At 44.0% G+C, this 114386-nt stretch overlaps 4 protein-coding genes across 11 annotated transcripts; 2 read left to right on the plus strand and 2 right to left on the minus strand.

The window, feature by feature from the left end:
* Positions 1-12192: 12192 nt before the first annotated feature.
* PRKAA2 (protein kinase AMP-activated catalytic subunit alpha 2) lies at positions 12193-35990 on the plus strand. 6 transcript variants are annotated; one of them, XR_006164585.1, is made up of 10 exons: positions 12193-12286; positions 18538-18679; positions 20737-20830; positions 22220-22364; positions 23212-23299; positions 25865-26089; positions 27425-27929; positions 29697-29823; positions 30098-34769; positions 35445-35990. XR_006164585.1 is itself a non-coding variant. In XM_042784465.1 (10 exons), exons 1-9 carry the CDS (start codon positions 12193-12195, stop codon positions 30334-30336), a joined length of 1659 nt encoding a protein of 552 aa, XP_042640399.1. In that variant the 3' UTR covers positions 30337-30371; positions 34434-35990. The 6 variants fall into 6 exon arrangements, 4 of the variants coding, with proteins under 4 accessions (XP_042640399.1, XP_042640398.1, XP_042640408.1 ...); XR_006164586.1 differs by having other exon boundaries at positions 30098-34571; XM_042784465.1 differs by having other exon boundaries at positions 30098-30371; positions 34434-35990.
* A 2519-nt stretch (positions 35991-38509) lies between these two features.
* FYB2 (FYN binding protein 2) lies at positions 38510-57756 on the minus strand. Of its 2 annotated transcripts, none has more exons than XM_042807849.1 (19): positions 56886-57756; positions 55726-55920; positions 54626-54659; positions 51796-51884; positions 51000-51028; positions 49854-49885; positions 48929-49004; positions 48425-48578; positions 46630-46756; positions 46487-46530; positions 46114-46177; positions 44124-44207; positions 42831-42859; positions 42023-42077; positions 41356-41448; positions 39721-39805; positions 39257-39413; positions 39075-39108; positions 38510-38632 (listed from the first exon to the last, which is right to left on the minus strand). In XM_042807849.1, the coding sequence occupies exons 1-19, from the start codon at positions 57715-57717 to the stop codon at positions 38623-38625; spliced, it is 2223 nt and encodes a 740-aa protein (XP_042663783.1). In that variant the 5' UTR covers positions 57718-57756; the 3' UTR covers positions 38510-38622. The 2 variants fall into 2 exon arrangements, with proteins under 2 accessions (XP_042663783.1, XP_032864659.2); XM_033008768.2 differs by having other exon boundaries at positions 39721-39808.
* Positions 57757-69001: 11245 nt separating this feature from the next.
* C8A (complement C8 alpha chain) lies at positions 69002-87657 on the plus strand. 2 transcript variants are annotated; one of them, XM_033008851.2, is made up of 11 exons: positions 69002-69120; positions 71217-71313; positions 72266-72410; positions 73579-73723; positions 75122-75311; positions 76434-76634; positions 77964-78204; positions 82198-82326; positions 82961-83130; positions 85287-85509; positions 87506-87657. In XM_033008851.2, the coding sequence occupies exons 1-11, from the start codon at positions 69002-69004 to the stop codon at positions 87655-87657; spliced, it is 1812 nt and encodes a 603-aa protein (XP_032864742.2). The 2 variants fall into 2 exon arrangements, with proteins under 2 accessions (XP_032864742.2, XP_009972611.3); XM_009974309.3 differs by having other exon boundaries at positions 82973-83130.
* A 4365-nt stretch (positions 87658-92022) lies between these two features.
* C8B (complement C8 beta chain) lies at positions 92023-111402 on the minus strand. Its single transcript, XM_042806007.1, has 12 exons — positions 111344-111402; positions 110770-110920; positions 109551-109692; positions 108455-108596; positions 106124-106256; positions 105057-105254; positions 102710-102950; positions 100465-100593; positions 99529-99692; positions 97090-97243; positions 95781-95849; positions 92023-94372 (listed from the first exon to the last, which is right to left on the minus strand). Exons 1-12 carry the CDS (start codon positions 111400-111402, stop codon positions 94221-94223), a joined length of 1734 nt encoding a protein of 577 aa, XP_042661941.1. The 3' UTR covers positions 92023-94220.
* Between the last annotated feature and the right edge of the window lie 2984 nt (positions 111403-114386).

Raw genomic sequence — 114386 nt, forward strand, 5'->3', positions numbered from 1 at the left:
CACAGCTACTCTGCAAGACAAAAGAAATGGGTAGCTTCATACGCAGTTCAGTATAAAGATCAGGCCACCTAGAGTCATTTCACTGCACAGCTAGGCATGAGATGGATCGATGGATCTGACTTCTACTTCTTGCTTTTAGCCACAGTGCAGCAAAATCAGCTCACTTAAACTACTGCAGGGGAATCCCTGTACAATAGCCCCAACCTGCCTTAAACTGCAAAAATAGCAATTAGCCAATAATCCCATCTACTGTTTCTCATCTCTATAGCTACAATCCCTTTAGAAAGGAGAAAAAGCAGCGCCCATCATTTATGGGATCGAAAAGTCATCATAAACATCCTGTGAAATATCCAACAAAGACACTTGACACAGTACTCAAGGTGGGGCCGCAGCAACACTGAATGCAGCGGGATAATTGCCTCTCTTGGGTGGCTGGTTATCATGTATTTAATGCACCCCAGGATGTGGTTTGCCCTCTTGGCTGCCAGGGCACACTTCTGACTCCCATTGAGCCTGCTGCCCACCAGCACCCCCAGATCCCCTTCTGCAGGGCTGCTCTCCAGAAGAAGGGAAGGAGAAGAGGAAAGGGAAAGCATGGAAGCAATGGGGAAAAAAAAAAAAAAAAGACTTAAGAAAGGAAAGAGAGGTGAGGGGGCAATGGGATCAGAGAAGAAGAGAGACTTTTTTTTTTAATAAAAGAGAGAGTGTGACTGGGCACTCTATAAGGAAAACTGAGAATAAAGACACACAGAAAGTGTGGTCAAGTGAAGGAACAAAGAGCATGAGCTGGAGGTCAGAGAACCAAGATGCAACAAACAATGGGGAATTCAGCTAATGAAGAAGCCCTCAATATTAGGACGCATAAATTTGTTGAGCTAATCCCTCTACTTCCATTTGCCCTAACAGAGTTGGTGCCTGAAACAGAATTTGAGACCCAGGCGGGGTAAGGGAAAGGCACATCAGAAGAGGTAAAAAGGATCAGAAGCAGCATTTCCCCCCTATAACCTTTCATATTTTATAGTTCCACCTCATCAGTGTACATGATCATACATGACATAACCTTCAGGAGGTGAGTTTGCGGGTTGTCCTACATGACATGCTGTCAATAACTGTAAAAATCATTGCGATCTTGATTTTTCCCATGCTTGTATTCTAAATTAGACTTTCTCAGCAAAGCTGCTGTTCAATCTCAAAGAGGGTTAAACCATTTTCCAGCTGATCCTTGGCCACAGTTTCTTTCTACTCAGCTCAAAATAAAGGCCAAATCCAAGTTTGGCTCTGCGCTGCCTGTTTTCAGCATTACTCGATAAGTTCCTTTTGTCTGGAAAAACCTTCAGATTTATCTTCCACTTCTCCCCCATACAGAGATAACGGCCAAATCACAAGTGCCTTCGCTGAACATGTGCGACTCAGATGGTTGTGAAACGTAGCAGGGCTCCATTTCCACACGCCGAGTTACAAGACCTGAAGTCATTTGTTGTTTCCTACTTGTTAGACCCCCCAGCCCAGTCCAGCTATGACAATAATGGACTTAACAAGAACTCATTTTGTTGCTGATTAAGCTTTGCCACCGCAATCGCTGGGGTGCACAGCAATAAATGATGGTGTAGGGCTCTCCAGGGAAGCTTATGAGATTCCACCTACATCTGCATATTCCAGATTTTTCCTCCCAGCCCAGCAAACTTGGCAAAAACATTCTGATTTCTACTTAAACGGGTTGTGACAAACTAACATTCTCATCTGAGAGCAGGTCTCCAAAGATTTCTGCAGAGGATGCGAGCACGGCTCCCACGGTCAGGCTAGCCCCAAGGCTCACATCTGAGAGGGCATCCTCAGACTGGAAGCGCTCCACGGCCTTAGGAGAGCAGAGTTGTTTAAACAATATGGCTGATTCACAGAAATGATAAAACCAGATTAAGCAGCAGGAAAAACTGATGGGAAGGCCAGCTGTGAAAATCGCTTTCATTTACACAACACATAAGAATGGGCAAAAAACGCTACTGTAGGATGATGTCCTGTAACACGTGAGTCAGTCAGAAAACATCTGCAGGATTATTGCAGTACATAATTTCTCAAATTAATCAGTAAATTCCTGATACAACATACTGATGTCCATGGGAGAAAGCCTACTGCTTCCAGCATGCATCGGAACAAACTGGAAGATTACTCTAATGCTCAAACTTGCAATAGGACACAAGTTAAATGATACCCCCGCTTATAGAAGCAGTCATATCGAGCAGACTGCAAAATTAAATTGACGCACTAACACGCAATACAGCCTGCGCAAAAAAATTATATCCCTAGCTATCTAGTAATACTGCTGCATACATCTAGTAGGCTTGATTAGTGCATTATGAGGCAGTTATTTAGGTCCGCAAAATATAACCAAAAGACTGTTATTTCTCATGAAAGAGGTTTTAGGTTGTTTGTTTTTAACATAGATGGTCAAATTTAGGTTCATTTTTGCAATACACTTCTGAGTTACTAGAGAAAGCATTGTATAGTTAACTATACTATACTATAGTATAGTTAACTATACAATGCTTTCTCTAGTTAACTATATAACTATAGAAGCCTGGGAATCAGGGAAAACACCCTTTATTATGTGGAATTTATGGTTTATCTTCTGATCAGTAAAATATGAGTAACATCCCTTTGGTGAGGCCCTAATTCATTAAGATTTCTTACACGGCAGTAAGACATGCAGGTTGGAGAGGAATATAATTTACGAGTGCTGCAAGATGGATAGATACTGCCCGTGTAAGATGTCTTACCCTTGTGTGAAAGCAGGGTAACACCAGGCAGCTTGCTCCATCAACGCCGGGGTGAGCCCAGGCACATGAAGCTCCTGTGGACCAGCCGACAGACAACAATTTCTTTGACAATGGCAACTTGTATTAAAGCCTTTAACAAGTATTTCTGATCAAAGCCTCTAGATAATTAAGTCCTCTATCCAACCAAGTGCAACAGTTCATGCACGGTTCCCACTGCTGCCTTGTTAAGCCTGGTGACCTACATGAACAATGCTGCTGCAGCCTCGGACAAGCCTCCATCTCACAGACACACAAAAATGTCAGTCGTATAATTACATCCATTTTCTGGCAGCCTTGGCACAACCATTATAGACACTGAACTTTTCATCCTCAAAGATGATCCCACCAGGATTGATGAGCACAATGGGGGGAATACTCATTTTTTCCTATCAGCCAGCAAAAATCAGAATTTCTGAGTGTAGATCCAGATGCAAATGCACTGATGGTCCTTTGGCTAGTTTTCCATCTTTAGGAGGCTCCGTTATTTATCTCTGATCTGGTTGGGATTCAGGTAATGCAACAGAAGTGAAAAACCACTACTGCTCTTGCAAATAAATTGAGCCATCCTGTTGCCACGTCATACAAATTCATAAGGTGAGATTTGCTCTGAGTTTCACCTCTCGTTGCTGCGCGTAGGTCGAGGAAGGTAGGAGAGATCATTCAATGAATGTCTGCAACTTACATCCACTCCATCTTAATGGCACTACAACCTACATATAACTCGAATTACCCCACCCCCAGACACATTTTCTTGATTCACCTTCAAAATCTGAGTGGGTGAGATACTACATTTGTCCAGATTTTTCCCTCTCATCGCTTGAATACAGATGCACAAAATGGCTGGGAGGGTCCTGATGTGCCCATGGCCACGCAGGCACCGTGTGAGCCCCTTCCTCCAGGAAAGCAACCCCTCTGTCACTGCTGACTGGATATCCAAAATGACTGGTAGCTCTCTCAAAAGGATGTTTGCAATTGTGGGGAGTGGAGGGAGGGGAAGAAAAAAAAAAAAAAAAAAGCAGCATGATTTATGCTCTGTCATAAATGGAATTTTTATTTTTTTTTTTAAACACACTACATCTAACGTGCTTGCTTTGTTTACAAACTCCTAATTTACCCAACTTTGGTTCAGAGAGATGGGTGAGGTTTCTTTTAGGAAGAGAAACAGCTGGATTATAAACACGGCAGGGAAAATATGCCCCGTGCCCCACTGCAGCTACTGTTCAGGTGGTACCACCCTGTGCTCCCTGCTTGGGATAACCCTCCCGAGTGACTCCGAACAAGGCACAAGTCCCACTTAGCAGGGAAGTAGCCAAAAATCCCTGCACGAATGCACAGGTAATACAGGGCTGATACTTACAGAAAATCACTAACAACTGCAAACTGTCCAAATTCAGCCCCCCTGAAAAAAGCACTCCCTTTCCTCCGTGATCTGCCGAGCGAGCATACCTCCCGGCCCCTCGCCTGCCTTCCTGACAAACCCCCGAGACGTCTCTCTCCCCGCTCACGCTCCGCTATGCAAACTGCAAACTCACACTTCAACCATCTTCCTAACGTTACCATGGTTTCCCAGGTCTCTTACCAGAGCTCATTCCTGCGATGTAATCTAAAAATGCTTTTCTTAAAGTCTGCAAGAGATTCCTATGCATGGATTGCAGTCACAATCTTTTGCCCAGTAGCTGATTTATTAACAACACCTAATCCCAGTTGCGCCAGTTTCTCAAGAACACACCCCAATGGCTTCTAAAGGAAGGGCAAGCCTATATAAAATACCAGAGATAGGATTTCACAGCCATAACAGCTAGGGAAGCATCAAATCTAGGGACATAATCACATCGAGTTCCTGATGATCCTTATAGTGTGGGAGATCATTTAAAGTCATACATCTTTCAGATTTTCTTTTCAATTTCATAACATTTGAAAGAAGCCACTCAAGCCTCTCAAACCAAGATTTCTGATGCAAGAACTCCACACCGCAGACCAAAAATAGCAGAATTATGAGCGCTAAAAGTGTCTAGCAAGGCTTTTTATTTTAATTCATATTTGAGCAAGGTTTCTAGCAGCTGGAGAAAGTAAGAACTGTATTCATAAAACCCTTGGCTATTTGCCACACAAATGGTGCTTTTATTGAGAGGGGGGCAGGAGGGGGAACGGGGAATGTGCCTATTCCACATCAGGAATGTGTTTCTCTGATTCATAAATCCTCTCCCTCTCCCCCAGCTGACTAAAGGAAACCTTTCTCAGTTTGCCACTGAGATGAGAGAGAGCAAGCGCGATTCTCCAAAAGCACCAGCCCCAGAAAGAGGCATTTCAGTTGAAACAACATGCTTATTAAAAACATGCACACAAATAAGACTATGTGTTACAGCCTGGCCGGCGGACGCTCAGACAACAGAGGGGAGAAATCTCTCAAAGGTGCAGCCAACCCATCATATTAACAGCCTGCCACAAAGTGTAACATCCTGCCATAAATACATACATTTTTCAGGATAGGTCTGAGAGTTTCCTGTCTAAAATGCCCACTCAGACACCGGTGGGGAGAAGGAATGAGTTATGAGGCTGGGGAACTGAAACATAGAAAGATTGAGGGCTAAGTAATAATAATAATAATAATATCTAGATTTACTTCAGAGCTGCTGATTGAAGATAATACATAGACACAACTAGAAACAGGGACTAGAAGTCTTGATTCCCCCCCAAGCAAAGCTTTGTCCTGAACTGCAGGTACCTCAAGGCACTAAAGATGCTCCTAAGATGCAGCCGCCGAGGCTCTGGGGAATACCCATGCCTTGAGTTGTTTTGGGCTCAGTGACTTCACAGCTTCAGTGCTGTTACAAATGGAGCAGTTTGGGTTAAGAGGAGAGGTCTAACTTTTGGCAGGTTCCCAGGTGGGGAGCTTAGTAGTAAAAGTAAAAGAAAAGCCACCTAAACATTAGGGCTTGGCAGCAGCCAAGTGGAAGGTTTGGATGGGGATTTTTAGATTTCAGCTCCGCTCCATCCCTCCTGCCTTGGGCACTTCAACCCTTAACTGTGTGTAACCCTTGACAGCTTGCCCGGCATCCCACAGGGGCTGAACCCAAATCCCAAGGTCCTGGTTGAGACGTGAACCAGGCGCTAGACGTGCAGGGACTGACCTTGCAGCATCCCTCCACCCCAAAGCAGGAACATCTGCGTTCCACAGTCCCGTCCAAATAACAGATTCTGATCCTTCAACAAGCCTCACTTAAAGAATTTCTTCACTTCATACCATCTGTATGTGGTTTAATTTTAGCCCTATTCTTGTCCTGGCCATTGTGGACGTGGAGAACATGCTGTTCCACCCTGTTTGCAGTAACGCTCCGATACAGAGCAGCAATACAGATGAGGCAAGGAAATAGTGGACTGACTCTGCAAGGTCACGGATCTTTAAATAGTATTTCGTATCGGGGTCAAAAAAAGAGGCTGGATCTACTGTACAAGCGGCAGACCAAATCCTCAACTCTTCCTCAGTCTGTCCCTGGAGTAGATGCTCATGGGTCCAAACCAAAGGTTGAGGATAAACTTCAAACTCCTCCTCACCAGCAAGTGCTTTCCCAGCTGAGCTAATTGGGTAAAGCCAAGAGAAAGTCTGCCAGCTCTCACAGATTATGCCCTAAAAGAAAACATACTTGGCAAGCCACTTAAAAAATTCTATAAGCAGCTTGCACGGTCACTGCTTTTCCCTCCACAGTGCTAGAAGTTATCTTTCAGGATTTGCTGCCGAGATCCAGGCTACAAAGTTTCTGTGGGAATTATACTGCTCACAACTTGTACAGAAAAGGAGGGTAAGACTGCATGGAAACAAAAAAATACTCCCCACCTTTCCATATAGCTCACCTCATATCCATACTGTGCTTTACATTTGTGGATATGGTCTAACAGATTGATTCCATGATTGCAGAAAAAGGACTAGCTTTAAAAATGACCCCCAAAACCCCCAAATAAAGCATCACTCTGATCACAGAACATATATATATATAAAAAAATAACGGGAATTCGTTACTATTAACTTCTAATGGGATGAAGAATCTAGTTACTCATTTGTGCCCTTGAAAAAAACCTTATCCAGAAGTCTCATTCTGATGTAGAAGGAGTAAACCACTCAGAAAATGAGTCCTTCTGTAACTGCTGGTTAGAGTGTCTATGCACCCAGGGCGTGCATATGCAAGCTGTCTCTTTTCAGCAGCCTCCTCATTAAATCCATGTTTCTCACGTTGCATGTTTAAAGTGTTTTATTTTCACCATAAGAAGCACCACACGCCTCCTCCACTCTGACTCAGGGAAGGTTTTCAGCACACATTCCCACCAGAGCATCATATGTTGCCATACAGTCCAGATTTTCACCCAATACCAAAAAGAGACCATAATAGACTTTGGACCCATATGCACTACATTTTTGGAATAATAATTCTATATTACATGTTGTTACATTATATTGCAATGAGCTAATCACAAGATTGCTTTTGAATAACTAATCCCTAGAAAAGTTAATTTCCAACACTGTAGCATGACAGTTCAACATCTGCTCCTGGCCAGTACATGGGGTTTGATAAATAACATCAGTTACATAACACAAATGGGAATTGCTTTGTTACAAATCTAATGTGCATAAGCCTCTGATGCATGTAGTTTCTCTAACGTTCAAAAAACCTCATGTCACGTGTCACAGTTTACCCACTGCTGCATTATCTCATTAACTATCTCCTCCAAAAACAAAGGCCAGAAAAGCAAATCCTACTGAAAATCCAGAGATTTAGGGCACTTACAAGGGTTGGATAGCATGCCTCAGAACCTGAGCTTTTGTATAAGCAGGTGCACAACGTTCCTGGTCTGTTTTGGTCACACTGAACTGGAAAAATACAAGTTCGGGATGCTGAGCTGAAGTCCTTGGACAGGTCAGACGTGGCTTGAGACGTTCAGCCACGAGCCCTTCTGCAGGTTCACCGATGGTCATCAGCCAGCGCTGCGACAGGCAGCATCCAGGTTGGCCTGGGTGCCCTCCTAACCCTTCAGCATCCTGCTGGTTAGCCCCATGTTGCCAAAAAAAACCCCTTGCATATTGAGTGAAGGGAGTTTGGTGCCCAAGAGGGGCATCAGCAAAATGTGAGTGCATGGTATGAGCCTCTGCAAGAACTGTGAGGGGCTCCCATGTTGCTGTCCAGGACTCCAGTACTTCATACAAGGTGCAAAAAACCTCAGTGTTTTATCATTCAGAACTAATTTCCACTGTAAATCCTGCCCTGGTAGCACACCAGGGAGAGCCAAGTGCCCCAAGTGAAGGGCTGCACCCCTCACGGCAGCTTTCCCTGTGCCATCACGGGCTCCCCCTCTGCGAGAAGGATGGAGATGCAGCCAGCTCGGATGGGGGGATCTGGCTCCCAGCTGGAACTGGGATGCAACAGGGGGCACAAGCAGCAAATCAAGAGAGAACAAGCCCTGGAGAGATGTATTTAATAAGCCCAACCCCCCCCAAAATGACTGCTAACACAAAGTGTCTGAAAAAGCAGAGACAACTGGTCACAAAGGAACCAAAGCCACGCGAGGATGCCCTCTCCTAAACAGAGACATATATCCTGCTGCTCAAACAAGGGATTTCTCATTGAATAGGGAAAAAGAAGAAAAGAAAAAGAAAAAAAAAAAAAAAAGACTGAAGATTGCAAACCACCCAGCCTCCAGCTGGACTGAACAGCACCATCTACATTTGATTTCAGTTTTAAATAAGCTGCAGCGCTACTAGGCACAGACAGATCATTCAGAGATGAACGTAAGCAGAAGGAAGAGATTTGTATCCTGTTTCACAGTCAAATACCATTTTGTGTGATCTACACCAAAAATAAAAATGACACTTTTCCAGACACTGGAATCTCCATCTCCTAGCAACACCTCCCCACCCAGTGTTCTACTCAAGACCCTTCAGCTCCTGCCTGGGAGCACAGTTCCCTTTCCCGGTGTGTGCAAATGAGATTTATACAATATAGATACATATACATATATGTATGCACACATACATGTATGTGTTTAGAAGCCAGAGGAAAATTAGGCAAATACCCTCAAGCCTGAGCCCCGGCACCGCTTTCCAGGAGCACACCAGGCTCTGCAGAATGACTGCTCTCAGCTCTCACCAACACTGATGGGGCTGGAAGGTGCTCACCCACCTGGTGACGTGCTTGCTGCCGAGCAAAGGGCTTTCTATAGTCTCCTGTAAGCCTTAAGCCCCCCAAATATATCCTGTAAACTAAAAACCTGATTAACATGAATTCAATATTTCCAGTAAACAGCTTCTGTGTGTATAACAGGCTGTGGAAACACTCATGGTGCATCGGTTTGCTCGGAGATTTAGTTACCAACTTCGAGGAAACAAGCAAGATAGCAAAATAGTACATCTACATACAGCACCTCCTGCTAAATGTATTCGTCTAACCATTAAAAAAATACCATTTGAGATCTCACCTTTTTGTTGTGGTGCTTCATTCAGACAGAGTCAGGGCTTGCCAAGACTGGAAGCAGAGATCAAACAAACCCCACGTGCTCTTGTGAACAAAGACAGAAGAGAGCTGCTGAGATCTTGCAAGGTAAAGACTTGCTTGGACTGACAATTTTGCAGCTGCCTGAAGAAAACAGTTTTCTCGGGCTTTCCAGGAGATAGCATCACTACTATCTTATTTAAAGTTTACTATTTTAAAATACTGTTTTTCTTATGCCTTCATGTAGATCTATTGTTCTGATTGAACCGATATGGTTTCATTATACTACACATGGTTTTGTATTACAGCAACATCCCTGTTTCTACCCTGAGCTTGTTATTTGAGGTATTTATATCACTGAATTTGTTGAATCAGGTTGTCATTTTATTATTTGTGATAGTACAGTTGCATAGTCTGGTCATTACTTTATCAGGTATCTTTTGTCTATATATACTCCTTTTTCAGCTTCCCAAATAGCTCTTTACTACTTCAGAGCACGGATTGTGTTTGCGACCGCCTTCTGCTGCTCCATGTAGCTGAATAAGAAACGGAGAGGTCAGAATTAACACTATTAAAATGTGAAAGGGCTACTCTTCAAATATGTGAGACCAATTTCAGTGTTCAACCATATTACTCGGGAGGAGCATGCATGGCTTTTTTAATGTGAACTACTCATGTGGCTCAAAGTTTATGTCCTATTTAGGAGATGAGGGAAAGCATCCTGCTTTCCTTAGGAAACCTTTTGGACTTTTGGCCAAAATTGTCCATCGTGTGACTGCTTGAAAGAGAAACGGATCTGAGCCTCTGAACAAACAACAAATCCCTTCCTCTATCACAGCCCTCGGAGCTGAGGAGCAGCTCCTGCTTTGCCTGAGTTCTGGGCTGAAGACGCAGAGGTCTCAGGGCAGCATTCGCAGGGGTCCTGTCACCCAGGCAAGAGGCAGCTGAGGCCACAGGACTGCAAATCCAGGAGACCTTCACCTTACAGCAAACACACCCGCATCAGCTGCTTTCCAGCCTCAGTTACCATGCAGGATGGCAAGGGCTTTCCTTTTCGGGGTCGCAGTTGTCTTCTTAATGAGTGAAAGGGGAACGCTTCATCACAGAAAAGAGTTGGGATCACTAAATTGGTGTTTCCTTCAGGATAGGGTTTTTTTTTCCCCACCAAAGTACATTTCTAGTGAGAAGATCTAGCACAAAGAAGCCTGCTTAGAGCAGCTGTGTTATTTAATATACAACGTCACCCTACCAGGCTGCAGGCTGTCCCAGGGCTGAAATGCTAAGGAATGGATAATGCTATCATTAGGATGAGTTGCTAGCTCATGAGAAACAGCAGCTGGCAGCACTGCCAAGATATGAAGATGGTTTCAGCTGACTGCACTGACTGCTGATGTTATTGGTGTTTCCTTTCCCGAGCATCTGTTTTGCTCCTTTATGCTAACACAGCTACTGACCCACAAGAAGGCTCCTGGAGCTGCTTTGCCAAGTGAGAACTGCTCTTCCACCATCACCCCCCAGCGCACTGCCCAGCAGCTGCTAGCAGCGGGCAGCACCATCATCGCCCCAAATTCAGCCCTTCCCAACCACACACAGATTTATTTGCACACACCGGGCTCCCAATTCTCCCAGCCTGCAGTCCAGGGTGAAGGAGACACCCGTAAGTGCCACCTCCCTTCCTCAGCATACAGGACCCAGGGCATCACACCACCCAACCAGACAGGTCCCAACACCCACCATCCACCCCAGGACCACCTTTCTCTTCTCTGTAATACTTCCTTTCTCTCCCTCCAGCCCACAACCCAACCATCCCAACACAACTCCCCATCTGCCCATATTATTTCATGACCATCAATCCTTTCTACCCACCCACCCTTTGTCTCCCAGCCCAAGGGACAGCTGGGTCTCACGGGGTGCGTGTGGGGCCATGCTTCCCACCCCACAGCACATCCCTCTTGGGGTGATGCTCTCTGCGGGCTGAATGCAACTTCCCTGGCTGGTGTGACCCCAAGCAAAGTGTCACCAACAGGAGGGACCAGCCCAAGGCAGGTGCACCATAAGGAGGGTGCACCCCAGGGACAGTGTCACCCTCAGGTGGGTGTCACTCCAAGGAGGGTGTCACTCTCAGGCACATGCTCTCCAAGGAGGGTACCACCCCCAATTAGGCGTGCCTCAAGGAGGGTTCGACCTAAGTCGAGTGCACTGCAAGCAGGGTGCGTCCCAAGGAGCGTCCCTCTTGGGCAGCGGCAACCCCCGGGAAGGTGTCACGCCAAGGAGGGTGCCACCAGCTGACGGATGCCATCCCAAGCCGGGTACACCGTAAGGAGGGCGCACCCCAAGGAGAACGAATGTCCCCGTTAAAGAGGCTGCGACCCCCTGGCAGGTGCCTGGCAGGGAGGGGGGGAACCCCCAGGACAGCTTCACCCAAGGAAGGTGTCACTCCCAGTCAGGTGCACCCCAAGCCGAACACCCCCCCCACCACCCCCCCCCCCCCCCCCATCCCCAAGGAGTGTTCAACACACCACAAGAACGGCACGCCCCGAGGAGGGTGTCACACACACCCACCCCCCCCCGGTGTACCCCAAAGCCGGCGGTGCACCCCCCTACACACATACACATTCCACCACCACCACCCCCCCCCCCGGCATCCGCGGCGGGCGCGCCTCTCCCCGCCCCCGCGGCCGCGCAAGCCGCCTCCCGCGCACCCAGCGCGGCCGCCGCTCCCCGCTGCGCAAGTCCCGCCGAGCCGAGCTCAGCCGAGCCGAGCCGGGCTGAGCCGAGCCGGGCCGAGCCGAGCCGGGCTGAGCCGAGCCGGGCCGGGCCAGCCCTGTGCATTGTGGTCCGGCGGCGGCGGGAAGAGGAGGTGGAAGAAGGGGGGGGGTGGGGGGGGGGTGTTGGTGAACATGGCCGAGAAGCAGAAGCACGACGGGCGGGTGAAGATCGGTCACTACGTGCTGGGAGACACGCTGGGGGTCGGCACCTTCGGCAAAGTCAAGAGCTGAGTACCGCGGCCGCGGGGAGGGGGCCGGGCTGCGCCCCCAATGCCTTCCCCCCCCCCCCCCCCATTCCTTCCTTCCTCCCTCCCTCCCCGCTAACGCGGGCCTCTGCGCCGGGCATCGCCTCCCATCTCGTCCGCGCAGCATCCCCGGGGGGCGCGGGGTGGGAGGCGCCCCCTTCTCGGGGTATGGGGAGGAGGCGGGCGGGGGAGGGGGGGGGGGGGGGGGGAAAGGATGAATTGGCGGGGGGATGCAGACCTCGCCCTTCGGTAGCCCGGCGGCGTGCTGCCCTCGCCTGCTGCAGCCCCCGGCGCCGGTGCTCCGAGCAGCACCCACCAAAACTTTCCTCCCGAGCTAGGAGGATGGTTGATGGGAAAACCGGACAGCAAAGCGGGCGCTGACAGGCATCCTGCCCCCTCCGTGCCGAGGCTGGGGTCCCTGCCGCCCCTTCCTTTCCAAAAGGTGCTTCGTGGGCGGGAGGGACCGGGAGCAAAAGGGGTTTGTTGTGCTGCCCCTCTGAACGTCACCCCGGGGCCGGGACCTGCGGCAGGAGGGATGGAGGGGTCGGGTCAGGCGGGGGCTGTTCGCAGGGATTCCTCTTCGTTCCTGCCAGGGTAGTCAGCTCGCATTTTCAAGGTGCCAGCTTTGCTTTACCTGACTGTAAGGTTTCCAAGTATTTATAATTCATCTTCCTGTGAATTCTACCATTATGTCCAAATTTTATCTTTGAATCAAGATACTAAAAAAAAAAAAACAAACAAACAACAAACCCCCACAACAAAACCCAGAAGAATTTATTGTCTGAGCAAAATGAAGAGCTGTGATTACTGGTTGGACGTGGGTTTAGCTGAAGCCAGGGGGGCAGCTGCCCGGGTCGAGGTCCCCCAGCCTCGCCAGGAGGTTTCCCGCAGTGCTGTGGCTGGTCAAAGGGGTGATGTGCCCGCACTCAGCGACTGGAGTTTTAAAATAAACCAAAATTGACAGCAGGGGAAAGAAACCACCGCAACCGCTGGAGCTAAATCCACCTGTGACCATTAATCAGGCCCCTAAAAATATATTGCTGTGTTTAATCCCAAACCACAAATTTACTGACTAAAGAATTATTGGAATAAATATTTCTAACAGTAAGGACCATTTAAATCACTCATGTATACCAGCAGACCTCAAAAAGTGATCCAAACACAATTTTTTTCTTGCAGACCAAATTAAGCCTGCCAACAATAGCCTTTTTTCCCAAACTACCTTTCAGAAGTAACTTGCACAAACACCCACTACCCCACATATGACCTGACTTTGGTAAAAACTGACAGTTTCCAAAGAAACATTTCAAATAACATAAAAGAGATTTCCTAGCTCAAAAGCCTTTATGGGTAAGTAGTACCCTTTATAAGTGTATTTTCCTTACTATTTTGCCTACAGCTGACAGGTGAAATTTGGACTTGAGATTGGAAACTGAGATGGAGAAACTAGATCTCCTATTTATACAGAGTTCTAGCATTTTAATCAATTGAGCTTTAGAAAAACCTGTATTCACCCTGTTTAGCAAGAAACATGAGAAAAGTGAACAGATTTTTGTCTTATTGGTTACATCTTTGTATATAGTATGTATAGTAATTGCTTTTCACTAAGAAGTCTGATGCCATCAGTGACATTTCTTGTGGCTGATGTGTTTTCTTCAAACTCTGCCTTGCACAAGACTTTGTAAGAGGTACTTTTTCCTGCCTTACTCCTTAAGGTTAATAAATCATAGATTACGATCATTAAGGATTACAGTTATTAAGGAAATTAAAAAATGACAATTAAAGGAAGGATTTAGTGACAGTGGGGTCCTAACCGGAGCTTGAATTTATGGCTGGAGCTTAATAGTCACTCAGAGCCCTCAGAAAGCAGAAAAAGTCACTGCTGCCCAGGTGGGATGTTCGTTCTGGGTTGTTGGTGAACTGATCCTCCTAAAAACTAGCTAAACGCTGCAAGAAACTTAGTTTTAAGACCATTCAGCTCCTTGATCTCAGTTAGAGGAAGAACACACGAGGCATGGAGGGGAGCAAATAAGTTGGCAGATGAGAGCAGGATTTTGGTGGTAATACAGAAGTTCCAGCTGGAAACAGTGATGAAAATACAGCATCTCTTAGAAGAGAGGAAGGTGGCAGGAGTTAACGTGGTGTATGTGAATGTGGTGGGTGGGTAGGAGGTCTCATGCCAAGGGTCAACATTACTACACAGGATTATGCCAAATACAGGGAGAGCTGGTGACTGTTACTTTCCTTGTCCTCCAGGCCAAAGATAAGATTAATTTGCAGAAAATAGAACTGTGGAAATGGTCTTGGATGTTGAGTTTAGTGGAGGAATGAAGGAAGGAGGTGGCATCTCTTCTGCTGGTGGTTGATAAGAACAGATCAGACAAATTGCTGCTGCGTTTGTGATGGGCACATCCCACCCTGCGGGTCCACGAAGAGTTCTCCCACAACTACAGCGCTCACCTGACGAGAGCTTAAATCAAAATCCAGAGGAGGAACACAAATATTTTTCCATGTGGTGCCAGGCACAGTGTCCCTGGTGGCCACTTGGTCGTTTCTTACCCACACTTGCTGGCCACCAAGGTGATCAATTTGTGGTCCCTCAAGGACCGGCAGTGCTTGGGTTATGTTTTTGTTGGTTATGATGGCACCTCCATGGGCTCGAGTCAGGGTCAGATCCCGTTTTCCCAGGCTTTCTTCAGCATTGCTTATGAAGGACAAACCTTATGTTGGAGGAAAGATAAACTAAAAGAGACTGAACAGATGAAGGAAAGGGAAAGGAAGGATGATATAACATACAAGCAAGTGGCACTGGGGCAGAATTAATACAGTGTTGCTAAACATATGGTTTGGATGGGTTTCATTTTTAACTCTGGGCTCAGGTAAGGGCCAGCATAGCTGATAGGAAAGGAATTTTCTCATCTCTCCCTAAACTTTTACATTCCCCTGAAGCATTTGCAAAACTATGAACTGCTCATGCTACCTGAGCTACATCAAACACACACCCAGAGGTAGGCTTCATTGGTGCCTGCTGTAAAAAAACATGCTGTGAAGGGGTTTTAATGATTATTTCAGCTTACAGTATTATAACCACTCTTCCTCGTTGTTTTTTCTCTTATAAAAATAACTAAATTAGAAGGGTCTTTTTTTCAGAAACTAATTCTATTCTATCTCTTCCCTTCTTTCCTTAATAGCCTCTGATGCAGAAGCATTCTTGTGCACAGGCAGTCACACGTGCAAGCAAATGGGGTAGCAGCTAAAGGCACTCACGCCGTGTCCCATTTGGTGCTACTTTTTAGAGTTCAGGGTCAGCATTACCACCTAACCCTTATGGCTGTTTGGGATTTTTATTTTTGTAGCACAGTGTGCAATGCTGCTCCTCTTCTCAGTGTCAAATCCATCCCCCTTGCTCACCCCAACAGTGTCCTAGTTGCTAGTTCTAAGCTGAGGTGGAACTTACCTGAGTACTTGTCACTAAAAAACAAGAAGCATGCTCAAATCCCCTTTCTAATAGTGCTGCTCAGCCTTCCCTCCTCCCCTGGGCTTTTAATTTGGGGAGGTAGCGAGAAGGAAAGAGAAGGCTTCCTCACCACCCGAGACCACCATTGCCCATCCTTGGGGTGAGGAGAGGATGAACCCCTTCGAGACGAGCTGCACAAGAATCCCCTTCCATGCCTTTGGGAGGCACAGGACCTCATCTGGGGCTGGATCGTCCCCACAACGTGCTCCAGCCCGGGGAGTCAGAGCCAGTGACTCCGTGAGCAGAGGGAAGGTTGTCCTTACTGCCCCATGTCAAAATTCCTGCATCTTCAGGCTGCAACCGGAGAGACCTGAAAGGCTTAAAAGTCTCCCACCACATAGCAAATTATGTTCTCTCTTTGTCTCTATCTTTCAAGGCGTTCGAGTAGGCTTAACAAGCCACTGGGGACTGAAACAATAATATCTCTGTATCTAATGCTTACTGTAAGCAAAAGATGGATTACAAAATAGACTGTTTATTTTTAATTATTAATGTGTTTGAGCTAGCAAACCTTCACAGAGTTACACATTGTTTGTTATGGATGGAAAGGAGATGAACTATTCGGCAATGGTATTAAAAACAATGATTATTCATTCTGGGCACGGCCAATTTTTTTTTTTATTCCCGAGTGTATAATAAAATTTTCTCAAAACATACACTGGGATAAGGCCAGAAAGGGTTGTCTTGAAACAAAGGATGGCAGAAATCATGGTTTTCCTACTAGTTCAACAATAAACCTCTTTGCTTTGTTGTTCCTCAGTTTCCCAGCTAATGGCTTAGTGCATTATAATTCTTTAATGGAGCTGAATGATTCAAGGGCAGCTTTTAAAGTACAGCTTCTGTGGTCCCAGGAAAGAGAGAGCGGAGGTATCACAGTGCTGTAGTTGACCAAATCAAATGCTGCTAATAAAAGCCTTGATCTCAAGGGTGTCTGCTGAAGTTGTCTTACACCCCTCTGTCATGCCTTCCCCAGCCTCCTCAGTGTAACATACTGTGCATATACCATGACAGCCTTGGCAAAGAGAGATCAGTGTCTTTTATATGAATACTATTGGCACAACTTGGGGAGAATTTCTTGCAGTGAACGAAGAAGCTGTACCCCGGCCCCCTTGTGAGCCCTGGTAAAGCTTGAGCATACTTTCGTACCCCTTGCACACACGCTGCTTTGCAGAGTCTTGCTTCAGCAAAGCCTCCCTGCCATGGGGCAGGTCCAACACTGCCTTCTTCTCCTCTCCATCTCCATCTCCTCAAGGATGCAACGGGGAAAATGCCTCCTGGGACTATTTGCAGCTCTCTCCTTTTACCGCACAAGAGGAATTATCTGCCTCCTCCAGCCCTCAGCTAATCCCCAAATTCCATCTATACTGCAGAGCTTGGTTTATTTTCATTTCATCTAGTAGTTTTAAGTATTGCGAAGAATAAAATGGACATGCAAAGTGCTGCTTTAATTTTCAAGGGCAGTAAAGTGTTTTATTTTTAGAATGCTCTTATTGAGGAAGGAATCTCTGGCAGGTCTTATCTGGTGGCTAATAATAGTGACCTGGCGTGCCCCAAGCGGTGCCGGTGCTGCCACCCTGCCCTTCTCATGCCGTCTGCTTGTGCCGTTTGCTTCTGATCAGCTCATTAGAGCCTCCAAAATTACAGAGTCTAAGAATGTAATAACAAGGTTTGCTCATAATTATTAACTCCTTGTGCTCTATGTTATTACTGGAAGGGTAACGTTCGTAATTAACACAAATATTTACTGTAAGCAGGTTTTCTGTGCAGCCTTTAGAAAACCATCTGTATGTCACCATTTTTAATATCACATTATAAAATACTGAGAAGGGGTAGCTCATGGCCAGAGAAGCCTTTTAGATATAAACATCCAATTGACAATTTTAAAGCAGTTTCTGCTGTTAACTTCAATATAAATCTTGCTTCCTAGGAGCTTTTTATTTCTTGCGTAGGCTGTTTATTGATAACAAATGGATCAAATGCTGAATTTGTTTCACATTATTGTTAAGTTAATGCAATTCCCCCAGTGACAATGGTGTTACTCCCAGTTTGTGGTTACTGTTTGCCCCTGTAGACAGGAGAGAAGCATCAGCATCTCAGTGCACAAAGTGCATATTATACAAACCCATACTGAAGTTTGTGTCTTTTCTAAAACCAGAACTTGCTCTTGCAGTACAGCAGTGTTCCTGCAGCTTGTCATCAAACCAAGAAGCATTCTTGAGGAAGTATAAACAGAAATTCATTTTAGTAATACAAATCCTGCAGTCCTATTTTGGGCAGGGAAAATCCCTGTATCATTTTTTTTAAAGAAGTGCGATGGTCTGATTTTAAGACTGGGTTTATTAGGGATTTAATCAACCAGTGTGTTATGGTGGAGATTCGCCTCTGCCATTTAAATATATGTTTCTGATTGATCTAGCTTTAACATGCTATCAATCCTTGCAAATTATCTTTGGGTATGACCTCCTCCAGTACCTCGCTCTGTTTTATTTACTTGAGGATTTCTTGCAGATAAGTCCCCTCTCTTCTGTCTTCTATGACTCCACTGGGAAAACAATAAAGTGAAGAGACAAAAACTAAGTTTAAAATATTTCACGCCCTTGTCCTTTGTTTTTTTCCCTTTAAGAGTTGCTTTTTGCTTATAAGTCAGTGTCCTAAATTGCTTGCATGAATCTTTCTACTCCATTTAGTGACTTTTTAATGCTCTATTTCTAACAGTTGGCGAACACCAGCTGACGGGGCACAAAGTAGCAGTAAAAATACTCAACAGACAGAAAATACGCAGCCTGGATGTGGTTGGGAAGATCAAACGAGAAATTCAAAACCTTAAACTCTTCCGGCACCCTCATATTATCAAACTGTAAGTATCCTTTCTGCCATGTGTTCAGTTTACCCCTCCATCTTCAGAGACTTCACATACACAGTTGACTTGGTTTCAGGAGATGGCTTAGAGTAGTAGAACATGCTAGGTATGTGGTCAGGTTTCTGCACGTTAGAGCCAAACGTTGCTTTTTGGAAGTCTCCCACTAATTTACAGGTGGACACAGTTGACACTTTGAGAAATGATGGAAGGTGTTTCTTCCAGTGGCAGTCTGGGTTATTGTAACAGCCGGCAGACCGATGCCCCTGCATCAAGTTTTGCTCAGCTAACCCTGTCCAAGCGGTCCTCCCTTCCATGCAGAGGCCATTATAAAGGTGTGGAGGGAAGGTCTGGGCTTTCTTGCATCGGGATGCTATTACAGGTTTTTGTGATGACCCTTTTTAAGCTTTGTATCTCCAGACTTGAAGCTGCTGAGAATTATGCCTGAGGAATTGCAGCATGGTCAGGCTCATAGAGTGAAGCCTTGGCCTGAAGTCAACAAGATTTATATTTTAATGGCCTGATTATCCAGAGCTTAAAGGAACATTTTTTTTTTTTTTTAAATTTATTATTCAGACATAAGTTTTCAAAGTTGCCACTCTGATGAACCTGAATTTCAGTTGTAAATCAGCACCTGCACTCCAGCCTCTGGGATTCCTTCTCAATCCCTAGTTTGTGCAGCCAGTCCACATTAATGAGGCACTCGATAATATCTTTGGCATTTCTATAAAAGAAAGCTGTTGAATGGTAACTGCAAGGATAAGTTGACATTTAGGTCAGCCTTAAAACTGGCATGAGATATAGCAAATACCTGGGACTTAGAAGCAAGGGTAAACAAATTCTCTCTACAGTTAAATAACTAACCATGCAGCAACTGTTGACTTTAGAGTAACTTCACAGCTCCATGGATTTATTGGAGAACAGATTAGTATTATTTCACTAAAAAGTCAGCAAGAGTCCTCAGCTGTGTATCCAGCATCCTGCAAGTTAAGTCCTGTTCACCCATTTGTCAAAGTATTAAAGCGTAAAAATTAAACCCAGTTTAACAATACCAGTGTCCTATGGTACTTACTGCAATCATGAAATACAATGATAAAGAGGTGAGGAGGACACCACAGTACATAAACCTCTTTCAATAGCTTTTTCCATGTATATAAAAGAAGTGGTGGCGCAATTAACAGTAACTTAGATGTCTGGGTCCAAAACACTTCAGAAAAAATAGGTTGATCCTGTTGATCTTTATGGGGCTATCACCCATTCACTTGCTATTCTCTGAAAATTGTTTGAAATCTGTTTGTTTCAAATTACCACCCATGGAAATTTACCTGTTAAAAAACCAAAAAAGCAAGCAACAATGTATCTGAAATAAAACAGAGCAGGGTCTCAGCTGGTGCTGTGATGTATTTCTGTAGCTGCATTGACCTCAGCTGATCAGGGGCAGTTTCTAACAGCTGGGACACCGAAATGCCTTTGAAGCACTGAGGGATCATTTTGAATGAAAATGGAGAATAAATTTTCAAGTTAAGGGTGATACTCTTTTCCCCCCCATTCTCAAATGTAGAGGGATTTAATATTTGAAAAATAACTATTTGGGGTGCTTGTCTTTGTTTCTATACCTTTCCAAAAGAAGCTCCCTCTAGTGTCTAGAGTTCTTCTTTATCTTCTTTATCCTTGATATGAGGGAAAACAAATATACACCCTCCCTGCCTCCAGCTAACGAAGCCTTAATTTCTAGAGCTGTTTTTGCAGATCTTAGCCAAAATGGAAATTTGAAAGTCAGGACAGTCTTAAATATGATAGGATTGTCTGGCAGAGATTTCAGAGGATTATTTAAAAGCTTGAAGGAAAATCATGGGTCTGTAAAAGAGATCCTTTCATAGACAAGTGAAAGATTATACTTGAAATAAGAGATGGCTTTTCAGAAGTGGAAAGCAATTATAAATGCAAGATCCAAACAGATGCTTATTTTGAGGGTTGACGTGAAACTAATAATCTGTTTAGAAGCCTTTCCCTGTTCTTAATTATTTTGTTTTCTAAATCTACTGGTGTTTTTGAAGGTACCAGGTCATCAGCACACCAACGGACTTCTTCATGGTCATGGAATACGTATCTGGTGGTGAATTATTTGATTACATCTGTAAGCACGGACGTGTAAGTGCCAGTACTATGTCAGCCCAAACACTTGTGTGGGAAGAGGATGGTGTTTAGAAGCAACAGGACTGCTAAAGGGAACGCAGTTAAGGTTAAGGCCCAAAATAGAAGTTGCTTCACAGCAATCCCATCTGGAGTGTCTCGTATCCGGCTCACACAAAAGTTGCGTGTGATTTTTTGCAACATTCTCTGATGTATTTCGATAAAATAAAAAAAAAAAAAAAATCCAAGGTAACGTGTTGCTTAGTGCAAATACGTGGAAAATTATAATATTTTTATAATTCTTAGCTATGGGCTACCTGTCAAAACCCTCATGGTTCAGCAGCAGATTTACGGCATTGGAGGGCAAGACTACTCGGTGTGGTCTCCATCCCAGTGATTCACCTCCCCCAGGCTCCCCCTTGGCTCCACATCAGGTTTTTTGAAGACTTTTTAAGGATGTGGCTTATCTGAACAACATTTGCAAATGCCAGTAATCCTGCTGGGTATAAATCACCTGAGGCATAGGTTGAGCCCATGAAATGTGATGTAATGATTACAAAGAAAACCACTGGTGTCTGCCTCGTGGACATCCTTGTAGTCAGGGAGCAATCGCAGGTCAGGGAGATAAAAATGGGCTGAAGTGGACATCCAGAATAAGGCTTTGGGTGAAGGATCAGCCCATCATATGTTTCCTCTCTGTACTACAAAGTTCAATACATTTACAATAAATTGGTTTAGATTAATGCAGTGGTCGATGGAGTTGACTCCATTTACTTTTCTACATACAGTTCTGATTTCCAACACATTTTACCCACCTGGATCTTTTCAGTAACTAATTTGGATCCTTTCTGAATTTTTGTATTCAGAAACTAAGTTTTTCATGAGGAGAATCATCAGTAAAAGTAATCAATCTCCTCGTCATTTTAAATATAATTTCTCTAATATAGCCCATACAACTTTATTGCTAATATAGCTATATATCTAATGAAAATCATCACAATTTTCCACCTTTAGTTTTTTTTTTTTCCAAAGTCATCTGTTCATGAGGAATTGCCCCCTGCAGCATCCTGTGGTGTTTTGTCCAGCCTCGATCTGCATGTGCTGTATAACAGAACTGGTCCCGTTGGGACAGCGAGCCATGGCCTCATAGGTGCCACCAATAAGTTCATCTTGATAGCTCAGCTAAATGTAGGTTTCTGATTTCATGCCTGGGCTATATCGTTTGCAAACACTAGCACATTTTATAATGCAAGGGGGGAAATCTGCTTTATTTGCTGCTTCTGGTCACAAGCACACTGTGATTTTCTCTGCACCCTGGAACATTTTGGCTCCTTGCTAAGTCAAACCTTCCCTTGCCAGCTCTGCACGCAGACCAACCTTCAGGACTATTTCCCCTTGCACCCACAGGTTGAAGAGGCAGAAGCTCGACGCCTTTTCCAGCAGATTCTCTCTGCGGTGGACTACTGCCACAGACACATGGTTGTCCACCGGGACCTGAAACCAGAGAACGTGCTGCTGGATGCACACATGAATGCAAAGATAGCCGATTTTGGTATGTGACCCCAGCAGCATTCCAGAAATGCAGCCAGCTCGGAGGCGCTTGCTGGAGCGTGTCCGTGTAGCACGCTGTACAAAACCCAGAGCCTGTTTTCCTAACCACTAGCAGTTGCTTTACCTGAAAAGCCCACAGTTATAAACAGTGGCCTTTTTGCAAAAGCAGGGATTACTTATTGGAGGCTGCTTCTGTACTGGCATTAAGAATAGAGCAGCAAAGTAATTCGCAAATTTTCGCTGTGTTTTGGTATAATCACCTAATATAAAGATTTAGCTAATTTATGTTTAAGACAGACTCGGTGCAGTTAATTCCAGGGTGAGCTGGCTGTGTGTGTTTATTTTCATGTGTGTTCTCCGTACGTTTGGCCATGTGCTCTTGGCCTCATTTCATTTTACAAATGAGTAGTAACAGGAGTCTTTAAGTGGCATTACCGATTGAAATCCATTGAAATAGCTGGGCTACCAGCTCGGTCCCAGTGCGTCCTTTCCAGCAGTGATAAATCCTTTTGAAGATTACTCATTTTACAACCCTACACAATTCCCATATAAAGTAAGTTCTCTGAGATGAATTATGTCTCTTTTCCTCTGTGCTCTGAGATTTGCAATTTAGAGAAGTGAAATTAGCCTGGAGGGCATATTCCTTGGTTGGATATGGGGAAAAAACCTCAAAAATCTTATTATTATTTGCAAATCAAGTCAAAGGAGTCTATCTAAATTATGTCAACAGTTCCCTTCCCATTTTCCCCCTTCACTTACTGTACCTCTCCTCCTCTGTGCGACATGGAATTCTCTGTGACTGGACCTTCGCATCAAACATCAGTATGTAGTAAACATCTTGTTTTTAGGATTGTCCAACATGATGTCGGATGGTGAATTTCTACGCACCAGCTGTGGTTCCCCAAATTATGCAGCCCCTGAAGTCATCTCTGGAAGGTAGGACATTCCACTTCTAATCGGAACTTATGTGAGCACGTAGTCTTTAAATATGTTCTTGGAATTGGAAACAGCTTTGCACATCTTGTAAAAGCAGCTGAATCCTTCCAGCCTGTATTTTACGTTTGGGTGAATCTGCTGGCAGAAATCTGAACGTTTTCTTGGTTATTGCATTTCTCAATAGCTATAATAGTAAACCATGTTTTGCTAAAGATACTTACTTTGGAGGAATTAATAGCAGATGTTGACTGCTTATATTGCTAATTAAAGAGGGTGAAAATTACTCTTTGGATGCAAATACTGGTTTCAGATGGAAAGGCTTTTCCAGGCCACCACCTTCTCTCCTGCCCACCTGTAATATAAAACACAGCGTTAATGAGGAAAACCATTCACTAATATAAATAAATAAATATAAATATCTGGAAGATCTTTAATCACTTCACTACACTGTTGAACTCTTGTATTGAAAATACTTGCCTTCTTGTTCCTTAAGACAGGGGTTTTGTTCATGACAGTAGGTTCAACTGTCGTAACTTTGTTTTGAATTGATGAATTGAATTGACAAACCTCCAGTGTGGTTGCATCTCTCGGCTTGCGACATCTGTACAACACATGGCGTGTTGAATGCACTCTGCAAGGTTGAATTGGACTTTACCATGTTGATACAGAAATGTTACCTCCTTTATTTTACTGTCAGGAACCTAAGTTACCTAAGAATGTACTTATTTCCCTAACTCTCTCTATAATAACACAGTAAGGATTGCAAAGACAGATTTTCAAATTTTCAGTCCTCTGTGTGGTACTTCAAACTGCCCATCTCATTATCTGCCCCATATTTTTGAATCACCCTTTGCATGAGCATTAGTTTTCCTAACCCAGCGTATTTTTGCCTAGAACTGTAGCTTTTAAATACTTTTGTTCAAAGCGTGTTTGCTATGATTATGATTATTTTATCCCTGTTTACACCAGTGCGAGTGTTGGCAGAGTATCCTAGGAATTAGACCAGCATCCAAAAACCCTGTTGTGACTACAGCTCTACATGCGAAAGCAAGTAAATCCTCATTGTCAAGAGGGGGATAAAGCCAGAAACTCTACCGTGATTCCAAAAAAAATTAATATTATTTCCATGTCCTTTTCAGTAAAGGCCAGAAGCACATTTTTGTCCGTTTGTAGAGGAGATGAGGCACGTGGCAGATTAACAAGAAGGATTTAGTCCCTGTGTGCAGAGCCTGATTGTTCCAAGGGTACAGGCAATGCAGCTTATCAACAACAAAAGTGAGAAAGAAAAACAAAGCCAGGCCTACAGGTTGCACTTTTTCACTGCCTGTAGCTGCAGCCCTCCTGAATCAGCACCGCTTACAGTATCAGTGATGCTGGAGTTTTATACCCCTGATTAATATGCCAATCTGTCCTCAAAGCTATAGGAGTGTATGAGAGCTGTGTTTGGGGGGGGAGAAGGATGATCTGCTGTGCTGGCAGCGGGGTGGATGCCTTGGGGTGGGTGTGTGGGGCAGCGTTGAGCTGGTTCTCGGCTCCTCCTGCCTTTGCTGGGTAGAGCACAAAAGCAGTAGAGCGTGACAGCTGAGGTTTCAGGGTCATAAAATGCATCCCATTTGGGTTTAAAATTCCAGTCGACTCAGGCAACGCAATTATCAGCAAAAGAATCAGGCTTCCTATCTGTTGGATTCGGCCATGGAGACAGGCCTGAGGGGGCATCTAGCTAATGGTCTGCATTTCCAGAATGGCTTTGCTGCTGCCCCTGGCCTCAGCAGGGAAAGTCTCACCCTTGGCCAAGCAGAGCTGGTGTTTTGGTGGTGGTTAGAGAATGTTTGCGCGCATGACCGGCGCTTTTTATGCACCGGTGTGTCTCCTGCAATGCTTTGCAGGAGGCGCAACTGCAGGATGCTGAGGTTTCGTGAAGAGACTTCTGTATTTCCATTTCAACCTCTGTATTTTGGTAGGGGTTTACAGCCCAAGGGTAAGCACTGCCTCCCAAAAATCTCTGAGAAGGCATCAGTTGTAGCAAAAAGAGATAAACAAATCAAGCAAGCAAGCAGCAGCAAAGCCTGTATATTTGGGGTGTCCCAACTTGGTGATGCCAGGGAACACATTAGCAGCTTGTCAGAAGCAGGAGCGCTCACATACCAGCACATAAACTTCAACTGAAAATAAACACTCAGAGATGTAGTATCTGCTGCCGTTTAATCTGTCTCGCTGAATGAACAGAAATTGCTGGCTGAGCCCCCAGGGAGAAGGAGCAAACAGCCTGGCAGAGCTCTCGGAAATGAGGAGTTTGGCTTTTTGGAGGGTCTGGCAGGGGCAAGGATGTACATGGCTGCCCAGAGGAGCGTGGGCAGCCTGCGCCAGCTCTGCCGTGTCATTTCCCCTCACCCCTGAGTGATTCTGGCTTAGGCAGGTTTGGCTGGGGGCATTGGCGTGGGCCGCAGCTCCGACCCCGGTGGAGCTGGCAGCGGGTCCCCAGGTCAGGCAGTGGGACCTGTACCCTAACTGAGGAGAGGAGGCCGGGGAGGGTGACACCTTTCTCCTGCCCTTGCCTCCGCACAGGCTTTACGCTGGCCCGGAGGTGGACATCTGGAGCTGCGGCGTTATCCTCTACGCCCTTCTCTGCGGCACTCTGCCCTTCGATGATGAGCACGTCCCCACCCTCTTCAAGAAGATCCGAGGAGGCGTGTTTTACATCCCCGAATACCTCAACCGCTCCGTTGCCACTCTCCTCATGCACATGCTGCAGGTTGACCCCCTCAAGCGAGCCACCATCAAGGACATCAGGTCAGCCCAGGTGGGCTGGGGTGGGCTGGCTGTGTTTGGGGGGCTCTGGCGTACCAGTGGCTGTCCTGGGGGTCACCTGCTGGCAGGTGGGCAGGCTGGTTTACTGGAGGAGTTAGCTAACTCAGCTGGTTTTTGTCCCAAGTGATTCAAGAAGCACTCCTGCACCCTTCTGTGCTGGCGGAGAGGTGGGTACTGCTGGCTTTTAGTGGGTGATGATGAACAGAGTGATGATGTTATATATATTTTATATATATATATATATATATATATATATATATATATATATATACAAACACATTATTTTATCGCATTATAAAATAGCCTTAAAAAATCTTTTAATAGTGCTTAGCAAAGCCAGCTGTATCATGCAATAATCCTAAGAACTTAATATCCACCAGCCTTTTTTCATTACTTTATTTCAAGACCACCTCCCTCTGGGTACCAGTTCAGAATAAGTGAGTAATCATTGTACTTAATGTCTATCCAATAAAAAAGGAGGGGAAACACAAGAATTACTGACTTAATCTGTAAATACCTGAAATAGTTTGAAATGTGAGCAAATGGTTCATCTTTAAATGTAGTGTAGTTTTCTTGTTTAATCAGCAAGTGCAGTGCCCATGAACCTTTTATCTGCATTCATCACTGGGGAAATTCAAGGTAAAGGGAACAACTGGGCCCTTAAGCAGATATTTATAGTATTTAGCAGAAATTATAGTATATAGCAGAAATTATATATAGTATATAGCAGAAATTTATAGTAATCATTATATCTAGCTGGTGTGCTAAGCATACACATAAATGTCACTAGGACTTTCAGGAGTTCTCAGGTTTTTAATGCATTTACAATGGATGGCCTTAATTTTACCCTTCAAGTAAAATCAAGTAAAATACCTTTTTTACTTCTTAATTCCTTACGACTAGAAGATTTAATTACATGTTAGAGCAGCAGCACATGTGGTGAGATTACAGCTATGTAGAACCTAGAGACAAGGCTTTCAATGGCATCTAGCCACTTAATTATCATTGACTTCATTGTAAATCAGTGGGAATCTAGCACCTGGGTAGCTTTGATGCTCTGTATCTCTTGTAGTAATGAAAAAGCATGAGCATCTTGTATGTGCCGAGGTCTTATATCAAAGCCAAGTGAGCAAGCAGCCACGCTCGCAAAGTGTCATCGCTGCTGCAATACTGGGGGGACCGTGCAGGGCTGGGCTGAGCTCCCCAGTCTGCAGCTGGGGATTGCTCTTAGCTAGAACAAGCGAGGGACTGGTGGCTGCGGTCACCCCGGCTTGGCTTGCACAGAGCTCACAGCAGCTCCTCTCTGCCTTTCCCCAGGGAACACGAGTGGTTTAAGGAGGAGCTGCCCAGTTACCTGTTCCCAGAGGACCCTTCTTACGACGCCACCGTCATCGACGACGACGCGGTTCGGGAAGTTTGTGAGAAGTTTGAATGCACGGAGTCGGAGGTGATGAACAGCCTGTACAGCGGTGACCCTCAGGACCAGCTCGCAGTGGCTTACCACCTCATCATTGACAACCGGAGGATCATGAACCAAGCCAGCGAGTTCTACCTCGCCTCCAGCCCCCCCACCGGCTCCTTCATGGACGACAGCACCATGCACATCCCTCCCGGGGTGAAGCCGCACCCCGAGCGGATGCCGCCGTTGGTGGCGGACAGCCCCAAAGCGCGATGTCCTTTGGATGCCCTCAACACCACAAAGCCAAAACCCCTCACTGTCAAAAAGGCCAAGTGGCACCTGGGAATCCGCAGCCAGAGCAAACCCTATGACATTATGGCCGAGGTGTACCGTGCTATGAAACAGCTGGACTTCGAGTGGAAGGTAGGGAGGGCGGTGCTTCGTGGTGGTTCTCAGGGGTCTTTTCCTCATGAGCTGATTTGCTCCAGGAGGTTACAAAGCATGGTCACAGCCTCACCCATTTCCAAACAGATGCTCGCACCTTGCCATCATCCCTGTTCTTCCTCATGAATACAAACACACTGAATTAAGATGCTAGCTGTGGTTCAGTATCTGTGGCGTTTATTTATGGTGTGAAGTAAGAGTTTTCTTTCTGAACGCTCTAAGCCCCTGACTGGAAAGATGATTCTGCCTCATTTAACTGCAGGGATAGGAGGAGCCACTCGCATTTCTAATTTTAGCAGCTAATTCCTTGCGAGGTCATCTCGAGTGCTCCTGAGCAAAGTAACTCGTGTTACTTCTGCTTGAGTCCTAGCAGTTGTGTGCGCTGAGATGGCAGGATGTGCATCTTCTTAAAAGATGCACAAGTGAGGGGCAGGGGGGGGGGCGTTGGGGGCAGGAGCTTGTACCACTGATGTGGTGGCGTTTTCCTCAATGGAGACGGGGTGGTGCTCATGGACCAGATGTGCTTTCAGACACTTCCTGCTTCCCTGGTTTAGGGCTTAGCTTTTTGAAGCTTGTTTTAAACCCAAATAACATTTAGTTGACAGTATTCATTTCAGATATTCCTTCAGTGCTACACAACATTTAGTCACAATCTTTTTCAAAGTCTGATGAATAAATCCCTAAGTTAGCCCTTAATATTTGCTGCTGAGCCCAATTCCCTAAATCTCAGTGCAGTTGCTGATGTGAGCTCTCCTGACTCACGGCCTCTCACAGCACCCTGGTGCGAGCATCAGGAGCAAGGTTAATGAGAATTTCAGCCCAGGTCTTCATCACCAGAGGAGATATCCTCCTCGCTCCAGGTCCCAAGGGTTGTACGGTATGAATGACACTGTGCCGCTTCTTCAAAGCCTCCTATCTCCTCCTTATCTTTGATATTACGTATTTAAAGCAAAGTAGCACCCAGAAACCTGATTTTGCTGCACCAGCCAGGAGATGGAGTGTCTCCAGATGTATATGCCTACACCAGCCAGACATTTGTTAGCTGCGTGGTTTTACAGAGAGCGAGCAAATCTGATGAATTTCTGATACAGCTTCACAAACCAAGGCAGCCCAACGTCTTCATGTAGGCAGCAGAGCTTATTTCGAACAAGGAGGTTTCACAATAGTCTTTCCCACCCTAAGAATAGCTTCAGGTGTGACTCTTCATCAAAATAGCTCTCCCATCCATGCAATTGCTTCATAAATATAGCACGGAGAAAAGATCTCATTGCAAATGAGATGCAGCAGATTGTGGGGTGGGAAGCGGCAAGAGAAAATACGCAGCTCAAGACTGATTCATGAACACTGAATTTAGCTGTGCCGATGGGAGAGGTTGCTCTCTCCAGCTGCCCAGCCTGCCCTGGTTTCACAGGCACGGGCCTTGTACGTGGGTTCACGAGTGGACTTTTGGACTCATATGGCCATTGCTGCTGCTGAGGGAGGAGCAAACATCAGTTTGGTGCCTGGCAGATGGGTCATGGCAGCTTCGTCTGCAGCAGCTGGTGAATCAGAGCCCTAAGAGGCATTTTTAAAGATAGGAGGAAATAGGATATGAAGCCATTTGCTTAATTTCACAGGCATTGTTCTTTCTAGAAATGGTGTTTTTCTCAGAAGATGTCTTGCTAGTATTTATTAAAAATGAAGGAAAGAAATGTTCTTCTTTCTACCTTGAATCTTACTCCTGAAAAAGCAAGTTTCCTGTTGCAGGTGGTGAACTCCTACCACCTCAGAGTGCGCCGCAAGAACCCGGTGACGGGCAATTACGTGAAGATGAGCCTGCAGCTCTACCAGGTTGACAACCGCAGCTATCTCTTGGACTTCAAAAGCATCGATGGTAAGCGGGAAGCGGTGCGACACGAGATGGAAAACACAGAAAACGGCGAATTGGAAAGCTTTTTTAAAAAAAAAAAATTAAAATTTAAAAATCATTCTTTGCATTTCAAAATGCTTATGCAGCTGTTTCAAGTCGGCGAAAGCCCTTTTGATCCATTTGTCTCCACTGCTGTTCCTGGTTCCTTACCGAACATGCATTGCAGATGCCAAACTAACGCCGCTTTTTCTTTGTCCGTTTTTTTTTTTTTGTTTTGTTTTGTTTTTTTTTATTCCAGACGATGTGATGGAGCAGAGGTCTGGCTCGTCCACGCCGCAGCGCTCCTGCTCGGCCGCCGGCTTGCACCGGCCGAGGCTCAGCATCGACGCCGCCGCGGCCCCCGAGTGCCAGTCGCTGATGGGCTCTCTGAGCGGCTCCTTCGTCGGCAGCATCCCCGCGGTGACGCCGCGCCTGGGGAGCCACACCATGGACTTCTTCGAGATGTGTGCCAGCCTGATCATGGCCCTGGCTCGCTGACGGGCAGCACCGAGGCCCCGGTCCCTCTGCACACGGTATTGCACTGTGAGGATCTGGTCCGGCTTGTCTGTTCCTTGTTTCTTCTGCTTCGTTCCTCCTCCTCCACCCCTCACGGCTCGAGCCAATTCCAGACCCAAAACATACTCCCCTCTAATAAGGCACTGAGGAAATTAAGAATAACTTAATTTCACTTGTTATACCGTGGTGAAATATATCCAATACCCTTTTTTTTTCCCCTAGTGAACCAAATGGGAAATGCTGGCATGGCTGTAAAGTAGCAAATGCATTACTGAGTTTTTAGAAAACACCTCCTCCTGATTCACCCTGACTCAACAGAGCCACGGCCAAGCTTTCTGCAGTGTAGGTAGCGTGCAGTGAGGTTGATGTTGTATCCCCTTTGCTGTGCAGAGCAGGGGCAGGGTGAGCTGAGCCGGGTCAGAGGGGTTGGCCAGGAGCTACAGGAAATGAAGTAGCTGTGCGACATTCGCACCCAGGTGCTGGTGGGGCTGCCAGTCTCTGGTAACACTTTCCTCCTAAGACTAGCAGCTGCTTAGACACTTCTGCACTAGTGCAGTATGCCATCCTTCCCCCTCTGTCTTTTTTTTCCCCTGGTAAAAATGGGGAGGGAAGGTGGGATGTGCAAAGGCCCTGCTGCAAACGCGCCGTGGGAAAGCCTCCACGTGTCAAGTCTTTGCAGAGGAGTGTCCCATAAGTTGCTTTTTTTCCTCCCTTTGAGAGTCCCGGACGGCACTGATCTGCTCACCCTGTTCAAAGGGGAAGGCTGCTTGCCTTTTTCCCAGCCCTTAGTCGTCACCCACCCCCACAACCCGCTCACCCTCCCCGGCCACACCGCCAGCTCCGGGGGCCGAATCCCAAGCAGGGTTCGGATGAGCCACCAATGGAGAGCAGGGTGCCAATGGGCCACCCAAAAACCCGGCCCTTTGCCCACGCTTTGCCCGAGGGTGGGGATCATCACTGCCGGGTGAGAGCCAGCCGCATCGCCCCGCTCCAAAGCATTTACCTCTCACCTTTCCTGTAGGAAGCCTTCGCCCGTTGCCACCACTCTAAAATCACTGCCAAATCTGCCTTCCCCGCCGTCCCCCCTCGCAGCTTCACGCTGTCAGAGACTCGCTCTTCACGCCGAAGGGCTCTCCCATCCCGCTGCTGCTCACCGGACTGTGACCTCTGCTGATAAGGCAGGGATATCTGAATTCAGAGTTTTACTGTTTCTTTACTACTGGCTATCTGAAGGATAGGGTTTTATTTTTTAAGACAAAACTATGGGGTTTTTTAAGGTTAAATTCTTGTTATTCAAGGGTAAACTCTAATGCATGTGTGACTTCTTTGTTTAAAAGAATTATTATTTTTTATTACACAGGCTTAATCTAATGGGCAACGTTGGCATCTGCTTGGCTTTGCTATGGTATTTAATTCCATTTATTTGATTGCAAAGGAACATAATAGTCTAATCAGTCAAGGAACAAATGCTTTATGAAAACGTTGCCAAAAAAATCCTGGGTGGGTTTTTTTTTTCCTTTTTTTTTTTTTTTTTTGGTGTGTTTTGTTTTAAGAAACAAAGCAAAGGAGAACTTTTGCTGGTCCCAGGTCATTCAACTTTTAAAAAAAATGGAATCCATCTTTTTGATAGCTTCTTATGACCCATCGAGGTTTTTTCTAGTTTTTTTTGTACAGTTGCACTTTAACTTATACTTTCTGCAAGTTTCTATGAGAAGCAAGGAAGAGATGAGCACATTAAGCCTTTTGTACTAATCATTTTAAGTAATGAGGACAAGTACAGGATATTTTTGCCATCTACTGGCAGTTAAATGGACATTTTCAGCTCAAAGTCCCTTTTTTTAAAAAACACAAAATTGCCTTACTTTTGTTACAGATTATGCTTGGATTCTCACTAACGTGACTTTACAGCTCAAATTTTTCCAGAAGCCTCACAAAGTAGAAAGCTTCCAAAAAAAAAATCAGTTTTGCTGTTAAATTCTCATACACTAAATCCAACACAGCAGTGGTTGGATTATAAACCTGGCAGCAGAACAATTTTGTTTTTAAAAGAAATACTGGAAATATTTGTAGTACTCCTAGGTTTTGTAACGAGCTTTTTATTATATTATCGTTGTTAAATAAATGCTCTGGGGTGGAGGATGGCTTTGGTACTGTGCCTGGTGGCTATCGGATGATGCGTGTCTCCAGTACTGTGGTGTGAGCACGTCATACCCGGGGAGATGGAGAATCCAGACTCCTGCATGCAAAAAATCCCACCCCAGAGCCAAAGCTGAGCAGCACCCAGCTCTTTAGCAGCTTTGGGATCAGTGCTGAGACACGAGCAAACAGCCCTAAATGGTTTTGGGTGCTGGAGATAAGCCCCTTTGGAAAGGAGCAGGAGAGGGCGGCTGAGCGGCCGCAGGGACAGACATTAATTTCCATCCTGGAAACAGCTACAAGTGTCCATACCCCCACGGCGAAATGTATTTGAAATGTAAAAGGCTGTTTAAATCATCACTCACACCTGAGCACCTTGCCAAGTTGCTTGTCCTGGACACACCAGTAGCCCTGTTGATAAGGGGCTGGTGCATTAGATATAATCTGCAGTTGAGAAGCATGTAGCTGTACAGATGTCTTGCCTTAAAACGGCACTTGTCCTCTGGGATTTCCTACCCAGCAGAACTAATAGTATTAAGCAGCAGCAAATGCCCTTGGGAGGAAATATTTGCTTCCTGGAGGCGAGTGGGATTTCTAGGTGGTAGAATAAGCTCTTGTGGCACTTGACATCTTCTCAGACCCATGCAAACATTAACTCATCTATGGCTCTGTAAAACCAGTCCTGCCTAGAAGGCGCTAAGAGTGGCTCGGCTTCCCGTATGGAGAGACACAAAGAGATGAAGCAACTTCCCTGCTCGATGTCAGCAGCGGCAGTGGAGCGAGTAGGTCTGATGTACCTCTGCAATGAACACACTGGATTGAACTGTCCATTACAGCCTTACCCAAATCCACGCTGCGTTTTGAAATGTTCCGAGAAGTTTCACTTTTTTTTTTTTTTTTTTTAATTTTATTTTCCCTCCAAATAGGCAGTTTTCTGGTTCCCAGCTGCAAAGAAGCTGCTGACCTCCGGTTAGATTTTCCAGAGGAAAAGTTTAACTGTTACACTGTGGTCAGTTTTTTTGAGTTATGTTGGCACATGCTTGAGCATCAGGAAAAGCAGGGTAGACGTATTTGAACTACAGAAACTTGAATGACTCCAAGTGCAATTCTTCAGAAGCCACTGGGCAGCTGTGCTTTGCAAGCCACAAACTCACCCAAACTTTGCTGCAGCCTGAGGAGGAGAGAGACAAAATGCAAAGGATATAGAGTTCAGAGAGGCTCCAGCATTAACCTCCAGCTCCTGGAGGAGTTAATTCAGAAATAGCTTGTACTGTACTAGTTGGCAAATATATATATATGTATATATTACATATGTATACGTATATATATTAAAAAAAAAGTAGGTAGCATCCCCGTCATTGGCCTCTCGGTTTTACTTGCCCAGCGGGGTAGGTGTGTGCCCTGGACTCCTGCCATCGCGCACGCTAATCCTGGCATGCGAGAGGACCCGGAGAAAGGGGATGGTATTTTTACACCCTCTTCTAGGTAAACCCCATGAATAGCTTAGCTGACCCCGTTGGACCCAGCGTGCCTCATCCAGGGAAGGGAGGAGCGGTGGTGTCGGGAGCCACGAGCCACCCTGCCCTCCCACCCCCCCTGGCCAAAGCCCTGGTGCCAGCGGGGTTTAGGGCAGTTTTATTTTCAGGAGTCAGAGCTGAACAGGCAAAGGCAGCAGGATTTTTTTTTTTTTTTTTTCTCTTAACGGGTCAGAAATGCATCTTCAGCGTGTGCATCCAAGTTAGCATTTCATAAGGTGTGTAGAAGCACAGGGGTATATACGGACAGTGTTGTAAAAAATGAAGCAACTGGTTAGTATTTGCTGTATATACTTTTTTTTTGGTGTGTGTGTGCGATTGTAATGCCATTCATATTGGAATAGATTAAGTTCGAACAAAATAACCATTCTGTCTACTCCTTTTCATTTTACTGCTCTTTACCATCAGTCATCTTGGGTGGACTAAGGAAGAGATCCCTGTACGCAGGACATGAAATCGTGCCTTCGACACACATTAGGACTGCTGGAAGCCACAGCTTTATTTCACGAGGTGCACAAATCTCCCAGCTTATGCAGAATCCCACCGGTGAGACATGCAGGCCGTGTTTCTAAATACTTGAAGTACCATTTGTTGTGCAATTACTTGGCTTCACCCTTTTAGTAGCTGAGAGGAGAGGGGGAAGAAGAATCGCACATCTGCTGATCTTCTGATGAGCCAAACAAATTCCCACTCCAGCTCCTGCAGTATTTTCCTGGAGAGTTTTAGGATCCATTTTTGTTTCAGGTATATGATGTACCTACTAGCATCACCTTTCTTAAGGTCTTACTTCAGTATGGGCTTTCCATTTAGTGCTTTCCTTTGGCTTCCTTAGCCCTTCCCTTATATATTCCTTTTTATCATTCACTTCTTAAAAAAGCAACAGCTTCCTGTAATTCTGAATTTCCAGTCTGCCTCTTGGACATGGAGCTAACGATTCATTCAGAGGTACCTCACTCCCATGCCTGAGAGATGAACTGGTTTTCAGAATTGCTACATTCTACCTATTGACCAAACACTGACTTTTGCTGAGAGCAAACCTGGTATTACATGTATTCAATGCACATATCTTTGCTCGTTTTGATCATCAGAGTTAGGAGAACTGGATGGTAAACCAGAGCTCAAGCTGCAAAGCACGAGTAAAATTCTGATGTTACAAAAAGTCTGTTTTAAACAAAAGCCTTGAAATTCCTGCTGAAGCTGCCTTAATTTAAAAATCAAAGTTTATTTCTAAGACTCATCTCTATGATTTTTTTTCAAGTTTTGAAATAGTTTATTTATCCTCATCTCACGAGGCTGTGAAGTAGATACTGTAGGCATTGTAATATTTATTCTTGTTGCTGAAAGCATGTTCATGTGTTCAGTATCATGTTATATTCACGTGTTTTGTACCTCAATGCATTTGTTTTTTTTTTCTTTCAGAGCACAAAGCAAAACTGAATCCCAGGATAACTGTAGTGTCCGTGGCCCAACGTCTTTGGGCAGACAAACCTCAGCTCTATGAGAGAGATGAACCGGACTAGCCCATTGTAATTTTTTGTTTGTACTATAAGGAGTATTTATATTATATATTTATATTTTTTTTTCTTAAAATACTGAACTTTAAAAAGCTCTGAGTATAAGCATCCCTTAAAACATATAATTAATTTGAAGCTTAGAAAAAAATTCTGAGCTCTATAAATACTCCATCCTTCTTGGTATTTTCTATTTTGTCAACTGATGGACTGGAGAATGTTTTGTTTTCAAATTAATTGTTTTAATAATTTCTGGGGCTAGCTGTTGTGGAAGGGCACAGAGCCTAGGTTCAGTTTTGTCCTTTGTGCAAGTAACTGTGCATTAGATAATCACAACGAAGCCTTTTACCTTCCATTTATGGTGTGGAAAGTGTTTCTTGGTGTACTGCACTGCATGTGATAGCTGTCTCCATGGTTGACATTTGCACTTTAATAAACTCAGAGATGAAAAGAGGCAAGAGCAACAAATCGTTAAAACTTACTTATTGCACAGTCCCTTTTTGCAGGCTGGGGTTGGCTGGTAGAGTTTCCCCCTGGAGATGCTCCCAGGACAGCCTGGCTGCGGGGCCATGGAAGCCCCCAGGGCTTTTGGGGCTTGAAAGGGCAGGAAGGGGAATTAAAATATATACGTGAATAACAGAAACAGTTTCCCCCATCCAAAATACGTGCCAGGACCCAGGCCTGAAGGTTTTCTTCTGTATCAGTGTGCACCCAGCAGAGCTGACGGACCGGTGCCGACTCAGATCTCGACTCCTTACACAAAGACATGGAGAGAAGCATTTTAAAGACATTGTGCAAAAATAACCTTTCATTGCAGGAAAGGCGCTTGGTGGGGAGGAATTGGGACTTAGTTCACATGCGCCTGTGATGCAGAGGCATGTAAATCCAGTTAAAGCACAAAGCTGCAGCGAGTGCTCCAGTTTTGACCCTATGCACACAATCTATGTGCTACAGAATTGGCTTCTAAGAAATTTCAGTTCTCCCTCAGATTCAGCAAATTAGAATGGTTATCATGATGATCTCCATTTTGAGTAGGAGCATGGAGGAACAGGTTTTAAAATTCACATGAGAACTACTTCAAGTTTTGATGTGTTTAGGAGGTACCAGCAAGGCTACAAAAAGGAAAGAGGAAGAATTTAATTTCCTGACCAGTATCTTGACTTAAATATAGCCCACCTGCGGTTTAATTGAGGAAATCAAGTTGCTTTATGTCAAGCATTTTTGTATTGTCTTGAGTCATCCCGTATCAAGGGCTTTCCTTCTAGATATACGTTGGAATCTGTCCATGAAGCAAAACAGTTTAAGTGCATCACAAGGCATCCTTGCATTAAGTCAGCTGCCAACACCAGTGCAGAAATTCATGGTTTGCATCGAGTTGGGGTGCAAACCCACACAGACTTTCACTTTTTTAATAATGTAATTGCACTGGGATCAGGGCCCGATCACGTATAACACAGAGCATAAGGGGAGGGGGTTTTTTGTTGGTGTTTTTTTTTTACACATAATTTTTAAAAAAGAAAAAAAAATGTTAAATAACTTCCTTAGGAGACAAAAAACAACTAGCACATGTGGCTAATACAAGATTTACCTGTAGTGCTTACATAGTGTGTGATTAATAGACTTCAGGACTTGTGAGCTAGTGCTGGATGGGGAGGAAGATGAGGAAGGAGTCAAGGAAAGGAGTGTTTTCTTCAGAGTATCAATCCTAAACATTGCCATGGAAAAAAGCCCCCCAGGTAAACCGTCTCCACAACTTCCAGCAGGATAATTCCCCATGAAGGCTGTAGGTGAAGGACATAGAGCACGTCCCAGCCAGCTCTGAAGCCGAACACACACTCCAGCTCCCCAAAGTCTCCATCTCAGCTAGAGAAGTCTAAATATTTGGGCTGGCAAGCCTGCAAAGCTGCGCATGCTTACAGGGTTTTGTTTTATTTATTTTTTATTGCAAGGATGGATGCAGGCCAACACACTTAATAGTAACCACATGGTAAAATAAATAAGAATGCCTGTATGGACTTAAAAGTAAATGTTAAATATTTGCTCTGTTTTTCTGATGTCTCCTATGCCAGCTTTGAAATGGCCGTGTGGCAAACAGCGCTTTTATTTTGCTCTGTTTTCTTAAGCCTGGAACATTTAATAATTTCTAATTAAACCATCTACATTTTTAGGATATTTATGAGCAAACTGATAGGGGCTCTTAAAATGTGCTGGGGAGGGGCAGAAGCTGTACACTACAGTCATATTTAAGGTTTTTTTCTTCCAAAACCATGTAAAAACCCTATCCACGTTTTTCTGCTTTTGAAAAGGTATCCCCTGGATACACCGAGGAGAAGCCATTAGCAATTTATATTTCTCTTCCTACATTTAGGAGCATTTTTCTTAAAATAAGCAATCATCCTCCAGGCCCACAGCGGAGAATAGCCCGAACACAGGGGCAACTGTTGGGTAACTGCCTGCTGCTGCGAGTTGGTGGGAGCCAGAAGTCAGCCTTTACATATCTGGGATGCCTAAGTTAGCTTACAAAAATAAAGTAAATTTTGACTGAATGCTTTATTTACTCTTTTTTAATATTTTTTGGAAAGAAATGAGTCAAGTTTTCCACTATTTTATATATTTAACCCAGCAAGTGTGGCAGTACATACTTCTTGTCTCAATACTCTTGTCAAGTCCAAAACCAGTTCAAATTTAGATGGTTTTCTTTTTAAAGAACAAATCTTTTGGGGAGCCTTGCAATTCCAGCACCTAAACCAGACAGTAACGAGACGGAGCAACTAAACTGCACATTCTTTTCCATGAAAACGCAGAAACGTTATGGCCATTTCAGAGCCGACCAACAAGGTACTCCAAAAAGTGAGAAATACTGAAAATAACTAATGTTGAGATAATCAGTGAAGACATGCTCTAAATAGCAGACAAAAAAGGAAACATCACTTTCACATTAAACACTGTAAGCGTAAAAAAAAAAAACCAACTTTATTTACATTTGCATCATCACTCCACAGTTGACCAACGTGCGCTCTCACCGCTGCGGGAAGCACAAAAGAGACCTTCAGGGATGCTCCGGGGGAGAGCAGCTCTCGCAGCAGTTAGTGCTGTCTGTCTCAAAAAAAGAAAGTTTCACAGCAATGGGCACCTGGGCAATAGGAGGTTCGTTTGTATCAATTATGCATGAGCATGCAAGGAAATGATATGGCAGCAGGGGATTTAAGGGTGTGTTTTGGCAAGGCGCTGCACATCGAGTGGCCCATGTTTGCAGCAGATGTGAATTAATATGGCATATCTGAAGGCAGTCAAGAATCTCCAATTTATACAAGTCATGACTGGACGGGGCTTTTTTTAGCTGCAGTTGGACTGGAAACCTGTATAGAAGCAGAATAGCAGACTAAAACTGGAAATACTTATTTAATATTTAATACTGGCTGTTTATATTAACCTTCCCCCGCCTTCAGAGTTTTAAGTACATTCCTCCAGATCTCAAATATCTATACATGGGAAGGAGAAGAAAATATGCATCATAATAAATAAAATCTGAGTTTACCTGAAGTTCAAATGCTCCACTAGAACATACCCATCTGAGAGAAGGGGAGAAAAAGAAGTAAATTAGTCAACTCTTGAGCAAATAAAGTCTCGGTGGCTAAGCACAAAGAACATATTGTTGCTTGCCCCTCAAAACAGAATTGAAAAGTGACCACCCATGCCAGAGGCTTTCTGCAAACTTACATCTGCCCTCCGAATTGCGGCAAATCACTGCGTTGCCCTCTGTGACATCAATAACGTCCAGCTGTTCTCCAGCTGTGACTGGGAGATCAACCCTCCTCATACTGGGGACTGAGCACTCGGCAGTGGCAGTGTTGATGACACTGATCTCCTTATTGTACTGCAGAGAAGAAAGAAAACCCCAAGTTATTCTACACTCGTGTGCAATGTCTTTAAGGGCAGTGGGGAGGGATTGAGAGAAGAGCTTTCAGGATGGGTTGTGAGGCTTTGTTGGGGGCTGAAGAGGGGGGAAAAACCCCAGAAACATCTCTGATGAAGATCCCTGATTAGGGGAGGAGGCAGCAGGTCAGTGGGACATCTCTCCCAGAATAGCTAAGGTCTGACAACTTTCCAGCATGTATCTTTTAAGCACGACACACGACTGCTTTCCTCCTCTGACACAACTAGTTCTCCAAAAAGACACGTACCATAAATGTTTCTCTAAAAAACGTCTCTTCTATTTCCTTCTTCTTGCTTTTTTCTGCATTGCTATTCTTGACCTTGAAGATATTTCTGCTGAGAGAGAGATACACACGCTTCTGAGATAATAACCCCTGGCACATTGGGAAATGCAACCCAGAGCCTAACTCCAGCCTTGTCTGCAATGAACTCTTGGAATAGCAAAGCACACCACTCACATCACTACTTCTCATAAAAGGATAAATACACAACTAAAATCCGTTGGTGAACACAACTTGAGCTATTTTGTATCTCAGTTTGGAATAACTGTTTTCTCTGTAAGCAGCGTGGGAACAAACAAACTCTCTAGTGTTTCAAATCAGTCGTGTTTTTATAGAAGTCAACAATTCACTTTTCCCCCAGCAGTTTGTATCCTTCTGGTTTTATTTATATTCAGACATAAAGAGTCCCCAGATAACTCTCATCCTGAGTCATTTATGGAAGTGGGACTTGACACCGCTCTCCAGATTTCTGTTACTATTCTAACACATAGAGGAGAAAGTCGCCCAAGCAGACATATATATACGGCACTGTAAAGTGAAAAACAAGCTCTTATGACCTACTTAAGGGGAGCAATGTCCATTCATGCTGGGGCATTCTCTGGGTATGGAGATGCCATTCTTTCTGATTGGTACCTGAAATTCCAGCTATGGTATTAATTTTAAAACTAAGACAGGAAAAATCAACCAAACAAAAGATACCCACTTGCAATAAATCATTCAACCTTGGCTAACTTTAATGTTCTTAAAATTAAGAGGAGGGGAAACAAGAGCTGAAATTAGGGACTTTTAAACTGCGAAGAGATGCCTCCTTGGCTGTCTCAGCCTGCAGGACCTGCTATCTCTAAGGAACGGATGAAATGGTATCGACCTTCTGTCACTCTGTAAAATCATATGCACGACTTTACACAAAGCAACAAGAGGTGTTTGAGCAACCCCATGCAGGAAATCTGTGGTGAGAACCCCCAAAACAGACCTCTGATTTGCATTTCTTTGAAGTCCCAGGTCATTGTAACACACAATTTTCTGATCTAAATGGGAAATGGAAACACCTATTTCCATGTGAATTTGGGGTTTATTATTGTTTTTATGCACAAATGGTACAGCGAGAGGCAATGCAATAAACCCAGCTGGAAAAAGAAGAGCCAAGAAATTAGTATGTTAAAATAAGGGCAAGGGGAACAATTACTATGCTGTGTACAGGGCTTCTAAACACAGTGCTCTTGCCAAAATAGCAATACCTGATCCACAGAGATGAAACATTTAATCAAAGGCACAATTACAGAAGGAATGGGACTGAGCATGGCAGAAAAGCAGCCAAATATATAGCAAGTAACACCTTTTGGTCTCATCTAAGTGGGAAGACATGATACAACTTCAGGATGAGACCCTCAGGGTATCCACCACTTGCATACAGCTCAGATCCAAGATTTTGTTTTGCCCTCGAGATATTTTCTGCAGTTTCCTGATAGTTGGGTTCAAAAGGAAAGGACCCTGGAGCTGTAGTCAACACAAAATATCTGCACATCCCACTCCTGCAAACGACTTGAGAGACGCGTGTACAAAGTTAGACAACACAGGAAAACACAGAATGGAAATCAAGACCTTTCCACAGCGTTGCTATTTTTCCTTTGGTCCTTATCCTCTTTCGCCATCAGAAATTTTGGCATCCAGGTTTTGTACTTGTCGTCCTTCTCTCTGAGAGGAGGGGAAAGAGCCACATGGAAATTCAAGTTTTTTCCAGCAGACCACGTTCCCTCCCCAAGGCCGTGTACCTAAAAAGTCATGATTTTTCTCTCTGTGTCCCCCCACAACCACCACTGAAATGCAAACACTTGCTGTGATTTATACCAGCACGCTCTGCTGCCACAATCATCTGGCAGCAAGACATCAAGACATGCTGTTCCTATTAAAAGTAATTTTTCTGACAATGAGCTTGCCAGGATGGGGCTGATTATCAGGTCTGGGAGCTGGAGTTTTCCCCTTCCTTAGGAAAACTCTCTGAATTTTCACGTGTTTCAGGGAGCAGCTCTCTCCTTTTCACGTCTCTGGCCCTAACTAGGTAACATTGAAGAAACATTTTGTGGGATGTTACTTGCCAAATTAAACACACATGGAGAGGGCATCTGGACTGTCTCCAGAGGACTGAGTCCCGACCAGCTCATACCCTCGGTGGCTTGCAGTGCAGCAGGGTCCCCAGGGCACAGGTTTATGCCAAGAGGAAGATCTCCATGGCCCCGGGGCCAGCCCCAGGAGAGGGCACCTTCCTCACCTTGGCTCTCTCTGTCCCACATCATCGTACACCATGTTCTCCTGGGAAACAGCCACTGTCAGCCAAAATGCAGCAGAGAAAATTATTAGATGTCATTCTGAGCCTGGTACTCAAAGTGAGATATTTCAGAGGGAAATCTGGGCTGCTGCTAGTCATTCAACCCAAAGGGGCCAAGGCAATGCGAAAGGAAGATCCTTGGGGCTCCAAAAACCAGGCAAAACTCCAGCACAAGTCAGAATGTTTGGGATTGTTAGCTGTGTTTGTGGGCAGTTTTCTGGGTGGGTTTGGCCATCCAGCTCAATGGAGCAGGAGCAGCAGGAAAGCCCCAGATTTGCACTGCAGCCAGCCTGAGCAGGGTTTCCACCCCAAGGACATGGGTGTGTTCACACCAGCACCTTCTCAAGGCTTGATTAGTGGGGACAGGTTTTGCATCCACCCCTGTTTATGCAAGGCACGAACTTGTCCCTCCATCAGGCAGCACTAAGTAGATTTACAGAGAGCTGCTGCAGTGCCCTCAGCTGTTCACCAGCAGCCAGCCTGGATGTAGCGGCTCACCATGGACTGCTTCACACGTTGCCTTCCTAAACACATTCAGATCTGCAGGAAGAATGATCCTCTTCAATGAAAAAACACTCAAAAATGAGCAAAAAAGCCACCTCAGCTGAAGCACAAATCCCTATCAAGTCTTCAAAGTTCAGGTTGTCACTTTACATGATTTTCAGAAAGGCGCAATGCGTAAAGTTGATTTTGCATTATGCAATACATTTGCCTCTCATACACACACACAGATCCCCAAGAATCAGCTTACCTAAATTTGGTGCTGAAGTGGAAAACAATCTGTGGATAGAAAGAGGCTTTTAGAAACAAGTTTGAACATCAGCATCACTCAAAAATCCCTGAGCACCACCAAGCCAGCAGTGCTTGCTGCTGAAGCAATGGAGGCAGGTCTAGGTATATGGGCTCCGTGACACCAACAGCATTTGACAGGATTACGCCCTTGCTAAATAAGCACCTCCATCCTCTGACAGCAAGAAGAGCCATGTGTTCATCAAGCAGTTTATGAAAAGTCTACATTGCACCCAAAGAACAGTCCAAAGCAGCAAAAGCACCCTCCTCCTGCCCACCCATACACCCCTTCACAATAGCAAGAGGGTCGATGGACAGTTTGTAACTGAAGTCCGTAGTAATTCCTTCCTTGTAGTCTGCCAACATCATGGGTTGCGCAAGAATTTAAAGTGAAAATGATTGTAGATACCCAAGATACTTGTAGGAGCTTTAAAGGTTTTTTGAAACAGAAGAATGGCATGAAACCTGATGGCTCCTTCCCTATAATGATATCTAACAAGGCAAAGCACCTAGTGTGAAAAGATTAAGTAAAACAAACCTTCTTCATATAAAAGAGGAAAGAGATAATTTGGAATTTCTGAAGAAATAAGAAAAAGTAGCATTTTCCTGGACTTTAGGCACTGTGCACACTGTGAGGCACATGCTGGCAGAGGTGGAGGACGGGTTCTGCTGGCAGCTACTGTGCACTTGAGAAAAGGGAAGTTTCCATGGAACCTTAACCAGGGTTTTGAATATTAAAGTAAGAGTACCCAAAAGGACACTATAAGAAGTTATACAATATTCTCTATCTTAACTTGTTAGACTACAGACTCAACAGTAGACTTATTCAGCAGATGCTGTTGCTGGCCTGGCTATAAATGGTACTTGGAATAAAAAATCTCGACCGTTAAGAGCCACATCAGCAAGCTTTTGCCTAGTCCTGGCCCAGAGGTCTAGGCAGCATGTATCACATTTCTACATCCCCTTGTGTACCTGCATCATGCTGAGGTATCAGAAAGGTACAAAGGGCAGCAGAAAGCCTATGAAAATTTGGACACTGCTGTAGGACCAGCTTGAGACTTTGGAGAACCTGAACAGAGGGACCATTGGCCACATCTGCCATAGCAGCTTCCAGTGAGCTAATAGAAGCCCTTTTAGCATAACTTTCCTGATGAAGTTGTATTCTTTACTCCTAGACCTCCTACTCTAAAATTACTGCAAATTTGAATGCTCCAGTTCAGAGGGGGAAGGGAATGGACAACCAACATTTTCTTACCTTAAGTTTTCCTTGAACCTGGTATTCTTCAGCTTCAACTTTTCTATCTTAAACAAGTTTCCAAATCTCTTTTGTTTTTCTGTTCTGTCCAAAACAGAAAGATTATAAATTAAAGAGATAGTAGGCACTGAATTACGCGAGAGGTGCAGTACTCATAGCCCCAGAGATCCTGAAGCAGGTAAAGAAAGGTCAGCCGACCTTAGACCTCAGTTCAGCTTTAAGCCTTAACAGCATCATACGGATGGATGATGGATTCAATGAGATAGGCACCAACACAGCAAAAGATCCTTAATTATATAAACTCCAAGCTCAAATCTTTGTTTAGCTTTAAACTTTTCAGTGTTAATTGAAGTCATCCTCCTCTGAGCCAACAACTACGGAATGATCCAGGTTTCTTTGGAGTAAAAACTCCTGACAAAAGGGACAAAAATTCAACAGCATCTGTCTGTGCTACCCTTTATCACACATTTCTGTCATGTATGCTCTTGAGAAGCGCGTTCCACTACACACGCTTCTCTCTGAAGCTTATGGGGGTTGCAAAGCCACATAACAATTTTCTAATAAAGTATCTGCGAACAACCAAGATCCTCACATGGGGAACATTACCCATGCGCAAGCACTATTAAAAATACTTTATGTGTATCAGCACGCCTAATCCTGCATGTGGGATCAATAGAAAGATTACATAAAGACTGCTTTGGGGATACAGACACTGACCTCAGAACCCTGTGAATCTTGTCCCAACCCTAGCCTTGTCATGAAATTGCCTTGAAAACCCAGCAAGATGCACTGCTCGTCTGTGAATTAGCAGTGGAGATTAATTTCTGGTACTGTTCAGCACCCGTGTGCAGAGAGGTGGAGAAGAGGCACGGGTACGCTTCCCAGCAGGTGAGGGACAGGCATGGCTGGTCCAGAAGCTGGACGCAGACACCAGCACACTACCCTCTGGCTGGAGGAGCTCGGGCATGTCCACCACGCAACTTTCATGGACAATTTGCAGAGAAATTACACTTCTGCCTTTTAATAACTGCCCAGTCACCTCCAGGGTTTCAGGTTTCCCATATCTTTTTCCCCACTCTGACACATGCAGGCCCTACACACACGCGTAAGCTAGACTTGAATCCAGATGCAAACCAGTATGAGTCTCACATCCGTAAGGGAAAAGCAGACGTACCGCAACACCTTATTATTCCTCCCACACTGCTCCTTAGAAGAGAGCCACCAGATGCACTCAAAGCCGTTGTGTGCAGCATCCCCAGCCCATATGCTGTTCCCAAAGGCTGTCTATTTCTTACAAAGAGTTGCAGGAAGTCTTTCACTGCAGGAGGGTAGGGAACCACACAAAGCTAATAAGTAAAAACACAACTAACTTCACATTTCACCTCTTAATCCATTTGGGAAGCTCAAGCAATATAGAAACCTAAGGCTGCAAAACTCATTGCTTTTCTAACACACCCTATGGAAGCAATTATCTTGAGAAGCTATATAAAAAAAGAGCAGGTTGCAAGTTAGTTACAACATGTCACCCTAGGCTCCTTTCAGCTTTCCAACATTCTGTGATCTGAAATGTGAGCACTTTGCCCCTTTTTATGGAGACAGTGTCCCTATTTGTCTCTCGAGCATTACCTCTTTTGGCACACAAAAAAAGGTGCCATTTCTCAGCCATAGCTGAGCAAAGCTTTTGATCAAGAGAAGGCTAGCAAGGTGTTTTATGCAAGGAGAGGTCTGTAAGGGGAGTACTTCCAATGGATGAAGAGTGCTACAAACTCTAATAGAAAGGCCTCATTGCTTAGGGATTTCATTTTAATAACTACTTTTTCTCCCTAAGTATTAGCCAAAAGGGAAAGAGAGAGGAAGAGGAGGAAAAAACCCACCCATGGAACAACTTTTCTGCAGTTGCATTAGGAAAAAAAAAGGGCTTCCAGTCAGTACCTGGCATGGGAGATCAAGGTCAGTATTTAAAAATATAAGCTAAGAAATTGCAACTTACTCCATTTTTGCTCGATTATCACCCCCAATCTCAACATCTTCATATGTTTCTTCATAGCTGTTTCCTGAAAATTAAAACCAAGGCATGCCATTATCACAAACCTTGTTCAGCAGTGATGAGGTGAGGTTTGCTGGACAAATTGCACCCAGACCATTACATTTTACTCTTACAGAGGTTTCAAGGTCACTCACATAAATTCCATGCTAGACACATGTATTGCTCCCCCCTGGTTTTAATGGGAATTTAGAGCAACCAGGCCAGGAGGCTACACTATAGATGTTGAAAGTTAAATGCGGCTATTCGCATAATCTCCCAGGGACCAGCCCAAATTAAAAGCAGCTCCCATTCAAGCTTCCCCATGTGCTGCACTTACTGCTGGTTGAAGCAAATGGACCGGAGGCATCCGATGTGTGGTTGCTAGAAGACAGAAGTATTACGTGGGGATGTGCTACAGCATAGTTTTTAAAAGACATTTCATAGACACAGCCATTGCAAAGAGCCCAGGTCCATACTCACAGTCTATCATGCATTTCCTCAACATCATCATATATATCTGCTGGTGCTTGCAGAGACTGACAAGCGTTTTGGTTCAAGGTAGTTCTTCCTACTCCTGGCTTTGGACCACCAACATCAATGTAGCACACTGGAAATGAGAAAGGACCTTTACTTTAGAAGCTTTTCTGAGGAACTTCGCTCAAGGCAAGGACAACTGTTAACAGCTGATCCCACAACAAAGAGCCTACAGACATACTTCCCACTCCTTTGAGTCCAGGAAAGCCTCTGCTTTGAGCCACTCTGAGAAAGTTTAAAATATTTTAAAGTTAAATGTTTTAAAAGTTTTAAAATAGCTTAGGTTTAAAAATATTAAAACATCCATCAAAATTCTCAGTTGTGGCAGCTCTGACCCAAATGCTCCTCACCAGAAAACATCCCAAGAGACTATTTATGGATGTTCACAGAAGTGATTGAAGGGAGGGCTTAGCATGGTTGGTGGAGGTGCTAAGATCCAAATAACAGGCCAGTCCATTGTGAATACACCTGTAAATCAACATGTTGAAAAGGAGACAAGGAGGAATAGTATCCCACAGATGTATTCCAGCAAGGGCTGGAATAGAGCATGAGAGTCACACCTCATGAGGTTAGGAGATTATTAGTGGAGGACTCTGTTAAGTGGCAATATTAAATCCTTAAGACTGATTTAAGAGAGTTGGAATAACACAGAAATGCAGCCACACAAATAAAAGCAAATAGTGTTTCTAAATAAATATGGGTGCATGCAGTAGATCTCACCAGAAACATGCACCACCACAATATAGCTTACTTAATGACCAACATTTCTGCAAAACATTCAAACCCCCATGAAGAAGAAGAAAAGGATGGGGGTGGGGTGGGAATCAAACAATTCTCCAAACTGGCCTCTCTGATGAAGCAATAGCAGGAGGCTCACCATGAGTACTTAAAAAAAAAAAATCCCAACAGAAATTACCTCCAGCTGTTCAAAGGTCAAGCAAAACCTTAATGAAGTGATTGAAAATTTTTAAAAAAACACCACCTGAGGACCACACCAATAACAACAAACACAGCCACGGTCAATTTACACTTTCTCCTTCACACTCCTGGTCTGTCCACAGAGCCTAACAGAGCTACTTTTTTCCCTTTCATCTTCAAAATGTTGCCATATCACACTAACGGCTTGCAGAGGCAGGAGTAAGCCTTTGCAGAGTAGAGCCCATACACATATCTACCTGGAATTGCAAAATAGTGTTTACAGAGGAGACATGACTGGGTTTAATCGTGCAGCTGAGGTGTATATCACCAGCTTTGGATGCTATCTCAGAGCATTGTGACAGAAGAAGCCTAAAGTCCAAAAAAGGCTCACTGGGACTACTAAGATGGAGCAAGGAGCCATCATCCATCTTAATAAGGGACAGGGGGAGACTTCAGGCTCTCATTCTGCTCACGTGTGTTTCTACCACAAGCCTTAGCCAAACCCTTTTCTGAGACTCAATAAATTATGAGAAGCAGAGGAGATGGATTTCAGCTCTCTCGGATAAGGGCAATCTGCTAGAAAAACAAACAACTCGGTTTGAGTTATGCAGATGGTTAACCAACTTAGGAAGCTATTTGCAAAGCCAAAATAAATTATTCAGACCAGAATACAAATGCGCATGCAACCTTTTGCCCTGGTTTAACTAAATTGGTTCAAGAGTTGCATCCAAATTTAACATTATTTCCCATATGGAAGAGACATTTGGGCAACAGATGGGACTGAGGATTGAGGAAACACTCAACAGCGCAATGAGATACTCACAGAGCTCTGCTCTGTCTTTTGCCAGCCCTTGTGTGGTAGGATGCTTTGCAGTCTGGGTGCTGGTCACATCCTGCTTCACTTGTGGCACCTTCATCCCACCTCTACCATCTTCCTCAGTTTGGCTGATGGGAGATACATTTTCATTTCCACCTGTCTGAGATCAGACATTTGGTTTGGTCAATACAGTCTTTAGAAACAGCTTTCTAATATAAGTTAATATAACCTACATATATACATCTATAAGAATGTAAGCTACCTTCCTGATGACTTAAAATTGTTTCACCCCCTTTGGCATCAATGATGTCTGGTAGACATAGGTGCTGCTTGGCAGCCCTATCTGCCTTTTAGGCCATAGCAGTTGAGCAATGATCAGACAAAAGAGAAGACAGAAAAAACCCAGGTGATTAAAGACACTGTTTTTAACTGTTTCCCAAAGAGAGGGAGAATAGAAGGAGAAGACACGTCCTACAGTAATTCTGAAAATTAATCTCAAGGATACCATACCTTCGAAATTGTCTTTGCTGCCTGTTCCTCTCTTTCAAGACTTGTTTTTTCTTCATTTTCATCCTCTATTATAGCTCTTCCAGAATGGAAAATTTCAGAAATGAGAGAGAACTCAGAACAGAGACACTTCATCAAAATCACTAACAGATTGCTTTATGACTGTGCCCAAATGAGGAGCTCGTTTTCCCTTTGAATAAGGATAGATGCCAAAAAGATCACCAGTACTAAAAGTAAGGGCAAATCCAAATCTAAAGCCCACTGGTTACTTGGAGTAATAGCAATCACACTTAGAAAAGAGACAAACTAAGATGATTGTTTCCTAGTAGCAGGAATGGACAAGCTAGATCCATTTGCCAGTGGTGGTACCTGTCTCACAAGACTTTCACCATACCACATTGCAATTAAGGGAAGAAGATACAGCAGCAGAAGGCAGAACATTATACTTTTTCCAGCATCACAACATTTCCCACTGAAGTGTCCCCCCTTTTATCATATGATTCTTCAATCCCCATCAAAAAAACAGTCTTCAGCCAATGACAGTAATTAAACATTGCAAGGAGTTTGAAACATGACATTTATAGAGTGAAATTCAGTGTGGCCCTTGCCTTACCACACAGTTTTGGACCTGGAACAGGATGTCTCAGTTTGAGAGCCTCGAACTGAGTTCAGGTTTCAGTAGGAAAAGACAGTGCATTTTTTTCTCAGTGTCAGAGGAGAGAAGAAAATCTCCCCTCCAGATATGCTTTAGAATGAAAACAATCTTAGAAACCATGAGTGCCGACACAGAAGAGCATCATCACCTACATTGTCCTGGTCATGGAGTATATGAAATTACTTTCTATTTACTGAGTGTTACAAAATTCTAACCCTAATCTGGGTTAGTTGTGGGGTTAGAAGAAACTTGAGAGAAAGGAAAGGAAATTACCTGGATTTGGCAAAGAGAAAAGTCTTCTGTTTCTAGAATAAAGAAGAGGAAAACCTTCAGCCACTGTGCTTTTTTCAGCAGTCAAGCTTTTATACAAGGCCTCAACTGTCATCTAGTATTTAAAGAAATATTTCTTCAGAAAGCCCAGAAGCATTTTATGTTTGGAATAGTCATCAGGCAAGGATACTTCCTCTACTTTGCAGGACAGGGGATACACATATTGACAAACTATATAGGGATAATGTAACGGTGCAAGGGATCATGCCAATGGAGCTACTGGTCAGAATAAAAGCAATTTCAGGTTGGAGAGCTTACAGAAGGGGAGGAAGTTTTTTTAATTAAATAAAGATTTTCCAACCTACCATAAAATAAGACTACAGCCAAACCAGAGAACCTCTCTGCAAATCATGCACAGATAAGTGAGTTTGGAAACCTGTGCTATTTCCTGGACAACTTGATTGCTTTGCAAGTCAGGACTTGAAAGTGAAGTTTGACATTTTCCAAAGAGTCATCTCCCCTCTTTTAGCAGAGCCAGAACTGATACCCAGTACAAGATCATCTCTGGGCACGGGGCAGTGTGTTCTCTCAGCCAAGTACCTGTGAGCTCGGCCATGCAGGCCTTCTCTAGGGACAGCTGTAGCAATACCTGCCCGGTGCAATGCACTATCCTGCCTTGACCACATGATATCTCCACTGCCAAGGTGAACAGCCACCTCCTTTGCAGCCAGGGTAAAATGAAGAGAGTCAGGTTGTACTTTGCAGCTGAGATTTCCCTGCAGCAGGGAATGAAAACCCAAACAGTCACACCCACAACAGTTGCCCTGGTTTATGAGCTAAAACTTGAAGCATGCTGCCACAGCAAGGGACCTGGCTCAATTTTGCTTCTATGCCTTCACAGAGGGATTACTGACACCAGCTCGCCTTTGGCAGGAACTTCCATAACGATTCAGTGGATTTTTCCTTCAAGAATTCATGATCTTGGTATTTGTGCTTGACACTTACTTGGTCTACCACCAATGTCCAGATGGTGTTACCACTTTGTTACATGTATTACAGGTATTAAAAATTTTTAAGCTATGAAAGCATGGCATGTATAGTAACGTCAAGCCTGAATGAAAGATCAAACCTGGCTGTGATGACACTTACCTTGTGTTCTTGGTGCTCTGCTTTAGGTACTAGAAAAGATATTTGTGAATACATATTACTTTTTAGTCCACGTTAAAGTCATTGCACTAAGTTGTAAACCCAACTTCAGCCCACATGCTCATCATCCAGACACACATTCACCACGGTACATTCAACATGTGCTACTGGCCAGGGTCCTTCAATTTGCTATTTAACATTGGCTTACATTCAGAGGACTTCAGCATTAAGCTTGACTGGCCACTGTTTTCATAGCCCTAGGGACAAACCCAAGAGAGCTGTGGCAGGTCCCCTCAAGGAAGTTGCTTGGCTCCTGTTCCAATGGGAGAAAAAAACAATGCATAAGGCAGAAACTAGCCTCCCCAAAAGGAGATAACTTTGAAAAGTGTAAAAGCAGAGCAGTGGCAACTCTGATAGAGAAAATTATACTGGGAAGATGTAGTGATGGAGATGGAAAATCTCTGTACCCTGTACCTGTTCATTCCCAAGAAGATGCTAAAGTTTGCCTCACTATCTTCTTTTATTTCTCTTCTACATGGGTAGCATCTCCTAACTTTTCCCCACTGCAGTTCTACTGTAAGCACCATTTCACCACCAAAATGCAAACTCCTTTTTCGTCTGTGCCCCAAAGTCACAGTCACACACTGACAGTGCACAGAGAGACAGTAAGTCATCTTTGGTCACCGAGACCAATGCACAGCTGCATTTCTCAGCTTGAAGAAACTGTATTATTTCCTTTTTAAAAAGCTCTATCCCACATAGCATGTAATTCACCTAGCAGTCTTGCCTTGCAAAGTACCTTCAATGACACACAAGGTTGTGGTGTCCCCAGACTGATTCAGGTACGTTGGGGTTTCTTCATAATTATACTGCTCTTCAAGCTGAGCACTGAGAAGATGAAAGAAAAGTGAGAAGAGATCTTTTTTTCTGGCCTTTTTAGAAGTCTGAAAAAGAATTATTCATCTTAAGGACAAGGAATTCAAGTGCTTTGATACTGAGCCTATAAGAAAGTAAAGTGAAATCAGGAATTCCTTGGAGGGAGAGGAGACCTGTGCTAGATGAAGGGCTCAGCTGAGCTTTCCCCCCCCGACTCCACACTCCCACCACTTTTCCTCTGGGAGGACAGGCTACTCAAATCACATCAGGGGACTTCATACTGGGATTATGGTCTTCTGCCTACAGCGATCCCTCAAGTAGAAACAGAACAAAAAAGTCAAGGAAATCAGAGCGCAGAACTTTTCAAACTTATAATAGCTACTTTACAAATAATAACAACCTGGTTGCACCATTTGGCATGCTGTTTCTCACTTAAGGAAACAGGAAGGGGAAAACAGAGATATCAGGGGGTATGATTAAAGGCCCTGTTCCTTGTCAAGCCACACGCTCCATACCAACACAACAAGTGGCATGTGCCAGCTGCAGGAGGGAAAGCATTTCAGCCCCAGCACCACACAGCCTGAAGCATTGGGCTTCCCAGCCTAGTCCCCACCTCCTCATTCTCCTTTTTCCTTTCCTTCTCTGGAAATTCAAAGAAGCATCATTTGGGAATAGATCCAGAGAAACATCCAAACCTTCCCGGATTACCCAGGCAAAGTCCCAAGGCTTCCCCTCCACCCATGACAGCAGAGGTTATGGCAGCTCAGGAGTGTACTGGGAAGGGGCAAATGCACAAGATGTAGCTTGCAAGGCATGCGGGGGACAGGGTAGGGTGGTGAAAGAATACCAGGAAGAGTTTCAGTGAGAACTTCCTTCTTTTAACAGTAAGTCTATAATAAATCTCGGGGAGGGTTTGGTTTTACTTGAATCACCCTACTGTCACAACTCAGTGTCAACAGAGTGAGGACTAAGTAGTTGTTGGAAAGCAGAACAAGAGGAACAAGAAACTCAAGGTGCATTTCAACAATAGTGAAATTGGAGTAAGAAATGACACCTGAAGTCAAGCAGAAGCTTGTGCTAATGCCAAAGGCTGCTCTAGCCTTGTGCTCTCCCCTGCAGCCCCCCAAGCACTGGGGGCACTGCCTGCCAGTTTGCTGGTCCCACAGCATGTTTTGGACATGTAGGTCCCACTGAAGGGGACACACATATACATGTTGCATTAATACTACAAGTAGGTATTTTGTCCCCGTTGTCATCACCTGAGGAAGAGAAAACCAGGAAAAGACCCCACCCTTCTCTTCCCCAGCCCAGTCCTGGGATAAAATAGCATCCCGGGAACTTGGCTGGACACCAAACAGCCCTTTATATACACCACAGTGCTATACTGGACCTGAAATACAGCTGGGATGATCGATCCCTGTCTAGCATCAGTGAAGGCAAAGTGTTTATCCCCAAACAAGGAATCAGAGCTCAGGATTAGTTGGCCCAAGCAACTACATCAGGGTTTCTAAGAGATCAGACTTCATTACAAGTGAGGCTTTGAGGAGGGGAATTTTTGACCACAACCCCCCATGATTTTATTTTTATGCTGTAGTTCATGTAACTAATTTCCCCAGTCATCATATGGTAAATATTTAACAAGTGACCTATTATAAAGACCGTATCACAAGTATTAGAGCAAGACAGCTAATCTTGCTGCAATGTATTACTAGGACAGCTTCCTTGTGGTGCATGACAGATTTGGAGCTGGTTATTTTTTGACCAGGTCTCTTCTGACAAGTACAGGTTAAAAGTTAAACAAAACAGCAGCCAACACTGGCAGGAACACCTCATGATGTGAAAAGCCCAACTTGCTGTGCTGATAGCTGCAGGAGTTCATTGTTTGGGCACAGAAAATATTTTAAGAATTCACCTCTTTTTGCTTTGGTTCAGACATTCTGTTTCCCATTTTCACAGCTGTGTATTCATGCAGCTAAGACAAAACATGTATATGAATATTTTCCTTCACTTTTGCTGTTCTTGTGGCACAGAACCAGGATGACTACGCAACTATTCATTACAAGTCAGAGACATACCAGAAAAAGTCAGAATCCCCTTGTATACAGAACCAACTCTGTCTGCAAGATTTTTGAGCCGTTTCAAACACTTGCAAGCTCATCAGTTCACGTCCTTTGGAGAGCAAGTTTGGGCCACCACTCAATAAAAATCTCACTTCAGCATCTGTAGACAGCTGAAGTCCTGGGGATGGGGCGGGGGGGCAGTGGCTCCTGTACCCCAGCTGTGCTGGCTGCACAAACACACAGGAGGGCCAGTTCCTCCACTGTTGGATAATCCACCCCAGCACCTGCCGGTTATGCCAGGGCTTTGTTGCAGCAACAGCTCTCAAAAGCTTCACTTTTCTAGAAACACCAAGCTTGAGTACACGGAAAACAGGAAGGGAAAAACACGCAGCGGGTGGGTGCAACCAAGCACCAGCAGTTTTCCCTCTGACCAGCTAAACCGGACCTAACAACACATGGGTAGTGCTCTCCATGCTGCTTGAAAAGCCCAGAGGAGAAAATAAGGATGAAGCTTTCTGCTTTAGAAAGTCATCCCAGTCAGCTTTGAGCTTCCCATGTAGGTTTGCACAGGAGCGAGCTGCTGCCTCTGGGAGCGGGACATCCCCTCCAGACTGCACGGGGATGCTTCAGCAGCACGGGATGGGGGGTGCTCCCGTTGCCTCCCAGCCCCACGTTGCCTCGCCACACACTCACCTTTGGGGGGTCAAGTAATCCTCTTCCTCAGCAGCTGCACGCAAACACAGAAGATAAGCGTTTGAAGTCAAGACTGCTCTCCTACAGAACGCCAGCTGCGGTGACGGGGACGGCCGTCCTCGAGGCAGCACGCCGCACACAAAGGCAGGCGTGAAATAAGATTGCCAGCAGAAACTGGGGACATGGCTATGTTAAAATGTCATTATTTCATGTTTCCAGGCAACAACCTCAGGCTTTCTAGAGATCAATAACTGAGCAATATTGAGAGGGCATGGAAACAACGACATATAAATGTAACTAGTTTTCTCCATCAAAATAATATATTTTAAAAAGGCAGGTAAGTTAGAAAAGGGTTTCAGTGAAAACCTCTCTCCTTCCCTCTTATTCTTGTCAAGGCCAGGGCAGACCAATAAGCAATGACATGGCCAAAGAGAGTTTAGCAGCTCCTTTCTTAGAAAAGGACCTCCCTTTGAATTCAGCAAAAGTTGTGCCTGAAGATCTGGCTATAATTAAGCCTGTATCTATAAAGAAACACCATTTAACAGCTTAATAAGCGGTCCAGAATATTCTATTATGCAACATCAATAGGGTTTTATTATGGGAAACTGAACTTTTCCATTTCTTGATGTTGGAACATTTAACGACGTTGCCTTCTGTTGTATTTAAAACAGAAGGGGGGGGATTAGCAGACCAGTTTCTACCGATTTTATTGTGCCTTCCCACAGTCGTGTGCTGCAGAGTCAAGGCATTTCCCATTGAAGCAGAGTGATAAAGATCAGCTCGCCTCATACACAGCTGCTGCTGCTTTACAGCCAGCTGTAAACCGCTCACAACACGCTGCAGTTGGGAGCAAAGCGGGTTTCTGCATGGGGGATGACGTCCAACCTGGAAAACCAGATCCCTTTTCCAGATTAAGAGCAAAAATCAGTCTCACTGAAACTGTCAGGCTCTTTTTAATACTTGAGGAAGATACTAGAAATAAGTAACAGCTTCTTATTTCCATGTGCTTGTAATCGTGGCTTTATACATGTCAATAAACTGCAAATTATTATTCATTTTCAGTATAACAGGCTTGGGGAGAAAGACTAGAAACCTCTTACTTGTTTCATTTCCTCTGTGGACTGAGGGCACGGCGCTTCGGAAAGCACTGAGATCAAACTTCAGGGGTCTTGCAGGCTTCCCAGGGGCAGGACCCAGGGATTCAGCTGAAGGGAGAGGTTTAATTCTTGGCCACTTGTTCCCCAGGCTGTGAGAGCATTTTCCTGCTCTGAGCTGGCAGAAGGGAGGTTCCAATACTGCTCCAGAGAAGCACAAAGAGAGGCATCAGCCCTCATTTAAACAAAAATCCACGCAAGATCATTAGTTGTTATACAGAGATTTCTAACTAGCTCTGCTTCCTCCCAATTTCAGCATCTCTGTTACATAACGGGGCTCTTACCATGTTACCAGAGTGGAAAAATAAATGGAAATGTCCATTTTTACAGATTTTTACAAACCATGTTGGGGCCTCAGCTCTCGACAGCTCCTTTCCTCTCAATTATAAAATACTAGCCTAATTTTCTGTACCGATAACATTTTAATCTGCCAGGATTTAGTGGCATAGCTGTTTTCTATACACAGTCTGAGCGAGGTAGCTTTCCAGGGTAAACAAAGTCTTAATCTTTTCAGTGCCCCATCACTCGGCGTGACGTTAGCAAGGGGAACTTCGCAGCATTCAAATTTCCTAGCACCATTTTCTATAAGAAATACTGCAAGGAGAATATGCTCTCCAAGCTCAAATAGGATCTTTCGCAAAGCTGGGAGGGTGCAGAGGGGGATTTTCAGGTTTAAGCCATTTTAATTTGAACTAAACCACCTTTGCAGAAAAGCCAAGACTTTATATGTCTGTGTAAAAACAAAATAGCTGTGTGTAGGCACATTTACCTTGTAACTGAGAAAGGCCAAAGATATTTCCCTGTCCTCACCCTCCATCCTACTCTCTAAACTTGGACAATTTCATAAAGTGAGCTTTAAACAATTGGGTGAAAATGGGGACCCCTCCCTTTACCCAAGCTCATCAGCAGTTTGAGGTCCATTTTTTATCTCCAGGACCTCCAGGGAAGGCAGGGAGCACTCCAGTGGGTCAGTTTTGCCTCTTCTTTAAGGATCTCAACCCATAACAGCTTTTCTCTCCAGATGCTGTAACACGCACTTTCAGAGCACCTATATGCTCATATGCAGATATATATATGCTCATGGTTAAGCGTACAGTTTGCTATACCTTTCTGGTGCTGAGGTTGCTCTCCTGGAGCATGATAACCCGGCTGGCAGAGCACAGTTGTCGCTGTGCTCTCAGCAGCGACTTCATCAGAGCTCCCGTGTCCTCTGGGAGCCCGGGGAAGAGCCGGCGCTCTGCTGCACAGAGCATCCTTCTTCTGGGCAGGCAAGTCCAGGGAGGGCTGGCTTCCAGATGGTCGCATCCTGCTGCTGCCCGACACAGCATGAGCACACGTTGCTCTCTGCTCCAGGCAAGGCTGCACATATAAGTTTGCTGCCCGCTGGGTTGGGAGCATTGAACTTGCTTTCTCACCACGGGATAAAGTGTTCTCCCAGATCTGTAGAGCATGGTGGAAAGAATTTGGGAGCAGAGGCCCCTCTGGAGATGTTCGGGCTGATCCTTGTCTGTCAGTGAAATAGGATGGCAGAGGTTTCTCTGGACAATTCTTGGGAGAACTCAACCCTTTCTCTGAGACGTTGCCTTTGTGTTCTGCATTGTGCCCCATCGTCTCCATGTAACCCAGCTTGGCTCGAGGCCATACCAGGGGCTTGTGTTGTGTGAGGGCAGATGTTTGGGAGGCAGGATAGGCAGGTTCACCCTTGGGTTTCGGTATTGCCACTTCTCTCTTACTTGGGGGCAGAGGGCTAGACACAACATTCCTTCCAGAGCCCAACTTGGGAGGGATTTCAGCCGGAGGCTTCTTGCATGGCTGCATCAGATTGTTGTCCAAGTTGGAATCATTTTGAAATTTTGCTCGCAGGGCTCTGAAATCAGTCACACCTTCCTGGGAGAGGAAAGAGAGCACAAAGCCGCTTTCAGACCTGGCAACACACATTTATATGATCACGATTGTTTCAGTGAAAAAGAGGCCACTGACTCCGCCCTCATCATCAAGGATATGCAGAACCTGGTGAAAATTTTAAAGCAGGTGCAGAGAATTACCTAATTCAGAGGATTCTCTGAAGGCCCACAAACCACTGCTGATAAAGGCAACAGAGCTAACACAGAGGGAAAACCCAGGAGCATGGAAAAAAAAAAAAAAAAACAAGCAGAGCCAGTGGGACCAGCAGAAATGGCTCCTGCTCCCCAACATCACCCGGTGTTGGAGAATCTCCCTTGGGAGGACCTAGCAAACACCAAAATGAATGTTAGAGCTTCCTGGCAGAGATGCTGTGATAACACTTATGCACCTTCCAGGCAGGAAAGCTTACATTATTTTCAGTACACAAGCACCAGCCAGGGCAGAGGCCAGTGCTGCTCTGGAGATCCCCAGACCATCCCCTGACTCCCTTAGAAAACTCCACCGTGGGAAGAGAAGCACCAAACATCCTCCTTGGAGGGCTCTGAATGATCCCTGGGACAAAACCTTCTTCCTCCACCATGTTGGTTCATCTTAGGGTCCCTATGGATGCTTCTCCCCTTGCCATTATTCCCACCCCAGGAATCAGAGGGTTTATAAACCAAATGCACAGCATGCAATGACAGCAAGAGCATCTCCCAGGCCAGGTGATGAATATTGGCTAAGTTATTCAATTTCTCTCCCACACAGTTACCAGACCCAGGTGTTACATATTATGAGAGATAATCAGTGACAGTGCAGTTTAAAAGGGCACTTAAAGAACATTTTGTTTCAGGCCTTTGTCCCCAGGTGTCTCACTGTCCCATGCTGGAGAAAGGGGACCACAATTTCTGCCTACAATGTCATGGCTGAAATTCAGCCTTGAACTGAACTAGGGAGAAAATATGAAGAAAAATTTATGAGCTACTTAAGTCCTTGAACTGCTCTATAACTTTTTATATGCCATGATTACATTAGGTGCACTACTCTGGCAGCTTAGTTCAGTGCGAAGAACTGTAAGGCTTCATGAGAACCTGTCTAATGAGGAAATTGGAAAAAATTATCTAGGACAGAACTTCGTTATTCTGAAAAAAGCCCCAGCCTTAAGTGTTAAGGCAGAACAGATGAATAGCATACTGAGGTTTTATTGCATTTAATTGCACGATTTATTAAACACTGACAATTTCTCTTGAATAACCCCTTTCACTGACTTTATTACTTTCACAGGGTAGTGCATGATGTAAAGAACCAACCCTTGGGGGAGAGGTTTGAATTGCTCCAATTATATTTCATATTAGTGGTCAGCGGCGTGATGCCGTGTAAGCTGCCCAGACAGCCTGATCTAGCGGTGAGCTGATGGGAATGGGAGTTTTCAGAAGCATACGGAGGATGAATCAGATTTTGGAAAAAAATAATCCCACATGTACCAGATCCCTGCAGCGATGCCAGACAGGAAATAAAGCAGCAAGGTGCCCTAATGCGATTGCACCAAGTTTTCGCACGTGCTGCAGCAATAGTTGAAGAGTTCATGCTGTTTACCTCTCCTTACTGTTTTTCCTTTACTGCAGCACATAGTTCCTCATCAGTGCCCTTGGAGACAAAGAAAATAATAGAAAATAAAAAGTACCTGCATGTCTTAATGTGCCACAGGCGAAGCCGACTTCTGCAAAACAGGCGTTTCAGTCAGGCCTGTCCCTGGCACTGGCTGTGACAGAAATAGCTGTGACAGTCACTAGCATGGCACTACCTTCAATTAAAGAGGGATGGATACAAGCCTCCCTTTTCCCCCTCAAGTTGTTACTCCTCTTGCCTTGAAACGGCAGCTTCAGATGATCCGCCTAATTAACTGCAAGATTATCTGCGCTTAACACACTCTCAGTGCCCTGCACTGGAATATGGTTTCTCCTGGTTTGCAGCCCACTGGGATATTCACGCTGATGCCACGAGCAGACCCATCACGGGAGGGACACATACAGCCCTCGGCCAAGCACAGCGAACTTCCTGGGAGGAATGAGTTAAATTGCACCCCACAGCCACCCCCTACACGCCCACACCCTGCCAGATGCTCTCTCCCTCCCCACAGAGCTCCTGCAACTGCTGCTTCCTTGCACAGGGCTGAGCTTAGCACAACCCTCCGAGGTGCAATGAGTTCTCCTGGTCTCTGCAGGGATGATTTTCCATCAGAGCCGGGACTGTTTCAAACCACAGACCCATACAAGTGACTCTCTGGCTCAACCCACACACCTTAAGCTAGCTCAGGGAGATGCTCAGCCTAAACACAGTGCAGAGCAGGTCACAGGCAGGCAGGGCACCCGTGAAGTCCCAGCCTCAGTTGCCCCACCAGCCCAAGAAGGTTTCAGCGCAGCAGGGAGAGGTGCTCCTCTGTAAATTAGACCAGTTGACAAGTGGGGAGAACACACTAATAAATTTAAAGGACTGCCAAAAGCTCACAATGTGTATTACAGCTACATCTGGCCAAATAATTCACTGCAAATAATAATACATTTGGCAAAAGCCCATGCAAGATGAGAGGGAGAGAATAAAAAGGAAACAAACTTCCACTGGCCGGAAAGCTACGAGCATTATGGAGTCAGGGGACAGCTAAACTTTCCATATTTTCTCCCTATAAATAAAATGTTCTTCTAACATTAATATCATTCTAGGAAGCAGAATAAAGCTCAGCTTAAGCCTATGATAAGGACACCTTTTAGAAAGAGCAGCAGCTGGAGGTTTGTGCTGATACCAAGCACTAGCCAAAAAGAATCTGAATTCTCATTAGTTTTCTATGGTTGCTTTTCTAAAATGAATCAACACAGGAAGAAAAACCCTGCTCAAGACGTGACATGCGGGACAGCCGAGAGGAAGCACTGCATGTTCCCCTCCTGAAATTTTTTTGGCTTGATCCATTCTTTATCTTGATTTCCAAGGGAGGTCCCTCGGGTAAATGTTTAATCAGCACTGCCCTCTGCCCAGCAGCGGGGTGGCTGGAGCTGAGCCCAGGCCCCCCGGGCACGCTGACGAGAGCACGCCGCGATACCATCTACTCATTAACCCGCCAGCTTCTCCCAGAACAAAATTAAAGAAATGAAAAAAAAATCCACCTCTACTTTTTCTTAAATTAAGAGGCAGCAACTGCAGCTCATCTCAGAGCAAGGCAGGGGAAAAACAGGCACTGGGAGCCCTTCGGCCCCTGTTTCGGGGCAGAAAAAGTGTCCTTTTGTGGTCCCCATGCAGAGCAGAAGCAGCAATGAGAGCGTGCACCTAACCGCGAGGTTAAACTGCTCCCAGCACTTCATGGAGAGCACAGCCCCAAGCTACGAACCAGCAGCAGAAAATCAAGCAGCAAGTATTTCACCCAGGCCAGGGGCAGAGGGGCCAGAGCAGCCCACTGTGGCGGTGAGGGTGGAAAGGAGCAGCACCCCGGCAGTTACCACGTCCATCCTCCCGCAGCTCCACGCCGGCTCCAGCAGTTCAGCCTGGCAGCATCTTTCCCTGTCCCTGACTCCGGCCGACGCCTGCCACGGCTGGTCCCCGCTCTGTCACCCGTCCCTGCCGCCACCGCAGCACCGGGCGAGGCGCAGCGAGCCCCAAAAACACACCTGGGCCAAAGCATGGGTCTGCCCCCGGGGCGGGGAGAGCCTCACCTGGGCAGGGCTGAGCCTGCAGGAGCCCAGCCCTGCCCCGCCACGCTTCCTTCACCTGACTCACCCGTTTCCCGAAACACAAACATCAACACGGCGGCAGGTTTTGGGTGGGCTCAGAAAAGGAAGAAGCGGGTTTGGTTTGCTTTTTTTGAGGGAAGGAATGGCGCTTGACCTCAGCATGGGTGCCCCTACAGCACCCGTGTCCTTATACATGGTAGTTCTCAGGTCTCTTCTCACACCTGGGGCAAGCGAAGAGGGGAGTGGGGGAGTCCCACCATGCCCAGCAATAATCCTTACCCCATCACTTCAAAGGTGTCCCCATGGGTGACACCCACCCTGTTGCATCAGCCCAGCCTGCAACAGGCTCTTCCCCAAGGAGAAGCCAGAGACCTCAGAGTGATTAAAACAGCCATTTCCCCAGAGGAACCAAATGTTTTCTTCATCTCTGGATAGCAGAGCCCAAGAAAAACAGTCATCCTTGCTGAAGCCCACACATATTCCCTGGCAAAGCAGTTCCTTTTCATGGTGAGCTTCTTGGAGTCACGAGGACAGACCAGTTAAATTAGGGCAAATAAGACTTTTCCCATCGCTGGATATTTCTGCCCTGGAGAACAGCCTGAAAGGATCTCTCCAAACATCGAGCCCATGTTTTTACAGAGCACATCTCCCAGGAAAAACAATGCTGGTTATCTTGGAAAGAAGTGAACTGAGAGCCCCAGGACTTTCTTTTTCCCTCCATAACTGATCAAATATTATTTCATCTTTCTCTGCACAGAGTCTGGGTGCTGGGCAGTATTTGGAGGCGGCTGTTGATAGGGCTTGGGTGGGCAGCGAGCCATTGGCAGTCTGGCAATGCTCACTCATCACAAACTGTCCATAGTCCCACGTACCAGGACATGGCACCTCTCATATATAACATTCCTAAAGAACTGCCTGGAAAAGAAACCCTGCAGCAATAGCAGGCTTGAGGTTAAGGGAAAAGGAAGCGGAGAAGCATGTCTGTAACGTGTGGGACCTGATGGCAAACCGTGTGCATAAGATTGTCTGAAGGCAGCCCAGATTTCTCTCCACCAATTTGAGGATACTTGACTTGCAGACGAACATTCCCCCTCTGCACATTGGCATCAGGGAAAACCTTACTCCAAGCACCCCTACTACTTTCAGGAGTGGGACTGATGCTCTCCCAGCCTAACCTGACCCTGATTTCCAGAGCCAAACTGGAGGATAGCTAAAAAAAAAAAAAAAAAAAAAAAATTGAAAAAAACCCTCAGTTATCAGAGACATGGCTCAAAGCTCAAGCCTCATTCCTCGCCACATGAAAAGCCCTGCTGCTGCGTGGTGGTCTCAGAGAAGAAAGGGGGGTCCTGCCGAGCCAGGAGTTGGCAGGGAAGTCCCCCAAGCAGGGCTGGAGTCACGGCATGATGAAAATGAATGCCAGCTTTGTGTACAGGTAGCTGGGGAGGATTTATGATCCGCCCAGTGGTATGAACACAGTCCATGAATTAAAGCACTGTTGGAGAATCAGGAGGTTGTGATTTCAGAGCCATGGTCCTCTGGAAAAGGACAGGGCAGATTCCGCTATATGGGCTCTACAAATTAAAAGAAAATGCCAAAAGTTTCTTTAAAACATGCATTTTGTGCTAGCCCTGGTGAGACCCCACTTGCCTCGCCTCCCTTCGACAGCAGCCCCAGGGCTGCCGTAAATCGCACCATGCTATAATAACCGCACAGGGACTGCAGTGCAGCCGTGGTGTTGTATAGCTCAAACACCACAGAAGTGGAAGCCGGCTTTTTTCTCTGGCTCCGGACCTTTCTGGGGAATGCCTGATGATAAAGAGCTGGCGCTGCTCTATGTAAGTCACATTTTAATGGGCCACACAGCACAATTTCCTTAGAGAAACTAGACAGGTACGTCAGGAGATAAGAAAACAGGGCTTTGCGCCCTCTCCAAAATGCCAGAGGTGATCCCTTCGATAGCCCTTCCCCTCCTGCCCCACCTCTCCCCGCAGAGCTGGTGCCTCCCGCCGGTCCCCACCAAGCTGCAAATTGCCAGGAACGGCGACGTCCCAGCGAAACACAATGACCACCTTGTCCACCGCCGCTATTAAACAGGCAGCGGTTTGGAGCAGGAGCTTGGGGTTTGGTCTGGGCTTGCGTAACAGGCACCGACCCAGAGCCGGAGTTCCCAGGCACAGCCCCGACTCGAATAAAACCAACCACCACTACCGAGAGCAACAGCACCAAACACTTCCCAAGCATGCACAGTCTCCCCAGAACAAGCCATTTCAGTTTAGTTAAAAATTTAAAATTTTATGATTTGAATGTTTTTTTGTTTTTTTGGTTTTTTTTTCAGTGATAAAATTAGTATTTTATATAGACACATCAGTCCAAGGGCTGCAAGCACAGCATTCAGCAGACTTAGTTTCCCTGCATTATTCTTTTCAGCTACTTAGTGACTGGTGGATTTGTCATGTTATAGGTACATTATACAGATTTGGGATTTTTAGGTTTGTTTTTTTTTTGTTTTTTTTTTTAATTTCACAAAGGTGTTACTAGAGAACAGAAACGATAGCAGATTTTGGGAATATGATTTATTCCTAATCTTTCAGACCTTTAGAAAGGCAAAGCAGCATGACTGGTGAAGACCAGGGAAATTTTGGAGCAATCCAGCCTTCTTTGGAAGACAAATGGATTCAGGTATTGCCCATGACATAATTGGTGACAATGTTAGTTCAGTGTCACAATATTATAGATTTGGAATGGTCAGACAGGTTATTTTCCCTTTTGGGAAGAAAGGGCATGTGGGACAGCACTGGGGGAAGGAGATGGGGCACAGATTGAGGAAAACGGCTGCTCCTGGGTGCAACGCAGCAGGGTCCATATATCTGAAAAATCACCCCAGAACTCATAAAAAAAAAAAGAGAAAAAGTTAATAGCAGGACACAACCTTGTGCTAGGGGTGGATTTCGGCTCTGCTTTTATGACATGTTCTGTCCTCAAGAGGACCATCGCATACACCCCAGCTCGCTTCCCTGCACATCTCACCTTTTTTCTGCCAGGAGGTCATATCATGGTTTTCCAGCAGAGGGGGAGATAGGATCACTTGTTTCACCATCGAGCCACTTGCTTCTCTTGCATTACTGGCATTAACGAAAAATTTAAGAAAATGCAGTGCTATTGATCCGTGAATTCAAAAAGCTAGCACTTTCTTCTACTGGTCAGGACACAGGAGGAGCCAATGTAGGTACCCATGCCGCTCTTCCAGAAGATTTAAGATCAACCCCATCGAAACACTGTAGCAGGCAAGAAAATTAATTTAAAAGCCTTGCAGTGCTTCAGGTTTCTTATCTGTCCAAGCTACAAGGTTGCCTCTGCAGTATGGCCCTGATCCCACATTGAAGCGCAGAATTTTTTTTTTTTATTTTATTTTTTTTTTAGCAGTGTAGCCCATATAATTGCTCATGTCTTTAAGGCTGTTTACTCTGCTAGAAGGTATGTTATCAGACCAGATCGGTGTTCAGTGACACCAAATAAGGACTGGTATGGCCAGCACTAGAGCTGTGGTGCTCTTCTCGTCCTTAGATGGACCTTTCCACACCTCTCTGCAGCCACTGGGTTCAGTAACTGGGACATCGTGCCCAAATGCACATAAATGACACACGTTGGTCCTCACAATGCACCATCTCACCGCGAGCATGCAGCAGCTGAAGAACTGGGGATGAAAAACAGATGAACCTCGGGGAATGGGATGCACACCTGGTGCACAGAGGAAAAGCATGCTGGTGGTGGCAGAGATCGGCCAGCCCCATTATCAGGACAGGACCACTACCTGTGGGGTGGGACCGTCACTGGGACAGCGAGCACTCCTGCCAGCACCTGTAGGCAGTGTTTGCTGTCACCCCACTGACACGGAGGGTGATGACCAGGGTCAAGAACAGCCTCCAGCATCCTTTCCCTGCCCTGCAGTAATGCAGCACATCTTGCGTGAGGCCTTCAAGCCTGTAGAAACATTCTATAGCACAGAGTGTCCGCTCAACAGTGTAAACTATTGCAAACACGTTACATCTGCCTTATACTTCTTAATATTTCTACTCGTGTCTTCTGTTTGCTATACAATAGAAAGCCATCTTCCAGCTCTAAATCCTTCTCTTGAAGGTATCTGTGCTGGGATTTTGATTTTGAAGTTCAGAGATGAAGACCTTGGTAACCAGCTTTGCTTCCTTAGCAAAACAGAAGTTATTTTACCAAGCTCCTGTGCAGAGAAAGCTCTCCAGCGCCTGCAGAGAGGGTGAGCTGAGAAAGCCCATGTGTGCTGTGAAAGCACGTGTGAAACGGCGAACTTTCCAAGGGCAGAGCTCCAATTGCTAGGCATAATTTCTTGATCTTGCCATATTTAACATCTCTATAACCTCTGTACATTGCAACAATATATTTAAAAAAAAAACACCACCCTACTCCTGAATGAAAGGTTGTCTGCTCTGCACTTTTCCCTGGGGAACCATGAGAGAACAAACAGCACATGGCAGGTGTCAGTCACATTGCTTAATGCATGACAGCAAGAAGCTCGGATACAACTTTGTGGGGTATGATATATCGAACAGAATAAAAAAGAACAGGGCTCTGCCTTTAGATATTCATGGTCTTCAAGTCAGGAACAAAATTCAGATTTACAGTATTGCATGAATAATGCACTACAAAAATTTAGAAATAGAATATCAGTATAAAAAGAGGATGATTCTTTTAAGTAACTGTATCCCCTGCAGCAAGAACTATATCAATATGCTAAAAATAAAAATCTACATACAAAGAAAGTATAAATGCAAATTGCTGGACAACAATAACATTATGTTGGCTCTTGTAATATAACCTCACCCTGGAGCTAGGCTCGTGTAGACAGCCACATTACGGAACGTGCTGTTCAGGTGCTATTGAAAAGATCAATGCATTCTGCAGGCAGAAATTAATTCCCCTTGTTGGGCCAAACACATTTGAAGTGGAGACTTTTTGAAGTGGAACAGAATCCTATATTGCTGTCAGCGAGGAAAATTGGGTGCCCAAGTTTGTTTACAGTGAGTTACTCTGCCCCTGATTTCAGATACGTGAGAGTTGTAATTGAGGAGTTATGTGTCTTCTAATTAGAGGCTGGCAGTGAAGAGTTCTTCAGTGCCAGGGAAAAGAGCTTTGTGAGGGGCATAGTCACGAAGCGACGATGCAAACTCCCACCCAGGCTTTGCTGCAGCGAGGTAGTTGCTCAGCCCAGCCCACTCACAGTCCCCATTTCCATGCTCCTGAAGACCCCCAAGACTTCAGTTCACGGCTCATCATCCTGAAGGCGACTGCATCGCTATCAACAGCACGGCTGGCATTGCAGGCCAGAGGTTCAGAAAGTTAATTCAGGTTCAGAGGCAAGGATCCAACACACATTTTAGACAAGTTCAATTCATAATGTTATAAATGGAACCATAACTTTTATATATATCACTTTTGGAACATAACACCACTGAGAAAGGTTCTTTAATTTCACCTCTGATGTGGTGTGCCTTGCTTGCCACTTAAATCTCTCTTGCTCGCCTCCCCCTCAGACGACCTCACCTATCAGTGCGAAATTGTTGTTGTGCCTGATTGAACAAACCAGCCCAGCCTTTTACCTGGGAGATGTGCCACAAATAACTTTCATTATATATATACACGGTGTGTTTCTGATGCTGCTGTCAGAAAAGAAAAGATATAATGCTTCGACAGTTTTGCTTAGATGCTGAGGAGGCACTCGACTCTGCAAAGCAGCCATTTGTATCAAAGCATGGCAGAAGTTGGGAAGATTTGGCAGAAGACAGATTTGGCAGACAGCCAGGGAGGCTCCCACCATGGGGACAGTGGGGTCCATCCCCACCAGACTGTTATAAGCATTGCTAAAACCTTTTTATGTCGTTCGGTCTTAACAGCAACAGGCAGAGAGGCTGTAATGCTTAATAGGGAGGTAACAATGGGGATCGCCTTAGGCCAGTTTCAATCCCCTGCTTTTCTCCCAAGCAAAAGCAATTTAGGTTTAATAGTAAATATAAAAAAATATTAAAACCCTTATTTGAGTTCTTCTTGTGTAGGTGAATAAAGGAGAAGGACTTTCTGAACTCATCTGAAGTGCATTAGTAGGTAAGGGATTACATTAACATACTCTCGAAGGTCACAAAAAGGCAGTTATCATTTCATTTCACTACAGAGTTTACCCATGTGCTACGTTTCTTCGTGTTTAGCAAAGACAAGCCCCAGGGTCATTCTGAACTTTAATTACATTAAAATAACATGGTAAGAGATCCTTTTATTTTGATAATTTACAAGACCAGCTATTGAAATGAGCTTTACAATTAATTTGGAAAATACACAAAGTGACACTTCTATCCCAGTCTTTTGTGGACAGAGGACAATTCACTGTCTGCTTAATAGTTATAATAGCCCAAGACCAGATTTTCCTACTATAATTATACTTTCTCTTGAATTTATTGAGGTTCAAGCTTCCAGTTGTCTGCTGGGAACACTTCATTTATGTATGAAGCGTCTCAGCCCACTTATGCAGAAGAAAAAGCAGGGAGAAACAGGCCCTTGTTTGAACATAAAAGTCTCCATAGATCTCTTGCTCTTCTTTTTTTTTAACTAATATTTAATGAAGTTATAGATTCCTTGTGCATTTTTCTGCCTGCCCAGGAGCCTTTAGGGGAATTTTGCAGGCTATGTGCAAGCTCAAGGAAACAAGTATGGGGCAACTTGGACTACAGCATTACCAACTGTCTTTCCAATGGCCATTTTTTTCTTTCTTCCAACACAAGAAAATGAAATATTCTCATCTTGTGACTATTATCTGAATAACCCATTATGTTCTTGCTTTCTGTGGTATCACTTTCTTATACTTCTGTGTTAAGATCCCAACCAGCTGTAAGCATTAGAGCCACCACTAACAGATGGGTTTGCACAGCATATGGGTAAGACATAATTTCAGATTCAGGGGGCATCTTCCTCACCTCTAATCACTTTAGAAAACAAAGATTTATATCGTTGTGTTGCAGTGACTGTGTAGGGCCATCCAAAAGCCACGAGATAACTCACATCAGCTTTGGAGATGGGACACTGTCTTACGGGGATGGCAATGGGAAGAAGCTGAATTGGTATTTCCTTGATGTATCTGGAAGGTACGTGTTCCTCATAACACAATTTCATTATAATCTTCAATTTCTTGTACTGGAAAATTTTTCCCTGGTCAGCAAGCAGACATATCGAAATTACAGTTAAGTCACTGTTGGAAATAAAATGAGTTTCCTCCTCCTTCAAATTAAAGAAGGGCACAGGCTGGAGAAGAAACACACTGCTGCAACAGGACTTGATTGACTTTAATGTGGAAACAATTGCACAGTTTAATATATTCCCTTGTCAGAAAACTGGGAATTTGTTTCCAAAAGGGCAAAGGCCTCTGGGATGTGTCCTGATTCTTTGTGATTTGACCTGTGCTGTTGTCAATGATTTACCACAGCATTTTGGAGTCTGGTGGCCACTGTGCTGCTTCTAGCAGCGCTTGCCCCACAGCATCCTGAAACCTAAAGCTTTTATTTGCAGCTAATCTATATCAAACATTTACGTATGGAAAAACAATGTGGTGGAGCCTGTGTCAGCTTCCTCCTTTGATTCTGTTTATATGCTCGCTGGCTTTAATGGCACATCAGGCCACAACTACAGCACACAGGGAGCTCAAGGCATTGCCTCCCCAGAGGTAAGTCTCTGTGTGTCCGTCCCCTCCCCGTCAGATTTACATATAGAAATTACAGGCAAGTCAGTTATTCCATCAGTTTTGTCCTGACCTGAGGCATGTGCACACTGTGCTCTCTGTAAACAGCTAACAGGAAAAAAAAATATTGGCAGTTATCCAAAGCCCAAGCTAGGCATCATAACTCCTTCTTATATGAACTGTTTGCACAATGGTTTTTCTTTTACAGATGACTGTTAAGCCTTCTTAAACTTCCTTAACAAAATTGCCATACTGGGTTTGGACACTTGAAATGAATTCCCTATACAGTATGATTTAAGAGTGAATATTTTTCATATTCTTTTACATTATAATTATTTTGCATTTGACAATGTAAAGTTAACAAGTGCATGTGAATAACCCAATTTTCAATCCAAGCCAGATCTTCATACCTTATTTTTTTTCCCTGAACAATATTATTAACCTATACAAGTGTCACTTAGGCTTTGAAGGAAGGGAATAAACAAGTTACTTTTTTTTCTAAAGCTATAGTGTCATGATAGAAATATGGTTGGATTATTTTTTCTACAGCTATTAATTTCAGGCATGTACTAAAGGAAAATATGATTTAGAAGGATCAAAAAAAGGTATCAGTGATAATTGGAACATGGAGACAAGAAGGCAGAAAGGAAAAAAAATGTGGTAGTGATACACTTAATTATGAAGGCTTATTCAGATAATCCCTTTTGAAAATGAACAAAGACGAGATTTTTGATGTTTGATGAACTTATCAAACAAGGCAGAATAATGAAGAGGTAAATGTAAAATCCAATCGAAGGTGAGCCAATTAAGTACTTTGTGAAGTGCTGAAGGATACAGCCCACAAATCCTCCTGTCAGAGAAAAAAGGCGTCAATACATGCGTGTCCTCCAGCTCCATGTCTGTCTTCAGGCTCCTATTGTTTTTGTGGAGACACAGTGGGTTATATCTTGCACACTGATCTGCATCCACAGGCTCCCTCGCTGAGCTGTTGTGGCTTTCATTTAGTAAGTCTCTCTTCTACAGCCTCTGATGAATCCCCAATGTGCTCCGTACCTCTGCTAATTATCAATATTTCTCTTTGGACTGCAGTCTCATAAGTAAAACAGACTGCTCATTAGTTAATCACCAAAATAATAACAATGTTTTGGCTCACAATAACCCCTCAAAATGCTTTGAAGGCTGTGGCAAACACAGAGTTGTACTGACATGCCACAGATTGCTCCTCAAGACAAAGAAACACATTATACAAATAAAGATTGGAGGAGTGGAGACAGAAATAGAGATCGGAACAACTGGATTGGGAGACAAGAGAATTTTCTTGCTGTTGTATAGGGATATTCAGTGTATGTGCAGAGTCTGATCCAAGGGCCACTGCGATATAGTACTCTTGCCATTTTGTGCTCTTATACTCTTTCTTATTTTCATCTTCTCAGAGTTTATGTATTTCCTTTTAGAAACAGTCAACCAACAAATTCCCATAGTCAACATGGCTTTGTACCTTGCCTTCTCAGCACTGTTGGTGCAGCCACTCCCACTACTCCACAAAGGCCATGGGAATCAGACCTTGATTTCATACTTGTCTGGAAAAATACTGACCATGAGTTCACAGCAGTATGAAAGAAATGGAAAGAATAGATTTCAGAACAAGCACAAGGTCATAAACATCACTACTGGAGTTTGTGATGTGCTCCTGAGAAGAAAGCCAAAAAGGAAGCCTTTCATTAAAACTTGTATCTTGTTGACATTCCTTCTGCTTACTCAGTATGTTTGGTCTTATATATATACAACGTACATATATTTTATTGCAATCCACTTATTGGAAAGGGCTAGGGTCTCCTGGGAGAGCAGCAAACCCCAGATAAAATCCTCAAGTCCTGTACCTGCTGCCCCCGACCGGTTCTGATGGTGAAATACTTGGACGGGGCATCTCGGGTGGTACAGCCACTCCTGCTGAGGGATGGTTCCCGTTTCCTACAAAATATGTTTCTGGTGGAAAAACACACACAGAGACCATTTTCTCCCTGCTAGCCTCCTTTACACAACTTCAAAGGCCTTAGACCGCTCTCTCTCCTCCTCCTTAGAAGAAGCAGCAGAGGTGTTAATTCTCCAGCTCCTGTTGACTGTCAGATGAGCCAGTGGTCAGAGTGGACTGATTGCTTTCCTTGCCAAGAGAAAAAAGTAAGACTCCACTGTAATGTAATCATTTATCTTCAGATGTGTCTGTGATGAGGATGTACACACATTAATTATATATATTATACATATTCATCATTCTGAAGCATCTAGTAAACTCATCCAAATATGATGGAGCTGCTCTTCTACTAGAGAGGCTCTTACCCTGGTGTAAACTGAGGAATAAATTTGTTTAAGGCTGCAGAACAGCAAAATGCAAAATCAAGGGAAACGGTGGAAGAATCAGGCCAGAATATTTGCTCAAGACTTTCTTCTTTTTCTATTTCAGATTTAATTAAGTATCCCCTGATTCTTAATGCAAATATTCCAAGGAAAAGACATTAGAAGCAGCCTTCATTCATCAGCTCCTGTTCTCAAATTTTTATATCATCTCATATGTGTCTTCATAATTCAAGAATTTATTTTCAAATACCTGACATAATTTTGCTTTCTACTGAGTTTATATCCCTGCATTTTTTTGTTCCTGTGCTTATAATCACTAAATGATTTGGCTCTTCTCTCTTTCCCTTTTTTTTTTTTTCACTCCTTGTTTAAAACGCAACACTTCTCATTAATAATCCATCAGAAATGTTGCAGGATCAGTATTGTAATTAGTGTCTGTGTCCGTCTGAGCCTGTTACATTCCAGGACAAAGCATGTGTAACTGGAAGAATTCCATATTATTTCCAAGGTATAAAATAGGGAAGAGATTTTTTAAAGCAGTCATTCCAGCTCCCCCTAAATTCACTTGTATGAACTTCAGACAAATCTCCTGAGCTCCCACCTCTCTGCTGACTCTCCTTCTCCATTTATCATGTACAAAGTCTTCGGGCCATAGAAATAAAACAACACTGTAGATAAAAGCAATAGTTTTAATTGCTTTGTAGCCTGTGGAGGTGGTGTCTTTGGGGGACACAGGTGAGGTGGTGTTGGTGTTTTTTTTTCTCGTGTGGTTCAGCACCGGTACCGGAGGCTGGTGCAGCCGGCGGGGTTTGCGGGGCGGCCGTGCACCGGGCACCTCTGGGGCGAGCAAGCTTGCCGTGCTGAGACGCCGTGTGCTGGACCCCCCGGCTGCGGGAAGGACTTTCGGTGCGAAGAGACAGGTGAGTGAACCAGGCACAAGCTCCTACCAAAGCAGTTTTGGGCCTGGGTGGACAGACATGGGGTGATAGCAGTCCCCTGCCATGGGCAGAGCTTTGCCAGCCAGCCACCGGGATGGTGAACCAGTGCAAGAAAAAGCAGGAAATTGCCCCGTCTTTTTTTTTTTTTCCCACACTTTTACAGCAATCCATGTTACACTTAGATTTGGATAGAAAAGAAGGCTGTGTGACATGGAAAAGGTTAATTTTTCAGTGGAACAAAGACAGCAGAAATATTCAGCTCCAAATGCTGTGCTACACGCTCATGCTCCCCTCCATGGGCACCACTGCTCCCACAACACACCACTTTCTCCCACTGAAAAAGACACAGTTCAATCATGAATCCAACTAGCAATCTGTTGGGGTGATTTATTTATTTTTAGCCGTCCCCAGCTCTGATGACTGGGATATAATACGGCTGTTCTCTGAAAGTTTGACTAGCCTTGACAGATTTTTGTTTTTACACAAATGGCTCAAACTCCCATCTTGAGCATTTAATGAAAATCCCATTGAAATTTAGAAATGTGCACCAGCTCCGTGACCAGTTCATCAGCTGGAGCAGGTCATCAGCGCTCTGTTGAGGCAAGCACAGCAGTACCAGTTCCCCCCTGCCATGAATGTCATGTCAAGCCTTTCTCCTCACTCTCAGAAGCAAAAGCACTTTCACGTTGCCTTTCCTGCAAACATCCATTCTTGAGCTATAAGTATTGCAATAAACTCCCCAAATACCTCCTGTAATGGGAAGAGGCAAAATTGCATTCTAACCAGACAGAGCTGACTTCCCTAAGCCAAGTGGAGAAGCTATTGCTTCCTGTGGCTCCCTTGCAAAAGCATGATTGTAGATAATAAAATCAGGCCAGTGAGGTGACCTCTACTTGACACCCATCCCATGGGAGCCCAAAGGAGTGGTCAGTTTGGACTCCTAGTTGTGCTCATTCCAGGTTGCAAAGGAAAACCTCTCCCCACAAGATGCAGGGAAAAGCAGGTTCCCGATGGAAAAGGACTGTGGTTAACACCCACCGTGACTTCCCGTGGCCCTGAGATATGAGTGGAAAACAGCACAATCAGGGCAGGCTGACTGAAAGGTTTTCTGAAGGGTGGGTAAGCAGTTGCCTGTACCTGTGCATTTTAGGTCGCTGTATTAAACGGCATCTTGTGTGCAACGGAGAGCCGGACTGCAGAGATGGGTCTGATGAGGCTAACTGTGAGGATGAAGATATTGAAAGCCCTTGTAAACAACTGTTCCCAATCCCAGGGTCTGAAAAAGCAGCCCAAGGGTGAGTAATTAATCAATAGCTGCTACTCTCACAATCAAAACTGGATTCAGGTTTTCATATTGCTCCTCCTTAGTAAAAGCAGTGCTCCGTGAATTGATAGGGTGCTGTACAAACCCCAAAAGAGAGCTACTGTCCCACCCAATCATGGGTAGCAATGAGGGAGACAGGAGGGTTCATCCCAGCTTTTATTTAAAATTATGTTTCAAATTTACTATCTGACCTTGGTCTCTCTCAGCCACTCAGTACTTTAGCACAGAGACACTTTCGAGTGTCTTTTTTATATTCATGTAAAAATATATCCCAGCTCTCTGAGTCCAGCTATCTTACAACTTTCTCCAGTTGATTAAAGCAATATATTAAAGTAGACTTTGGAGATACAGCATCCTGGTAGCATTCATCCTTAAGAAGAAGATTTAACTCCAGGATTTAGGACTTCAGAGCACATATTCAATGCAGAGTGCCTGAGCTCCACATGAATATACGTACAGTAAATACACCTATCCATGAAAAAGTTTTACTGTATTCAGTTTCAAATTTTGGTTAGGTAATACGTGGAAAAGGGGGAATCCGGAATGAGTTTAAGGGCAAATTGTCTGTTGCAACATTCTTCTTTTAAATCTTGTGTTTTAATTAAGTACTGCTTAGGGCCTGGAAGAGTCCATCAAAAGTTTTTCAAGACACATACTAATTTTCACTGAGCACTCCATTTAATACTGCTCTTTGATGTGTTTCTCCCGCATAACACACAAAAGTGATAGTGTTTACCATCTAAGTATTAAAGATGATTCCCTGTTGTGAGGAGCAATGCTGCTGTCTAGGTTGAATAATGCTTTCACTTTGGGCCACGGAATTACAGGGAACATTAAGTAATAGGTGGGATTTCAGAGGGCAGCAGCTGTGGTGCTTGGAGAGCAGGAAGAAAGAGGCATAAGAAAATAATAAGTGAGAGACTTGGCAAATCACAAGCAGACTGCAAGCCTAGAGAGGGTGCTAACTCCCCTGAGAAATGGGACCATTATTAAAAGGAAGGAGATTAAATAAACACTTTGCGAGCATTAGGCTCACGGGGCACCTGGAGGAATTCCAGGACTTTGGGACTTTCATAACTGTACTTGCTGGGATGGACTGGAAAACTTAACCGATTTCTTCCATTTCTAGCATATGCGTCCAAACCAATGTCTTGGAGATAAAATAGCTGTTTGTCTCCTGTTAGCTTTGGGAAGGAGATAGCAAGGACATAACAAACTCAACCCTTAGATTTTAGGTGCTACCCACATTCAGAGTCAGAGAGCTGAGGAGAAGTAACTTGTAGTGACGAGAGAACAGAAACAATGACAGACTGTTGGGGAAATAAAACGGGAGCTAGGGATAACTTTCTGAATGCTGCTTCTTTCCAAGATTCAATATCCTAACACAGGAAGCGAGCCAGTACGTATATGATCCTAATTTTTTTGGAGGCCACTGTGAGTATGTCTACAACGGAGAGTGGCGGGAGCTGAAGTATGATGCTGCATGTGAACATCTGTACTATGGAGATGATGAAAAGTATTTCCGCAAACCTTACAACTTTCACATATACCAATTCCTAGTAAGTACTTTGAGTGGTCAAGTATAACGATGTTTTCCCAGCTAAAAGCTAAACTTCCTACAGAGATATTTGGTACATTTTATTATTCACTATAGGTTGCCTTTCGAGGTACTTTTCTCCAGCTGTCCCCAAGACAACAGGCGATCGATGATATAAATGCTGGTTTGTGGCACATCAAGGAACTAACGTGCTTTATCACCCAGGCATCACCACTTCTTACTCTGTCCTAGTCAGAGCCAAGGGAAATGGGTTTTCTCTAAATTCTGCTACTAATGAGCTATAGAGCTTGCACAAGCCACTTGTCTCTCTAGGGATGAAGTTGGCCATGTGTAAAACAGGAATAATGATGCTGGTTCAATCTTTGAAAGCATTGTAAGTCTGTGGCATGGCTACAAAGGACATAAATCCAAAGTCTGAGTGAGACAGAGATCCTGAAAGCCACCACCATGTATCACAATGCCTCTACTCAGTGGGTTCACATCTAATGTTGGAGACTGTACTGAGTAGAGTAAGGATTCAACCTGGGTCTCCCATGTCATAAGTGGGTGTCTTGTCCCCACTGTTAAACATTTATCATGCTTTTTGACATGAATGAATGAAAACACATTATTCCAGGGGAATGGTACAGCCACAGTCTCAATGCAAGCAGCTTTCATGCCCTCACAGCAGACAGTGTCCCCCATGACCCTTAGTCCCCAGTTTGAACTCAGACAGATTTATCCAGAAGCAGGCTGAAGAGAAAAAATTCAGTCCAAATCACGATGATTTGGCAGAGCTGTAAAGAACTAGAAGGAGAGTTTCATAACAGGAATTGTCAAGCCAGTTTAATAGGTACCATTACCAGCTCTGGCTGTAATTACTGCTTTGAGTGGCTAAACACAAACCTTTCCCCTGCCTGGAGAATGCATAAAGCAAAATACATGGGTTTAGCTACATCTATCACATATTTTCAAATTATATGACACATGATTTAATTCTTTATCCCACATTCAATGAAGTCAATGTTGGTGCTGTCAGTTGTATCACAGGCCTCAACTGAGGCACCATCAGCTCCTTAAAGAAACAGATATTAAAAAGGAAGGTATGTACCTGAAAAATTAATGTCTGCTCCTTTCACTTTAGGCTCATGCTGATTCTGGATTCACTTTTGAGTTTTATGAAGATTCAAAGGATCTGTTTGATGCCCTTAAAAGAGATAAATCCAGAACAAAAGGCTTTACCATTGGAATTGGGACTCAAGAATCACCCTTCCAGTTAGAACTGGGCTTCACTTTATCAGGTGGCAAGGGATCCCTGAAGAATTTCACGCAATACACTGCAAAGGTAAAAAAAAAAAAAAAAAAAATCAGCAATGCATATACTCCAATCATGTCATCTGTGCATCGCATGGTCTGGCTGTAACTTATGTCAGTTTATTCTCTCAATTGCATTTTTTTAACACATAGTAATTGTACCTTAATTTGTTCATGTAATTGCAAATATATGATCATTAGTAATCCTGTTTGTTGTTCTTATTACGTTTTAGCAAACAGGGAGAGGGAATAAAATTGAATTACGAAGTACCACAACACATGTCATCTCACCCCATCCTGTTTCATGGCTACATTAAGCACATAAATAAAAAAATGCTTAAAGTGATGATGAGGGAGGAGGAAATACCAAGATGTTGATCAAAACAGTTGTCCTCAGGGAATGATCTTTAGTAGCAAATATATCTCACTCAAATTAATACAAGCTGCCTTATGATGGGGAAATACACTACTATTTATGGGAGGTTAAAATACCGCACTAAAAAAGGAGTACCCAGTAACAGGGTATATTTCTCACAGTGGTTTTACATCATAGACTAGCTGTGACGACCTCTTTCCAATCTAATAACACGAGTGCTGGTATTTCCCACATTTACTGTGCCCCATCTCCTGTTTTCTCATGGCTGCTGACAGAAAACAATAAAGAAGAATTACTTTGATGGTTTTCTGAGTTAAAATGCCCTAAAAAGCTGTTTGAAATGGGCACCATTATAATATTTACTGTGCCCTTGTCTAGACTCACATGATGTTTGCAGCTAAATGATGATCAATTATTGGAGGAATCATTTAAAAGGCTGTTCTGGTTGCACTGGAGCCTTGTCCGAGGCAGTGACTAATCTAGAAGAGGAGACGTGGATCTGGTTGCATATCCAGGAAATCCTCCCCCCGTCAGTACCTTCCTGGCTGGGGTATCTCCCCATTGATGGGCTGGGCTCAGCTTGCCTTGAGTCCTCGTCCTGCATCACTGGTCAAGCCTGAGAAAAAAGGCAAAAAGAAATAAACAGTATGGAAAGGAAACCAGAAAAAAGAAATAGCAGAAATGGAGGATAGAGGGGAATCAGGTGGAGCCTGATTCTGATCATATTTGCACATCAATAAAAAGACCACATAGCATCCAAACCCATAGCTTTGCCTTCCACCTCATCCAGTACACAAGAAAGAGACACTGAAAAAGAATTACCACCAATTTCATTTAAACCTGGGCTTGTTTTCATGCCTTCAGTATACACTGACAGTCAGAGATTCAGGCTTTCCTCTTCAAACCTAAAGACTAGATTTTTTTTTTTTTTTTTTTTTTTTTTAATTCATGTTGAGTGGCAGCTCCTCTTGTCTTTACCTGCAGGATGTTGGATTCATTAGAGGTGTGACAAAGGTGCAGACAGCCCGTTTCAAGATGAGAAGGGACAACATTGTTTTGGATGAAGATGTGCTGCTCTCCCTGCAGGAGCTTCCAGACACTTACAACTATGGCATGTATGCCAAATTCATCAACGACTACGGTACCCATTTCATGACATCTGGCACTATGGGAGGCGTCTTTGAATACATCGTTGTTATTAACAAGGAGGAAATGAGAAGAAAAGGTTAGAAAATGACAAAATATTGTCTGTTCACAAATTTCTGCTCTAAACCAGGTATTTCCAACCTGGTCACCATGGGGTGGGTCCAGTCCACCAGAGTAATACATCTGGGTCTGGCTGCCCCCCACAGCCATCATCTCCCCAGGCCCTGGGAGGGTGGGTGCTCATCGGCTGGTATGTCCCATCACAAGATAAACGCATACTTGTCACAAGCCCAAAAATGTATAGTGGGGGTGAGGCAGGGGTATCTGCATACTGTTCACAAGATGGATGCACCACTGGACACATAGCAGGGAGAAGCTTCAGTGTCACAAAATGTGCTTCCGGATCTAATTTCAGAAGGATCTGGGTGAGATTTGGGGAGTTTAGGAAGGAACCTGAGCATCTTTTTCTCCCTCTCTTTCAGCGTCACTTGCTAGACTTCTCTAAATTTCCCCTATTACTTACAGTCTTTGTTCTGCCCATTCTCATGAATGCTCAAGGACTGCACACGCATCCAGAGTAAAGAAAGATAGCCCACTCCTGTTTTAGTCTCCTAATAGTGAGGGTCTCAATTTTCTGTAAATGGAATTAACACATTGCACTTGGCAATACCTCTGCCACTTTACTCTGGTTAGTGTCATATTTGAAGACTAACAGACCTCTGTTAGCTCCAGTTCTCAACAAATTAGAGCGTATGAGGCTGGAGAACCATACCTCTAAATCTCAGTTACATAAAATAACCACTGCAGATGTCTAGAGAGCAAGAACAGCCATTATTGGCGAGCCAAAGCATAACATTTTTCCTAATCAAAAACATAAGATGCAGAACAATAATATGGTGCTTTAGTACACTAACTAGTCAACTTTTGCAAAGGTGTCGACAGTGCAATAGACCTCACTTCCCCTAAGGGCCATCACCCCGCTTTGCTGAGGGTAAGGCTGCCTTGGTAACTCCAGGCTGGACATACATTCAAAAGGAAATTGTGATCCTGGACAACAGGTGCAAATTGCTGCAATTCCACTCATTCCATTAATTTCCATGGCTCTGCCCCACATTCTGCCTCCGTTTCTGAAATAATTTTGTACCATCAGCACTAGGAAAACTATGCACTCCATACTGAGTGCTAACAATGCCAATTTTTCCACAAGAAATTACCAGTTGAGAGAATTTGCATCAAGTTCCCGAACTACTAATGTTTGGAAACATGATGCCTCTTCAAATCATTTATTCACTTTGAAGAGTGAGAGATATAGAAGTTAACAAGATCTTGGCAAGCAAGTCTTCAGGAAGCAGACTGACAATTTCAGAGGAAGAATGAATCAAGAGCATTTGGAGGGAGGCTATTATTTTGCTGTATCTTGTGCTTGCTGTATATAGAAGGAGGAGATTTACTGCTACAAGATGCCTTATCTTAGGAAAGAAGGATGTTGAAGTTCAGCAAAAGACAAAAATGTGCCCCTGTGGAGAGGTAATTTTCATTCTAATGTAATTCTCATCTAGCCCAGACTCTGCTAGAAAGTCCACATATACCAAGTCAGCAGTGCTCTACGTCACACAACATAGACCCAGAAGGACCCACCTGCAGTGGCTGATATGCCACTGTCTAGAAGCATTTAGTAAAAGAAATTATTTTTCTAATGGCGATCACAGCCATGCTCGAAGGCTGTGTTTGCAAGAGGATTATCTGCCTTCCCTGAGGAATGGTCAGGATCAGGATATAAGCACTCAAGTCTTAAAATTAGAGCTTCATAAGATGAGTTTGAAGCTTTGCAGATGCCTGGAGATGTACTGCTGAGTACCCCCAGGGCTGAGCAGCATGGCACCTGCTTTAGATTAACCACTGCATCCTGAGAGCCCACCTAGCCTGTGAGGCTACGTGTTAAATGCTCTGGAAAACACTCTTTTTTTATAGTCCAGTGACTAAAGCAGATGCCCAGGAAAAATATTCCTAGGCTGAATCCTCCCTAAATGAGAGACAGCTTGAGTGGTCACTGAGCATCTAGTTAGGCAAAGGTATAGGCACGACCTGGACTTCAAGCATTTAGGAAACCTGAATTTTGAAATGAAGTCACCTTCTGGGTTTAGATACCCAAGAATAGACCACAAGCCACCAGCGCAGTGCTTAGGACTGCAGTTTTGCTGCTAGACCCATTTCTAGCTTACAGTCTGCAAGGGCTTGTATGGATGTGGTTATGACTGAAATAAATACATATGTCAGAACGAGGTCCCTTGTTGCTCTGCCATCAATATTTTTCATTACTTGTTTTTTAAATAGATTGTTATGGTTCTATTATTTAGCAGAAAACAGTATAATGTGTTCACACATTACAAGAACATTTATGGGAGAAACATTATGCAGAGTAAATTAGAAAGAGTCTTCATATATTCTGATTAATTCAAAACGCAGCAGTAAATCTTATCACTCGAGCACATGTAACTATCACAAATTACATCATATAAAAAAACTATCAGGGCTCCCCCCCTCAAGTGCCAATATTTTCTATAACCACCCTTTTGCGATGATAACCACTTTTCATTTATCAAGACCCAATCTTGCTGCAACCAACAGCGAATTGTATTGACAGACCCTCGCTAAACATAATTACCTAACGGGAACCATGGCTAATCAATTAATCAGGGTGTTCCTCAACTTTAATTTTATGGTACTCCAACACCAAGATAAGCAATCTCTCATGTTGCTTTGGGTGAATGAACTTTACCCACTGTGTTTACAACTGTTGAAGAGTTTAGTACAAGTAATTGAGTGCTACACATTTCATCTTTCTCAAGGGCCCAGTTTTGCAATGGGATGTAATTCCCCCTGAAGTCTTGAGCATGCTTCAGCTCTCACCAGTTTGAATCCAGGACTTGTAGTCCCTTTCTCAGGATGCTGAGCATCTCCGCCGCTTGGGACCCACCAAGCCAACGAGCAGATCCATGCCCCGCGCGGCTCCAGCGAGCCTCTCCTCCAGGGTGTGCAGAAGGGAGCAAAACCCTCTGGCTATGGATGTTTCACCAGTATTTTAAACACAAGCAAGACAAGACACTGCTCCCCCGTGCTGGGGTGAGGCAATTCAGCAGACAATGCTTGGCCGGAGGTTCAGTCTTTAAACCATTAAGCCATGATGCACAAATCCTGCTGACCTCTGTTGCCTCCCTTTCAATACCATGGTATTGATCGCCAAGCTGCTTTGTAAAACACTTTAAGGTCTTCTGACAAAAAGAACAATATAAAAGTTACCTATTACTTACAATACCCGTATTTATTGAAATCAATGGATTTTTTTAACTATTAAAGAAGACAGACTTATATTTGCAGTACACTGAAGTGTGTACATAAAACTAGGCTGTATGAAATATGCGCATTGCTTACCTTGGTGAAACCACCTCATTAGTTCCCTTCTCCCCTCTGCAGTTGCTTCATGGGTCTCCAGTTACATATTTTCATGATGTATGTGGCAGTGCTGGCAGCAGCAGCCCAGCAGCAGGCAGTAAGGCTTCAGCAGCTCTCAGCAGACAGACCTTTTGCAAGTTGTTACTTAAGATGCTATTTAAGCCCCTAATACATGGGTCAGATCCTGAATTCAGGAAAATTACTGAGGGTCTATTGATTTCAGTTGCTGTTCACAGCTTTACACTAGTTATGAGTTAGTCTGTAAAAAAAAAAAAAATGTTGTATTAATAAACAAATACACCAAACAAGGAAATATAAGCCTGAAGGTTTGTGTTAAGATTTTTGCTTTCTTCTAGTACTAAGGAAACAATTTTTACCATAAGGACATTTCTCTAGTCACCTATTATGCAACAGACCCAATATACCCAAAGTACTGGCTTTTCCACTGCAAGGCTAAAGGCTGTCCTCTGCCTGGAATAGCTTTTGACTTTGGAAAACAAGACATGCAAATAAGCAAATATTTTCTTAATTGATAGGAAAAAAAAAACAAGTAGGAAAATGAACATCCTTCCACTCAGAACGAGTCACTGATTTTACTGGTTTCCCTTCTGTTTTGCAGACATCAGCACTGAAGAGATAAGTGCCTGTATTGGCCGGTCAATTGGCCTTACAGTCAGCGAGAGTAAACTGCATTTGGAAGCATCTATGACATCCTCCGACTGTGAAAAGAAAGGATTTTTGAAAACTGGTATGTTAGCAGGGCAGATACCTGTTAAAGCATCTTGTGCCATTTCTTTTGGTCACCTGAGCATGGCTCAAGTAGGGTCACACAAGTGTATGAAGAAGGAAGATCTGGTGCCATCCCCAGTCTCTAGGACTACTGATTGCTCTTGAAAGAGCAGAAATTAAGGTAGCCATACTTGGATTAGAAATGCATGTAAATAGAGGCAGTGGGCTGTCTGGAAAGCTGTAGTTCCTATAGCCACAACAGACTGGGCATGGATGACAAAGGCAACACAGCAACTATTAAGAAGTCAAAACTGACTATAGAAAGTACTCAAAGAGGCTAGGAAACCCCAGATTTGTAAATCACTTAAACAGCTATAGACAGTGTGATCTACTGCCCATGTACTAACTAGAAACCAAGGCTAGAGGCACGCGGGCTCTTCAGGTCTTACCAACTTAGAGCATTTGGAATGCTCAACTTGTCACTGACCCCCTTGTGATAACGTGGCAGGGCTTGCCCGTGAGCAGGGGACGCCGAGCTCCCATTGATTTCAGGAGGCAGCATCAGTGATAGCCCCTTGCACGATTGATCTCACCTCCATTAAGCAGTTTCTAGCATTTGTGTGGAAACGGTAACTAAATAATATGGGTGTCATTCAACTTTTCAGATGCTGAGAGCAACAGTGCAGTTGTGGAAGATATTATTCCCCGGATTAGAGGTGGAGATACCAGTTACAGCGGAGGGCTCTTAAACAGTTGGGACGGCAATATGTATCGTCACTGGGGAAGATCATTAAAATATAATCCTGCTGTTATTGATTTTGAGGTAAGGCTTTTCTGCAGTTGAAGAAACTCTGCCGCTATAAGGAATGAAAGTGTAGTCGAGCAGATCATTTTGTATTTTTATTGTGATCCTATCACAGAACAAGATTAAATGTAATGGGCCACTGATCTGGTAACCTCTTATTCATTTCACAATGGGGAGTACATCTCCCACCGACCACATCCGCAGGGAGACAGACAAGGAGCTTAATGCTGGATTAGTGCTGACTTAAATTTTTGATGTGTCCCCAAACAGCTTCTCGATGAATGGCTCTCTGCAGTTGCATTCATCCCTATTATTCTCCCCGACACTGTCCGGCCTCCTGTATAAGCAGGGCACTCACAGGGGGCTGGGGAAGGAGATTTTCCCCCACCCCCAGCAAAGGCTCTGCGTAGACCCACCGTGATTCTCACCTGCCTCAGAGCCTCACTGGCTATGCCTAACCTCTGCAGACCATGGTGGGTATAGCTGTGAGTGCTTCCAGGGGTTTTTAGAGCAGGGGACTCCTGGCTGCTTTGTCAGGCGGGTCCTGTCTTTCTCCATGCTCCAAAAAGAGGGTTCGTGGCCATAAAAATCAGCCAAACTCTACTACCCCCTTTTGTGTTACTGGATGCCCCATAAAATGGAAAGATAACTGAAGCATCCTACAAGACTTCAGAGATGGGGAGGAGAGAGGTGCAAATGAAGGGGATGGAAAGGGAGGGAGAAGTGTAACCCTACAAACAAATAATCCAGGGCCAGAGACCGCAGAGGTGTGAGGAGCTGGGCACAACTCCTCGGCTGTGGAACACCACATCTACCCTGAGATGCTACAATTGCTGGTTTGCTCTGAGAGTGCAGCTGTGGCGTCTGGGGGAAGGACCTTGGTCATGGCACAGGCATGCTGCCACTTCCATTCCTCTCATCTTCCTTTGAAGCACACCTCCTCCTGGCTCTGACAGGGTGGGAGAAGGGAAAATGAATTCAGGAATTATCTGTGTTATTAGCAGGGCAAGAGGGACTCTGCAAACCCTCCTGGGCAGCACCCTGGCAGCAGAAAGCCCCAATAACGTAGAAGTGCTTTCAGTTCCAGCTGCAGGTTATTCACCTTTCTGCTCAAGTTCCCATCAATTCTGGACAAAATTTATTGCAATTTTCCAGTAAATGATGTGCTGACCTCTCTGTTGGCTGCTCCAGAACTCAACAGTCACTGTGCAACCAGAGCTGCCGATAAGCGCTCGTGTCCACTTCAGCAGCTCTTATCTGCAGCTCCCTCTCGTTTGTTAAACAGGCTTGTGCAAATTTGTCTAAGAGCTCTTCCCGAAATCTGGCTGATCCTTCCCATGAATCGCTCTTGTGCACCTTGTGCGATGGGACGATGCCCAGTTCTTCTCTGGGACTGGTTTCCACTGATTCCCAGCCAGGACGTGCAGCATTCACAGAGACACATGGATGGACAAATGTAAATATGTGTCCTCAGACCAGCCCTGAGATTTTAGCTTCAATATTCAGTTGAATATTAATATTCAGTTGTACAAGTTATAATTACAGTTGCCCACACTGGACTATTTTTGCTGTTATACAGAAACTGGATTTTGCTACTGGAAATATGTGCACGTTATGGTCTTAAAGCTGTAGATGGCTCAATATTATTTTGCTGCACCTAAGGGTAAAATGTAAGAAGGTAAAATTCTCCATGCTCAGCATTTACTGGATGGTTCCCAATCTGGTCACCATTAGTGGTAAATTGGCATTAAGTTTTGATGACACCCACTATCCAAAGCTCTTGCTGAAACATTTTGGTTTAAAAAGGCAAAAAGCATGCAAGAATCTCTGAGATCATGACAATACTAAGAAACTGATTAAAAAATGGGCTTATTGGGGTGTTTTAATTTATCACTTGAATCCAGACTGAAACCGCAAAGCATGTTCAGAAAAGCCAATCCTGCACAAACCTCTAAGATGAGGAAGGTTTTGGAACGGTGGTTTCTCACTGTGGCCCATCAGTCGTGCTAACACATTTGCATGATGCACATGGAGCTGTCGAGGAAGACAAATGAGTTTTTTCTGAGCCCTGAGTTTATCCAGCAATGTCACAGCTCTCTGACTGCAGCGTGGTAGCATCTCAGGTCACGCCCAGCTGAAATTGTCTCCATGCTATTCATCTCCATCCTATGCAGCTGCAGCCCATCCATGAAATTCTCCGCAGAAGCAACTTTGGCAACATGGAAGCCAAACGGCAAAACCTGAAACGGGCTTTGGACGATTACTTGTTGGAGTTCAATGCCTGCCGCTGCGGACCGTGCCAGAACAACGGTGAACCCATTTTGGTGGGAGACACGTGTTTCTGCCAGTGTCGACCAGGTTATGGAGGCCCTGCCTGTGAGCAGACTCAACGCCAAGGTAAGACCTGGAGTGCACCCGGAGCAGGGAAGGCTGAAAAGAAGCAAAGGGACAGGAGTTTTTCCCTCCACGTGGTTAATCAGCTCTTTGCACCCATGCATCAACCAAGCCGTTGCTTCTGTATCGCTTTTGTTGCTGCGCTATCCTAAACAGCCCTGTGAGAGACATAAATTAGCAGCTGAGGTGATTATTATAAATAAATTACTGGGAATGAGGATGTGTTTAGTAGCTGGAGACTTACTGACACGTTTTAAAGAGCTGAGCTGGGATGTGGGGGAAGCACCCTGGCAAAGCCCAGCTGCTTGCATTATCCACCGAGGGGTGGGCTCTGCTTGCCTGCAGTGCTCTAACGATGCAGCTCATTAATGCAAATGAGACCATCATCTGGTCCCCACTGACTGGCATGGCACATCCTCGGGATGGCGATTCTCCGGAGTGCCTGTAGCATCCCGCTCAGGATGCTTGCTACAAGGGTGAGAGCATAAACCGCAACAAGCAGGGAGGGAAGGGAGGCTGAAGGGGTCAGGCTGAGCAACTGGGAAGTGGTGCTCAAGCAACGTGCCACCAAAAATGCTGCTTTAGTAAAAAATTGCCGCATTGACAGACTCGCCGCCCTGTCACAGGGAAATGTATTAACTAGAGGGGAGTATCTATTTTGGGGGGAGAAAAAAATGTGTTTTTCCAAAGTGACAGGCTTTTATTTATGTTTTCTTATTACTTTATATACTATCATAAAATATTAAATAGGTGGCAAAAAAAGCCAACATTGGAACATGATCTTGTATTTCAAAAAATTTCACAGTTCTCTCTGAATATTTTTGTCCTCATTCATGATGACAAAAAAAATCCAAATCTTAGGCACATGAAACTGGCAGAAAAATCCATCTTCAGAGCAGTTCCACCAGGCAGAACTCCAGGCCTTCAGCCATGTGCTCGTAATAAGGGTCTCGCCACTGGAAAATCAGAGCTTTGATGAGATAAGGAGTTAGAGCAGAGCTGGGTAGATGGTTTACAAAGCTGAACTCAAGAGCATTGCTTCAGTGTCTGAAAAGTGGGTTTCTTTAAAAATTGCAGGTTCTTTGAGTTGTCTCCAAATCCAAGGAATCTGCCTTAGATGAGGGGCTTGGAAAGCTCAGAGCCTGGCCCCAAAGCACCCACTGAATTGTCCAGCTCCTGTGCTCCTGCTTTTAGCAACAGCGGGGACAGACACGCTTCCAACTCACGCACAGTTTTTAGCTTCAAATTTTTAGTTCCAAAACTTATTTAAGACCGAACCCAGTTTTTTTAAAGCGCAATGTTTCAGCAGATGGGAAACCCAGCTTTCCACTCAGCACTAAGTAAGAGCACACACATCCATTTGTGCTGTCTGGATTAATAAAGTGCCCAAGCCAGGCATGAAGGCCAGTTGAGTAAATAAAAAACGACAGTAAATGACAGACATCAAGCATTCCCATCATTCAGGAGCACTGCCATAATCCATAGTATCGAACACCCCTGACAACTCAGTCTGTACTGTAATGAAAAAGCTTTGAAATGACCCATCTCCAAAGGGATGGGCAGATTTTTTCAAAACACCTCCATGATGTTAGGAGACTTTTGTCCCTCTGCTGTGGTCAGAGATGAGAAAGTTGGTGCAGAGAGAGCTGTCAGCTGCCCTTTGGGAAAGGAAAGCCGAGCTGCAGCCTTTCAATGAGCAGAGAAGAAAAAGAAACAGCTATTGGCGTCCGAAGAAGGTGATGCTGATTCACCTCCCCCCGGCTTCATAGCACCTTGATCTCAAGGGTTGTCCGTGTGCTGGGCACAGCTGGGATGGATCTGGGAGTCCCACTCGCAGCACAAGTTACAGCTGGAGCCAATATCTCAAACTGCTGGTGGCATTCAGCTCAATCTTCCTCCCCTGCTCCCACTCAAAGTATGCCTTGGATGTAGCACTTCAGACCCCAATACTATTTTTTTTTTTTTTTTTCCCCTCTTTTTTTTTTTAATGCCTTTACAGGCGGTGAGACGAATGGGCGCTGGAGCTGCTGGTCACAGTGGGGTCCCTGCCAGTCGGGCACGGCGCGGCGCAGCCGGCAGTGCAACCACCCGGCCCCAGAGCGTGGCGGGGAGCCCTGTGTGGGGAGGGACGTGCAGAGCAAAGCCTGCTGAAAGCCCACGGCGAGGCATCGCTCCCCACAGGTATGCGGTCAAGAGCGGTTTGGAGTCTGTACAGGGCTATAAATACTCCGGGCATAATCCTGCAACGGAATTATGTTGGGGAGAAATAATTGTGAATTATTGCGCTTCCATACATATGGAGACATGCTGGATTTGTTGTATAAAACCTGAGGGCTGCCCAGACCAATTGCTCCGGGTGACAGAACGCATGCCTGGCTGCCCCCTCGCCCCATGAGATGTGATGGGACCCCCACCAGTTCACAGCGGCACGGCTGCAATACAGGACATGGTGGAGAATCCACACGGGTGGCTTTGCTGCTGGGTGACCGTGGGGCTACAACGCGTCATGAAATAAATTCACTGAAAGTGTTGACATAAGTAAGCTTGACTCACAGAAATTTCTATATTTGCCTTTGGAGAACACATTAAAAGCTCACGATCCTTGCATTTTTGTGCAGTTGGTATTGACATATGTACCACAAAACTTTTAGAAGTTGGCACTGTCAGATTTTTAAGTCCAGCATATTGGCCAGGGCTGCATTTGCAGCAAAGCCATATGCTGCTCTGCATGGGAGGAGGATTAAGCCTAAAGATGCTGAAGCGTCATTGCAAAATGTGAACCTGAACTGATGAAGAATCTTAAATAAATTAAAAAAAAAAAAATAAATAGGCTCAAACACAACCATTTGGCAGAATAGCAAAGGCTATTCCACTTTAAGATCAGTGATGAATTGACTATTAGCACGCAGGCGTTTTATCTCCCAGGCACCCAGAGCCGGAGAAGATGCTAACGGGCTGCTTGATTTAAGGAGCTTTTCTGAATGTAAGACGTAAATCTCAGCACAAGAATACACACAGTATTGAACTGCATCCAGAGACCACGGCAAGAGCCCACAGCTCCCTCTTCTTAATGAACTGCTGCAAAAACCTGGGGTGGATGGAAGGCAAATGGCACTTCATTTTACTGTGCTTTTCATTACAAGGAAAGAAGGGGGAAAAAAGCCCTGGGAAGGAATCAGGCATTATGAAAAGCAACAACAGCAACAAAACCTCAAAGCACAAAGGAGCACTTCGATATACATTTGAATGGAAAGAGAGAGTAGAAAGGAATCATGGTTTAGTGAAAGAAATTGCTCAGCTATAGCTCTGGTTCTTGGAAATGCTTGTTTTTCAACAGCATGTCAGCGGTGATTTAGAGTCTGACACTTAGCTGATGTAAATCAGTGTTGCTCCTTCGCTGCAGCTGATTTATGCTACCTGAAGATCTGGCCCCGTATTTTCTTTTGTGTGCATGTTTGCCAAAGGACAATTTTTTCACCATTTCTCTTTTGCTTGAAAATGAAACCATAGGCTGCTTTTCTGTAAGAAAACAACAAACCATGTTATCTCAAACACTGAGATGTAATTGTTCTGTAAAAAATCCTTATGAGGTGAGGTAAAGCTGTGGCCTTTTTGCCAATTTTGCTTTTCCAGGTAAAGGTGACATTCACCCAGAGATTAATTTGCTCCCAAGGGCTTGAATCTGATGTCTTCTATGGTGGGAAAATGCAGCTGCATGAAGCACCCATATATTGGTATGATTTAGACATCCCAAAGGAATGTGAAATGTAGGATCAAAACAAGTTTTCCCATCAATGGCTTTATCACTTCTGTTTGGTGTTGGGCTGGCAGGTTATGTAGCAACAGGAGACTGATCTTACACCAAGGCCTAGTTTGGCTCACAGGCGATTCTTACCTCTACACTGACTGCTCAGGACTCAGGAAAATGCCAGCAGTAAATGAGTATAAAGTCACCTTACTTAGAAAGCCAAGTATGCTTCCTTTGTGACCAGAGGGAAGAAATTAATGAACAGAAAGACCTGATGCCTCGGAGGCAGAGGAGGGATGAGGCCTGCAGGAAAGCAACCTGTATCCTCAGCTTTTAGAGCCATTTCTAGGAGGATAGATCACAGGCTGGAGAACCACAAAAAAAAAAAAAAAAAAAAAAAAAAAAAAAAATCCAAGTAATTAAAGAAACCACACGTGAAGTACCACCATGAAGCACACATAAATAAGAAAAAAAGATCTGGGGTTTGCCTGGAGTTGTTCATTCTCCACTTTGAACATGGCGGTGCTGGAGCACAGAGATGAAAGCGAGGATATGTGCGGGGCAGAGCTCATCATTCACCTTGCAACCCGGGCAATGAAATATAAACCCAAGGGTTTCCTTCAAATGCCAAAGGCAGCTCAGCAGCAGCCCCTCTCCTCCTGCTCCAGTCTCTGCTGCAGCTGGGGCTCAGGCATCCGTACAGCTGAAACTTGGAAGCAGCCAAGCTGAAGCCAAAAGAAAGGAAGAAGCTGCCTGTAAGGTCTGGGGGAAAAAAAAAAAATAAAATTATTAGCAATTACACATTTACAATGCCAGTCAAAGAAGCTAATATATCTCATACTGAAGTGGTCAGCATGAGAGTTGTGCTAGATGAGATAAACAGCAAAAAATGTACGTTTCTTAAACTAAAAGCTTGGAGGGTACAATAAAATACTGCAGTTCTACCCTGGTTTTAATGAATGGATTTTCCCCTCTTGCACAATGACATATGTTTGATATAGTTATTTATCCTATATATTTCTTGTGGCATATTTCCCAGGAGACCTTGTTTATCTCGCTCATAAGTACATGATGGATGTATGGCGCTTTGGATAAATGGTATCACAATCAGATATTTTTATGGATATAGGCAAACTGGGTTATTAACAAAGGAAGGGCAGAGAGGAACCAGTACGCAAAAGAAAATAGCAAATGATTGATGACAATACACCTGAGGTTGCAAGGTGCAGACTCCAGATAACCAGCTAACAGAAGAGTAGATAAGGGCAGCATTTGAGACAGAGCTGTTTTCTACCTCAGGGTCAATGTCACACCGACTATCCACATGCCTGTGTCCCTCTGAGCCTGCAATTTTAGAGAAGGCAAAAATTCCCCAGCAGGAGCAGCTCAAAAATTATTGCCTTCTTTTTTATACAGTGTAATGCAGAGGCACAGGAAGATACAAAACATTTAATCCTACCCCAAAAAAACTGAAACAAAAGAAATGCCAGATTCTGGGGAGTTTGGGGTGGGACTGACATTTGTTGTGCTGCTCTATCGTGCCCAATACAGCAGGACTCTTGGTGCTGCATTACAAATAAATAAAAAATATATGTTCATAATGGTAATAATTACTGTCTTCATCTCTAGTTTTGTTGATTTACAGAAGCAGAGGGGTGTTAAAATAGGATATAAAAGGAAGACAAATCTACAAGCATAATTTGACCTGAAATCTGGCAGTTGCCTTGGGTGCTCACTGGGCTCTTTAGCCATTAAGGTACAAGAACTAGGAGTTGGAAATCTGAGAACTGTTAACACCTCTGCATGGACTTGCTGAGTTGCTTTCAACAAAATCTGTCTAGGAGAGAACCTGGGGGTGAACAACTATATCCATTTGATAGCAGGAGAAAGAGGAGCATGGTAAAGTAATTTAGCAATACTACAACTACCACAGGGTTTGCAAGTCCCCAGCCGCAGCCTAGACCATGTTCCGGCCTCACAGGTAAACGTGAAGTGTCTACGTGATATGAAAAGATGGAGAGCAAGTGAATCCAGGCTGAAAATCAGTCTGATTTGCCCATTCCTGACAGAGATGTTACGGGCTGCAAGAGTCAAGCTGTTTTTGTCCTGGGAAAGCTGGATGTGACAATTACAACTTACCTAAAATATCCTTTTGGGAGCTTCCTAAGCTGTGTTGACTGGATCCAGCACACATCACAGCAGCCACGTCTTCAAGCAGGGAGGTGGAGGAAATACAGCTTCTCCATGTTTACTGAGTTTCTTTTTTCCACAAGCAAACTGCTTGTGAAAATATAATATGGGATGTAGTAAAGCCCACTGAGACAGGTATCTTAACCAGAGAAATGGGCTGGAGCAGCACAAGCAGTGCTGAACATGCATGCAGCCTGCCTACAGCCTTCCCAAGTTTTCATATGTGGGTTATTAATCTAAACTTACACAGAAAGTGGAAGTTAGAAACACCAGTAAAAGATAGTAGCAAAATTTAATGCATACCAAAGTGAAACAATAAAAGCTTCAGCATAGTATTTTTTATTACCATCCAGGTCATAATAAATCATTAGTTAGTTGAAACAAAGTACAAAATCACAAGGACAAGATAAAGTTATGTTCTTTATTGGAGGCTTCTAAGCCTATATAGGCTCAGTATTCAACTACTACTGAAATCATACTTCAGGTAGGCTATCCTGCTGATCTTAAAGATTGTCAAATCTCTCTCCCTCCCCGCCCCCCCCCCCCCCCCCAAAAAAAAAAAAACACAACCCAAAAAACCAAACAAAAAAAACAAATATCCAAACCAAGGCACCGCCACTTCAGAAAAATCTGGGCTTTTCTGATCTGGGAACAACAGTCCAAATTCAGGTTGCTACATTTGGCTCTGCTTGCTGCAGCAGTGGATAGATGCACCGTGGCTATGTGTCAGAGTGCTTACTCCAGTTTGATGGTCAGGAAAGGTGGTCAAAATCACAAAAGCCACTCGACTCATCTGAGAAAGTTCCCTAATCAGATTACATTGATGCTTCTCAAGAAGGGCAGGCAACCACACTGCAGTATGTGTCCTCACAGGCACCCATTAACCATGATTAGGGTCCTCTGCTGCAAAGCTTCTCCAGTGTTCCTTTAAAAACTTTGAAGAATATCATACTTCACATAAGCAGTGACCTCATTGACCGTGACCTGTAATGAATCTCTTGGCAAATTTCTATCACACAAAAGATATCACAGTTGTACAGTGGATAACGGATATGTTTTGGGTTGGCAGCTCAATTACGAAGCCCATAATGAGTACAGAGCACTCTTCTTTTACATATGCAATGTGCTCTTTCTTTCTCAAAGCTGTCACAAAAAACTTGTCGATAAGTGTGGAGGCGGCATGAGGGCTACAACTAAATGCATGTTCCATTGTTCAGATGTCAGAGAGCCTGAGTTGTTCTTACAAGAATTACATTTAGACAACGTCAGTCTGAAAGGAGAGAAACTGGTGATACCAACCCATCATCACCATCATTGCTGAAAAACCCTTGGAAGAGTGTTTGACCTTGCAGATGATAGAAGACTCACAACACTTATGAACAACTTTGCACTGGTGGAATCATTTTCCTGGAGCAAAGCTATTGCTGGCTATTTTACAGCATGCCCCACCAAATGTCTTTGCAAAAATCATTAATCACCAACAAAGCTGTAGGAGGCAAGTCCCTGAACAACCCAGGCTCAGGTCAGTCATGAAACAGTGCACAGTATTACAAGTTCCTTTTTCGTTTGACCCAGATTGCGATGCATGGCTCCATGGACAGTAACCAAGGGCAAATCATTCACTTTGCTTTGCCTCTTTTCATAGCAAACTCTCTCCATCTCAAATGTCCTAATCTGAGTGGAGTAGCAATGCAGCTGCTGACATACAGGCTTTCACGGGATCAAACGGATGAACCAGAGCCCGGTTGGGGCAGAGGCAACTCCTAAGGGCAGAAGATCTCAGTGGATGTGCAAAGATGTTTGTTCCAAAATGTTCCATTTATTCTACCCATGACAGAAAAGCTGCCTGCTCCAGTGGGGGGTCCTGGCATCCTGGAGTGACAGCCCCTAGTCAGGGTGCAGCCCCTCCTGCAAGTGTAGCCATCTCTCCCACTTTTCAACATCCCCAAGAGCAGAAGGAGCAGCAGCTGCCTTCCAGTTCCCCATCCCAGTAGCATCTCTCTGTCTTCTCCTCTTCTTCCCAAGGAACCAGAGCATCAGTGTATCTGAGCATCCCGGGGTGTATCTGATACTCTCCATGTATCTGTTCTACTTCAGAAACTGACAGGAGGAAGCTCATTGCTGCAGTAGAACTGCTATACAGTCTAACAATGCTTTGGTGTCACCAGACTGTTCTTCACAATTCAGTTTTCACTCCTTCAAGACAATTTCTAATACAACAGACAATTTAAGTTAAATAAAATAAATTGGGAAACTGGAGTAGCAAGGCACAGTGGCTTTAAATGTCACATTAGATACTATTTTGTTCATTGAGATTTAGACTTTAATGTGCTGTATTTTGCTCCACATGAAACAGCTGACTTCATAGCAGCTGCATATTAGCGCACATTCTGATGCACGTAAGATCAGTCTTTTCTTATCTCAAAGCAACCTTCAAAAACAAGACAGTAAAATTTAAAATCATGCAGCTACCAAACAAGGCAGGAGATAAAGCTTGTCTCAGCCTGTTGCAATAAAGACAGAGAGAAGTCAAAATATTAAGAACAGTAAGCACATTGAATCAAATGGGACAACTGCAAAGCACGTCCAAAGGTGTGATTCAGAACACACACCCAGCTTCCAGTGCCTTCAGAAATGCTCCCAACTTCAATGCACTAGGATGAGAATGCACTCATGGAAGCAGAGCAAAGCCAACTGAGCAAGCCAGTCAGGTAACATCTTCCCACTCAGTTTGCAAATTGTTCATCAGTTTTGTGTAAATTCCTAATGACTCCCTCTAGCAAGGAACTGTCTCAGCATCTGGCCCTGAGCATGATGAACCACCGTTTTGTGGGGCAGGGTTGTTGCACTGTCGTCTCCTTGTTCGTTGACCTCCCAAACATGGAGACCAGCTGGCCCAGCAACCCCAGTTGCCATTAATAGCAGCATCTGGAAAAAAAAACCCAAAGCCAGAAAGGACTGTCAGAATAAAACAGCTCTTTCCATGGGAAGAGCTTTCATGAATCATATTTAAATACAAACAGCTCTACCTCTGACCACAACAGTAACAATATATTTGAGTCATAAACAATGAGTGTTTGTTTTAAAGATGCTAATTCTCTGTTCAGCATTTCTGGTGTTTGCTCAAACTACAATTTATACAGCAAGGACAAGAAAAAAAACCCAATCAATTAGCTTTGTATTTACTTGCAGGATGTTTCTCTCTCTGACTTAGTCCAAGACTAGGTAAGAAACACAGCAACTAAACTCGTGTCAGCTCCATTTTGAGGTGCTAGAGGAAATGTTCACGCGTTCTTCTTCAATGAACAACAGCTTGAATATTCAGCTTTCTATCCATTGCTTTTTCTATTACACTGTTTCTTCTGGACTCTGAGCATGTGAGTGACATAAATTCAAAATCCTGAGAATCATGGAGCTGAACCCAGAGGCAACACATAAAAGGAGGAAAGGGGAGTAAGAAAGCTAGCTACATGTTGACAAGTGGATGGATGTGAGTCTTTGGGAGGGTCGGATGTGATTACACGTGTGGTAAGCAGACTGGAACAAGGTGTAAGTGACTCCACGGTTTAAGGTGCCATGGACTTCCTTAGAAACACCTACAAAATTGACCCTCTGCTCGGTGAAATCTTGGCTTAAAATGTATTTCAGCCTGGATTAGTTAGGACACAGTCATGCAGAAGGAGAACTGGATAAAAAACTGTAAACAAAGCTCAGTGATAAATGCAGTGCATCAAATTGTGGGATGGTGCCAGAGCTCTGGCTGCCTGTGGTCTGGTATTATTTAGCATCTAAATTAACGAGCTGGAAGAAGTAAACAAAATTATTAAATTCACAGATCACCCTAAATTAGGAGTTAAGAACATCAGTCAGGAGACAGCAGCGACATAAAGTGACCAAGAAGCATTAGTAAATGCTTCAAAACAACATAATAAGATTTTAAGATTAAAACGCATGGTAGCATATCTGAGGGAAAACAGTTTGCAACATACTGGCTGTATCAAAGGGAGAAACTTAGGGAACAGAGCTGTTGGAGGAGACCCGAGGCTTGCCACGGATTGTAAATTAGGTAGGAGTTTGTATTTTGATACAATTGCAAGGCGTGTTTATGCAGCTTTGAGCTGCAAAATAAAGCCACCTCCTCGTGAGTGCAAAGGAATTTAGAAGAGGGCAGGCCAAGTGTGTCTGTCACCTTTGCAAGGCCCTAACCCCCCGTGCATCGGGCTGGGCAGAGCGGGGACAGCCAGCGCCGGGCGTCACTTCCCACCCATCAGCTGCCATCCCCAGACACCCCTAAATACAGCTGGGACTGTCTCCTCGGATTTGGGGTGCCTCTTACCTTTCCTCTCGCTGATCTCACAGGCAGTGCCGCTGTAGCCAAGGGGACATAAGCATTCACACTCAGTTCCTGAAAGTGGGCAGAGATGGTGGGATTAGAAACTTCAAGTCACATTTCCCTGCAGACACCCATTTCTTTTCAGTGCTTTATCTTCTGGAAGGAAGGGACAGCGGGTGAAATGGTATCTGCATTTTTCTTTGCTGGTGAAAGTATAAAACAGCGATAAAGCAGGGGAGCTGTGACTACCCTGCCGCCCCTCTCGCCTCCCCAGCCACTTGATCCTGTCACTGCACTGCGGCTACACCGGTGCAGTAATTCAGCGAGCCAGGGTACCACACAGTCCCCTGCTCCTCTCTGAAAGAGATATCTTGGTAGAGCTGTGAGAGAGAAAACTGCAGCATCGGGTATGAGCACCCAGCTTGGCTTTGTGGCAGAGGAAAAGTCCACGTAACCCTGCTCTGGGCTGCGGCGTGCATCCCACTTAGGAAAATAAATGGTCATTTAAAACCTCTTGTTGAGAAGATCCTAAATGAAACGTTAACCTGACTCAGTTCCTAAAAAGTTATTTAAACAAAGGTAATCATAAGACGAATCCTTTAAGTGTTACAATCAACTAGCTGGTATCTGAAGTGATCATTTCTGCATTAGATACATTTAGAAGATAACGATTCTCATCAGGACTTTTGCAGATGCAGATTGGAATTAAGCACTTAACAAAATGGTCCCTTTGTTAGAAGCTCTCATCACATCATATATCTCTGTTTAGGCAGTGCAGTTTTCATTCAATCTGATTATTTTTCCCCTTCATTTTTAAATCACAGCCTGCTTACAAAGGAAGACAGCTTCTATTAGAAATGGGGGGAGGTGATGGTGATAACTGTGCTTGGCACTTACATGGTGCTTTTCATCTTCAAAACACTTTTACAAACACTAATTAATGCTGAGACAGTAGTCACTTCTCTAGGAGGATGGAAGAAACCTTAAATGCAAAGGAGGAGACTGAAAGATGTCAAGTTGTTTTTTTTTTTTTTTTTAATGCATAATTGAAAAGGAACAAATTCCTCCACAAAACTGATACAGATGGTCACTCCCATTAAAAAGACACATCCCTTGACTTCACTGTCTTTACATACCAGTGGCACCCTACAAATAGACCAACTCATAAAAAAAAAATAAAAATTGACTACTTGAAAAAGAAATGCCAGGAGAAACTAAAGATCAGATTACTCGCCAAGCTTCCTCACTCCCCACAAATTCCCAGCTCATTTCTCTAAAGAGGGTAGAGAGGAGGTGTAGAAAACTTTCTTACCCTGCAGAAAGGGGATGCCATTGCCGCGGCACGGAGCACAGTGACAAGAACTGGTCTCCAGCTGAAACTCATCAAGAGCCCGTCGCAGATTTTCTTTTATTGTGATTGCATTAGCAAAGTCAGTTGGAGTCACCAGCTGATACAGTGGTTCTGCCTAAAGGGAGGGAACAAACGGCATTTGTTTCCAAGTTCAAGATGGTGCGAGCATCACAGGGTTCAGTGGTGGCAGAGCTGGAGGGGGAAATGAAGGCCTTGTGGTACAGGCTCCAGGTTTGGCATCAGTATTTCCCTAAACCTCGTGAACAATAAGGCAGCGATGTCAGGAATACTTACAGGGACTCTCCCCTTGGTTTACAACACCAAAGCAGTTGCAAATGCATAACAAAATACAAGTCATACCGTTGGTTGACAAACGAGCATAGTGTCACAGAAGTTTAATTAAATCATTTCTCATCCATTTTCCTGATACTGACATTGTTAGAATTCAGAGTTGCTTAAACTTATGTTCCCTGAGTGCTCTCTTAGTCTGATTTAAAAAAGGTCCCCTAAAAACTCACCCACGAAATCCTCCTTCATTCCTCCTACAGCCACACAGCACAGCCAGAGGCACATGGTCACTGGCACTCAAATTTGCACTTTCACCTTAAGCACTTCTGCATTTCAAGGCTGATTTCTCTCTTTATGAAGCCAAGATAAGGGTTTCTACTCTCTTCAGAAGCGAGAGGATTGTGATCTTCATCTGCAGATGGGGTGGGTGGGAGCAGATAAGGGAGTGCACTCCATGGTGAACGTGCAGTAGGGACCAAGGAGACTTGGACCCACTCATTTACTTTTTTCCTGAGAACAAGGGAAAGGTAAAGTGTGGTCTCAATACTGCCAGTCACCCACTAATGCCAGTGGGACAACATTGGCACGTGTCATCAGGGGATCCACCCCAAATTCCCATCTTGCTATAGAGATGCCTGCCATACAGGTCATGGCAATACAGTAAGCATGAAAGATCACACTACTGCTATCAGAGGCTCAAGCTACAAGACATAGAAGAATGTTTCAATAAAAAAATGCTCATTTCCTGCTGCTGTACATTTACTCTTCATCAATTATCTGTGATCCATACTTTGCTTTTTGAATTCAGTTCATACAAATGAGGAAACACACTAAGAGTGACCTGCCAAGTCCCTTCAGCAGATGATTTATGAACTGATTTGCTTTAGTTTTCCTTAACTAAGCATTCTTGTGCTGACATTTAGTCACACTCTGCTGGTACTTTTGATCTTCAAGCCCCACAGGGATATCAGTATGGAAATTAAGGTTTATAGATACCAAATCCAAATTACATCCATCTGGGTTTTTTCACTGGGCAGCCAGGTCACTGATGCTAGGCAAGACAAAGAACATCACAGTTTCTTGCAGGAGAATTTTCTTTACATGAGATCTAGTGCAGAGTGTTGCATTTCTGTTGTCTCCTGCCCAGAGACCTCCCAGCACATATCTGGAAGGTCAATCCATAGCGCACAAGGGGCTGCAGCAAGTGCAGAACAGGCACTGGCTGTATTTCCAAATTACTGATTTTTGCTTTGCTTTACATTTTTTTTAGAATTCACCTCTTTTTTTTTTTTTTTTTTTAATGAAGTCAGATTTTTCAATGAGAACAAAATATCTTTCAAATATATAAATACTTTTGCCTAAAATTAAATTTTATAATAAAAAACAGTTACACAATAATAAAATCAACTTCTACCACTACCAGTCTAAACTCCTGTTTAAAAGGATCTTCTCTTGCACCTTTGTACTGTTCACTCGGAGTGAACTTATTTTGATATTAAAAATGATGAGGCAGAATTGCTACATACTTTTGCTCGGTTTTTACTTTTACAGTGCCTTGCATTTCTAAAACTCTTCAGGATCAAAAAACCCTGACACTTCAAAATCTAACTCATATTTTTAAGGTTTACCTAAGCTGCACAAACACGCAGGCATGTATGGTGAACTACTTGACCTTCTGAACCAGGGAGAATTGTTGCTAAATACTCACTTGTGCTTACAGAAGACAGGAGAAATTTCAAGAAAAAAAAAAGTCCTTATAAGATACATGCTTCCAGATATATTTTTGATAAGTGATACACTGGTAAAACAGAAGGTCGATTGTCTGATCTCCTTGGTAGGCAGCAAGCGATCACATCTGCACAGCCCAGTTAGAAGGGTTAAAGCTGTTTACTCCATGTACTTCCAACCACCCTCTTTTTAATGCATCACGCCTTTGATTTTCTGAATACCCGGTCTTAGAGAAACTATGCTGCACAATACAGGTTTATTATTTGGCCTAGAAATTTTCCTCTTTAAAAAAAAAAAAAAAAAAAAAAAATCCTATTTATTTAAACACAGAGTTCTCCAAGGTGTTCAGCTAAGTCACGCTGAAATAAGTGATGGATACAGTACCTTTATCTTTATGATTTCGGGGTTGTACTGTATAGCATCTCCCCATTCCTGCATGAGTGCAGCCGTTGGCAGGTCTTTGTAAGCCAGCGTGGTAATGTGTTCGCTTGCTCCGCCACGGACAAGAACGATGAAATCTTCCACATACTGTTTTTTGGAGGTGCCGTCTGCAAAAATGCATTCAGAAAGTGGCCAACTCTGCTCAGGTATGTCTTTGTGGATTGCAGTTGAGATACAAGTTAACAGCAAAACACCCTTGGAGATGACCCATCCCACTGAGAGGGCAAAGGAAGAAGGCCACTAATGTTTCACACCAGGAATCTGGTTTCCTATGCTGCATGTCCTGTGCCCCTCCTTCTTCTTTGCAGCAACACCCCCATCCTCCTCTCCTGCATCCTAAATCTCTCCCTATTTCCCCCCCTAAATTTTTTCCCTATGGTTATAAGCTTGCAGGTCCTTCCAGAGCCCGATGCTCACCACCATGAATATTGCCTGTTCTTCTCCGCACATCTTCTAGGTGTACCCTCCTCCCACTGCAACACCCGCAGCTTCCCATATGTCCCCTGAGGCTCCACCAACACCATTACCTCCCTGCTTTCCCCATTTGGGCTTTTTTGGGTGCAAAAAGCAGCATGCTGGGCTGCTTTGCTGAGAGATGGGTAGATCACTAACATAGCACCAGCCAGGTGGGTAGTGGTTGATCTGTCCCTGCTTTTCCCTGGGACACTGAGCAGATATTTCTTCTCTACTCAGCAAATAAAATCTTGCAAAAAAACAAGCTTTGAGACATCTACACCTCTGTTAAGCTTGGTTGGGGTTAGCCAGCAGAATCAAAAGCTGGAGGGAGTGGGGAAATATTTCAGGCAGGCAAGATCACAAAATTTTCTTTTCACTATGACAAAAGCTAGAAATTAAATGGCAGAAGTGTTTCATGCTTACCTCCAATCTCTTTTAAAAGGGATTTACAGCCAGCTTCATTTATTCCAAGCTTCAGATAGACACCATCAATATTTGCACCAATGTTAAAGCCATGCTGTGCACATTTCTGGACATCATTCAGAGAATAACCTTAAATAGACACCAAAAATTTGTAGGGTTTTAATACAACTGTTTGTTGGTTTATGTCCACATACACAGAAAATGGGAGCTGATAAATATTCCTCTTTTGGGAAAAAAGGAGATAAGGTGAAGGAACCTTTTTTGGGATATTTAACAGTTCTGTATGAAATAAAATTAAATCTCTACATTTTACAGGACTCTGAAACCAAGTGTAAATGCAAGGCAAATGATGGAAAAGGAGGATTTTAATTACCAACTCAGCTGTACTGGGTTATGCAGAGCTGCGATGGGTGGGAGCCTGGCCTGTGACTTAAACGCCAAGTGTCTTTGATAAAGGACTACCCACCACCCGTTCCCATCATCAGGAGCCAGGCTTTTTAAAAGTAACAGATAAAGTAGATTTTCATCCCTTTGCTAGCTCACATGCCCAATTCTCTACTTCCAGAAGAGCCTTAATTGTTTCATGGAAGTTTCTCCATGAAGCTCTACTGTAATTCTTTTCCTGGCATATAAGAATTTGCCCTAAAAATCTGCAAAGTCCTTCTCCAAACTCCTTGCCGTCCTGACAGTCAAAAATATTTAAGCAGTTATCACAGTGAAACACCAGATATTACAGTAAAGAATCTCTTTTCTTTCTCTACTTTTTTTTTGTTGTAATCCCCTACATTTCCATGAACTCTACTTTTTTGGATAAACTCCTGTCGTGATGATACAAATGTTTACATAAGCTTATAATGCAAGTATCTCCATATGGCTGTCCTGTTCTTATGCTCTTCTCATACATCTGATATTGGCCAGTTTCTAGATCAGAAAAGAGGGTGCACTGAGTTTTGGGTTGATGCAGGATGGCCCCTATTAATGTTCATAGTCCATATGCACCTGAAGACAGGAACTACTATTTTATGACAACCTTGTACAGCACAATTCAGAACTCTCTCCTGCCGTCTTTCCCACAGAAAGTGTCAAATCATGAATCACAGACACATCTGGCACATTGGATTATACGTGAGAGCAGTGCAAGTACCAATCATGAGACATGGCGTGTGATATTAGATCTGCAAAAGAAGACTTGATTTCCAACACAGACAGTACAGACATAATGATGGATTTGAAGGGAAAAACCTGAATTCTCTGACTGGACCTACCAAACTCCAGTCGAGAATTTACAGCCCAGCTCAGCACTGGAGATAGCGTGAAAATGTTGATACTACTGCAGGATCCTGATCTAGGTCAGCAGACACTGACAGGCATCATTTCAATGCTAACAATAATAAACATTAGTTCAAAGAAATGTGGCTTGTGATGGGCCTGCACCAACAGCTGAGAAATTGGGCAGTGCTAATGTTTTGAATATCTGAAATCTGAGTCTAAATCCTGTCCCTCCAGGCGTTATCTGCCTACAGGATAAGCAACTTCCTAGATGGCAGAAGAGCAAACAGACTGAGCATCACACACAGCAGAGTCCACTAAATGCTTTTGCAAATAGACAGCAAAGGCAGTTACTCACTCCCATGCCAATGAATAAATAAGAGAGTGCAGCTATTGATTAATGTCACACGGCTCGCTCTATCCTACACAACAATCATAATTTCTCACAAAAAAGGAAGCTAGAGCCAAAGAGCAAGAGCAATGTCAGGCACAAGAGTCACCCAGCAAATTATTTACTGTTTCCTACATGCTGGAAAAGCTCTTGAGGCTAAAGGTGTTTCAAAACTGTCATTTGAAAGGCAATGGAAAAAGGACTTAGGTGAAGGTTTTCAAAGCTAACAAAAGCGTTAAGCTACATGATCCTCATTCATCTCAACGTCTTGTCAGCCTCCAAAATGTGTCATCTAAAATACTTGCTACAGGGGCCTTTGTTGTAAACTGGCAGCACCCACAGCTTGAGAGCTGGATGAAGCCCGTGATGCTGAGCATGCTTTGAAAACCAGGCTCTTTATTCACTGCCATAAAGCACTTCTAGTGCCCTATTTCCCGCAGGCTGTCTTTGAGATGTTGCTGTCTCCTTCTTCCACCATCACTCATTTCTGACCTCAGACCTGAACCATCACTGAGTGCCTGCAGAGGGGTTTTCCCACCGAAAACCTGGCCCCAATGCTTTTTCACAACCATGAGATGCACGTACCTGCCTTCTGCAGCTCATTGCTGTTCAGGACTAAAGTATATTCGTAGATGCCACCGACGGTAGCCTCCGTGATGTAATGGGTCCCGTAGTCTCTGTAGAGCTCTCTGTACTCCCCATAGCTGTACTCTGACGGGAGCTGATGGAGTCTCTGCAGGAACTCGTAATGCAGCATCAGGGCTCGGGGCTTCAGTTTATAAATGGCAACAGCCAGCTCAGAACGGGCATGAATGAATTTGCTGGACTACATGAAATGCAGAAACACAAGAGAATCCAGAAGTGAGGGATGTCGTTCTTGTGACAATGTGTAGTTATTTGCTATTAAGCAGTTAACTCTGGTCAGGATTTATCAGTTTAACAGTTTGCAACTGGCAGTCTTTTAATTTAGCAAAGCCAAACCTTTTAGTAGTAAAGTTTCTGAAAATCAGGATTCTGATCGGTATTAGAGAGGAAGGAGGAAAAGGGAGGGACACCCATTACAGGTTAGGTGATGGCTCGGGCCACGACTGGGACATGGGGAAAGGCAGGCTCCAGGCTCTGCTCTGACAGACCCAGGACACAAGCAGCATCCCACGAGACTGTTCTACCCCTAATAACGTTGACCAGTCTTTGCCTTTCACAAGCTCTCACCTGAAAAACTCTGACATCTGAACACATGATGATCTGTATCTGAAATGGTAGTTTTCTGGCTGATCCAAATTAATATCTATATTCCACAGAATATGCTGTTAACAAAACTCAAAGAAGAAAACGCAAACACTCATACACACAAATGTATTTACGTGTCTCTGTGAAGATACGTGCACATGGATAAATATTGTATCTCCCCTTTCTGGCATAAAAGTCAGGAACACAAGAGGTCTTTTGTCATGTTCAAAGGATTTAGTGTCCAGTTGTTTGGGCCAGCAGGATGAAAACATGGTGGAAGGGTTCAATAGAGAACTCTGTAGCTTAAATAATAAAATCAAGACATAGTATTGGGTTCCTTTATGGATATCTACTGAAAATGCTTCTCATATACCTCTGATCTTGTCATGGGAAATGCCTCTTTGCAGGAAGCAAATGCAAGTTTAATAGCAACAAGGAACACTCTGCCATTCCTGACTGCACTTTATACTGAGGGCAGAGACATAGATCAGTGATACTATTAAACCATTGACAAGAGCTAGGTTTGTTTACAGCAATAACAGATGAAAAAAAGAAATCAAATGATGGTGCACACTACCTCACACTGAATCTCATAAAGCAGTCCTAGGAGTTATAGATTAAAGCATCTCCAGCCAGCTTAAAGTGTGCATCAGATCACAGCTGCGACCAAATCCCTGCAGATGAGACTGGAAGTGATTGTGCCATCCATATTTTCTGGTGTGTGTGTCCTGAGCTGGTGAATGATGTAGTTGGCCTATAGATCACATCAGCCAAAGTAAAATGGTACGTGTTAGTCCATAATTAAACCCATGGAAGGCCTGCTAAGTTTTTGTTCTGTGTCATCATCAAGGCTGCCCTACAGTTGAACAGCTTGGCTTCGCTGTTTGCACTGTCATTTACCGAAGTGACAGCTCCTGCCTTGCCGAACCCACCTAAAAGAGGGATGGCCCTTCACATGCGAGATGATATTCTGCAGCGATCACACAGACAATAGCCATTCACACCACAGACTGGTTTCTAGACTGTGTGTACAGGTGCAGAAATTCCCAGAACTGCCGAAAATCCTATTTGCCCATCCTTCACCAAACATTTCTCTATTAGTCGCTATAACTCAGCCGCAGGGCAGAGGGAACTCTGGGCTCCTGGTTCCATTAGCTAAACCCCAATTCTGCCTGCGCAGATTGCTTTGGAGGAGTCGCTAGGTTGGTTGCACCCCCTCACCTCCCACCTCCCAGAATGCTTTGACGTCAGTGGTAAGAACTTTTTAAAGGCTTCCATGGCTGGGGTGCAGCACAGAGACTCTGCTAGTACATCTCCTACTAGTGAGTTCACTGTATGGAGGGGAGGCCGTCTGAACCAGCTTCTTAGTTTAACTTTTTCAAAATTACTTCACTACAAACATCCAAATGTGGATGCCCAGCAAGACCCTGGACAGACTGCACTCAATTGTGTCTGATTTTGGAGGTTAGGCCGTCCAGTTCCTGGCTGATAGGTGAACGGAAAATCTCCTGGGTGCTCTAAACACAAATGAAGGTGTTGTGGCCTTAGTTAACACCTGATCAATGCAAACTGCAAAATCCAATCAGGAGGAAAGATTTCTTTTATCCTAGTCATGGCTGCTGACCCGATGATGAGGATCAAACCAATATACATGCACATACAAATAATGCGTTAGCAGAGAATTAAGTGGAGCCATGCTTACAGTTGAAGAAAACCTTTTCATCCTTTGAAGGAACTTCTTGAACCTGTTGTCATTCGAATTGTAACCAAGTTCAAACACTCCTGGTATTTTAATACCAAAGCTGAAGCTAGTCTGCGAAGCTTTTGCCTTCAGGACAGTGCTTTCATAATTTGAGTAGGAGTCATATTCAGTCATTGTAAATTCATATTTGCCTTTGGTCTAAACAGAAAGCAAAAACAACACGTTTAATTTCCTGCATAGAGATTGTATACCTGAAGCATGGGGAAGGAATACAGATACAAATATACTTGTGAATTAATGCTTGCACTTTGAAGATGAAAAGCCTTGTATAATTGCAAAGCACTATTATTATTAACACTGGTACTTCAAGAATACTTGATTTACAGCAGCAGGAAAGCTACTATCTCCTCCACACTGCAAGGACCTCAGGCTTTTACTTAATATGTCAATCTTATGCAAACGAGGTGAAATCTTAAACACCGACATCAATTAAAGTATGAATTTTAAAAGGAAAAGGTTTCCTAGTGGGCAACACTCAAAAATATCATGCCATGTCATCAAGAACATTAAGGTCAAATATATAATATTTGAAATACAGCTTTGATGCGCTACAGAAATAAGCTTTCACACAAAGCACATGGTGTGCTGCTAAATCCCAGGCTGCTGCCCAAAGACAGCTCTCCCAGCATGGCTCTCAAGACACTTTACAATTCTGTTTAAAATAAACCTCCCCGTGTCCCCTGCGTGGCTTTCAGGCCCTCTTGGACAGATGGCACTGGGAAGGTTAGGCTCAGTTTCTGCAATTACAAGGTCCAAGGGAACATCACCATCTATTTCAGTGCACAAGGATGATATAAGGGGACATGTCCAATTTCATAAAGTGCGTGGGGTATGATGATGTTTTCTAGAAGTAGGGCTAAATTCAGTCTCATTCCATTTGATCTCAATAATTTTGTAATTTTTTATAAATCTAATTTTTTATAGTAATTAAGCTTTATCGGTATTGTGCACTAAATTTGTTGGAATATAGGTATGTATGTTTATTTGCAAACAAATCTGAGACATACCTCTGGTGTATAGCTTTCAACATTATATGGCTTTCTGAATCTTGTGTCCGTGATATAATGGGGAGAACATCCCCCAGCATAGTACCTGTGATCAAGAACTAATCCTTCCAAGTTGTTTGTGAAGATATTTAACCTGTACATGAAGCAAAACAGCAAAATATCATCATCGATTTAGAGGTAAACATCAAATGCCTTGGCTTAGAAAGGCAAAAGATTGCTTTGTTTGGCTGAGGGCTCTTTGTTTCATACCTCTTGTTTTTGAAACCCCAAAAGAAAGTTTTGCCTCTGTCACTGTCTGACCAACCCAGTTGCTCCAGAAAAACCTGACTGACTAACAAAAAAGCAAAAGACAACAGTCAAATTTTGACACTTCAGTGAATATGAAGGGCAATTTTAACCACCCAGCTATGAATGACACCAGAGCATTACCACGACCAGCACTGGCAACTTTTGTAGCCTTTACTGGAACTCTCCGGGAAGAGCAAAGCAAACTGAACCAGACAAACTCCTGCCCCACCAGGTTGCCCACCCCGAGCATCCCCGAATGCTCGCAGTAGTGCAGCAGCATCCAGCAGGATCTTCAAAGATGGGTTTGCCAGCCCATGTGATCAGTCCAGAATAATTTTTAATTGACATTTCTTTGTTCTGGTTTATCAGTCATAACCTTTGCCAGGTTGGTCAAGGACCAACCAGAGGTCAGCAGATGAGAATAAAAACTGTCAGGGAACAAGAATAAAGGTGCTTAAGCAATTGTTCAACTAATCCTTGATATCACTGGGAAGTTTTCCTTTTATTTTAGTGGATGATGGATGGTAATCTTCACCTGTCTGCTCTAAGAAAGGACGTAGCACTGCAACCTTTTTAGATGAGGTGATTAAACCCCAACATTTGCTTTTTCTATTGCTGCTGGTGGGATCTGTTGCAGTATAACCCCTTCTGTTGATCACTGTCAGGACACCCTCACATCACCTTTGTGGCACACAGCTGAGGACATGGCATTCATTTCCACAAACTCATGCACAAATAGTCATTAGATGAAACTTCACCAAAAAAAAGATGAATTGCTAATAGTCCATGTCGTGTTCTTATTAGTGTTCCAGGTCTGTTAGATCTGCCTATCCTTATTTTGGAGAGAGGCTTGTATGCTAAAGACTCTGAAGCTGTAAAGTATTAACTCTAATTTTAGAACAACCTGAAAAGAATGGAAGTCCACTAAACGCAAATTACTGAGCTATTGTAGCTTCAAAGAGATGAGAAGCACTCTTCTATAGTTGTCCAACATTATTTTTAATTTTGATTAAACTCAGAAGTACAAAGCATTAGCAATGACATGTGCAGAAGCCATATCTCCAGAGAATAAGGAGAAATCAGAATTTTCTCCTTGCAATATGATTTTTTCTTTTTTTCTTTTTTTTTTTTTTTAATGTAAAAAGCATTTTTTTCCTGCAGAATGAGAAAATATTTTTTTCACATAGTCCAATCTTACAGAAATTTACCCCAGTCTTAGCCTGTAAAAGCTGGACCAGTTCAGGCTTGAATTTTAATCCCCATGAGGTTGTAGCTTGCTAAAATGCAGGTTAGTCCTACCCCACTCACACAAAGGACACAAATTCCACCATCTCTCACTGTCATGGAAGAAATATAAGAAATTTTGACACATACACCCTCTCCACTCCCCACTTCCCCCCCAATACACTGTGCAAAAATACAAATTCATAGTCAGGTTCAGATTTTAGGCAACCCCAGATACTGATTTAAGTCACTCTATAAAGAATTAATAACATTATCATCAGATTTTAACAAACCTTCCTTTGCTTTTATTTCAAAAGCACGGTTTGAAGTAGTCTCCCAGTTCTGAAAGGCTAGGACATTCCTGCTCCCTACAGATTGAATTAGGCCAAAGTCTAAATTTACTCAGATCTGTGCAAAACAACTGGATTATCGAAACTCTCCCACTGATTAATTTAAGTGCAAGTACCTGTAGACATTAGAGAAACGTTTGGTGTTGACACTTTCCTCTTCAGTCACCAAGTTTTGGCAACACAAAGGGCACACACAGGCTCTCGCACAACGTATTTGCAAGCTGAGCTGATGGTCTTCACAGGTTGCACGAGGGACTTTTACTCACCTCATCTCTCTCTGAAAGACTCATGGTGACAATAAGGATTTTCCCAACAGGGTTTGGATCAGGAGCCCAAAGGCTGTCAGATCCCAACCAACTCCTGGATACAGCAATTGCTACAGCTTTTCTCCATTCCACGTTTACTTCTGAAGCCACATAAGATCATTCTTAATCTTAAGTAAGAAAGCATCTCATGGTCACTGACTTACCCTTTTGCCAGATTCTCTATTCCCCAGTATTGCTCCATCTCCTGGTCACATTTTTTAAACACTTTTTTGCAGTTTTTTTCATCTGACTGGTCCCCACAGTCATCATCCCCATTACAAAGCAGCCTCCGTGTAATGCATCTCCCTAGGACACAAGGTGTAAATTACTCATAACCCAATCTATTATCACATACCCTGACTCAGAGTCTAGAAACAAAATAAAAGACTCCTGTAATGTATGGTTCAAATCTAGCTGAAAAATATTTCTTTTCTATCTGCATAGATCACCAAAGTCCATCTGTTCAGTTTTGCTCAAAAATTTCATAATCATAAAATTCCTTGTTCAAACTAGAAAAAAACTCCACCCTAATTACAAGTATAAGACAGAATAGAATTTTTTTGTTGCTGTTGCTGAAATTTTTTAGTTTTGAGAAAACAAACATGCTGGAGCCTGTTCAGCAGACCTTGTATATGGCATTATTTTCTCATCCCTTCCCACGTCCATAATTACTGAGATGTTTTTCAGCCTCACCGAAACAGAAGCCGGGGGGACAGGGATCAGAGCTGCTGCCCTTTGTCCCCTCTCCTGTGCTGAGCTCCCTCCTGCCCCAGCACCCTGCTCCCTGCATACTTCCCTCTCTGCTGCCAGGCTGCAGATGCAAAGCAGAGGCCGATCACATTTTGGATACAGCTAAGTGCTGCCTTGCTTCCACACGGTGTCCCTGACTAATTAGTTGTTGAGAGGGGTGGAGGGAAATGCCATGAGGACCGCCACCATAACCTGCTGGGCTCTTGGGCTGTGTCAGGGATGCCCAGTGCATGTTCTCCTGTTGCTGTCAGATCCACGGGTGCTACAGATTTGACTGATATAACTGGGTTTTAATTTCCTATTTGGAGATTTTAAAGACATACTTTTGACTGACAGATATTGGCTAACAGACAAAATCACTGATGCAAACACAAGACAAGCATGGATGGACCCGGCTCAACTCCTGACGTCTCTTTAGCCCAGAAAACTCTTGCAGAAGCAGAAAGCTCAGAGCAGTGGTGCCAGAGATACCACCCGAGCACCACCACTTCTTACTCTCTAAGTCCTTACCTGTAACTGCACACACAAAACCTTCACATCTAACTTTACTCCTGCAAGGATTAGTTGTAACACAGTCTTCGGTTTCTTTGTCAGTGTAATCACAGGGATCTCCATTGAACTGAGAAGGTTGTTCCAAGCGGGCAAATCTGTACTGTGATTAAATAAAAAATATTGACTCAACTGTACAGAAATTGCAAATTTTATGCTTCCCTAGTTAAAAAACAAACTTTGTGTTGGGGACATCTGATCTAAGAGTACTGTCATATAAAAAAAAAAGTGTCAGCAAATAAGTGTAATGCCGGTAACGTGCCTCATTTCAAAGGCTTCTGATCTGTGATAGTTTTAATTTTACTAAGGAAGGATTGAGGATTGGAAGGGATGAAGGAAAGTTCGCTTTTCTTTGACAGTTTGTTTAAATGAGCCTGACAGGGTAGTGCAGGCATTTGCAAGAGTAAGGAAGGATTCTGTTACATCTCCCCTCTTTCAATTAGCGCTGGTAACAACATCCCTTGTTATTTTCTGTCAGTGTATTTACTTGGCCCTCTGTATCATTAGGGATTTTTTTCCGCCCACAACACTGCTGTGAAGCAGTCAATTACTCCGTCCAATATGTTATCCCTCCTTTTTTTCCCAGCTTTTAAGATTAACTCTTTGATATGAAGCTTCACTCTTCCCAACTCCTGACACTGGTTATTCCTGCTTAAGCCTGGGAATGGCTTCTCCAACTCATTAGCAGAGGTCCCTCTAGCAACGGGGATCTTGCTCTTCATGCTACTGAGATCATTACTTTCATTTCATGGGACTTCTAAAGTAGAAAATGCTTGTTGGCAGACAAGAAAAAGCATCTTAATCCTGAGAGGCACTGAGTGTCTCCAAGTCCCATGGGGGACCATTAGTGGGGGTGGTGCCCTGCACTGTCGCTGGAAGAGGAGGACTGTTGGAGAGAAAGTTCCTGTGAAGTCTGGGCTTCCTGCTTGTTTTTCCACCAGACCTAGGCCTACACAATCTCAGGACAGTGAGGCAGCCTGGAAAGCACTGGAGTTACTGAGGGTGGCAAGCTGAAGAGCTAAAAGCCACCTGAAAGCAAAAGCCCGCAGTCTCACCTGTACATCGCTCTCCTTGTCAGCTCCCGGCTGTTTGCCCAACCCCACGGACAAAAAAGACAAGGCTTGGAGGAGCTCCTGCCTCCTGGTTTCTCGGGCTTCGTGCCCAGACCGCAAACACTCACCCTTTTCTTTTGGCAGGGATCGCACTTGCTCCATGAGGACCAGGCGGAGAGCACGCAGTCACGGGGCTGCAGCAGGTTGCTCACAGACCGGGCACGCCGGCCCTTGGCCACGCTCTCGGCGCCGCTGAGGCTAAGGGACTCCTTTTCACCACTGCATTCAACAGAACGAGAGCTTCAGGGTGTGAAACCACTGAGTGGTGAGGACAGAGCAACTTGGCCTGTACCTGTGCAAAACTGCACGCCGAAGAGAACTAACACTTGTCAGACTTCATAAAATTTTCCAAGCAACCTCTAGATTTCAGTGCTCGTTTCATACTGGCATCGATTCTGTATGAAACTTGACCCACTTTTCAATGCCCAAGAGTAGACCCCGTCCTCTACACCACCATCATGACAATAAATCTGCGAAGCGCTCAGGAGGGGTGACTGCAGGACACATGTTTGATCTAGTCAGCATGGGAAACTCAACCCATGTCCCATCAACCTGCGCTTCATGCCAAGATGTGCAAGCCCTACCAGATAACCTGGCCAAGTGGCCAGCAGTAAAATCTGCACCATCAGCTGCTGCCCTTGCCCCATCTCTGCCTGCTGCTTGCTGTACCGGCAGCACTTTGGTACCTCGCTGCTGTACATGACGAACAGCTCCAAGGTCAGTCACCTCCATGACAAACACCAGTCGCTATGCTAAGGACTGGCATGCACTCAGCATTTTTGAAAACCAGGATTAAGCATCTCCCTTTGCCGAGCAGCCTGTTTTTTCTCAAGCTGGTCAAACCCATTAGTCTTAGACTCTATTCTCTGTTCACAATAGAGAGTCATTAACCCATTAATCCCATTCATCCCAGTAATAAACCTGAACCCCAAGTGAGAGGCTTTACTCTTCACCCCAGCCTCTCTCTCACCCCCTTCACGTGGCAACTGTCTCCAAGGTTTCCATGATGCCACAGTTAAAATGTTGCCTACTCTTTTGGCAGTTTCAGTATTACTGATTAAATCCCCATCCCAGACAAATGCTTCCCTGTAGCACCTAATCTAAGAGTGAAGCTTTAGTAAAACATTGACAATTAATTTCTTTTCATACCCACTTTGACAAGTAAACTACCACAGTGGTGTTCCCATTTCTTCCACCAAGATAAGGAATAGCATCAGCTGAAGTTTTAAGTATGATTTAATGCCTGGCAAGGGGGTTCCATTACTGCATATTAAAAATCACATGGAATAAAGGAATTACAAAAACTCATCAGCTCGCTGAGGCATGAAATCAGAGCTCGAAGTTGAGAGAAGAGTGGAAAAATATAGTTGGATTGGAAAGATTACAGTCACTGATTGACCACAGTCCTCTGAAAGAGCAAAATCTATTAAGCTAGCAGAGAAAGAAGCAACTATCAGCCAGATTCTCAACATTTACGTACTCATAGAAAACAAACCCTGTCTCTCTAGCGCAGTCAAGCAGCTAGCACTGGAGAAGGCTGCATGCTGCAAACAGAATTCCACACTACAACATGACCATGGCGATTTGTCATCTCAGATTTATCAAGCAGGATTACTTTTCTAAAGGCAGACACATTGCACCACGTTAACTTCAAAACAATGTTTTTCGCTATTCATTAGACATGCAGAAATCGCTCAAGACAGCAATTATGTGCCATAGAACATAAAGCAAAGAGTCTGCACCGATTTTCATTCTTTATCATATCACCCCATGGACTTGGCTTCAGAAACATTCACTTACCCAAAGCAATGAGCGGTTAGGATGCCAAGGATGGCACAGAGCAGCAACAGTTTCATGGGGTACGGAGCAAACACGGTGCGTGCTGTGCTCACCGCTCCAAGGTACCATCGGCGACTCAAAACCACCACCGCTCCCATTCCGTCTGCTGGCGGGGTTTGAAAATGGTTCAAGTAGAAAAAGATAAATTACCAGAACATTTTTGCACAGTGTAAACAGCAGATGACCCACCACCTGGCAGATTCACAAGGTAAACATTGCAACTGTTAGTACATGTCTTTCTGGAGGCAAGTGGGAAGGAAGCAAATATCTGTCTAGAAGCAATTTATGCTTTCATTTGTAGTGCTCCTTTCAAGGGACAGGGAAAAATGAATATTTCAACAAATGAAACATGCTCCAGTCTTGGCAAGAGGGAAGTGGTAAGTAAACTAAAGTCATCTTTCTAGGAATAGAGTGTAAAATCATTTATTTATTTCTGCTTTTTGCGTCTGTCTTCCAGAGGAAGGCCAGGCACGCGGCATAAAAAGTCATTTTCATGGCTCAGGGAGAGCTTTATCCCCGAGCGTGTCCTCACTGCCTCATACCAGGACTCAGGCTCATGCTGCAGGGGAAGGCAAGAGCCCCACTCCTGGCTGGGCCTTTCCGTAGAGATTCTCTGCTCTGGGTACACAAAGTCTTGAGCCCATGGCAGCACAACCTCTCAGGCTATCAAATTAAATGTCTTGGTGTTTTCTAGCTACTACATTGAGTCTTTTTCTCTCTTAAATGGTCCTAAACAGGACAGAGAACTTACCAAGGTCTGATTACCATCAGTTCCATTGGGCTTTCAAAGGCAGATCACATCTTCAAAACCTTGCAGAATTTTTCTTCAGTTGCCTGTTGAAGTGACTTCAGGTATGGCTTTTTGATTCCTGAGACACAACAGTCTTTCCCTTCATTTTCCTAATTAGTCTTAGCCGACAATGAGAACCTTAGAGAGATAAAAGTTCTCAGAATCTGCTTCCCTGTACAAAATGATCAATATCATTATGTTTTGCCACTGTTCCTCTTGCTGGACAAGCAGAGGTTCTTTGAAGAGACACAGTCTCACTCTGTGTGCAACTCTGGCTTTTAGCAGCACAGTCTCTCACCCTAAGTCTCCAAGTGCTTTGATGATACAAAGAATAAATACATTTTAATTTGCTCATTATGGTAATAATGGATGCTATATATAAAATTAATCATATTCACTAAAACAAAACAAACCTGACAACCTCAGTGTCATTATCTGGCCAAGTGCTACAGCTCTTAACATGTCATAGTTACCTTACAAATGACATTATTCTGACTGTGGAGCCATGTCTCTGCAAAATAAGCAACTGGCTGCTGCATCTTTCTAGTTTGGCAGCTTGATGATAACAATTTAACAGAGAGAAGCACATTAACTGAATCCTTGCAGGAATCTGCTCCGAATAAAAAAGATTGTCTTTCAGGCAGCCAGTTTTTTAACCCAAAGTTACTGAACACATAGTCAGTGATTAATGGCCCTCTAGACATAGAGGACAAACTGTTAGGAAAGATGGCTTAGGCTATGCAAAGCTTCTTGTTTGCCTTTCTTGCCTTATTTTTATGTTTCAAATGACTTTGCCCCAGACTGAACCCAAGATGTGCCTATGTGATACAGCTTGCTCAACCTTTGACACAATTGATTTTGCTGTTAATCATTTGTCCATGACAAAAAAAAATCACTTACAGAAAATATCTCTCCATACATGGGACCTTTGCTGGCTGGGAAATGCAGTACACATCCGAATTTCAATAGCAGCAAAAGAGAAGTTAAGATTATAAGCACAGAGCACCCTCTAGATTTAATTGCGAACTATGACAGTGATCCTGGCGTGCGAAGATC

Source organism: Tyto alba, unplaced genomic scaffold (assembly GCF_018691265.1).
Source record: "Tyto alba isolate M040663 unplaced genomic scaffold, T.alba_DEE_v4.0 Super-Scaffold_1000006, whole genome shotgun sequence".
In the NCBI taxonomy this organism is placed as follows: Eukaryota; Metazoa; Chordata; class Aves; order Strigiformes; family Tytonidae; genus Tyto; species Tyto alba.

Bases quoted from the DNA above. Each gene is read 5' to 3' on its own strand.
- PRKAA2 (XM_042784464.1), top strand. From the start codon at position 12,193: ATGGCCGAGAAGCAGAAGCACGACGGGCGGGTGAAGATCGGTCACTAC. The intron at 22,365-23,211 runs GTATGTGACCCC...TCTTGTTTTTAG, and splicing joins TGCAAAGATAGCCGATTTTG to GATTGTCCAACATGATGTCG. The intron at 27,930-29,696 runs GTAGGGAGGGCG...TTCCTGTTGCAG, and splicing joins AGCTGGACTTCGAGTGGAAG to GTGGTGAACTCCTACCACCT.
- C8B (XM_042806007.1), bottom strand. From the start codon at position 111,402: ATGTACAGCAGCGAGGTACCAAAGTGCTGCCGGTACAGCAAGCAGCAG. The intron at 108,597-109,550 runs GTAAGGACTTAG...CTTGTGTCCTAG, and splicing joins TTTTGTGTGTGCAGTTACAG to GGAGATGCATTACACGGAGG. The intron at 97,244-99,528 runs GTACTGTATCCA...CCCTCCCTTTAG, and splicing joins CCGAAATCATAAAGATAAAG to GCAGAACCACTGTATCAGCT.
- C8A (XM_033008851.2), top strand. From the start codon at position 69,002: ATGTGGTGGAGCCTGTGTCAGCTTCCTCCTTTGATTCTGTTTATATGC. The intron at 83,131-85,286 runs GTAAGGCTTTTC...CATCCTATGCAG, and splicing joins CTGCTGTTATTGATTTTGAG to CTGCAGCCCATCCATGAAAT. The intron at 85,510-87,505 runs GTAAGACCTGGA...ATGCCTTTACAG, and splicing joins TGAGCAGACTCAACGCCAAG to GCGGTGAGACGAATGGGCGC.
- FYB2 (XM_033008768.2), bottom strand. From the start codon at position 57,717: ATGTGTGTTGCCAGGTCTGAAAGCGGCTTTGTGCTCTCTTTCCTCTCC. The intron at 42,860-44,123 runs GTAAGAAAATGT...TTCTATCCACAG, and splicing joins AGGTTCAAGGAAAACTTAAG to ATTGTTTTCCACTTCAGCAC. The intron at 39,414-39,720 runs GTACGTGTCTTT...TCTTCTCTGCAG, and splicing joins TTTTTAGAGAAACATTTATG to TACAATAAGGAGATCAGTGT.